This window comes from Rhinopithecus roxellana, chromosome 15 (genome assembly GCF_007565055.1).
Source record: "Rhinopithecus roxellana isolate Shanxi Qingling chromosome 15, ASM756505v1, whole genome shotgun sequence".
Classification (NCBI taxonomy): domain Eukaryota; kingdom Metazoa; phylum Chordata; class Mammalia; order Primates; family Cercopithecidae; genus Rhinopithecus; species Rhinopithecus roxellana.
In genome coordinates this window covers 8593313-8701899 of record NC_044563.1, presented here as the reverse complement: position 1 = coordinate 8701899, position 108587 = coordinate 8593313, and the positions used below count along the sequence as shown (strand labels likewise).

General features: G+C 50.0%; 2 protein-coding genes and 1 pseudogene across 6 annotated transcripts; 2 read left to right on the top strand and 1 right to left on the bottom strand.

Annotated features, from left to right (window-relative positions):
- Positions 1 to 44724: 44724 nt before the first annotated feature.
- VPS37C (VPS37C subunit of ESCRT-I) lies at positions 44725 to 76386 on the top strand. 4 transcript variants are annotated; one of them, XM_010384949.2, is made up of 5 exons: positions 44725 to 45022; positions 67757 to 67855; positions 72367 to 72538; positions 73316 to 73398; positions 74110 to 76386. In XM_010384949.2, exons 2-5 carry the CDS (start codon positions 67763 to 67765, stop codon positions 74827 to 74829), a joined length of 1068 nt encoding a protein of 355 aa, XP_010383251.1. In that variant the 5' UTR covers positions 44725 to 45022; positions 67757 to 67762; the 3' UTR covers positions 74830 to 76386. The 4 variants fall into 4 exon arrangements, with proteins under 4 accessions (XP_010383251.1, XP_030774524.1, XP_030774526.1 ...); XM_030918664.1 differs by lacking the exon at positions 44725 to 45022 and adding an exon at positions 45239 to 45332; XM_030918666.1 differs by lacking the exon at positions 44725 to 45022 and adding an exon at positions 66814 to 66923.
- Positions 75431 to 76386, top strand: LOC115893556 (annotated as a pseudogene). The gene has a single exon (XR_004053577.1). The product of XR_004053577.1 is annotated as an uncharacterized LOC115893556 (transcript).
- A 2376-nt stretch (positions 76387 to 78762) lies between these two features.
- On the bottom strand, positions 78763 to 107769 carry CD5 (CD5 molecule). The gene is made up of 11 exons (XM_010384952.2): positions 107549 to 107769; positions 94611 to 94649; positions 88472 to 88777; positions 87980 to 88042; positions 87372 to 87725; positions 85044 to 85337; positions 83569 to 83694; positions 82670 to 82723; positions 81474 to 81593; positions 80783 to 80873; positions 78763 to 80336 (listed from the first exon to the last, which is right to left on the bottom strand). The coding sequence occupies exons 1-10, from the start codon at positions 107601 to 107603 to the stop codon at positions 80785 to 80787; spliced, it is 1500 nt and encodes a 499-aa protein (XP_010383254.1). The 5' UTR covers positions 107604 to 107769; the 3' UTR covers positions 78763 to 80336; positions 80783 to 80784.
- Positions 107770 to 108587: the final 818 nt, after the last annotated feature.

Genomic DNA, 108587 nt, shown 5'->3' with positions numbered 1-108587 from the left:
TAGCAGTGTCTGTAATGCAGGGCAGCCCCTGCCAAGGGCACAGGTGTTCAGAAATGTTCCATGAACAAATCAAATCAAGCAATGGAATGAAATCTAAGGAACTCAATCATGGCAAGCCTGGGACGGAGCACTTAAGCAGGATAAGTGTTATCGAGCTGTTCTGATAGGCATTGGGGCAACTGGTCCCCTAGCAGCTTTCAATCAACGTCTCACCCCAGGGACACAATCTTCCAACAAGAAAGAGAACATTGTGTTCTCCACTCCCCAGTCCTAGACCTGGGCTGCTTCTCCAGAGATGCATACAGCTTTTAAAAGTTAAATTTATGATACCTTTTTTGGCTCAAGTATAGAAGTAATACATGATCACTGTAGATTATTTATAGGTAAATAAAAATTTTAAAATGACTTATAATCCCACTACCCAGAACTAACCACCATTAGCGTAGTAAATGAATATATTGATTTACTTACAAAGATAGGACCACAAGATATGGCACACATTGTTTTGCAACCAACCCGCTTTGATGGGACCAGCTTGCTTCTGCTGCGCTGCTTTAGCTGCAACCTGAACCTGCTTTTAAAGGAAAATTCACAGTCCTGTATTTTCCAAGTCATTTTTTAATAAATCTACATTTTCATTTTTAAACCTTTCTTGAAATGTAATATGCACACAGAAAGGTGCATATCATAAGAAACAGCTTGATGAATTTTCACAAACCAAGCACACGCATGTAACCACAACCCAGACCCAGCAAAGAGCATTTCAGGTACCCCCGGACCCCACCCCAGTCTGTTACCAGTCACTATCCCAGTGCCAAAGCAAGCGTATCACTACTCTAATATCCAAACAGCAAAGATTCATTTCACCTGTTTTTGTATTTTTGATACATATCAAAAGTACCACATAACAAGCACTTTTTCTGCGTTGAGCTTCTTTGCTCAAAATCATGTTTAGGAGAGGCATCCACGAATGGCGTCGTGTGGAGTTGTTACTCAGTCCTGTTAATTGCTGTGTATCATTCCACTGCATCAATATACCCTCTACTTATCTCTTTTTCAGTTCATAGGCATTTGGGTAGCTTCCAGTGTGAGGTTCTTAGGAACAGTGCTCTATGAATGTTCTCTTATAACACACATCTTCTTTCTTTTCCTTTTATTTATTTATTAAAAACAATAGAAGTGAAGTCTTGCTATGTTGCTCAGGCTGGTCTTGAACTCTTGGCCCCAAGCAGTCCTCCCGCCTTGGCCTTCCCAAGTGCTGGGGTTACACCATGAGCTACTGTGCCTGGCTCTTTTTTTTTTAATTGAAATGCAGTAATTGTCCATATTTATGGGTACATATGGATGTTTCCGTACATATAATGTTTAGTGATCAGATCAGAGTAATTAGCATATTTATCATCATGAACATTGATCATTCCTTTGTTTTTTTTGAGACAGAATCTCGCTCTGTCACCCAGGCTGGAGTGCAATGGCGCCATCTCGGCTCACTGCGACCTCTACCTCCCAGGTTCAGAAGATTCTCCTGACTCAGCCGCCCTAGTGGCTGGGATTACAGGTGCCTGCCACCACGCCCGACTAATTTTTGTATTTTTAGTAGGGATGGGGTTTCACCATGTTGGCCAGACTGGTCTCGAACTCCTGAACCCAGGTGATCCGCCAGCCTCGACCTCCCAAAGTGCTGGGATTACAGGTGTGAGCCACTGCGCCTGGCCTTATCATTCCTTTGTTTTGGGAGCGTGCAATATCCTCCCTCTAGATATTTGAAACTATATTACATACTATAGCTAATTATAGTCTACATTCTAATGTGTACATTCTGATACACATTATTTTATTTTATTTTATTTTTATTTTTTTTTTGATACAGTGTCTTGCTCCTGCTCCATCACCCAGGCTAAAGTGCAGAAGCACAATTATGGCTCACCACAGCCTTGACCTCCCGGACTCAAGCAATCCTTCCACCTCAGCCTCTCAAGTAGCTGGGGCCACAGGCTTGTGCCACCGTGCCTGGCTAATTTTTTTTATTTTTGTATATACGGGGTCTCCCTATGTTGCCCGGGCTGGTCTCAAACTCCTGGGCTCAAGTGATTCACATGTCTTGGCCTCCCAAGGTCCTGCGATTACAGGCGTGAGCCACTGCCCGTGTGCCCGGCTTCTAATACACATGTTTTAGAGAACATAAGTATGTATTTCTGTTGGGTGTATACCCAGAGTGGAGTGTGTCCTTGAGCAGGAAGGGTGCTAGGGTCTGTGGTCCAAGCTCTCAAGGGAGAGTCAGGAGGCAGAGAGAAGGCACTGGAGGCAATGTGCCCAAGCCCTGGGAAGGGAGTAGGAGAGCCGGGAGTCTCAACCACAGCCTCCTAACACCAAGCTGCTTGGCCCTCAGAAAGGGTTCTGACACCTGCTTTGGGCAAAATACAAGAGAAGGTCTTGGAGGAGGCAGTGACAGCAATTTGGTACTGGGCAGAGCAAGGGTTAACCGGAAGCAGAAAAGAAAATGTTTGGAAATTGAGAGTGGGCTGGGGGCAGATGGAGAGAGGATGGAGCTATTAAGCAGGAGCTGGAAAATTCCTGGGAACTGGGGCATGACCAGGAAGTTGGCCTGCAGTCTCCAGGCGGGCACAGGGAGATTCTGGGCCAGCCTCCTCAGCCCCTCACAGCCCTACTCTCCCTCAGGGCACCTGCCCTGAGCTGCACCTGCCCAGAGCCCCACTGTAAACCCACTGAAGCTGGTGGCCTGGGGTGTGAACCCCTCTTGGGGGCAGAGATTAAGGTCCCCTGATAGTGCGTCCTGCCCCCCACGGCTGCAGTTCTTTTGTCCTCAGTATCTCAGACACCACGTTACTCCCAAGTGTGCACAGCTCTGCACCTGGCCTCCTCAGCCTTTTCTGATTCAATGTGATCCCATCTACACCCTGTTCCTTCTAAGGGGTGACCTGAATCCTGGTTTCTGACCTGTGACTCTGTCACCATTGGTTCCGGGGGCAGTAGACTGGGGGTGTGGCTGGAGGGTATTTAAAGCGCCTGTCCTGGGCCTCCTGCTCCAGATGGGAGAGCCAGGGAGCCCAGCTGCCTTCCCCTCCAAAGGACCTGTAGCAGCAGCTTTGAGGGTCTTCGTGCCTTAGCCTGCGGTGGGCGGCAAGGCAGCAGATTCAAGCAGAAGGCTCTGCCGTCTTCTTACAGCCTAACTGGCCAGGCTCATGAGCCCTTTGCCTTGTTCATCTTCTCACTCACTCATTCATTCATTCCACATGCCAGGAAGTAGGCTTGACAGAGATAAATCAGCCATGAGTTTTGCCCTCAGTGGGTTTACATCTGAGTGGGAGTAGTAAGACCCACACCTCAGTCACTGTAATAAAAAGCAGAAACCAGTAGAAATTATTAACTAGGGCAGACACTAAGAAGGGTATAAAAGGGGCAGAGTGCTATGGGTCATTCAGGAAAATGAGCTCACTTCCAGGGGACATATGGGAAGCCATCGTGGAGGAGGAGGCATTTAAACTGTCTTGGTGTCTGGAGGCTGAAATCAACCCAGGAGTGTGTTCCTCCTTCCTAGGGGAACATCTCATTTTTACAAGGATCTGGACCTGGGGCAGTGTAGATGTTGAGGGAATGGTTGAGCATTAAGCATCCAGGTTGACTGTCAGGTATGAAGTTTTCATTGCTAGCAAAGGTAGAGGAGGGCTGGGCATGGTGACTCACACCTGTGATCCCAGCACTTTGGGAGGCCAAGGTGGCCAGATCATGAGGTCAGGAGTTCAAGACCAGCCTGACCAACATGGTGAAATCCCATCTCTACTAAAACTATAAAAGTTATCCGGGCGTGGTGGCGCGTGCCCATAATCCCAGCTACTCAGGAGGCAGAGGCAAGAGAACCGCTTGAACTCGGGAGGCAGAGGTTGCGGTGAGCCAAGATTGCACCACTGCACTCCAGCCTGGGCGACAGAATGAGACTTTGTCTCACACACACACACACACAAAAAAAAAAAAAAAAAAAAGAAAAGAAAACGTAGAGGAAGCTTCTGGGCCTGGCTGAAGGCTCCAAAATCACACCACTGTGGAGGAGTAGCACAAGCCTCCTGTTTTCGACCTCAGCAAGGGGTGTGCCTGGGCCATCCATGGTGGAGCCCTGGGCCTGTTCCTCTGTCCCAGTCCATGCTCCAGGACGGGCTCAGGTAAGGCTGTAGGCAGGCCCTGGCCAATGCGTCCTCTGGGGGTGGTGGATGTGGGGCTCAGGTGGGAGGTGTCAGAGTTCTCAGTTTCGATGCTGAGAGCTGTGACCTGGGCTGGAACAGCTTGCCTTCCTGCCCTTCTGCCCTGGGCATCTGAATTCTCCCGCTGGGCCACGTCCTTCCCTGGCTCTGAGGCTTGGCACAGGCTGTTCCCTTTGAATGCGTTTCTCTGTCATTACCTAGAGTGCCAGAGTCCTTGCGGAAGCAGGTGGCCCACCTAGAGGTTTGAAGAGATTTAGTGAAGGGGTGGGCAAGGGTAAAGGACCCCCAAAGCGATATTGAGGCAGCGGGAGTCAACAGCAGTGGAAAATCAAAAGGAGCACAGGGAGGGACCAGCACTGCCAGGACCCAAGCTGGGGCTGAAGGTGGAGGGCCCTGGAGCCTGTGGGCCAGTCTCTCAGCCTCAGAGCAAGGGGAGATCCTGGTGGAAGGCAGGAGAGAGGAGGAGGAGGAGGGCCCCTGCTAATGCTCCCCTTCAGACCCTGCTCCCCTGTACCTTCCTCCCATGTCCTGCGGTCGCCTTGTCCCCCAGCACCCAGCAGATGGTGTGTGACTACCTGCAGTCCACCCTGTGCTTGAGGGCAGGGGCAGGGTCTTATCCTCTCCCTCCGGCACCCACCCCAGTCTGGCACAGAGCACAGAGGTATGTGAAAATGGCAAGCAGAGCCGGGCACGGTGGCTCACTCCTGTAATCACAGCACTTTGGGAGGCCAAGGTGGGTGGATTGCTTGAGTCCAGGAGTTTGAGACCAGCCTGGGCAACATGGTGAAACTCTGTTTCTACTAAAAGTAGAAAAAATTAGCCGGGCATGGTGGCGCATGCCTGTAGTCCAACTGCTCAGAAGGCTGAGGTGTAGAATCACCTGAGCCCAGGAGGTGGAGGCTGCAGTGAGCCATAACTGTGTCACTGCACTCCAGCCTGGGCGGCCCGAGTGAAACCCTGTCTCAACAACAACAAAAGAAAATCTTTTAAATCTACAGAAAATGTGCCAGAATAGTGCAACAAATTCCCATGTATTTCGGAGGCTGAGGAGGGCAGATCACCTGAGGTCAGGAGTTGGAGACCAGCCTGGCCAACGTGGCAAAACCCTATCTCTACTAAAAATACAAAAAATTAGCCGGGCGTGGTGGTTCATGCTTGTGATCCCAGCTACTAGGGAGGCTGAGGTGGGAGAATGGCTTGAACCTGGGAGGCAGAGGTGGCAGTGAGCCAGGATGGCACCACTGCACTGGACTGAGCGAAACTCCCTCTTCAAAACAAACAACCCCCACCTCCAACAAATTCCCAAATATATTTCACTCAGATTCATCATTATTATTATAATTATTTTTAGATTCACTTATTGACATTTGACAGAATTTACTCTCTTTCTCCATACACATGCATACATGTATATTATTATCATTTTGGCTGAATGATTTGAGTCAATTGCAGACATCATGATCCTTTGCTTCTAAATCTTTAGTGTGTGTTTCTAAAGAAATTTGCTTACGTGGACGATGTGAAAATGACCACGTGCAGTAAATCTAACGTTGATACGATACTATTATCTAATACACAGCACATACTCAGATTTCACCAGTTGTCCTAAAATGGTTCTTTTTCATGATTTTTAATATTCTGATCCACAGCTCAATCCAGGATCGCACATTCTTTTGGGCTCCAGGTCTCCTGGGTGTCCTTTGGTCTTGAACAGTCCCTCCCTCTGCCTTCCTCATTCATCACGTTGATACTTTTGAAGAGCAGAGGCCAGTTGCTTTGCAGAATGTCCCTCAACTAGGTTTGTTTGACGTATTCTTTATTTATTATTATTATTTTTTGAGAGTGAGTCTCGCTCTGTTGCTCAGGCTGGAGTGCAGTGGCGCAATCTTGGCTCACTGCAACCTCCGCCTCCCCAGTTCAAGCAATTCTCCTGCCTCAGCGACCCCAGTCGCTGGGATTACAGGTGCATGCCACCATGCCCGGCTAATTTTTTTTATTTTTATTTATTTGTTTATTTATTGAGATGGAGTTTCACTCTTGTCGCCCAGGCTGGAGTGCAATGGCGTGCTCTCGACTCACTGCAACCTCCGCCTCCCGGGTTCAAGCAGCTAATTTTTGTATTTTTAGTAGCAAATTTTTATATTTTTAGTAGAGACGGGGGTTTCACCATGTTGGTCAGGCTGGTCTTGAACTCCTGACCTCAGGTGATCCACCCCCCTCGGCCTCCCAAAGTGCTGGCATTATAGGTGTGAGCCACCACACCTGGCATAATTTTTGTATTTTTAGCAGAGCCAGAGTTTCTCCATGTTGGTCAGACTGGTCTAAAACTCCTGACATCAGTGATCTGCCCGCCTCGGCCTCCCAAGGTGTTGGGATTATGGGCGTGAGCCACCACGCCAGGCCTAGGGGTGACTTTCTGATTCTATCATTTCTTTTACATTTTTAATTGGCATTCGATGGCAAGGAAGAGCTTTTCTTCATCCTATCTATTTATTTATCTGTCTATCTGTTTGTATTTCTTGATCAGTGTGGTGTCAAAGATTTCTGCTTTGGTCAGTGAGTTGTAACCCACTATTGCCATTTATTTTCATGCTTAAATTGTCCAGTATTCTTTAAACACATTCCAGCACTTTTTGTGTTTCTTGTTATGGGCTGAACTGTGTCCCCCCTAAAATTCATACATTGAAGTCCTTGTAGAAAGTAAAAAGTGCCTCTTCAAAGTTTCCCTTCTTGTTAAAGAATAAATCATAAGTGTTAAAAATAACAGTTTCTTTCAAACACTAACTTCCTTCAAGCCTCTGTACTTTATGCTGATAACTCTTCGCTGGGCCCTGTCCTATGTAGCTGTTAGACATGCTCACAGGCAAGTGGTACATTCTACGTCCTTGTACCTTAACCAGTCTATTTGTGCTAGACATGCTCACAGGCACGTTCCAGCTCACAGCCTATGCCCCTTCCCTATTTGGCATAAGCAACTTCCTCTTTTCCTTTATTTTTCCATTACTTTTATCTATTTAGAAAAGTTTTAAGCTGTTAGCCAATCAGATTTTAGTTTAGATCGTGTGGTCTGGCTCCAGCCAATGAAGACAGGACACAGTAGCAGGGACAAACTGCGTAAGGGATAAAAATTGCTTCCCTCCTTTGTCCAGGTGTGCTCTCGCCATTGTTCCATCTGCGATGAGCACCCTTTCTGCAGAAAGTAAAAATGGCCTTGCTGAGAGAATTAAATTTATGTTCAAGTACCACTTCTTTGCAGCACTGGGGAACAAGCATTCTGTTTCTAAATAACCGTTTTTACATATAACAGCCCTGAGCCCCAGTACCTCAGAATGTGACTGTATTTGGAGACAGGGTCTTTAAAGCAGTGATTAAGGTTAAATGAGGGTCGGGCGAGGTGGCTCACACCTGTAATCCCAGAACTTTGGGAGGCCGAGGAGGGTGGATCACCTGAGGTCAGGAATTCGAGACCAGCCTGGCCAACATGGTGAAACCCTGTCTCTACTAAAAATACAAAAATTAGCCAGCCGTGGTGGCGGACATGGTGGTGGGCACCTGCAATCCCAGCTACTGGGGAGGCTGAGGCAGAAGAATCACTTGAAGCTGGGAGTTGGAGGTTGCAGTGAGCCGAGATCACAGCACTGCACTCCAGCCTGGGCAACAGAACAAGACTTCATCTCAAAACAAACAAACAAACAAACAAAAACACCAGGTTACATGAACTCATCAGGGTGGGCCCTAATCCAATATAAGTGGTGTCCTTATAAGAGGAGGAGATTAAGACACAAACACACACAAAGACCTTGTGAAGACACTGGAAGAAGACAGGCATTTACTAGCAAGGAAGGAGGCCTCAGAAGGAACAACCCTACCAACACCTTGAGCTTGGGTTTCTAGACCCCAGCATTGGGAGAACATAGATTTCTGGGGTTTTCTTTGGTGTTTTGTTTTGTTTTATTTGAGACAGAGTCTTACTATGTCGCCCAGGCTGAGTGCAGTGGTGCAATCATGGCTCACTGTAGCCTCAACCTCCCAGGCTCAAACGACCCTCCCACCTCAGCCTCCTTAGTAGCTAGACTACAGGCATTCACCACAATGCTTGGCAAATTTTTGATTTTCTGTAGAGATGGAGTCTCACTATGTTGCCCAGGCTGGTCTTGAACTCCTGGATGCAAGCAGTCCTTCTGCTTCAACCTCCCAATGCTGGGATTACAGGCATGAGCCACCATGCCCAGCGATTTCTGTTGTTTAAGCCGCCGTGTCTGCAGTATTTGTTGTGGCAGCCTGAGCAAACTCATGCAGGCGGCAATGTCCACGCTTCCTGCTTTTGCAGAGTTGCACTCAGCGTCCACCTACGACATTGGGTTTTCTTAACATTGAGTTCACCTGATGTTCATTCCAAAAGTATTTATTGAGCAGCTATTATTTCAGGCACAGAGTATCATCAAGGAACAGGACAGACCCAAATCTTTGCCCTCATGAGTTTACACACCAGGGAAGGAGACAGATAACCAACAAGATAAATAAGCAAATTATAGTGTGTGACTCTGTGAAGCCAGAAAGAAACTACAGTAAGGAAGAAGACGGGGAGTGTCAGGAGGGTTGACATTTTAGATAGAGGGACAACAGAGGGCCCCCACTCTGGAGGGGCCGTGTGAGTGGAGACTGGAAGGAGGTGAGGGAGGGAGAGTGCTTGTTACTCATGATTTGAACTGTGCTTTTCTTTTCTTTTTTTCTTTTTGTAGGCAAGTCAACTTTATTTTTAGTTTGCATTTTATCTTTCCCATTGTTTGTCCATTATGTATCGCCATACTTATTTTTTATTTTTTGAGACTTTATTTTTTTAGTTTGCATTGTATCTTTTCCATTGTGTATCCATTATATCTCTACTTTTTAAAATTTTTTTGATACTGAGTTTCGCTCTTGTCCTCCAGGCTGGAGTGCAATGGTGCAATCTCAGCTTACTGCAACCACTACCTCCTGGGTTCAAGCAATTCTCCTGCCTCAGCCTCTGGAGTAGCTGGGATTACAGGCTTCCACCACCATACCCAGCTAATTTTTGTATTATTAGTAGAGATAGGGTTTTGCCATGTTGGCCAGGCTGGTCTCAAACTCCTGACCTCAGGCAATCCACCCACCTCGGCCTCCCAAAGTGCTGGGATTACAGGCGTGAGCCACTGTGCCCGGCTACATTCTTATTATTAGATCTTGCTGGGTGCAGTGGCTTACTCCTATAATCCCAGCACTTTGGGAGGCCAAGGTGGGATGATTGCTTAAGTCCAGGAGTTCTAGACCACCTTGGGAAACATAGCAAGACCCCCCCAGCTCTACAAAAAAATTTAAAAATTAGTGGGGCATGGTGGTGTGTGCCTGTAGTTCCAGGTTCTCGGGAGGCTGAGGTGGAAGGATGGCTTGAGCCCAGGAGGTTGTGTCTGCAGTGAGCCATGATTGTGCAGCTGCACTGCAGCCTGGGCAACAAGTGAGACCCTGTCTCAACAAGAAACAAATTTAAAAACTTTAAAAAGTAAATGAATAGCCCTTAAAGTAAAACATTGTCTACCTAGGAAATATTTTTAAATAGCCAAATATATAAGTGTCTAACCATTGGAAACATTTAAAAGTCATAATATTTATTTAGAAGATAATATTAATTGTAGACTTTCTTTAGGAAATATGATATTTATTGTAAAACTGTATTCTATAGTTCATATAACCTTTGTAATAAAAACTCAGGCAGCTAATTTTTCATTGTATTCTGTTCTACACAACACATTTTTGCAATATATCAAAACTGTGTATCCATAAAAATGGTCTGTGCTTTTCTTTAGATGGATGGGCAGATGTAGTTCATGCTCATCACTTTAAGAGCAAGGAGCAGGTGGGGCATGGTGGCTCATGCCTGTAATCCCCGCACTTTGGGAGGCCGAGGTGAGCAGATCACGAAGTCAGGAGTTTGAGACCAATCTGGCCAACATAGTGAAACCCCATCTCTACTAAAAATACAAAAAATTACCTGGGCATGGTGGTGGGCACCTGTAATCCCAGCTACTTGGGAGGCTGAGGCAGGAGAATCGCTTAAACCCGGGAGTGGAGGTTGCAGTGAGCTGAGATGGAGATCACGCCATTGCACTCCAGCCCGGGTGACAGTGCAAGACTCCATCTCAAACAAAACAAAACAAAACAAAACAAAACAAAACAAAACAAAACCCACAAAAATTAGCCGGGCATGGTGATGTGTGCCTGTAGTCCCAGCTACTCGGGAGGCTGAGGCAGGAGAATCTCTTGAACCCAGGAGCCAGAGGTTGCAGTGAGCCGAGATCATGGACTGCACTCCAGCCTGGGCGACAGAGCAAGACCCTGTCTCAAAAAAATAAATAAATAAAAGAAAAAGAGCCAGGAGCAGATTCCTTCCTACTGATAATTTCCCTGCTGTTCGAATCTGGGGCGGCTTCCATCTTTCACTGGTAATAGATTCCCTGGGAAAATCTTTGTAGCCAATACATGTTTTATAACTAATAATAATAAACATATATTTACTAATGTGAGATGTATTTCTCAAAGTGGAATTTGCAGGTCTTAAAGGTAGGAGAGTTTATGTTACAGTGGTTTCGTGTCGCCAAGTAACTGTTCAAGTAGATGGAACCAATGGGCGGGTCTAGGACCACCACGCGGAGTGTGTGCCGGTGCATGCATGCATGTAATATCCGCCTTGGCCAGTAGGCGTCAGTCCTCCACTGACAGTCTGCTTCCTGATGGCCTTTTTTCTCTGGGGAACATTTCACTCCAGCAGGAACCCAGGCAACCCCAGCAAAGATATAGCCTCCTCTCTCTTGCGGGTCTTTCTCTCTCTTTTATAGAATAATGCTTAGCTTTGCCATGATCTTAAAAGTAATCACAGAAAAAACTCAGAAAAGTATGAGAGAAAAAAATTGTCCCTACAGTTGCCTTTTGGATAGAATGAGTGTTATATCCTTTGGCTAACTGTTAATCTTTTGGTCTTTGTCTGGTGTTGTTTAAAATAGGAATAGCTCATGCTACGAGTTGACAGGCGTGTTCTAAATGTTTTATATGATACATTCATCGAGTCCTCACTGTAGCCCTAGAAGGCAGAAACTGTTCTTTGCTGTGATTTTTTGTTGTTATTTATAAAATTTAACAGCTTTATTGAGGTGTGTTTCACATATCATAGATTCATAGTTCAGTGGTCTTTGGCATGTTTATGGAGTTGTAAAAGCATCACCGTGATTTAATCTCGAAACATTTCCAATACCCCAGGAAGAAATCCACAAGCATTAGCATACCTACTCTTGCCCTTACCCCCGACTAGAAGTGACTATTCTTATCCCAGATTTATAGATTAGGACACTGAGGCCCAGAAACAAACAAACTTTTCCAAGGTCATGTGACTCGTACATCTCAGGGCTGGGATTTGAACTCGGGCAGAAAGGCTCTGGGCCCTGAATGCCTGGCTGCTTGCAGACATCATCATCCTTTGCTCCTAGATCTTTAGTGTGTGTCTCCAAAGACATTTGCTTACATGGGCAATGTCACACTGTTCACATGTGGGAAGTCTAACATTGATGTGCGCTCAGCAAGACTGGGGTCACGTGACTTAAGATGGCTGCAGAAAAAACCAAATTAAAAATATTTTTTAAAAAAGGCCAGGTGTGGCGACTCATACTTGTAATCCCAGCACTTTGGGAGGCTGAGGCAGAAGGATGGCTTGAGCCTATGAGTTCAAGACCAGCCTGGGCAACATGATGAGACATTGTCTCCACAAAAAAATACAAAAAAATTAGCCAGACTTGGTGGCGCATGCCTGTAGGCCCAGGTACTCGGGAGGGTGAGATAGGAGAATTGCTTGAACCCGGGAGGTTGATGCTGCAGTGAGCTGTGATCGTGCCACTGCGTTTCAGCCTGGGCAACAGAGTGAGACCTTGTCTCAAAAAAAAAAAAAATAAATACATAAATAAAAGAAAAAAAAAAGGCCAGGTGTGGTGGCTCACGCCTGTAATCCCAGCACTTTCAGAGGCCAAGTCAGGAGGATAACTTGAGTTGAGGAGTTTGAGACCAGCCTTGGCAACATATTGAGATCCTCTCACTCTAAAAAATAAAAAATAAAAGGAAAAGAAGAAACAAAAACGATAAAGAACCAAAAAGATGACTGCGTGATTTGTCTACCTATGCTGTGGGCACTCTGCTTAAGAGATGTTGGGAGGCTCCAGATTTTCCCTGTGTAAGAGCCTCTGCAAATTATATCCCTGCTCATCTATGTTTCTGGGGATTTCTGAGCCTTGTGTTAGCCTAAATCCTGAAAGCAAAATTGCTGGGACAAAGGCCGTACACATTTTTTTTTTCTGAGACAGAGTTTCGTTCTTGTTGCCCAGGCTGGCCTCCTGGGTTCAAGCGATTCTCCTGCCTCAGCCTCCCATGTAGCTGGGATTACAGGCGTGTGCCACCACACCCGGCTAATTTTGTATTTTTAGTAGAGATGGGGTGTCTCCATTTTGGTCAGTCTGGTCTCGAACTCCCGATCTCAGGTGATCCGCTGACTTTGGCCTCTCAAAGTGCTGGGATTACAGGTGTGAGCCACCATGCCCGGCCTGGCCATACACATTTTAAGGACAAATCATCTCCAAAAAGACTATATCAGTTTACACTCACAAGAAGTGTCCAAGAGCTGTCTTTTTTTTTTTTTAAAGTGCTTTATTTCTTTTCTTTTTTTTTAAGATGGAGTCTCGCTCTGTTACCCAGGCTGGAATGCAGTGTTGTGATCTCTGCTCACTGCAAGCTCCATCGCTCCATCTCCCAGGTTCACACCATTCTCCTGCCTCAGCCTCCCGAGGACTACAGGCGCCTGCCACCACGCCCGGCTAATTTTTTGTATTTTTAGTAGAGATGGGGTTTCACATCGTTAGCCAGGATGGTCTCAAACTCCTGACCTCATGATCCACCCGCCTCAGCCTCCTAAAGTGCTTTATTTCTTAGTATGCTTTAATGCTTTTTTCACTTTCTCCAAATTATAAACTGTAGGCTAATAACACCACCTAGAACTAAGGACATTTACTCAACACAATCTACTGATAGACCTTATAGTCACTCGCTCTAATTTCTTCTCACTTCTTAGGAAACAGCATAAAAATAATGAGAAGAATAGGCTGGGATTCTTTTCAGAAGATTAGAAATGAATCCCAGGCAACGTGCATGAATAATAAAAAGCCTCCCAAGCTTAAGGACTCTGATAATTGGGAATGATATACTCTGTTATCTTTTTGAAGTCCCATACAACACAGAGATCCTACAATTCGAAAACGTTTTAAAGACAGAAATTTTAATTTTGATAAGAGCCATCTTTTTCTGCACATTCTCTCTCAACAAAGGTTATAAATCTCTTTGGTCTGCAGTTGGTTAAGGATAAAAGTGGAGGGGGCAGAATTTTGCTTTGTTACTACTTACATTTATTTTATTTTTCATTTTCTTACAGACAGGGTCTTGCTGTGTTGCCCAGGCTGGAGTGCAGTGGCATGATCATAGCTCACTGCAGCCTCAATATGCTGGGCTCAGGCGATCCCTCCCACCTCCACCTCCCCACATGCTAGGATTACAGGCATGCACCACCATACCTGGGCAGGGTTTTGCCTTGAAGATCAGAATTCATCCTCATGCTATTGGCACAGGCTACAAATATAGAACCTCAAAAAAGAGGGTTTTGTTGTTGTTGTTGTTGTTTGTTTGTTTTTTTGAGACAGGGTCTCACTCTGTTACCCAGTCTGGAGGGCAGTGGTGGGATCTCGGCTTACTGCAACCTCTGCCTTCCCGATTCAAGCAACTCTCATGCCTCAGCCTCCCAAGTAGCTGGATTACAGGTGTGCGCCACCATGCCCAGCTGATTTTTTGTATTTTTAGTAGAGACGGGGCTTCACTGTGTTGGCCAGGCTGGTCTCGAACTACTGGCCTCAAGTGATCTGCCTGCCTTGGCCTCCCACAGTGCTGGGATTACAGGCATGAGCCCTGCCTCAAAAAGAGTTTAACTCCCCTCTTCTCACCCCTGCACTTGATGAGTCTTAACAAAAAAAAGAGTTTGAATCATTAATAGACACCAGCCCCAGCCTGTGCTATGGGAACCTTCCCTTGGCTCCCTGAGGACGGAGGCAGACATTTAAGGGGGCAAACCCTGACCTCTATGGTTGATATAATGGAAGTAAGCCATGCTGACACCATAGGTGTCTCCTGCCCGAGAAGCACAAGGTGCTATAGTGGGGGCATTTACTACTCATCCATCCATTTATACAAGACGTGTTTACAGAGTGCTTACTATGTGCCTGGTATTCAGTGCTGGAGCCAGACAGATCTGAGGAAACTTCCCTTATCTGTACAATGGGGACAACATTACCTGCCTTGCAATGAGAAAACATATGTAAAGCCCTCAAAAAATTAACTGGAGCTATTCTTCTTACTTTTTGTTTTTAGATGGAGTCTCTCTGCCGCCCAGGCTGGAGTGCAGTGGCGCAATCTCAGCTCACTGCAAGCTCCGCCTCCTGGGTTCAAGCGATGCTTCTGCCTCAGCCTCCCAAGTACTGGTACTACAGGTGCCCACCACCATGCCCAGCTAATTTTTGTATTTTAGTAGAGATAGGGTTTCACGGTGTTAGCCAGGATGGTCTCCATCTCCTGACCTTGTGATCTGCCTGCCTTGGCCTCCCAAAGTGCTGAGATTAGAGGCATGAGCCACCGTGCCCAGCCTTCAAATTCTTAACATTTTTTGAACAAGGGGCCCTGCATTTTCATTTTGCACTGGGCCCTGCAAATTTTGCAGCTGGTTCTGGGCTCATGGTAAAATCATAGCGAGGGAGGAACAGCTCTGCAGACCCCTCTCCTTCCACATCCAATCCATCAGCACATCCTGTTGGCTCTTCCTCCACACACATCCTCACTCCCTGCACTGTTCTTCCTCTTCCCTGGACCAAGCTACCACCTCTTTCTTCTAAAGAGGCTGTGTAGCCTCTTCCCTGGCCTCTCTGCCTCCACTCTGGTCAGTGGGCATCCTCCAGTGGGCACCCAAGGTGAGCTTTCAAAACTGCAAATTGGATCATGTCTCTTCCCTGCTTACCCCGCTGCCAGAGGCCTCCACTCCACTCAGTACAAAACCCCAGGGTAGCCTTGCCCCTGCCTCCGCCTCCAGTGTTCCAGCCACACAGGCTCCCTTGCTAGTCCTCGGACACTGCATGCTCTCATTTCTCCTCTGCATTCGCTCTTTCTTGCTCCAGGCACTTAGTCACTCCAGCCTGACTCTCTCCTATTGTAAGGTCTCAGCTCAGGGAGGACTTCCCCATTGCCCATCTCACATCCTCATCCCTGTCTGTTCTATTGCACTGATTTGTTGCTTTTACAGAACCAATTGCTATCAGAGTTATCTTTTTCCTTTACTTATTTACTTATTTCTCGTCTGCCTTCTGTACTTCTTATCTGTCTCCTTCATGTGTACAGAGCAGTACCCAGCACATAGTAGGTGCTCAGTGAATCATCTCCTTTGATTGAGTACAAGTGTTCCTGAGGTTCACAGAAGTTAAACACCTTAAGGTCATGCTATGGAGCCAGGGTTTGAACTCATGTCTCCCAGAGTCCACAGCCTCAACCATCATACTGTCCTGCTTCCTACATGGATCTATGGGGTCAACCACTGCCTTTGTGGGGAGGGCACAGTCTGTCAACAGGGCTGTCCTGTTGTCTGTGCTTCTTCCTTCTCCCCTACCTTCCACCAGACCCTACATCAGTCAGGAGACCAACTTTCCTTTACCAAGCCCAGCGACTGGAGGCTTGCTGATGGATGGACCACTTGCCATGGGGGAGAGTCCTGAGGCTGAGTTCAAGTCCTGTCACTACCAGTACCTGACTGGGCAGTCTTGTGCAGAGCCCGTTTCTGAGTCTGTTTCCTCATCTGTTGAATGAAAGGACTGGACTACAGGGGTCAGCACACTTTCTGTAAAGGCCCAGTTTGTCCCTATTTTAGGTTTCATGGGCTGCACAATCTCTATCGTACTGGTCAGTGCTGCCATTGGTGCTCAAAAGCAGCCACAGACAATCATAAATGAATGAACATTCTTCTGTTCCAATAAAACTTTATTTACAAAAACAAGTGACGGGCCAGGTTTGGCCCCCAGGATATAGTTTGCTGACTCCTTGGACCAGACTATCTCTAAGGAAACTTCTGGATCAGAGAGTCTGCAATTTTTCATGCAAGTGAAAGCTTCTTACAGCCGAGTTGGAGAAAGGACTTGTCTAGCCTACACTTAGCTGCCCAAGTAGAAGGCAAAGAGGTTCTGAGAAAGGAGGCCTTGGTTCCACAGGCTGTCAAAGACAGGGGTGGCTCCTTCAACGCCAAGGCTGGGGTAGCCCAGTCCCAGGATGCCATCGAAGACCGCGTATTTCGTGAACTTGCCGGGCTCCTTGACACTCAGGTCGAACCCCTGGCCTATGTCCACAAGGTCCCCGATCTGTGGGAGAGGAGGGTGTTTCCGTGGAAAGATTTGGGAAGTGGGGCTGGGGCTGTGCTGGGGTGCAGGTGGCTGAGGAGACAGCACTCACTCTATGGGGAAGCCTAGGGCCACTGTGCCGTGGGCGGCACCTATGCGAGTGTGGGTTCCTGTGGGCTGTGATTCTAACTAACTCCAACGCCTCCTCCATATCGTCCGAACTTAGCCACAGAGGCCACATTCCCTTTTTACAGGTGAGACTCCGAGTGCGACCACACGGTTCCCACTTGAGGACAAATGGGTAGAGAGCAGGATTGTCCCCTTTTTGGTGTCACTATGATCTGATGACAGAAACAGAGAATTCATTTCGGACTCCAAAGGTGGTCTTTTCTCACCCCCTGGGGGAAACAGTAGCCCGTTACACCATGTAGCCGCTAGGGTTCTTGGGAAAATTCTGCCTGGGAAATGCTCCTTTAGATGTGTGTGTGTGTATGTGTGTGCATGTATGTGTATGTGTGTGCATGTATATGTGTGTGCATGTGTGTATGTGTGTGCATGTATGTGTATGTGTGTGCATGTGTGTATGTGTGCATGTGTGCGCATGTGTATGTGCGTGTATGTGTGTACATGTGTGTATGTGTGCGTGTATGTGTATATATGTGTGTGCGTGTATGTGTGTATGTATGTGCATGTATGTGTGTATGTGTATGCACATGTGTGTATGTGTGTGCATGTGTGCGCATGTGTGTGTATGTGCGTGTGTGTACATGTGTGTATGTGTGCGTGTATGTGTGTATATGTATGTGTGTGCGTGTGTGTATGTATGTGCATGTATGTGTGTATGTGTATGCACGTGTGTGTATGTATGTGCATGTGTGTGTATGTGTGTATGTGTATGTGTGTGTGTATGTGTGTGCATGTGTGTGTATGTGTATGTGTGTGTATGTGTGTGCATGTGTGTATGTGTGTAGGTGTGGGTGTATGTGTGTGTGTGTAGGTGTGTGTGTGTGCATGTGTGTATGTGTGTAGGTGTGGGTGTGTGTGTGTGTGTGTAGGTGTGTGTGTGTGCATGTGTGTGCATGTGTGTGTATGTGTGTGTATATGTGGGTGCATGTGTATGTGTGTATGTGTGTGCATGTGTGTGCATGTGTGTGTACGTGTGTGTGTGTGTGTGCAGGCACTTCTAGGGAGGAGTTCCTAGTTTTTTTAGACTCTGAGTGTGACCACATGGTTCCCACTTGAGGACAAACGGATAGAGAGCAGGACTGCCTTCTTTTAGAAGACAAATGGGAAGAACCCATTTATGAGGCAGGGCTCCCCTGAAGCTGTGACCCCTGTTTTCCCTGCCTGGTGCCTGCAGCCCTCGGTCCCAGACAAGTTCTACCCTCTTCCGAGAATACTCCACACCCATGTGAGTCCTGCTCTGCTGCTTGCCAGCTGTGTGACCTTGGGCAAGGCACTCACTCTCTCTGTTGCCTCATATGTAAAACGGAGATAATAGTAGAGTCTGCCATGCCAGGTGGTTGTGAGGATGAAGCAAGTTATTCCAATGGAAGCATCCAGCATGGCACCTGCCACAGTGTGAGAGCACAAATTGGGTGGTTTTTAACCACCCACCTCTGTCCCTGTGCCCAGCAAAATCAGCCTCGTACTCATTGTGGGAAAAGGGGCTGCAGATTTGTGCCTCCCTCACCCAAGCACCTCCAGCAGGATGGTCCCGCTCTCTGGGGAAGCTGTTCTGGAGGAGAGTGCATGCCAGCGGGGGCATCATCTCCCCAGGTCACAGCCCCACAGGGCAGGCGTCCAGCTGCTGATGGACTTTAGGAAAGATGGACACTCCCAGCTGCTTCTGCATCTGGTCCTATAAGTGACGGTCATGCCTAAGGCCAGCCCTGCCTCTGCCTCTGGTTTCCATGTTACCTTAACATTGTCATAGCCAAGAAATCCCAACATTTGCCCGGTGCCATAGGCAATGCTGATGGGCCGGCCTGAGACCCGGAATGTGGAGGACAGCAGAGGGTTGAAGATGTTGTGGTTAGCTGCAGACACAGGGGTGGGCATCTGTCAGGCCTGCTGGGGACGGAAGAGGAGGTGCTGGGAGGATATGAGATGGGGGAGGGAGCACTCACTGCGGGCTTGGCTGGCACAGTAGATGGAGGGCACCCACAAGTCATGGAGCCTGTGTCCAGGATGATCTTGAATTCCTGAGGCGGTGTTCCAATGGTGATGATGCCAATGTAGGCCAGCTGCCAGAAGCTGGGAGGGATAGTGAGGGAAGGCCTGGCATCCTGGCCATGCCCCTGGTTCCCAGGGTGCCTGCCCTCATCAGGCATTCCGTGTTTCCTGAAATCACTTTCCAACAGCCCCACCACACAGCCTCTGCTCAAGCCACCACCTTCATTTGAGAAGCTCTCCAGTGTTCCCCACAGCTCTTCAAATCCTTTCTACCCTTGAAGACCTGGTCTGAGTGCCTCTTTCCTTCCTTTAAACTCAAATCACATAATATTAATACCACACAGTTGGTCCTTTTATCTGACATTTACTTACTTTTGCCTATTTCTCTGGGTGGGCTATGAGTTCTTGAAGAAGAGATGAGACTTTTGGTTATATAAGTAACAATAACCATATTGTTAGTTTATCATATCATCCCACACCACAGGGACTCAATAACTTCAAATTTTTTTTTAGAGTCAGAGTCTCTCTCTTTTGCTCAGGCTGGAGTGCAGTGGCATGATCATGGCTCACTGCAGCCTTGACCTCCTGGGCTCAAGCAATTCCCCCACCTCACCCTCCCAAGTAGCTGGAACTACAGGTGCACACCACCACACCCAGCTAATATTTAAAACTTCTTGTAGCGACATGGTCTCGCTATGCTGCCCAGGCTGGTCTCAAATTCCTAGCCTCAAGGGATCCTCTTGCCTTGGCCTCCCAAAGTGTCGGGATTACAGACATTAGCCACTGCATCTGGCCTCAACAACTTTTTTATTGGTTTGATTCTTGGGGCTGAAAAGGCTAAACTTTTTCGTTGTTGTTGAGATGGAGTCTCACTCTGTTGCCCAGGCTGGAGTGCAGTGGTGTGATCTTGGTTCACTGCAACTTCCATCTCCCGGGTTCAAGTGATTCTTGTGTCTCAGCCTCCTGAGTAGCTGGGATGACAGGCACGCACCACCACGCCTGGCTAATTTTTGTATTTTTAGTAGAGATGGGGTTTTGCCATGTTGGCCAAGCTGGTCTTGAACTTCTGACCTCACGTGATCCGCCTGCCTCGGCCTCCCAAAATGCTGGGGTTACAGGCGTGAGCCACCGTGCCTGGCCTAAACTTCTACCTAGGGTGTCCAACTTGATTTGCAGTTTTCTTTGTGGTCATTTGTTCAGACATGGATTGCCCTTCAGTGTGGCTCCTTTAGCTCAGCGATTAACCTTAGTTCAGAAAGGGCAAAGCTCCCATAACAAGCACTGTCTTGGTTCAAGGGTGCCCAGTGACACTATCACTGGCACAGAAATGGATGCTATCTGGCACCTGGTCATTGCTGGGCCCAGTCACTACGGACCAACAACAGAGGGTAGGAGTGCCTTCTCCTCTGGAAACAGGTCCCCATTCCCCACTGTCTGCTGAAGCCCCAGCCCTAACCCGCTGGCTCACAGCCCCAGATGAGCCCCAGTGCTTGCTAGGGGCCCTAGGGGGCACTCTGGAGCTCCATCCTCCCAGCATACTCACATCCAGGTAGTTCCTCATGGGTTCCAAAGATATTCCATTGTCCTGATATTGATCAAGAAACTTATAGGCCAGTCTGGAAGGATATTTCTCAAGATAATCTTTCAGCATGTCATTTTCCCGGAGGTTTTCTCGAATGGATTTGATCTTCATCAGAGGGATTCTTCAACCGAGCATTGGGAAGGGAAACAAGTAAGAGACAGTCATCAGCTGCTGCTTGCTATCATGTGACTGTCACACTTTGCATTGTAATTGCACCGTGCATTTTCCAAGCTTTTTAATGATTGTTATCTTATTATCAGGAAAAGACACCCAATGCAAAGGAAAGACCACAGCAGTGGATCTAGGTTTAATTCCAGGTTCTATTGTGTAATCTTGGGCAGGCCACATGATCTTTCTGAGCCTCAGTTTCCCTATCTATCTATAAAAAAGATGGAATGATGATACCCTCCCTAGCATAGAATGTTTGGAGGTGTTAAGTGAGACAGTGGATATAATGTGCCTACCATATAGCAGGTCCTGACAGTGACAGCCCTTCCTATTGCTATTGCCATCTCAGTGTCTCTTTCTTGGGCAGCCCTGGGAGGGCGGTAGAGGGGGAATCATTATCTTCTTTTTATAGGGAAGGAATCTGAAATGCAGGGACTTTGTGACTTGGCTCTGGTTACATTGCTTGTTAGTGGCAAACCTGGGCCTAGAAGTAGCCCTCCTGATCTCTCTAGGGTTCAATCAGAAGAAAGGGGTGAGAGAGGAAGCCAGGAAGTGAGAAAATGAATGCTGAGATGGGGAATAAAGTGGGGAAACGAAGAGAGTAGAGAAACAAGAATGAGTCAAAACAGAAAGAAACACAGTGTTGCATACACAGAGACACCCAAAGAGACAGAGAGCTAAAAGAGAGATGCAGAGACAGAGGTGTAGCCACAGAGACACATATATAAGGAAACAGAGAGGGAGTAGAGAGAAAACCTAGAAAATTGCACAGAAGAAATTGTGTTTCTAGGTGGGACCACATGTACAGCTGCACACGTTGTGCACTGAAAAATTCTAGGGAGTCCCATTCACATAGCCCATGATGTGACTGGTGCCCCTGGAATTCTGCAACTCTGCAGACCTGCCCCAAGACCTTTCAGCCTCACAGCACACATGGCTATTCATCAATAAATGGAGACTTGAATTTTATATGAGCATCAGAGAATGATTACATTTCCTTCCCCATCCCTGCACTGGAAGGAGAATAAGAGGCAAGAGAAGAAGAGGGCAAGAAGGAGCCCACAGAGACAGCTGACGTCACGTGTCTCATACTTACTTGACCAAGCATTCTGAGAGAGCCATCAACCCGAGGATCATAAACCACTTCATACTTCCTTCCTGGGTTTAAAGCACTCAGGAAAGAGTGAATTCTGACCATGCAGTGGCTGTCAAGAGGAGCTCATTTAAATGCACTCTGATCTGCCCTAATCATCCCCTTGAGGGCCAGTATCCACTCGATAAGAAATACAAACCTTCCTGATAAAGTCTTCGCCTGCTTCGTGTTTGTGAGGAGGGGACCTAGAAAATTCTCAGAATACAGAGATTTCTATTCTAATCTCTTCCTTGGGGCTTGGCTGAAAAAACAAAAATAAACCATATAGGGAAACAAAGAGTGGGGAGACTCTTGCTATCTTGGAGATAAAGGCACTGAGCATAATGTGATAAAAATAAGTGTTGGATGCTATGCTTGACATTTATAATCTCATGCAGTCTTCCCAGTGACCCTGGGAGGTGTGCATTGCTGTCCTCATCTGGGAGGAGATTGCTAGGAGGAAGAGAGGTCAAATCACAGAGTGAAAATGTTGGGAGCGACGCACTGACTTATGAGTGGATTTAGGTGGTGGGATGGCACACAGCAGGGCCACTTGTGCTGCCAATCTGCTTCAAAGAGCCAGGCTAGAGCAGTATGACCATCACACAATTTTAATATTGGAAGAAATGTGATGCATGCAACCTGAAAATATTGTTTGTATCCAGTAAACATTTATTGAGGACCTGCTGTGTGCTGGAGAGTGGGATAGATGCTGGGAAATCAAAGTCAAATCAGACATGAACAAGCCTTGCCTTCAGGGAGTTTGCAGTCTGGGGCAGGAATCACAAGCTGGAGACCCAGGCGGCAAAGGAAATAAATGGAAGGCCTGGGTGGGCATCTCGGGCACGGGCATGACTGTCTCCCCACAAGGGGGCAGCCTCTTCTCTGTTCCACCAGCAGTTGCCACACTGGCAGGTGGGTTGTGATGCCAGGTTGGCCAAGTTTTCAAGACGTGTAAGAGAGAAAAACTAAAATTGCATTTCTCTTACTACACTCTTTTTTTCTTTCTTTCTTTCAAGATGGAGTCTCACTCTGTCGCCCAGGCTGGAGTGCAGTGGTATGATCTTGGCTCACTGCGACCTCTGCCTCCAGGGTTCAAGTACTTCTCCTACCTCAGCCTCCAAAGTAGCTGGGATTACAGGCGTGCACCACCACGCCCAGCTAATTTTTTTTTTTTTGTTTGTTTGTTTTTTGTTTTTTTTTTGAGACAGAGTCTCGCTCTGCTGCCCAGGCTGGAGTGCAGTGGCCGGCTCTCAGCTCACTGCAAGCTCCGCCTCCCGGGTTTACGCCATTCTCCTGCCTCAGCCTCCCGAGTAGCTGGGACTACAGGCGCCCGCCTCGTCGCCCGGCTAGTTTTTGTATTTTTAGTAGAGACGGGGTTTCACCGTATTAGCCAGGATGGTCTCGATCTCCTGACCTCATGATCCGCCCGTCTCGGCCTCCCAAAGTGCTGGGATTACAGGCTTGAGCCACCGCGCCCGGCCTAATTTTTGTATTTTTAGTAGAGCTGGAGTTTCACCGTGTTGGCCAGGCTGGTCTCGAACTCCTGACCTCAGGTGATCTGCCTGCCTCGACCTCCCAAAGTGCTGGGATTACAGGTGTGAGCCACCACGCCTGGCCTCTCTTACTACACTCTTGTGACATGTTTCTTACACCAGATGCGTGGGGCTTTTCTCCCCACCAACAAGCTCACAGTCAACTCTGCAGCAGACACCAGCCGGCTGTCCTCCAATTCAATTCTGACACCATCCACCTGGGGCTAGCATCAGATCCCACAGGTTGAGGGCTCAGTCTCATGAGACTGGGCCCCACTTCCAATGCCAAATGCAAGCCCCAGGTTGTTTGACCTGTGCTTCTGACCAACTGGCCGTAAGTCGGGGTTCCCAAGACCCCCTCTTTGGGTTCAGTTAATTTGCTAGAGCAGCTCTTGGAACTCAGGGAAACATTTACTTACATTTACCTGTTTACTATAAAGGGTATTGCAAAGGATACAGATGAAGAGCTGCATGGTGGGAGGTATGGGAGGGGGGCGTGAAGCTTCCATGCCTTCCCCGGGCGCCCCACCCTTCAGGAACCTCACATGCTCTGCTCTATGGAAGCTCTCCGAACTCCGTCCTCTTGGGCCTTTCATGGAGACTTCATTGGATAGGCATGATGGAGGCACAGACAGCCGTGTAGAAGTGTGATTGAATAGCTGGGTGCGGTGGCTCACGCCTGTAATCCCAGCACTTTGGGAGGCTGAGGCTGAGTGCTGTAATCCCAGCACTTTGGATCACCTGAGGTCAGGAGTTCAATACCAGCCTGGCCAACAGGTGAAACCCCGTCTCTACTAATAATACAAAAATTAGTCGGGCGTGGTAGTGCACCCCTGTAATCCCAGCTACTCGGGAGGCTGAGGCAGGAGAACCACATGAATCTGGGAGGCAGAGGTTGCCTGTGATAATCCATGGTGACAAATTGGGGCAGTAGGGGTAAAACTGACACAGAACCCCAGCCAGGCACTGTGGCTTATCCCTGTAATCCCAGCACTTTGGGAGGCCAAGGCAGGAGGATAACTTGAGCCTAGTTCAAGACCAGCTTGAACAACATGGCAAAAGCCTGTCTCTACAAAAAAAAAAAAAAAAATGCAAAAATTAGCTGGGCGTGGTGAGCCAAAATCGCGCCATTGCACTCCAGCCTGGGCAAGACTTTGTCTCAAAAAAAAAAAAAAAAAAAAAAAAAGAAAAAAAAAAGAAGTGTGATTGAACAAAAAGGGAATGATCTAGTGTTGATAGACTGAGTGGGAAACCCAGCAATGCCTGTCTGTTCAGATTCTTGGTCTCTCTGTGCAGCATTCCTTCTTGCAGGGTGTGCAGCAGGACCCCTCTGAAGTGGAGTTTTATGACCTGCAGTCATGCAAGGCCAGTCAGAGCATTTCTTTATGGACAGAGGCAGGGGAAGATTAGAATATATTTTTAGGTGCTAAGGCCTGCCTTAGAGAGAAAAAGGAGCAGGTGAAAAGAAGGCCGGAGGAGGTCTGGGAGAAAGATTCTGTTTTCTGAGTCCTGGTTAGAGGCCTAACACACTCCAACCTTATAACAAAACACTGTAACAAGGGCTATGAGGGTTATGAGCCAGGAACTGTGGATGAAAACTGATGTGTGTGTGTGTATGAGTGTATATATATAAAATAAGAAGTCAAAAGTCTGGATATTTATGTGAAATCCCTGCTGTTTAGAGGTTAGCAGCTAATTACTTTGTTTTTCAAGAAACATAGTGTGCGCCAAACCTTAAGCAACCGTGGGATGTGCAAGTTTTTATTTCTGGCCTAGAGGAGGGAGTAGAAGGGGGCCTAGAAAGGGAGGGTGTAGAGGGCTAGAAAGGGAGAGTAGAAAGGGGGTAGAAAGGGAGGGTGTTCAATTCATGTTTGCTGAATGACAACAGATGGAATGCATTGATTTTCCTCCCGCTTGTAAGGAAAGACTACCAGAGTCCGCTAAACCAGCTGACTTACTGAGAGCTCCCACCTGATGGGCAACTGCTGTAATTCCCCTGATAGGATCCAGGCTGGAAACATTTTGTCTGCCAATTAAAAAGAAATAATTAAAGGGCCTCGCCAATCAAAAAAGGTAATAAATGACCACCAGGAGCTTCTGCTTGCCTGAGATGAGAAGAGCTACCTTCTTAAACTGGTATTATTCCAGGCAAAGTAAAGAAAATGGAATGGTATGGCTCCTTCTGGGACTTCCAGGGTCCTCATGTTCCCATACAAGATCCAGATCCAGTCCATGCCCATCTTGGGAAGAGCAATGCAAGGCTGATCTGATCTCCAGGGTTGGGTTGCAAATGACGTGGGGCCAAGATTGTTCCACTGTCACAGGGATAAGTCTTTTCTATATGAACTATATTTGGGGTAATCACAAATAGTAGACTAAAATTTTTTTTTTAAAAAAAACATTAGTTTAAGGAATAAGGAAAAAAAGTTGTTTTATTAAAAAATTCTTGGCTGCGTGTGGTGGCTCACACCTGTAATCCCAGCACTTTGGAAGGCTGAAGTGGGAGAATCACTATGAAGTATTGTAATTAAAATTTTGAATTCAAGTCTAGCTCTCATGACCAATTTTCAGGAAATAATGCAGGTAAAGGAGCAAAAAAAGCAATCATTCAAATCCTATACATGGGACATCCTATAGGACAAATGACCTCTCCATGCTCCCCCTACTTAAAAAAATAGACTACTTTTTAGAGCAGTTTTAGCTTCACTGCAAAATTGAGCAGAAGGTACAGAGATTTCCCATATATCCGTGCCACCCCACCTCATATGCACAGCCTCTCCGTTATTAATATCCTGCCCCAGAATGGTACATTTGTTACAATTGATTAACCCATGATGATGCTTCATTATCACCCCAAGTCCATGGTTTGCATTAAGATTCACTCTTGGCATTGTATGTATATTCTATGGGTTTGGACAAATGTGTGATAGGTACCCACCATTATGATATTATACAGAAAGCTGGGCGTGGTGGCTCACGCCTGTAATCCCAGCACTTTGGGAGGCTGAGGCAGGTGGATAATCTGAGGTCAGGAGTTTGAGATCAGCCTGACCAACATGGTGAAACCCTATCTCTTCTAAAAATACAAAAATTAGCCGTGCCGTGGTGGTGCATGCCTGTAATCCCAGCTACTCAGGAGGCTGAGGCATGAGAATTGCTTGAACTGGGGAGGCAGAGGTTGCAGTGAGCCAAGACTGTGCCATTGCACTCCAGCCTGGGCAACAAGAGTAAAACTCCATCTTACCAAAGAAAAAAAAAAAAAATCATACATAACAGCTTCGCTACTCTGTGCTCTGCCTATTCAACAGCTTCACTACTCTGTGCTCTGCCTATTCATCCTTCTCCCCTGCCAGCCACTGGTTACCACTGATTATTTTACTGTCTCCATAGTTTTGTCTTTTCCAGAATGTCATATAGTTGAAATCATACAGTATATGGCCTTTTAAGATGGACTTCTTAGCCAATTCATTTTCAACAAAGGCACCAAGAACATACAATGGGGAAAGGACAGTCTCTTCAGTAAATGCTACTGGGGGTGCCGGGCACAGTGGCTCACGCCTGCAGTCCCAGCACTTCGGGAGGCCAAGGCAAGTGGATCACATGAGGCCAGGAGTTCAAGACCAACTTGGCCAACATAGCGAAACCCCATCTCTACTACTCGGGAGGCTGAGGCACAAGAACTGCTTGAACTCGGGAGGTGGAGGTTGCAGTAAGCTGAGATCAGTCATGCCATTGCACTCCAGCCTGGGTGACAGAGCAAGACTCTGTCTTAAAAAAAAAAAAATGACCTGGCATGGTAGCTTATGCCTGCAATCCCAGCACTTTGAGAGGCCGAGTGCTGGGATTACCTGAGGTCAAGAGTTCGAGACAAGCATGGCCAACATGGTGAAACCCTGTGTCTACTAGAAATACAAAAGATAGCCAGGCATGGTGGCAGGCACCTGTAATCCCAGCTACTCGGGAGGCTGAGGCAGGAGGCTCGCTTGAACCCAGGAGGTGGAGGTTGCAGTGAGCCGCGCTTGCACCATTGCACTTCAGGTACTGGAAAAACTGGGTATGCTATGCAGAACAATGATGAAACTAGATCATGCAAAAAATTCAAATCAAAATGGATTAAATACTTATATGTAAGACCTGAAACTATGAAACCAGTAGAAGAAAACATTGGGGAAATGCTTCAGGACATTGGTCTGGGCAAAGATTTCTTGGATAAGACCTTAAAAGCACAGGCAAACAAAGCAAAAATTAACAAATGGGATGTAAATCAAGCCAAAAGGTTGTGCACAGCAAAGAAAACAATCAACAAGGTGAAGAGACAACCCACAGAATGGGAGAACATATTTGCAAACTATTCATCCAACAAGGGATTAACAACCAGGAATATATAAAGAACTCAAACAACTCAATAGCAAAGAAACAAGTAATCTGATTAAAAATAGGCAAAAGATCTGAATAAACATTTCTCGAAAGAAGCATACAAATGGCCAACAGGTGTAGGAAAAAAGACTCAGCATTCCTAATCATCAGGGAAATGCCGGTTAAAACCACAGTGAGTTATCATCTCACCCCAGTTAAATAGCTGTGATCAAAAAGACAGAAGATAACAAGCACTGGTGAGGAGACCAAGAAAGGGGAATGCTCATTCACTGCGGGTGGACATTTAAATGAGTACAGCCTCTATGGAAAACAGAATGCAGATTCTTCAAAGACCTAAAGATAGAACTATCACATGATCCACCAGCGCCTCTGCTGGGTATATATCTGAAAGAAAGGAAATTAGTCGGCCAGTCTGTGGCTCACGCCTGTAATCCCAGCACTTTGGGAGGCCGAAGTGGGTGGATCACCTGAGGTCAGGAGTTCAAGATCAGCCTGACCAACATGGAGAAACCCCATCTCTACTAAAAATACAAAAACATTTAGCCGGGCGTAGTGGCGCATGCCTGTAGTCCCAGCTGCTCCAGAGGCTGAAGCAGGAGAATCACTTGAACCCGGGAGGCGGAGGTTGCCGTGAGCCAAGATCATGCCATTGCACTCCAGCCTAGGCAAGAAGAGCAAAACTTCGTCTAAAAAAAAAAAAAAAAGAAAAAAAAAAAAAAGAAAGAAAGGAAATTAGTCTATTGACGAGATATTTGCACTCCCGTTTTTATTGCAGCACTATTCACAGTAGCCAAGCTAGATATACTAATTACCCAGATTTGACCATTACACACTGTATACTTGAAATCAAAATATCCCATGCACCCCATAAATGTGTACAACTATTACGTATCCACGTATACATTTTTAAGACTGGTTTTTTTCACTTACTGATATGCACTTAAGGTTCCTCCTTTTCATGGCTTGATACCTCATTTCTTTCTTTTTTAAATTTTTATTTTCATTTTTATTTTTTGAGACAGGGTCTCATTCTGTTGCCCAGGCTGGAGTGCAATGGTACCATCTTGGCTCACTGCAACCTCTGCCTCCCAGGCTCAAGCCATCCTCCCACCTCAGCCTCCCAAGTAGCTGGGACTACAGGTGCACGCCAGCATGCCTGGCTAATTTTTCTATGTATATATTTTTTGTAGAGATGGAGTTTCACCACGTTGTCCCTGCTGGTCTCGAACTCCTGAGCTTAATGGATCCATCTGACTCAGCCTCCCAAAGTGCTGGGATTACAGGTGTGAGCCACCGTGCCCAGTCGATAGCTCATTTCTTTTTAGTGCTTAATAATAATTCATCGTCTGGATGGACTACAGTTTATCTACTTATTCACTTACTGAACGGCATCTTAGTTTCTTCCAAGCTTTGACAATTATAAAGCTGCTATAAATAGTCATATGCAGGTTTTCATGTGGATATAAATTTTCAACTCCTTTGGGTAAATCCAAACAGTGTGACTGATGGGTAATATGGCAAGAGTATGTTTAATTTTGTAACAAACTGCCAAGCTGTCTTTTAAAGTGGCTGTGCCATTTTGCATTCCCACCAGCAACAAATGAGAGTTTCTGTTGCTCCATATCCTCACCAGCATTTGGTCTTGTCAGTGTTCTGGATTTTGGCCATTCTAACAGGCTCCATACACTTACTTGATAAATAAATTAATGGCATATAAAGGGGGACTGCTATCTATTAAAAGTATTTATTATTATTACTTTCTGAGATGGAGTTTCGCTCTTGTTGCTCAGGCTGGAGTGCAATGGTGCAATCTTGGGTCACTGCAACCTCCGCCTCTTGGGTTGAAGCGATTCTCCTGCCTCAGCCTCCCGAGTAGCTGGGATTACAGGCACCTGTCACCAGGCCTAGCTAATTTTTGTATTTTCAGTAGAGATGGGTTTCACCATGTTGGCCAGGCTGGTCTCGAACTCCTGACCTCAGGTGTTCCGCCTGCCTCAGTCTCCCAAAGTGCTTGGATTGCAGGTGTGAGCCATTGCGCCTGGCCTATTAAAAGTCTTAAGAAACAGCCACCAAATGCAACACATGCAGATAATTTCGAGATCTTGATCCTGGATCTGAATATATCAACTGTTAAAAGGCATTTTTGAGAGAACCAAAGAAATTTGAGCATGGACTGGATATTAGGTGATATTAAAGTTGGTAATTAAAAAAATAAAGTTGGTAATTTTGTTTGGAATAAAAGAGCATTGCCACTATAAATATATATATATATATTTGAATATATATATTAATTACAGCTGTGTACATATATATATCTATGACCCTTGTCTCCTAGAAATGTACAACAAAATATTTACAGTGAAATGGTAAGCTGTATGCCTTAAAATATTACAGCAAATATAAATATATAAAGAATAAAATTTTTTAAAAAAAGAGTGTCGCCAGGTGCCGTAGCTCATGCCTATAATCCCAGCACTTTGGGAGGCTAAGGCAGGTGGATTGCTTGAGGCCAGGAGTTTGAGACCAGCCTGGCCAACATGGCGAAACTCTGTCTCTACTAAAAATACAAAAATGATTGGGGTGTGTTGGTGCATGCCTGTAATCCCAGCTACTCAGGAGGCTGAGGCATGAGAATTGCTTGAACCTGGGAGGTAGAGGCTGCAGTGAGCCGGGATCGTACCAGTCCACTCCAGCCTGGGCGATGAAGTGAGATAAAAGAAAAAAAAAAGGGTGGGTGTATATAAAACAAAGATTTGCAGAACGGTGTGTAATTCTTGATGCTGAATGATGGAATATGAGGTCCATGACACTATTCACTTTTACTTTTATGTTTGACCCTTTTTTGTAATAAGTTGAAAACATTTCCATTTTGAAGTTTCTGTCTTTAGTGGTACCCCGAGGGTCCCAAGCAAGGCCGACTTGGGTGGGCCCCACACTGGCTGAGTCGCTCCTGAGTGTCCCCTGCCCACAGCTCCGGCCCTCGTCCTCTCTCCCACCACTACCTCTTGAGGTTGTCTGACCATCAGCTTGAGACTTTGAGGAGCCGTATCAGGGCCTGGAAGTGGAAAGGATGAGAACAGCTTTAGAAACAACAAAATGGGGGTCTCCCTCCTGGCTTTGTCTGCTTTAGTATCATCTGCAGGGAAGGGGCAGGGGCCTGGGTAGGGAGGGAGCCAAAGACTGAAGCAGTGGGGGTGTTTTGAAGGGAAGGGAGGAGGGATTCATAACTAAATAACAGAGAGGAGGGCAGCTTGCACAAGATGCAAGACAGACTGGGATGGGAGAGAAGCCCGGGGCATGAACAGAGGGTCTGCAGAGCAGATCAAGATGTTGGAAAAGGGTCTCCTCTGGCAGTGGGACGTATGCAGTGAGTTAAGTTTAAACAGAGAACAGCCGGCTGTGGGGAGGAGAGAGCTAGGATTTCTGTAGTACCTACCAGCAGTCCAGTCCCATTTGGATCTTCTGGTCAAATGGTGCTGGAGGCTGTGTCCTTCCTGCTGGAATTCCTGCTCCAGACATGGAGGTGGTAGAGATGCTTGCTGCTGGTGGGCCATGGAAAAGATTCAGTGGCCCTTTTATTACTCTGTGGCCATTGGCATCATCTCAAGCTGGACAGTAAAATAGCAGGTCACCCAAAACATCTCTCCTTTTATTTATTTATTTATTTATTTTTTGAGACGGAGTCTCGCTCTGTCTCCCAGGCTGGAGTGCAGTGGCCGGATCTCAGCTCACTGCAAGCTCCGCCTCCCGGGTTCCCGCCATTCTCCTGTCTCAGCCTCCCGAGTAGCTGGGACTACAGGCGCCCGCCACCTCGCCCGGCTAGTTTTTTGTATTTTTAGTAGAGACGGGGTTTCACCGGGTTAGCCAGGATGGTCTCGATCTCCTGACCTCGTGATCCACCCATCTCGACCTCCCAAAGTGCTGGGATTACAGGCTTGAGCCACCGCGCCCGCCAACATCTCTCCTTTTAAAATATTGTCTAATATATCTAACCTTTCTTGGCATGTCTTGGACCCAGAATTTTTTTTGGTGGTTGTTACTCATTCCTTTAGTAAAGGTAATTCATCAGCCTGACTCAAGTTTCCGTTGAAGAATCCCCGAGCTTCCCAGTTGGTAACTTCTGCCTGTGGCTGTCAGATCTCATTCCACAGAATCCAAGTGTTAGAATGTTCCACTGGGCAGGGGTGCAAAGCTCCTTTAGCTCCTGCGTGTCAGTGACATGGCACCTGGTCTACTATGCTCCATTCTGAGTCCAAGACAGATGTTGCCAGCGAACCACAGCACCCCCGACCACTGGATGTGGCCCCAGAATCCTGAGCAACATGCAATCCCTTCAGCCACGTGTTCTAGCAACCAGCGTCAGCACTGGATCAGGAATGATTGCTATTCTTGGACAAGTCCAGTCTGTTATCCTGGAGACCGGGAAACTGAGAGCTGGGGTGTATAATTTACCGAACGGATGCAAGGTAGGTTAGTGAAGTGCTGGGACCCAGGGCTTCTGGCTCTTAGGTAATCCTCTTCCCACTGGGCATAGGCTTGGGGAGCTCCAAGAAGGGAAAAGTGAGAGAGTGCCCAATTGCAGTCCCTGCTCCCAGCTTCTGTAGGTCACTTTCAGGGGTCTGCAGGTGCCAGAGCTGAAGTTCTTTCCTCTTTCTCCTTAAGTCTGGCTCCACTTCTGCTGCCAGACCTGCCGTCTCATGGCAGCAGGAAAGCAATATTGGAAGCTGCCAGACACAGTGTGGGCAGCCCCGGCTGGAGTGGCACCAGGAAGCAGGAGGCGGTGGTGCCGGTTAGTGCTTGACTTGTGCCCAGCTTGGCAGCCCTGCAGCTTCCCCTCCTTGTTCATACCACACTGACCCTCGTAAGTTGGTGTGGCACTGGCCTGTATTTAGAGCAAGGAACATCTTCTGGTCAGACTTTGACAGCTGAAACCCAACGTTCTATTTCATCTTTAGGGGATTCCTGGCTGAGTTGGGTCAGACAAGGGTGCATTCGAGGACCTGTTGTCTCTCTGATGCTCAGGAAAGACCTTGAAACTTTGAAGGCCCTGATGAGGGATGAACAACTCATGCTTTCTGGGGGCTTTGCTGTGTGGAGACAAAGAATGGATCAAGGAAAACCCACCGAGAAAGCCCGGGCATTACTTGGGTCTCAAATTATTTCAAGTTGAATTCTAGCCACCAGTCCTCATGGTCAGGTGCTGGTGCCCCATGGCCATCTTCCAAGAAGGAATGGAAGAACCAGACCCTGCCAAAGGAGCAGCCACCTTCGGGGGGCCCCTGTGATCCCACTGGGGGAGATTAGACAGGAGCGTTTACTTTCCTCCTGGCCCTATGGGTGTGCGGGGGGTTCCACCCAGGAGAACAAGCAAACCCCAGAGTTCCTGGTGGTGGCAGTGGCACTCACTGTGCCTCTTGGAGCTGGAGCTGCTGCTGATAACCAGCTTATCTACATGGCCCTGGGCCCAGAGCAAACTCAGTTCTATTGACACCTCTTATTTTCCCGCCTCAGTTTGCACGTAGCCCCAGGGCTTGCTGTTCTGGGAAAGGGGTTGATAACTCATTGCTGGTAACTTGCTCCGAGTCAACAAATCAAGTGTGTGATGAGGTCATGGTGTGTAACTTGTGGCCTCGATGGCCTGGTTGACGATGGTGTGTTTGGGCGTGGACGGAAGACTAGAGATGGAAAAGTGGGCCTTTGCAATTGCTGTTCCCCCTGTCTAGAAGGTTCTTCTCCCAGCTCTCTGGCTGGCTCCTCCTCAATATTCAGCCACCATCTCAATGTTCCCTCCTCAGTGAAGCCTTCCGTGGTCACTCTGGTCTCCCAGCAGTGAAGCCTGACTCGGAGGAGCCCTGGAAACACCTGTTGAATGCCTTTTCCCACGTGCTCTTCGTGGGTGCCCTGTGAGGCTGATAGTGTCTCCAATTTATAGATGAGGAAACTGAGGCTTAGTGGAGCTAAGTAACTTCCTCAAGGATTTATGGCAAGTAAGTGGTAGAGTCAAGATTTGAACTAGGTCTATCTGGCTACAAATTCCAGGCTCTACAAATTCTGGCTACAAATTCTACTCTGCGGCTCATTAGTACTGGGCTTGGGAGATCAGGAAATGAGGCAGAACAAAAGGAGGAGAGGATGGGTGGGAGGAGGAGGAGATAACTGAGGACAGATCTCATCTATTAGGAAATATTGATTCTTTCAGTGAACACTTGAGGGTGCTCGAAGCCAAGTTCATAAATTGCTCGCTGTTTGTGAATAGCCTTGCAGACAGGGCCATGGAGGACAGTGTACAAATTGTGCTCAGAACACAGGTGTCAGGCCATGGGGGAACGAGGCCTGAAGTCAGGTTATGATTCACTGCTGAGCCATGCACTTGGGCAGCTGCAGCCACCTGGAGGGGGCCAGCTTTTTCTGAATCTAACAAAGGCTCTAAGTGGGCTAGCAGTGGCCCTGAAGTGCAGGAAACAAAACGTTTAGAAAGGCAATGTGGCAGCACTGCAATAGAGGCATGCCCCGGGCATCCTGCAAAGAGGATGCCCAATGCTGCCTTAGGTGGAAAGTTAGGAAGGCTCCCTAGTGGAGGTGGCACCTGAGCCGAGTCTCAGTGGATGAGAGAACTTAGCCAAGTAGGCATGGGGAGGAGGGAACACCAAAGAGGGCAGCACTGGCATGATAATAGATCTAAGGGATTGTAAGTCACCTGGTAAGGTTAGATGGCAAGGGTCATGGGCCCAACTGATGCATGGTATTAGTCAGCATGGGCAGTATGTGCTGCAGTAACAAGCAACACCCAATTTCACAATAAGAAGGTTTCTCTTTTGCTTTCCCTATTTGTCCATTACAGGTCATCTAGGGCTCTGGTTTGAGACGTCTTCACTCAGGCATGCAGACTGATGGAGACTTCACCATCTATGGTGTCACTGGTGGCTACAGCAGGGGGAGAGGCACATGCCAACTCATGCACCCACCACGCCAGGAGTGCCTGCAGGAGTGAAATGGGTCACTACTATTTGCATTTCATCGCCCCAAGCAACGCTGAATTTCAAGGGACTATGGAAGTATAATTCAACACGGTTTTAGAATGAGGACTAGGAAAATCTGAAGAACAGTGCTAATGATATACGGCTTAACATGGGGAAGGAGAGCAAGGACCACATCACGGTAGGCTTTGAGTGCCATGGTCAGGCACTTGGAATGTTTCCTGTAGGCAATGAGGAGCTTTGGGTGGGTGGATGAGGTGTGAGCCTGCAAAGAAGGGAGCAGAAGAGAGGAAAGTGAGGTTTAAACATGAGAAGGGCGCCAGAACCAAGGGAAGAAGAAGGAAATACGAAACATCAAACAGAGGGGAAAGCCGGAGAAACGGGCTGGGGAAGCAGTGGACAGTGAGTGGAAGTCAGGCCCTCCTGCCTCCAACCCTCCCTTTCACTGGAAAGAGAGAGACTGGAGAGAAAGGGATGGAGGGAGGAGGTGGGGAAGACAGAGACCAGACAGACATTTTGAGGGGTTGCTTAGACTGGAAAATCAAGACTTCGGTGGAGCTTGGGGGCCAACCACAAATATCTAAAAGCTTTTCGCCAAAACAAGGGACTAGACTTATTCGATGGCAAATGTTCAGAGTAGCATAGGGACAAAATCTGGGAATTATAGGGAGGCAGATTTAACTTTTATTTGATAACAATTTCTGTTATCAACTTAAGCTTGTTATTTGAACTATGTACAAGCACCTTGCTGGGGTGAAGAGGTGTGTAATGTTTTGAAATGTTAATTTCCTTCCTGTTCTCATGGCTGAAGGAAAGAATGAATGAATATTTAATACTGCAGGCTAGGACTGTTCTTTGAGGGTGCGAGGTGACAGTTAATGGCTTTGTGGTATTCTAGGACTGTACTGAAGAAAACTCCCACCCAAGCCAGTGTTTAGAAGATGAAGTTAAATGAGAATGGGGAGGTAAATAGAGGGGTAAGTGCCATGTTAGAAAGGAAGAGGAAAAAGCTGGGTGTGGTGGCACACACCTGTAGTCCCGGCTACTTGGGAGGCTGAGGTGGGAGGATTACTTGGGTCCAGGAATTGGAGGCTGCAGTGAGCTGTGATCGCACCATTGCACTCCAGCCTGGAAGATGGAGTGTGACTCCATATCTAAGAAAAGAAAACCAAAAATTCCCCCAAAAATGAAAGAAGGAGGAGGCCTTCTCTGGGGGAAAGAGGGGTGATGGCTTCCTTACACAGCTGGGGCTGGTTATGCTACCAATTCTGGGCCACAAAAAGGGGCAGAACTTATGATCCTAGGTAGGTAGATGCCAGAGTCTCATTTCTGAGCATGTGTCTTTGGGAGGAGCTGGCAGGATACCCTAGGAATGGTCCTTGCCCTGGCTTGGGCCCTTGGAGTGGCACTCTGTGACCGCCCAGCGACGGAAGGCATTGCCATATCACCCTGTGGCAGAGGAAGCTGTGGCTAAGAGGGTGATCACCATGGTGTCTAAACTCAGTCCCCATTCCTCCTAGTTTTCCTTTTCTTTCTTTTCTTTTTTTCTTTTTTTGAGATGGAGTCTCGCTTTGTTGCCTAGGCTGGAAAGCAGTGGCACAATCTTGGCTCACTGCAACCTCCGCCTCTCGGGTTCAAGCAATTCCCCTGCCTTAGCCCCCTGAGTAGCTGGGACTCCAAGTGCTCGCTGGCACGCCTGGCTAACTTTGGTATTTTTAGTAGAGACAGGGTTTCGCCATGTTGGCCAGGCTGGTCTTGAACTCCTGACCTCAAGTGATCCACCCACCTCGGCCTCCCAAAGTGCTGGGATTATGGCATAAGCCACTGAGCCCTGCCTCCCCCTAGTTTTTCTGACACCGTGGTAGTCTGGAAATCTCACAGGATTCTATGGAGTGGGAGGAAGGAATGAATGCGCTGCTTTGGGAGCCTCCAGGCCTGCATGAGGATCAAGCAGAGGTCCTTTGACCTCCGGCTGGTCCGAGGGCTGTTCTGGGATGCTGCCCAGAAGAGAGGCTGCCCTTTCATTCTGATGTCCAGCTGACCTTAGGGGTTGGGGGGATTTCTTTGACTCCCTGTGGCCTTATCTGCTGATACCATGTCATTTCCAAAGACTTGAGAACCTTCGCAACGTTCCTGGGCAGGTCCTTGTCCAGAGACCAATACGGATCCAAGTGTAGGGAGCTGCAGTGGCCGCCAAAGTTCAGAGTTCCTGGGGGTTCAACCTAATGGGATGGAGCCTGCTGGTCTTGGCCGAAAGCTTTATAATAATCACACCACTCCCTGAATCTTGCTCTTAAAAAAATTTGTGTTGGGGGGCAGGGATTTAAATGCCATGGGTGCCACTGGGGTGAATGCATTCTTCCTCCAGTTGCTGGCTTCTCCACAGCTCACCAGAAATATCTTTTCCTACTGGGTGCAGTGGGGCACGGCTGTAATCCTAGCTACTGGGGAGGCTGAGGCAGGAGGCTCACCTGATGCCAGGAGTTTGAGACCAGCATGGGCAACATAGCAAAATTTCATCTCTAAAAACAAAAAACAGGCTGGGCGCGGTGGCTCAAGCCTGTAATCCCAGCACTTTGAGAGGCCGAGACGGGCGAATCACGAGGTCAGGAGATCGAGACCATCCTAGCTAACACGGTGAAACCCCGTCTCTACTAAAAAAAAAAAAAACACACACACACACACCCAAAAACTAGCCAGGCGAGGTGGCAGGCGCCTGTAGTCCCAGCTACTCAGGAGGCTGAGGCAGGAGAATGGCGTAAACCCAGGAGGCAGAGCTTGCAGTGAGCTGAGATCCGGCCACTGCACTCCAGCCTGGGCGACAGAGCGAGACTCCATCTCAAAAAAAAAAAAAAAGAAAAAAACCAAACCAAACCAAACCAAAACAAACAAACAAAAAAAAACCCAAAAAACAAAAACTTAAAAAAAGGGAATGTCTTTATGTCTTTTCTGTTCCATTGAGGGTGTTTTGGCCACTGGGAACCAGAAAGGCTCTCTCCCTCGAAGCCTTTGCAGGATTCCTGATGTGATGTTGATGGGAGCAGAAGAGGTGTGGAACATCCCAACGCCACCTGAGGTTGCACTTTCACCGGGTTTGGGGTGCTTTTGCTTCTAATGGCACCTATGACTTGTTTTTGGAGAATCGAATATGTTGGCCCACAGGTGCAGGGTGACCCTTAGTCAATGACTGAGGGCTGCAGGTGGGAGTGTGAAAGCCCAGCTTGCTTGCCTTGGGTTGGGGCAATTTTGGGGCATGACTTACATTCCAGGGCTCCCCTGTGGGATCAGGCTGGAGCTTCCCTCTGCAGGACTTGCATAAAATCACACTTTGCCTTGGCTTCATGCCCTTCCCAGTCCTGCTTCCCTGCTCCCTCCCTCACTGGTTTCCTGAACCACCTTTGAAATAAATCACTTGTACATGAAACCTCATCTCCCTGGTTACTTCTGGGGAGCTTGATCCGAGACATTTTCCTTCAGGCAGCCACTGAGACCCCAGCTATGAGTTCATAGAGCACCTGGAAGCCTTCCCTGCCATGTGGCTTTGCCCTGGCCTGATTTTCTGAACCCCCAGCTGTACCACATGTTCCTGAGGGCAGGGATCTCACTTGACTTGTTCAGAAGCCCATGGTCTCTACCTGCCATAACTCTGTCAAAACCAGGCTAACACCCAGGAATTAGGCTGCAGGTTCAACTGCTGTAACCAAAGCCCAAATAACAGAGGTTTAAGTAAAATACGATTTCATGGCTAGGTGCAGTGGTTCACACCTGTAACCCCAGCACTTTGGGGGGCCAAGGTGGGCAGATCACATGGTCAAGAGATCAAGACTATCCTGGCCAACATGGTGAAACCCCGTCTCTACTAAAAAAAAAGTACAAAAAAATTAGCTGGGCGTGGTGGTGCGCGCCTGTAGTTCCAGCTACTCAGGAGGCTGAGGCAGGAGAATCGCTTGAACCTGGGAGGTGGAGGCTGCAGTGAGCCGAGATTGAGCCACTGCACTCCAACCTGGTGACTGAGCAAGACTGTGTCTCAAAACAAAACAAAACAAAATTTTATTTATCTTTCATATAATAGTTCAGGTGGCTCTCCAGTGATCGAAACCCAAATTCCTTCTTTTTGCCTTTCCATCTTCAACACGTGGTATTCGTCTCTTGGTCTATTATGGCTGCTTCAGCTCATGTCATTACATCTGTGTTCCAGCCAGTGGGAAATAGAGAAAGGGAAGTGGGATATGCCCCTTTCCTTAAAAGGCATAGTCCAGAAGTTGCAAAGATTACTTCTGTTCCTATGTCACTGGCCATAATGAAGTTAACAGGGGCACTTCTAGGTGAAAGAGAGACTGGGAAATGTAGTCTTTAGCTGGGTGGCCACAGACTAGGGCGATAGTTGGAGTTGGATTACTGGAGGAAGTAGATGATGAGCAGTTCCTGTTATACCCTCCTGCTTCAGTGAAGATAAGCCGGTTTCCATCCTCCAGATCTCAGAGGATCAACACAACTAAGACTGATTTCTCACTCACAGCCGACCTGGGTTGGCAGAGAGCTCTGCTCCTTGCAGCCACGCAGGGACTCAGGCTGAAGGACGCTCTGTCCTGATGCAGGGGAAGGGGATGGGTGAGAAATGGGACTCTGGTTTCTAAAGACTTCCACCTGGAAGTGACACACATCACCACTTCTGCTTACATTCCATTGGTCAAAGTATATTCCATAGCCATGACAAATGGGGTTGAGTGGCGGGAGGGATGAGGGCGGAGGGGGATGGTGGTTTGGAAAAGGGAGAGGAACTGTGGTTCTGCTGCTGTGGTTATGAAGAGCAACAATGGCCACACCCTTCACCAATGTGCTCATGCCTCACTCACCTTTGGTTCTCACCACTCCTGCCCTAAGCCTCTTTTGGCCAACATATGCAGACTTGGATAAGATTATACAGGAGGTCGTGTACTAGGCTGTCAATCAGCAGGAGAACCAACCAAACAACCAAAGAAGAAAAAGCAGATACAACATCCCCAAACTATGCTTAACCGTGTTTATAATCACAATTTGCATTTATGCAAGATTATGTATATGTGCATTTTAAAAAATTTTTTTAGACGGAGTCTTGCTCTGTTGCTGAGGCTGGAGTGCAGTGGCTCGATCTCAGCTCACTGCAACCTCCGCCTCCCGAGTTCAAGCAATTCTCGTGCCTCAGCCTCTGGAGTAGCTGGGATTACAGGTGCCCGCCACCATGCCCAGGTACTTTTTTGTATTTTTAGTTGAGATGCGGGTTTCACTATGTCAGCCAGGCTGGCCTCAAACTCCTGACCTCAGGTAATCCACTTGCCTTGGCCTCCCAAAGTGTTGGGATTACAGGCGTGAGCCTGTAATAGTCTGTGTTTTGTTTATTTATTTATTTATTTATTTATTTATTTTTTATGGCAGCCTGAGCAGACTAAGACACACCGTAACTGTGTAGTAGTATCAGGTTTAAGTTTAGGTGCATATTATAGAAAACCTGAAATAACCACAACTTTGAAAAGATAAAACTTATTTTTTCTCCCTTAAATAAATCTGGAGATAGGCTGTTCAGAGTTTGAATAGTTTCCATTTCCAAAGTCACCTAATAGTCCAACATGGCTGCAGGAGTTCCAGCCAGCACATGTGACATCTAGTGAGCAGTTAGAAGAAGTCGGGGGAAGGCAAAAAGACTCACATCCCATCTGAATCAGCTCCTTTAAAGCAGCCTTCCAGGAAATCCCCCTCAACACTCCTGCTTATATCAGAGTCATCTAGTCACAACTAACAGCAAAGGCGGTTGGGAAATGCAGTCTTTTAGCTGACTGGGCACATTGCAATCCTAAATGAAATGTACTGTTTTTAAGGAAAAACAGAGAACGGATAATTTTGTAGGCAGCTGCCAGCCCCTACCTCAGAGGCATAATCCATTGTCTGGGTTGTGCAGGCTGAATGGCTCAGCACAGCACGGGAGCCACAAGGAGGAAGTAGAAGTGAGAAACCAGCCAGACAGATCTGACTCCCAACTCTAGAAATAAAAAGATAAAGTAACTCTTCACTGGTGATCTTCTGAAGACCAAATTAGAGATTCTACATGCCACAAACCAAAACTCCCTTTAAAAACTGCTCTTCTGGCCGGGCACAGTGGCTCACACCTGTAATCCTAGCACTTGGGAGGCTAAGGCGGGCAGATCACGAGGTCAGGAGATCGAGACCATCCTGGCTAACATGGTGAAACCCCGTCTCTACTAAAAACACAAAAAATTAGCCAGGTGTGGTGGCAGGCGCCTGCAGTCCCAGCACTTGGGAGGCTGAGGCAGGAGAATCGCTTCAACCCAGCAGGCGGAGGTTGCAGTGAGCTGAGATCGTGCCACTGTACTCCAGCCTGGGTGACAGAGCAAGACTCTGTCTCAAAAAACAAACAAACAAACCCCAAAACAACAACAAAACTGCTCTTCCAACCCAGTTCTCAGTTTTCGCAATACCTCAGCTTCTCAAATGTCTCATTACCTCGAACTCTTAACTTCCTTGTCTTGTCTTCCTTACTTATGTCACTTGTCCATCCGTTCAACCAGTATGACAAGGTCCAGGGCTGAGCAGCCGAGCAAACAGGCAAGCAAACAAGCAAAACCAAACTCCACTTTTTAGAAGGGGGTAGAGAGGCAATGAAATATATACTTCAACGTACCATCATATTTTTTTGTTCCTGATCAGGGTCATTTGAAGGACTGAGGCATCTGGCGCTAGCGATACCTTTTTTCCTCTCCAATCTCAACCAGAAACGTGACTTCCTTGAGGCTGGAGAGGGTATCTGTTCATCTGTGTATCCGCAGGTCTTAGCAGTGTGGGTATTCAGTGAATGCGTGTGGAATGAACAAAGGAATTAAGTGAATGTAAGAAACAGAGTGAGGTACCGCCTTCTCTAACTGGGGTTGTTTGTGTTTATAACTTTTTTTTTTTTCCATTTATCAGGGCCACTCCAGTTATGAACGAAATTGGGTGTAATCGAGGTACAGAATGTGGGAACATAGGTGTATGCGATAGGAGACCAGGACTGGAGGGGATGGGGCTAGAGCCAAGGGAAGCTGCAAAAGGTCCAAAGTGGAAAATAGCGGGAACCAGATAAAAAGAGCACCCTTTTCCCAATGCCACGTCCCTCCCATGACCTGAATTTCCTGCAGTTTTCTCTTCCTCCCTCCTTTGTCCTAATTCTCTATCTTTGGTTATTCAGGAGGGCCAGCACCCTCTGCCCCCATAAGATAATGTGGCAATGACTCAGGACACGCAGAGAGAGCACAGGCGGCAGTGTGTCGTTTCCCTCAACATCCTTGGTAGAATTATCGCGTCTGTCTCATTCACAAATTCTCCTCCTCCTCCTCCTTCTCCTCCTCCTCCTCCTCTTCCTCCTCCTTCTTCTTCCTCTTCCTCTTCTTCTTCTTTTTTTTTAGCGTTAGCGGTTTCCAGCATCTGCATAAAATGATGTGTAAAATAGAGTCTCTGCCTGTCCTTAGAGAAGTTACTATCTAGGGGGAGTGGAAGGTCAACTACAGAAAAGTATAGAAAATGCTAAGAAAGGGTTGAAGGGTGGGGTGTTTGAATCACGTACAAGGGGGGCACTTACCCAGTCTTAGGGTATAGGGGCTTTCCAGAAGTAGAGTCTGAGACTCAAAGGGCACAAGTGACAGAAAACCCAAAACAACAGTGACAAGAGGTGGTTTATTTCTCTCTCACACAGAGCCTGGAGGCAGCCATCCTGCAGTGTCATGGTCCTTTATGGAATCAGGGCTCAGGTTTCTTCTATTCTGTTGTGCCACTAGTGTGACCTCTATTCCTATGGTCGCCTCACGGTTCAGGATGACTACACTTGTTCCAGCCATCATGTCCATGTTCTGCCTTCCAACATGGTACCAATCAGTGAAGAGATTGCTGGATATAAACTCAAGCTAATCCATCAATAGTGTTTCCTAATTATTTTCCTTCAGAAATGAAACACATGCAGAATTAAAAATCACATAGCAGCTGGGCGTGGTGGCTTACGCCTGTAATCCCGGCACTTTGGGAGGCCGAGGCAGGTGGATCACCTGAGGTCAGGAGTTCGAGATCAGCCTGGCCAACATGGTGAAACCCTGTCTCTACTAAAAATACAAAGACTAGCTGGGTGTGGTGGCAGGCACCTGTAATCCCAGCTACTCGGGAGGCTGAGGCAGGAGAATCACTTGAACCTGGGAGGCAGAGGTTGCAGTGAGCAGAGATTGCACCATTGCACTCCAGGGGGAAGCAAAACTCTGTCTAAAAAAAAAAAAAATCACAGAGTACAAAAAGGCTTATGACAAAAAATTAAGGTCACCTGGCCTGGCCCTCCCTACCCCTCAGAAACAATTTCAACCTAGCTTTCAGGCAGGTGCTGTCAATGGGAGTCACTCTGACATTATGTACCAAGTGACACGTTTGCAAAACCAACATGCCCCCCCTCAAAGGAGTCACCAGTGTCTCAGAAGGGTCAGCACCAGCTGAGACTGCCTTCTTCATGGACCCCTTCTGTTATAAGAAGGAGTTTTGACAAATTTAGTTTGACAGAGTTTAATTGAGCAAATAATGATTTGTGAATCAGTCAGCCTCCAGAACCAGAATAGGTTCAGAGTAACTCTGAGGCTGCCACGTGGTCAGATAACATTTATGGATAGAAAACAGAAAGTAGGTTGGGCGTGGCAGCTCATGCCTGTAATCCCAATACTTTGGGAGGCCGAGGCTGGAGGATTGCTTGAGCCCAAGAGTTTCAGACCAGCCTGGGCAACATAGCGAATCTCCATTTCTATTAAAAAAATAACAATCATTAAAATTTAAAAATAAGAAAAGAAAAAGGAAACGGATGTCCAGAAAACAGAAGCGAGGTACAGAAAGAGTTGGACCCGTTATGTAAGCACAGAACCAGCCCCATCTGGTTCAACTTTGTGTAATAAAGTGGTGAGTTGTTTTTTTCAGTTGCCAGGATCCCAGGTTGCAAGTTATGTAACCTGAGCGTGCCCAGAAGAACCAAGCATGCAACCACAGGCGCAACCTAAATGCTCAGATCAAAGAACGGGAACAGAATTAAGAAGTAGATACATGGTATAATCCATGATCTAATCAGATTGAGGCATGGCATCATCCTATGGCAAGATCTAGTCAGATCATTGCTCACTGCAAGATTCAATCAGATCACGGCTCATTACCCTCTGCCTATAACACCTGCCACAGCCCCTGGCTTGGGGAGACAGATTTGAGCATGTCTCCTTGCCAGTTGACTTGCAACAAATCTTTCCCTCTACAAAAACCTGATACTTCGGTGTCTGGCTTTCTGAGGGCAAAGGGATCCAGTTTGGTTCCCTAATAATGACAGATTGACATTTGCCTTATTGGAACAAGGTTTGAACAGTTGGCTGCCTGTGATTGGCTGAAACTCTGTGATTGGTAAGAGTAGGTTCCAGTTCACTATGTACGGAGAAACCTTTAGGACAAACTTTAAAATATGCCAGGAGAGGGCTTTAGGTTAAGCTTAACACTTCTCCCTTTTTGGTCAACCTCTTGATTTTGAGAGGTTGGAAACTTTAGACATTGACATCAGTTACCATTGTAAATAGACTTATTTGGTCTCAAATCCCGCTGGGAAATAGCAGAGCAGTGGGTTTTGCAGATGGGAAAGGAAACAGAATAGAGAAAGAAAAAAAAAACCTGATTAGTTAACATCAAGTCACTTCAGGTTCCTTTTTTAAAGGGCTAGAGCAGAGGGGGCTTCCTTATTATGCTGAAATCTCCTGTTTCCGGGGGGGCGGGGAAGGGAGATGGGGAATATCGGTAATTCTGTAGAATAAATGGGTGGGGGAAGAGATTAACTAGTAAATGGAAATGAGTGTGTGGTGGCCTTGGGGCTCCTCAGTCTGAGCTCAGCCCATCTGGGGCTCCCCCTAGGTTCTGGGTTTCCATCTGCTTCCCGCTCCTTTTGGGCCCCTCCGAGAAGGCTCCCAAGGTCGAGCTGTGCACTGAGCGAGTCCTCGGGGCCACTCGGAAGGCAGCGGACTTCCGCGCCGGCGCACTCGCCCAGAGCGGCCTGGTCTCCGCCCAGTGGGCGGGGCCTCTTCCGGGGGGCGTGCGGCGTGCGCGGGAGGGGTCTCGTGGGCGCTCCCGTGGTTGTGGCACGGGAGACTGCGAGCGTGTGTGTGAGGCACGATGTCGTGGTAACCCAGAGACGCGCGAGGCGGGGCGCCCAACGGGGTCGCGGGGCGAGCACGCGCGCCACTGGGGCGCCGGACGTTGCAAGGGGGGGTCACATCCGGCAGGGGGCGGGCCTGGCGGACCCCGGAAGTGTGGGCGCGGCTGCGGTTTAGCCCGCGGTGGCGGCGGCGGCGGCGGCGGCCCTGGCAGGTGAGCCGGGACTGGGGAGGGTCCCAGCTCTGCCGCAGGCGGGCGGGGCAGAGGACGACGGTGGGGGCGGCGCCGGCGGTGGCTCCCGGAGCGCCCCCGCCTGCCCGCCTCATCCTGGCAGAGGCCGGTGATTGGGCACGAGGGGCGCGTGACTCGCGCCGGGGGCCGGCGCCCCTGCCCCTGGCGGTGTGAGGGAACGGGGGAGAGCGCGAGGCGCCGCCCCGGCTCCCCTGCGGGTCGCACCTTCAGTTCCGCTTCACCCCTCACCGCCACCCTCCTTTCTCCATCTCCGCAGACCCTCGCCCCGTATGTGAGCATCTTGCGGTCACAATTCTGATGACATTAGAGCCAATTAGCCCATTGTATAGATGGGGAAGCTGAGGCCTAAGAGTAGGGTCTGACTTGCCAGAGGGCACGCGGGAGACCAGTGGCAGGGTGAGAGTTGGAGGGACTTTGGCTTTGACTTACTGGCTTGTGCCCTTTCTCCAGGGCTTTCAGAGATGGGACTTTCAGCTTTGGCTTTGTTCAGGACTCAGACTTGGACCTCCCAGTATCATTGACCATTTCTTACCCCGGGACCCTCTGGGCGCAAAGGGCAGTGATGTATACATACCCATTATATGCCTGGTTCCTCTCCATTTCCTCCTCAGCTGATGAGATTTCCCACTTTACTGATGGGAGAAGGAGTTACCTGGAGCTGTTTTGAGAGTTACTGGCAGAGTTGACTCGACAACCTGGGGTTTTAGTCGCCGAGCTGAGGCAGTGCTCTCCTAGCTACCCCTTGTCTGGGCTCACTTACCCTGGGAATGTCAGTCTTCAGCTCCAGAAACTTCCCAGACTCATTTCCCTTCGCTCAGTTCTCCTGTTGCTGCCTAAGGCCTTTTCCACCCTTTTTATTGGCTCCAGGAATCCCATTTCCTACTAATGCATCAAGATGCTGCCACCAGACTCTCATTTCTGTGACTCTTGGCCTTAGAGCTGGAGGTGATGGTGACCGAGGAACTGGGGAAGGAAAGACTCTTACGTTGTTGTCCAAAGCTGCAACCCTGCAGAGACCTGAACTCTAGTTCCGGGTGGGATTGGGGACTGTTGGCGGTGAACATACTGGACGCTAAAGTGAGTCTTTGTTCTTTGCAGTGGTAGTGCCCAGAAAAGCCTGTTTCCTAGATTATCTTGGAAATGTGGTTTCATGCCTTTGTAATTTCCATTAAGTAGCACATTTTCATTGTAGACTTTCTGAGCAGTTTCTGCCACTGTTTTGCAGGTAGCAATAGCTGTGACTTGTTGCTTGGCTTCATATGCTGAGCATGTTCTAGGGCTTTCTGAACATACCGGATTTTGTGAACATGTCCAAATAGGCGATGATCCCATTTTACAGATGAAGTGAGTTGCAGAGATGTTAGATAACCTGGCTAGCGTCACACAGCCAATAAGTGACCAAGTTTGGATTTTTTTTTTTTTTTTTGAGACGGAGTCTTGAACTGTTGCCCAGGCTGGAGTGAAGTGGTGTGATCTCCGCTCACTGCAGCCTCTGCCCCCTGGGTTCAAGCGATTCTCCTGCCTCAGCCTCCCCATTAGCTGATATTATAGGTGCTCGCCACAACGCCTGGCTAATTTTTGTATTTTTTAGTTGAGACGGGGTTTCACCATGTTGGCCAGGCTGATCTCGAACTCCTGACCTCAGGTGATCCATCCGCTTCTGCCTCCCAAAGTGCTGGCATTACAGTTGTGAACCACTGTGTCCGGCCGCAAGTGGGGTTTCTAACCCGTCAGTCTCATTTCGAAGTCAATGTGCTTTTAACTGTGTGATACTGCCTCTCAAACCCTTTAGTTTCCCAAAGGTGCTGGACCTTAAGAATAATTTCTGACGCTTGTTAAAAATACAGAGCTCCGGCCGGGCGCGGTGGCTCAAGTCTGTAATCCCAGCACTTTGGGAGGCCGAGACGGGCGGATCACAAGGTCAGGAGATCGAGACCACCCTGGCTAATATGGTGAAACCCCGTCTCTACTAAAGAATACAAAAAACTAGCCGGGCGACGAGGCGGGCGCCTGTAGTCCCAGCTACTTGGGAGGCTGAGGCAGGAGAATGGCATAAACCCGGGAGGCGGAGCTTGCAGTGAGCTGAGATCCGGCCACCGCACTCCAGCCTGGGCGACAGAGCCAGACTCTGTCTCAAAAAAAAAAAAAAAAAAAAAATACAGAGCTCCACCTCTAGAGATTCCTGTACTATTGTCTGGAGGAGGGCCCAGAAATCTATTTTTAACGAACGCACTGGGTGATTCTTACTGTAAGGCAAGTTTGGGAAACACCGCCTGTAAGAACTTTGTAGATTTGCTAGGCCACTGGTAGCTTGGAAGTGAGATTATTCCCGAGGATTCTTGTTTTCTTTTTATTTATTGCTTTGAAATTTGTTAATTTGCCCTTAAGAGGCCTTTGGGTTAGCTAGCCGTATGAATCATTTCTGGACACTGTTGGCCAAGTAATAGTAGGGGTTTTCCAGGCTGACACAATCAGATCACTGAAGACCTGGTTTAATGGATTTAGCTCTTTTGATCCAGTTGGATCTCTGTTGTGTGGAAATTCTGTTAGAAGTGTCCTTGAAAGATGTGGCGTTTCCACAAGGTTTTGGTCTGTTCCCAGGTGCTTACCGAATGAGAGAGAGGTGTCTAATGGCAGCCCTGTCTGAGGTTTTGCTAGATTTAAAGGCATGTTTACTTAGTAGATGCTCCTTCCAATTCATGTCTCACCTCTTTATCTTCTTTTACTGGTTTATGTGAAAGACTAAGCAAATATCAAACAGGTTTGTCTTGATTTAGCTGAGGCTGACAAGTAGGACCCCTGGGGCTTAGGATGGGCTAGAGAGGAGAGTTTCCCCAGTGAACGTCAAACAGATAGCTCAGGCAGGTAGGCCTACCTTTGAAGACCTGTAAGTATTTTCAGTCCCGCTACTGATTTATCTGGTCCCACCTCAAGCAGGATTACAAAGTCAGCATTATAGGATTACTTTATTCTCCTGTCTGGTAAACACTGATTTCTAATTTATTTTCTTTTAAATAGAGAACATATTTCCCTGTTAAATTTGCTGAGACTTGTTTTATGGCCCAGAATATGGTCTATCTTGGTAAATGTTCTGTGAGCCCTTAAGGAGGTTGCATATTCTGCTATTGCCGGGTCAAGTGTTCTATAACTTTCAATTCAGGCAGGTTGGTTTGTAATGTTGTTCAAGTCTTCTGTGTCTTTACTGATTTTTGGTCTTCTGTTCTTTCAGTTATTGAGAGAGGGACATTGACACTTCTGATTATAATTGTGGATTTGTCCATTTCCCCTTGTAGTTTTATCAGTTTGTGTTTCACATGTTTTGAAGCTCCGTTGTTAATTGCACAGACCTTTGTGAGTATTACATTCCATGTATGAATGGACCTTCTTTATTGTATTGTATTAGGCTGTTTTGCATTGCTATAAAGGAATACCTGAAGCAGACGATTTATAAAGAAAAAAGATGCATTTGGCTCATGGTTCTACATGCTGTGCAAAAAACATTGCATCAGCATCTGCTTCTGGTGAGGACTCAGGAAGGTTTTACTCGTGGCAGAAGGTGAAAGGGGAACAGGTGTGTCACACAGCCACAGAGGGAGCAAGAGAGATGCCAGGCCCTTTTAAGCAACCAGCTCTCATGTGAACTAAGAGAGCAAGAGCTCGTTACTGCGGGGAGGGCACCAAGCCATTCATGAGGGATCTGTCCTGTGACCTAAACATGTCTCACCGCTAGGCCCTACCTCCAACATTGGGAATCAAATTTTAACGGATTTGGAGGGGGCAGATATCCAAACTATATCATTTATCATGAAATGACCCTTTTAGCCCCAGGAAATATTCTTTGCTCTGAAATCTACTTTGTCTAATATTAGTATAGCTAATCCAGCTTTAAAAAATTAGTGTTAGGAATTGATTTCCAGAATATGTAAAGAACTTCTACTACCCAACAGCAAAAAACACAACCCGATTCAAAAATGGGTGAAGGACTTGAATAGATATTTCTTCAAAGAAGATACACAAATGGCCAATAAGTACATGAAAAGATGCTCAACTTCACTAGTCATTATGGAATGCAAATCAGTACCACAGTGAGCTACCACTTCACCCATTACGATGGCTATTATTCAAAACAAAAAACAAAAAACAGTAAATAATAAATGTTGACAAGGATGTAGAGAAATTGAAACCCTTGTGCTTTTTTGATGGGAATGGAAAATGGTATAGCCAGTGGAAAACAGTATGGCAGTTCCTCAAAAAATTAAACATGGAATTGCCATATCATCTAGCAGTTCCACTTCTGGGTGTATACCCAAATAAGTGAAAGCGGACACTTGAACAAGTATTTGTATACCCATGTTCATAGCAGCATTATTTACAATAGCCTAAAAGTTGGGAACCATGCAAGTGTCCATGGACAGGTGAATGGCTAAGCAAAATGTGGTATATATATTAGATAGAATATTATTCAGTCTTAAAAACGAAAGAAGATTTGATATATCCTGTGATACGGGTGAACCTTGAAGACATTATCCTAAGTGAAACCAGCTGGTCACGAAAGAACAAATATTGTTGGATTCCTCTTACATGAGGTTCCTAGAGTGGTCCAGTTGTAGAGACAGAAAGTGGAATCGTGGTTGCCAGAAGATGGGAGAAAGGGAGAATGGGAAGTTAGTGCTTAATGTGTACAGAATTTCGGTTTAGGGTGATGAAAATGTTCTGGAGAGGAATAGTGGTGATGGTTATACAACAAAGCAAATGTATTTAATGTGAAAGAACTGTATACTTAAAAATGATTAAAATGGTAAATTTTGTTGCATATAAAAGGGTTTTTAAAAATAGAAGATTTAAAAATTATGGTATATCTCTTAAAAATTTTACTTCTAAACAATTTGTGTCTTTATATTGAAAGTGGGCTTCTTGTAGGCAGCGTATAGATGGTTTTTTTTTTTTTTTGTTTTTTTTGTTTTTGTTTTTTTTTTTTTTTTGAGACAGAGTCTCCTCCTGTTGCCCAGGCTGGAGTGTAGTGGTGTGATCTTGACTCACTGCAGTCTCCTTCTCCTGGGTTCAAATGATTCTCATGCCTCAGCTTCCTGAGAGCTGGGATTATAGGCGTGTGCCTACCATGCCCAGCTAATTTTTTGGTATTTTTAGTAGAGACGAGATTTCGCTGTGTTGGCCAGGTTAGTCTTGAACTCCTGACCTTAAGTTATCTGCCCACCCCTCCCAAAGTGCTGGGTTTACAGGTATGAACAACTGCACCTGGCTGGGGGTTGCTTTTTAATCCAGTCTTACAAGCTGCATTTTAATTGAGGTGTTAAGACTATTTAGATTTAATACAATTATTGATAGGGTGAAGTTTAAATCCGCCTTCTTGCTGTTTGTTTTCAATCTGTCCCGTGGGCTTTGTTCCCTTTTTTCTTTTTTATGACTTGTTTGGGATCGAGTAATTTTTATGATTCCATTTTGTTTCCTTTGTTGGTTTATTCTAACGCTTTTTTTAGTGGTTGCTTTAAAGTATATAGTGTGCATCTTTAATTTGCCACAGCCTGTCTTCAAGTGATGTCATACCACTTTAGTGTAAGAATCTTCCAATAGTTTACTTTCATTTCCTTCCTCCTGGACTTCGTACTGTTGTCACCTGTTTTACCTCTACACATGCCATAAATCCCATAACACGTTGTTATTTTTGCTTTAAATAGTCAATTATTTTTTAAGGAGATTACAATGTAAAGTTCTTTTTTATTTTTTTCTGAGACGGAGTCTCGCTCTGTCGCCCAGGCTGGAGTGCAGTGGCCGGGTCTCAGCTCACTGCAAGCTCCGCCTCCCGGGTTTACGCCATTCTCCTGCCTCAGCCTCCCGAGTAGCTGGGACTACAGGCGCCCGCCACGTCGCCCAGTGTAAAGTTCTTTTATATTTACTCATCTGTTGAACATTTTTGGTGCTCTTTATTCCTCCATGTAGATCCACATTTCTGTCTTGTTTCATGTTCCTTCTGACTTGAGGATGTCCATTTAACATTCCTTGTGGTGCTGGTCTGTTGGTGATGGATTCTTTCAGCTTTTGGGTTTCTAGAGAAGTCTTTATTTTGGCTTTGTTTTTGGAAGGCATATTTCCCTGTATAGAATTCTGGATTAACAATTTTTTTTTTTTCAGTGCTTTAAAGATGTTCCAGTGTCTTTTGCTTGCATTGTTTCATAGGAGTAATCTGCCATTTTTCTTTCCTTTTTTCTTCTTGTTTTTTTAAGAGGCAGAGTCTCACTCTGTCATACAGGCCAGAGTGCAGTGGCATGATCATAGCTCACTGAGGCCTCAAACTTCTGGGCTCAAGTGATCCTCCCACCTCAGGGTCCCTAGTAGCTAAGACTACAGGTGTGTATACCATGCCTGGGTAATTGTTTTTAAATGATTATTCTTTATTTTTGTAGAGATAGGGTCTTGCCGTGTTGCTCAGGCTGGTCTTGACTTCCTGGCCTCAAGTGACCCTACGGCGTCGGCTTCCCCAAGTGGTAAGATTACAGGCATGAGCCACCACACCTGGCCTGTTTATTTTTATTTTTTGCTCTTCTGTTTTTAATGTATCTTTTTCTCCTTCTAACTGCTTTTCTTTTCTTTCTCCCGTGTTTTTTTTTTTTTTTTTTTTTTTTTTTTGAGACAGAGTCTCACTCTTTGATCCAGGCCAGAGTGCAGTGGCATGATCATAGCTCACTGCACCCTCAGATTTCTGGGCTCAAGGGATCCTCCCGCTTCAGCCTCCCAAGTAGTTGGGACCACAGATGTGTGCCACCATGCCGGGCTAATTTTTAATTTTTTGTAGAGACAGGGTCTCACTATGTTGCCCAGGGTGGTCAAAAACTCCTCAGCTCAAGCAGTCCTCCCTCCTTGGCCTCCCAAAGTGCTGAGATTGTAGGCATGAGCCACTATGCCTGGGTCTAACTGCTTTTCTAACTGAGTTTAAACAATGTAATGATAATGTGCTTTTGTGTAGTATAGTTTTCTTCATGTTTTTTGTGCTTGGGTTCATTGAGTTTTTTGGATTTGTGGGTTTATCACGTTCATCAGATTTGGAAATTTTTCAGTCAGTAATTCTGCAAATATTTTTTTCATTCCCTTTTCTCTTTCCTCTCTTTTGGGGAATCCAGTTACATGTATATAAGGGTGCTAGAAGTTGTTCCATAGCTCTCTGATCATTTATTTTTCCTGCTAGTCTTTTTTTTCTCTCTGTGGTTTGTGCTGGATGGTTTCTGTTGCTATGTCTTCAAATTGCTGGTCTCTTCTGCATTGTCTGATCTGCTGATACTCCCTTTCAGTATACTTTTTATCATAGACATTGTAGTTTTCATCTCTAGAAGTTTGATTTGGGTCTTTTAAATATCTTCCCTGTCTCTAACATGCTCAATCTTTCGTTTTGCTTCTTGAACATATGGAATATAGTTTTAGTAACTGTTTTAACGTCCTTGCCTGCAAATTCCATTATCTGTGTATTTTTTGGGTCTGTTTCTATTGTCTCCCTCATTATGGGTCTTATTTTCTTGTTTCTTTGTATGTCTGGTAATTTTTTATTGTATATCACATGTTGTGAATTTTACTTTGTGGGGTGCTGGATATTTTTGTATTTCTATAAATGTTCCTGGCATTGTTTTGGAACACTGTTAAGTTACTTGGGAACAGTTCGATTCTTTAAAGGCTGCTCTCAAGGCTTGTTAGTTGGGGTCAGAACAGCCTTAGGCCCAGGCCTGATTTTTGCTCACTACTGAGGCAATACTGTCCTTAGTACTTTATCAACGTCCTGTGAATGATGAGGGTTTCCACTGTGGCTGGTGGGCACACAAGACTATTTCTGTTTCAATTTGAGCTCCAAGGATTGTTGCCTTGGACTGGTACAGATCAGTACCGGCTGAGAACCGGAGGGGGACCCTCTGTAGGTTTCTGGGGTTCTCTGTATGGCCCTTTCCTCTCTGGTACTCTGCCCTGTGAACTCTGGCTACCCTGGCCTCCCTGGAGTTGGAATTCCTCTCCTCCACTCCCTGTGCCTTGGGCCTGGAGTCCCTCTAGGAGTAACTTGGAGCAGCTGTAGTACTCAGCTTTTTGTTTCCCACTGTCAGGGGTCACTCTTCTGTGCTGTCTGATGTCCAGCGTTTACAAACTATCGTTCTATGTGTTTTGTTTGGCTTTGTCTGGCTTTTTAGTTTTTTGAGGCAGGAGAGTAAATCTAGTGCCTGTCCCTCCATGTTAGCCAAAAGCGGAAGTCCCTGTCCAGTCAGCATTCCTTGGATGCCTGGTGTATTAGTCTGTTTTTTCACACTGCTGTAATAAAAAGAACTGCCCAAGACTGGGTGACTAATAAGGGAAAGAGGTTTAATTGACTCATACTTCCACATGTTTGGGAGGCCTCAGGAAAGTTACAGTCATGTTGGAAGGTGAAGTGGGCTCGTCTCACATGGCGGCAGGTGAGAGAGTGTCTGTGGGAGAAACTGTCAAACACTGATAAAACCATCATAGCTCATGAGACCTCATTCACCATCACGAGAACAGCATGGGAGAAACTGCTGTTTCCATCACCTCCCACTAGGTCCCTCCCTCCACGTGTGGGGATTATGGGGATTACAATTCAGGATGAGATTTGGGCGGGGACACTGAGCCAAACCGTATCACCTTGTATGTGCCCAGTGTTGACCTAGGTGCTGGGATGCAGAAACAAACACAACATGGGCTGTGCCCTTGGGGAGCTCACACTCCTGCTGGAGGAACATGCTGATTTCTAAATAAGAAATGCTATGTGCTGTGTACAGACTACCATGAAAGGAAGGATGAACTCTTTGGGAGGAAGGAGCAAGGAAAGCTTTAGAGAGTTGCTGGCTTTTGAGGGATGGAGCAGGCATTTTCTAGGTGGGGAAAATGTAGGAAAGAGTATTCTAGGCAGAGTAGAGAGGAAGAGCAAAGGCAGGGCAGCTTGTGCTGTGAACTCCTTCCCGGGCAGGATCCCTGTCTTACTGATCTTTAGAGATGAATATATGTCAAGTGACTGGAAGTATGGTTTTTGTTCTGGGACTAGTAGGTAGAACAGAAAGAGTTGAGATGGAGTAGCAACCCATGGAGAAATAGAGGCTCGGGGTCAGCTGATACGGGGCGTTGTATACCAACCCAAGGAGCACAAGATTTGGAACATAATACCAAATGCTGGGGAGCCATGGGAGGGCCATGGGAGCTCTGACTGTGTTCTCCCAAGGTTGCTGGGGGGTGTCAAAGAGGGCTGGAGAGGGCTGAGGTGGGCTTAGGGCAGACTTTCTGTACAAGGATGAAAATGAGTCCAGAGCTCAGTGTGGTCACGGATACAGCGTTGCCACCCTTTGTTTGATAATGGCCTTCATGGATTCCTGCCTGAGTCAAGAATTGATTTGAGAAGGCCTGGCTTGGTTTCTCTTTTTCTGTGGCTATACCCGTCTGCCTGTGGATGATTCCACTGGACCCGGAAGTTCTGGGTCTGGCTTATCACTGGCAGGGGTAGGGTCTGCAGCTGCACCACCTTATATCCGCCTAGGATGGTCACACCTCAGCGATCTCATCATCTTGGGCTTTGAACAGACACACCTTGCATGACTGGTGCACACTCCTGGATGTTCATCCTGAGTGTGTCTTTGCCTTGACCTTCCTCTTGATCCCTCCTTAAGGGACAGTTGAATCCTCTTGCTCAGCTTGCTCTGTGCAGATTAGAAGTGGGGGCGGATGGACAGCTGCAGATTGAAATCCTTTCTGAGTCATCTGAACAGTAGGGACAAAGGAGATATAAGTGGAAGTTGGGGTGAAGTCAGTATGTTTTTCTTTTCAAGTCAGTCGTGGGCCAAAGATGGAAGAGGCCTTGCCAAGTGGCTGGGCTTTACTGTCAGGAAGTTTCAAACAGCAGCTGCCTATTAAATCACCTGTTTCTTGGCCATCATTTTGATTGATGCTGAATGCTGTTGATCTGATCACATCCAGCCATTGGAGTTATGTTCCTCTGTTGACTGATGCCATCTCTGGAGGAGTCTTAAATTCTCTGTCCTCAGAGTCCACACGGGAAGTGCTTGAGTTGCAGAGGTAAGAATGGGCTGAGTTTCTGTGCCCTGCCGTGGTGATAGAAATCACGAGCGGCTGTTTATTGATCCTTGCCTGAGAGCCAGACTTTAGACTTTCTAGCCGTGAAACTCAATTCGTTCTAACAAAAGCTCCATCTTATAGAAGACACTTGAGGCACAGAGATTTTACATTACCCACCCAGCTCTCCCCAGCCAGTAAGTGAGAGTGCAGGGCTGCCTGACTTACAGATTCAGTCTTTAATCCCTGGGTCTCCCCTGCAGAGCTGAGGTTCAAAGGAGGCACTGCTCCTGTGCTGCCGGGGCTCCTGGGCCTGTACACCTGTTCAGACTTAAGTCTGAGGGCTGATGAAGGAGAGTAGTTACCACTTTAGTATTTGTTAGGACAGCATCATGCTGGTTTCTGAACAAAATAGAACAGGTTCTACTCTTGAGGGGTCTAGTTGAAGATACCCTTACCAACGACCATTGATGAAGTTGGTCCCCAGAGCCAGGCCTGGTGGTTCTGTGGATGTGGACTTGATCGAGGCAGCCAAGCACAGTGAGGTGCATGGGCTGTGACGCTGGACGGTCTCCGTTGCAGTTCAGGCTCTGCGTTTCCTCCTTGGGAAACTGTGGGCAGGCACAGAACTTCAGTTTTCTCCTATTTAAAATGAGGAAAGCCTGAGGATGGACAGCGGTGTAGGCGCAGTGAGGGTTACCTGAGTTGCTGCATATGGAACACCTGGGGCAGCCACCGGCCTGTGAGCAGCCTCTAAACCTCAGACAAAGGGCCTGTCACAGTTCCTGACACTGATGGGACAGTGAGGCTCCGGAGGGCAACTGGGCAGGAGGCGGTAAGGCCTGGTTTGATGACTCCCCACACTGCACTGCTGGCAATACATCGCAGCTGAAAGGGAGTGGAGGAGGGTACCAGGGGAGGGGCTGGTGAGGGTTGGGAGCAGCAGGGATAAGGGGTTAGGACGGTGGTCTCAGGGGCCAACTCTAGGTCAAGGGGGAAACTGAACTGTGAGAACAGGGCTCTCCCCGACCCGTTTGCCCAGAACATATGTGTTGTGAAGTGTTCTTTGCAGTATGGCTTACATTAAATGTTCTGTTTCGGGGGGGTAAAATCTCCTTTGAAAAAGGTTGAAAGTGACAGGATTAGACCAAACTGGGCAAATGGGCAGAGGAGGGAGGCGTCCTGTCCAGACTGGTTAGGCTGCTCGACCCGTCTCCCTCCGCTGCCACCCTTTGACAGGTGGTAGGTGAGGGTAGGAGGGGGGCAAGATGGCCAGGCGTAGGGAAGCAGTGTGATGGGACACACATCCGGGGAGCCTGCTGGGATGCTTGTGAGAAAGAGACCCTGGAGACGGGAGGACTAGTTTGCAGCCTGCACAGGGCAGGGATAGGTGTGTGTGAGAGCCTTTGGAACACTGACTAGCTAACACTTGGTGAGTGGACCTCACGGGTGGAGGGACCCACATGTCTGAGCTGACCTGGAAGTCAGGGCCAGGAGCTGAAGCCACTGATAGGAAAGAAGACTGGGAGGAGAGTCTGGTTAGGGGAGAAAAAACGTTGATGAGTGAGGGGAGTGGAGATCCAGTAATGCTGGAATGCAGGTGTGTGCGGAGGTTCAGCAGGTTTGGGAGGAGTCCCTTTAGGGGACGGACTGGGTCAGCAAAGCCAAGCCAGTGGCGTTCGGGGCAGGGTGTGAGTGCTGGGCTCTTCAGCCTGCCGGGTGCTGTTAGAGCCTCCCAGCCAGCCGAGGGGCATAGTCTCCTGAAGTCTTCTGCCACTGGGTGCCTCCCAGCATTTGGCACAGTGAGTGGGCTCATTATTCTCGAGTCTTCTCACTTGACGGCCCTGCCTCTGGGCAAACGGCGGTCAGATGGAGTTTTTCAGTGGATTGAGGAACATTCAGTTGTTATGTAAATATGTATGTAAAGATGACAGTTTCCTTTATAAGGCAATTTCCTTTTGAGAGATTGTGCATTTCCCCATGTATGCTTATATTTGAGGCCTCTTGTCTAGATTGGTTTGGAGCTTCTTTCAGAAAGCCACACCCTTTACTTCCGTCTGTGATCAGCTCTTTCAGAGTCCTCTGGTTCCAGACCTAGCTGGGCGCCTCGCACAGCTGACAGGCAGCATTTCCTAACAGTAAGCTGTGAGGGTGTGGGAGTGAGTACTGCTTGGCACCAGAGCTGCTGCTTGGTGGTCTTGTTTAATTCTCATTTAATCCTTACAATCCCACGGTGTTGGTAGTATTAGCCCCATTTTACAAATGAGAAACAGAATGAGAAAGGCTGAATTATGTGCCCATGGTGATATAGCTAGTGAAAGGTCAGGATGGGATTGAAATCCAGGAGTTTTTGTCTCTAAAGCCTCTTCACGCAGTCTTTTTTTTTTTTTTTTTTTTTTTTTAAGAGTCTCACTCTGTTGCCCAGGCTGGAGTGCAGTGGTGAGATCTCAGCTCACTGCAGGCTCCGCCTCCCGGGTTCACGCCATTCTCCTGCCTCAGCCTCCTGAAGTAGCTGGGACTCCAGGCACCCGCCACCTCGCCCAGCTAAGTTTTTTGTATTTTCAGTAGAGACGGGGTTTCACCGTGTTAGCCAGGATGGTCTTGATCTCCTGACCTCGTGGTCCACCTGCCTTGGCCTCCCAAAGTGCTGGGATTACAGGCTTGAGCCACCGCGTCCAGCCCCTCTTCACATCGTCTTAACTATTCATCCCTGGTAGGTGGGAGGAATCTCCAACCCCACCCCAGCCCCAACCCCAGCAGTTCCTTAGAAAGGATGAAAAACAGGTGGGGGCAGTGGCACAGGCCTGGACTCCCAGCTACTTGGGAGGTGAGATGGATTGCTTGAGCCTGAGAGTTTGAGGCTGTGAAGGGAGCTAATGTTGCACCCCTGCACTCCAGCCTGGGCAACTGAGTGACAGAGTGAGGCCTTCATCTCTTAAAAAAATAAAACTAAAAATGCAAAAAAAATGAAAACTAAAAACGCCTCCCTCTCCATGGTTTACACTGTAACTTTTCCAGTTATGGGAAGGTCAGTTCACTGCTGCTTTGGGACCAGTAAGAAGAACTTGATGGTTTTTTTTTTTTTTTTAACTTCCTTTGGGAAGTCAGGAAACAAAACAGTCTGGCACTTGGATACACAGCTGGAATCATTCTGGGAAAAGAAAACCAGATCAGGCCCACAAATATTTCCTCATTCAGTAGCACAATTAGGAAGGTTGCTAAGACAACAGCAGGTGTTTCTGACACACGGGGTAAGATGGGGCCAGTTCCTTTTTAACACGTGCAGATTGGACTTTGCAGGTTGCCCTGGTAATAGCTTTTTCTGGTATCATAGGTGGATGCGGGGAATTGTAAGAAACCAGGGGATATCACAGCTGTCTTTGCAGTGTGATTTCGGGCTTGAGGTCACTGACAAGTAAGTGTTGTCTGGTAAGGCGAGGGGAGTGGTGGGAGCTGTGCTTCAGCTCCTGGGTGCTGGAGCCAGTGGAGGCTGGAACCCACCTGCCCAATCTCAGCAGCCATTTCACTTGACACAAGATTGCAGCCCAGGGGTTGCAGGAGTAACCCCAGGAGGTGGAATAATTTGTATTTGTTCAGTACTCAGGAGTTTCCAAAGCTCTTTTTGGGCTGTTTGCTTCTCTGAGCCACACAGCAACTCCAAAGGTGGGATTATCACCATGGTGCCCCATTAAGGAAACCCAGGTTAAAAGACTTGATTAAGGCCACACAGTTAGAGAGCTGTGGAGCCAAAGCACAAACTCAAGGCGTCTGTTTTCAAATTCCTTGTTGCACAGGACAGAATTCTGTGCAGACACAGAATTTGGGGGGAGGCTTGGCATGAACCACTTAGGGGCAAGGGGTGAGGGCAGTGCAAGTTGTCTCTGGGACTGGCATCCTACACTCTGATCTCAGTGCCCTCACTGTCTAGAAAATGCTGCATTTTGCAGTTCAGCTTTTTTTTTTTTTTTTTTTTGAAGGTTATGCTTGGAAAGGATCTCGGATCAGTGGAAACGATTTGTTTTTGAGCTGATTAGCTCATGGAGCAAAACCATCAGTGCATGACTTTTTTTTTCCGATAAGAACAGATCTGGAAGGCTGCCCCAAGTTTGAACCGCCCCCCCCAGAGTCCCCCTTCCACCCCTGTCTGCTAGGAAGTTCTGTGGCCTCCCCTGCTGGGGATATGGCCCTGCCTTTGGCGTAGATCCACCGGCCCTGCGCTATCTTTTACCAGATCGTGTACCCTGTATTCAAGACCTGTGGGATCAATTTAGTCAAGATAAAAAGTAATGGAAAGAAGTTGAGACCAGAGATCAAAGCAACAGGTGCCAGATGGCCAGCCTGGCTGCACCCAGAAATGCTGCTTCCTTGGTTCTGATAGCAAAGCTCCAGCGCGTTCAGCCTGTGTCCCCACCCCAATCTCCTTTCAGTGCATTGTGGCAAACGGTGGGGCTCCAGGACTCCTGTGGGATGTCTTTGTCACCTCTCCCCTCTGCCCCACTCCCTTTTCTGTGATCTGTACCCTTGCACTTGTCTCCCATAGAGGATATGGCGTCAATTCAGGTCACACACAGCAGCCAGTGGGTTTTGATGGCCCACTCAGAGTTTCTCACAGCTTTGAGCTGAAATTTAAAAATGGGAAGATGCACCTAGATGTAGATTTCTGGCTTCCCTTTAGAGAGCTGAAGGGTCTGGGAAAGCTGGCAAGGTTGCAGGAGGGGCCTGGAATCAGCAGGGCAGCTTTCTAGCCAGACACACTCCCTGCCTGGCGCTTGGCCTCCTATTGCCGTCCTGGCCCTTGCAGGCCACTGGGTTTGGGACCTTTGGTGGGGGTGAAAACTGCAGAGAGACAACTTTAAAAAGCAAAAGGAAAAAACAAAAGCAAGTGTTCTTCCTTCTCAGGCGCTGTTAGGGAAGAACCAGGGGCACTATTCCTCTTCTCTGTGCAAGGAACACAGACTGGCTCACGCATAGCTTTCTCACCTTGTTCTCTCCCAGCCAGATCACTTTCGAGTTGATGATATCGCTCCAGAAAAGGTGTTTTCTGCTGTACTTGTGAACCTGTGCAGCCGCCTGCCCCGCAGCCCTCCCTCCTTCTCCCCTCCCAGCCACTTGGATCTGTAGTGGCTCCACCTGGGCTGGCATGCGCAGACCCCTGTGGCCAAGCTTTCCAGGCCCACAGAGCGGCCTGTCTCTCCTCCTCAGTCCATTGGTCTCTGCCTCTGTTATGCCACTCTCACCTATATTCATGATAAATTATTGTGAGTATTTTTGGCTTTTTAAAATGAAACTGAGTTACTTGAGAGTTAGGATCAGCTCTTACCTGTGAATGCCGTGTCTGGGCTCAGAGTAAGAACCCCACAAATATTTGCTCACATCCTGCTTCCCCTGTTTATCCTTCCTCCCTTGATGCGGGTCTCCCGGTGTTCTTGGCAATGCAATTGCTTCATAAGTATTGATTCACTAAGGGAGTGGAGAAATGGGAGCAGGCAGGGGTGAGGGGAAGAAGGCCCCGTTCTATGTCCCCATGTCTTTACTGACTCGTTCTCTCCTTCCTGTCTCCATCACTATTTGAGCAAACGTTATTGTGAGCTATCTGAGAGCCAGTCTGCTGGGCTTGGGTTGATGAAGATGAGTGAAACATTCTTGTCTTCAAGGGATCGATTTATTCTCACCCTCAACAACTCCCCACTCCTGTGTAGCAAATTCCGGAGGTCACCAGAGCAGTGCCACATCCTCCCGGGCATCTTGGCAGTGGGAGTGGCTCTGGGCCAGGGCCCTGGTACTGAGGGGCCCAGGTAGTTGGACTCGTCACACCCTCCAGAAGCCAAAGCCCAAGGACTCTGGGTCCCCGAAGGATATCTCAGGAACCCCCAAGTTCTCTACTTTGAGACATCCGTGGTGGCCGGGGTCACTCCGAGAAGTGTTACTTTGGACTTGTCCCTCGCGTTGGGTGATGGAGTCAGATGCCGCCAGCAGTGGATGGCCAGGCTTCAGGGGCACCTTCTTAGTTGATAGCTCTGTGGGCAAAAGAGTTTCCTGTTCTTTCTTCTCCGTATTAGGGACCCAGAGAAGTGCCTTGCTGCCTCCAGCCTCGCTGGTGGCTCTGAGGAGCGGGTGATGGCTGTGGCACTGGTGAGAGAAAGGGACCCGTAATTTCCAGGGGTGGGTGATGCTGCAGTAAACCCCACAAGGTGGCACTTGCCTGCCCAGCCTGAGATGCTGTGTGAGGGCGGTGAGGTGGGCCTCCCCAACCTGGAGGCAGAACGGGGAGGGGCAGGGTAATCAGCGTGCTTGCGTGGGCTCCTAATCTCTGGATCTCGGGCCTTATGGCTAAACACCTTATCCTCATCACAGCCCTCTGATAGGCTGAGCAGGTGGGGCAAAGATGTTGGTGAAATGGAAATACCCACACAGGGGTAGTATCCTTCCTGCTGCTTTCTGGAATTCATTTTATCTGTGAAATAGGAGCACTTAAGCTCATGCTGGCTTTACATACTGGAGAGGACACGGAGTTTACAGAGGGCTTTGATCTCTTTATTTTTTCAATTAAAGACCAGTGTGATAGTACAGAGGGCTTTGATTTCAGAAGAACAGAGCCATGTAAGGGTTTGTTTGCCCATTTTACAGATAAGGAAAATGGAGTCCCAAAAAGAACATCTGGCCTCCAACTATTTGGCAAAGTTGGTAGGAGGGTTCTGAGCACTCCTCATTTGGGACATGTTTGTCTGGCACATGCCAGCAGTGCCTTCTGAAATGGGAGCCCCATGAGCAGAGGAGGTACCAGCTTGGTGGAGGCCCCCGGTCCCCTTGCCAGACTAAGCCTCCGTGTAGGGGGGACTCCTGGCCTGTTAGAAGCCTGACATTGTGGCAGGCACTGTTTTCACGTGAATCTCCCCTGCAGAGCTGACCAGAGCTTGGGCACTCTTCTCATGAGCTGTGGCCGTGACGTTCAGCCTCTTGGTCTTGACAGTGTGTGACGCTGCCTCCCTCTGTAACGTGCATTGTCACGTCACTGCAAATCTGAAGCCTAAATCCCAGCATGAAGACTGCTGTCTTGTGCACCTGGGTGTCACCTGTCCTGCTGTGTCCACACAGAGCCAAGTCTTAGGAAGTGCCCTTGGGGTCCTGGGTAGGGACTCACTCTGTAGAAACAGCACTGTCTGTGTTCTCCTCCTGCCTCTGCTGTGACTGGGTGACAAGGCCCTTCCTCCCCCGGGGTCTTTGCTTTTCCTCTGTCAGATGGGGTTGCATCCACCTGAGTTCCCCCAGAGTGGTGGGGAAACGGGAAAATAAGATAATAGATGCCAAACTCGTCAGACCCGGGTAGCCTAGTTAAAATGAAAACTTCATTAAAAATTGAGAATCGGCCAGTCGCGGTGGTTCACGCCTGTAATCCCAGCACTTTGGGAGGCTGAGGCAGGTGGATCACTTGAGGTCGGGAGTTCAAGACCAGCCTGATCAACATGGAGAAACCCTGTCTCTACTAAAAATACAAAATTACCTGGGCGTGGTGGCACATGCCTGTAATCCCAGCTACTGGGGAAGCTGAAGTTGGAGAATCACTTGAACCCGGGAAGCGGAGGTTGTTGCGGTGAGCCAAGATTGCACCATTGCACTCCAGCCTGGGCAACAAGAGTGAAATTCCATCTCAAAAAAAAAAAAAAAAAAAAAATTAAGAATTGACTGGGCGCAGTGGCTCACACCTATAATCCCAGCACTTTGGGAGACTGAGGCAGGTGGATCACTTGAGGTCAAGAGTTCAAGACCAGCCTGGCCAACATGGTGAAACCCCATCTCTACTAAAAATACAAAAATTAGCCAGGCTGGTGTCAGGCACCTGTAATCCCAGCTCCTCAAGAGGCTAAGGCAGGAGAATTGCTTGAACCTGGGAGGTAGAGGTTGCAGTGAGCTGAGATTGCACCACTGCACTCCAGCCTGGGCGACAGAACAAGACTCCGTTTAAAAAAAAAGAGAGAATACTGGAGATTCTGCAGTTCTAAGTCTGGAGGAGGACTTAGGACTCAAGGACTCCAAAAAGGCACATGTTGAGAATTCCTGGACCAGTAAAGACATTACCATTCCAAACTGCATGACCTTGGGCAAGTAACGTCACCTCTCTCAGCCTCCCCTGTGAGGTTGGGGTGATATTGACGCCCACTGTGTAAGACGGTTGCCAGTGTCCTCATAGCAGCAAATGCTTAGTGGTGCTTATTATGTTCCTCTCACTGCTCTGTTTTACAGATTGGGAAACTGAGGCACAAAGGGGTTAGATGGCACAGCTAGTAAGTGGCAGACTTGGGTTCATACTGAGGCAGTTCGGCTCCAGAGTCTCCTCTCTTAACCTCTAGACCAGTGGCTCTCAGATTGTGTTTCAGGGGGACTCCTGGAGGTTTCCAAAGACCCTTTCAGGCCATCCATGAGGTTAGAGTGGTTTTCATCATCATTCTGAGACATGACTTTCTTTCTTCACCCTCTTTTCTTGCATGAGTATACAGTGCAGTTTTCAGAGGCTGCATGGCCCATGATCATGTCATCATTCAGGAAGCGAATGGAAGGTGTTGTTTGTGTATTCTTGTATTTTAAAAATTTCTCGGCTGGGTGTGGTGGCTCACACCTGTTATCCCAGCACTTTGGGAGGCCAAGGCAGGAGGATTACTTCAGTACAGGAGTTTGAGACCAGCCTGGATCAAATAGTTAGACCCCATCTTTACAAAAAATTAAAAAAATAAATTAGCTGGGTGTGTGGTGGCACATGCCTGCAGTCCCGGTTACTCAGGAGGCTGAGGTGGGAGGATTGCTTGAATCTGGGAGATGTGAGGCTGAAGTGAGCTGAGATCATGCCATTGCACTCTAGCCTGAGCGATAGAGCGAGACCCGGTTTCAAAAATCTTTTCTTCCACTTTTAATTTCTAACGTGGTAAATACCGATAGCTATAATCCACATAAACAAAACTCTTTGGCGTCCTCTGTAACATTGGGAGCGAAAAGGGTTCCTGAGACCAAAAAGTTTGTGTTGTGTTGTTGGAGGCTGTGTTACCTTATTCAATGCGATACTTGTCGAACATCTGGTGGCACCTCCCATGGTAAGCAGCGGGGCGGGGGGGAGTTGGTGCCTGTCCCAGGGAATCTCGGCTCTTCTCGTGGCCTCCCCACACGTGAGACCTCCAAGTATGAGACTGAGTCCTGAACCTGCTGGACAGATGGTGGTGCTGACTGTGCTGTGTGTGTGTGGTCGGCCAGCTGCCCGCGACAGAGCTTCCGTCTTCCACTTGGCTGCACCTGTGGTGCTCAGCCCTGACTGCGGAGTGAGCAGATGCTTGGTGGCGGGCCTCCCCTGGGGTGGAGCCGGTGTGGGTGCAGCTGCTGTGGCCCGGCAAGTCCTATTCCAGGCCAGGCCTGGCACCGAGCCAGCACTTTGCCTGTGCTGTTCCACTGAACCTCGCACCCGCCCTGTGAGGGAGGTGCTGTTATGAGTCTCATTTTACTGGTGAAGAACTCAAGGCTCAGGGAGGTTCCACCTATGCGAGGGGCAGGGCCTGGACTCGAGCTGTCTCTGGCTGGCTGGAGCCTGCGCCCCTGATGTGTTTCGGTATCTCCTGTTTGTGGCCAATTCATTTGGGTTTGGATTTGGAGTGTGCTGCCAGTGTTCCTCCCAGAGTTCTGCTCCAGCCCAGGCCAGCTGCAGGCTGCTCTTCCACTGCTCCAGCGCCAGCTTTTACTTCTTTTCTTTTTTTTTCTTCTTTTTTTTTTTTTTGAGAACGAGTCTCTCTCAGTTGCCCAGGCTGGAGTGCAGTGACATGATCTCCGCTCACTGTAACCTCCGCCTCCCGGGTTCAAGTGATTCTCCTGCCTCAGCCTCCTGAGTAACTGGGATTTAGGCATGCGCCACCACGCCGGGCTAATTTTGTATTTTTATTTTTATTTTTATTTTATTTATTTATTTATTTATTTATTTATTTATTTATTTGAGACGGAGTCTCGCTGTGTCGCCCAGGCTGGAGTGCAGTGGCCGGATCTCAGCTCACTGCAAGCTCCACCTCCCGGGTTTACACCATTCTCCTGCCTCAGCCTCCCGAGTAGCTGGGACTACAGGCGCCCACCACCTCGCCCGGCTGGTTGTTTTGTATTTTTTAGTAGAGACGGGGTTTCACAGTGTTAGCCAGGATGGTCTTGATCTCCTGACCTCGTGATCCGCCCGTCTCGGCCTCCCAAAGTGCTGGGATTACAGGCTTGAGCCACCGCGCCCGGCCTAATTTTGCATTTTTAGTAGAGACAGGGTTTCACCGTGTTGGCCAGGCTGGTCGCGAACTCCTGACCTTAGGCGATCTGCCTACCTCAGCCTCCCAAAGTGCTGGGATTACAGGCATAAGCCACTGTGCCTGGCCCAGCTTTTATTTATTTTCATTATTTTATTTCATTTTACAATTTTTACAATCAGATGCTATATTGCCTAGGCTGGTCTTGAACTCCTGGCCACAAATGAGCCTTCCACCTTCATCTCCCAAAGTGTTGAGATTACAAGTGTGAGCCACCGTGTCCAACCTGGCTCTGGGGCTTTTAGACCAAGGGTTTTGGAGCAGTAAGGTGATGTGTGGACAGAATGCAGGTTTGAATTTTGGCTCTGCCGTTTGCTGGCTGTGACTCTAACCTTTCTGATGCCCTGTCTGCGTATGACATGGCTGCTGCTACCTCTCCTTGTTAGGGGAGAACAGCACAGGGAAAACTGACGTTGTCCTTGTTCAGAAACCAGGGGTCTCCACTGTGATACTACTGGCATGGAGCTGTTATCTTCCCAAAATCTGGCCCTGGACCAACTGTGTCAGTGTCTCCAGGAGGAATTCTGGATTTCTGGACCCTTCCCTGACCTACTGATGCGGAGCTCTGTGGGAGGGGCCGGCCACCTGTATCCTCAGTGAGCTTTCCTGGCATTCAGGTGCACACTGAAGTCTGGCAATCCCTGCTTAGAGGTTGGGGGCCACTTTTAACCCCCAGGACATAAACACTGGTCACGTCCCCGTATGGGTAGCTCTTTATCAGTGGCCATATGATTTGTTGTTTAAACCAGGGCACCCTTGAGCGGGTGGGGGGGTCCCCTGAGGAGTGCACTGGGACTTCTTGGTACATGGGAACGTGTCGTTTCTCAGTCCTCTTTTTATCTTTCTGATGGCCCTAGGAGATGACGTTCCCTTCCTGCTGCAAATGGGGAAACTGAGACCTGGAGAAGGTTGCATCTGACCACACAGCTGTAACCTTGGTCCTTGATTCTAGAACGCCTTCTTAGCTGGGTTGTCAGCCTTGGCTCACCCTAGCTGAGTCCTGGTGCAGGTGGGCTGTGGAGGACCCTAGATTTCTGTGGTGCTGGAATCTTTTGAAAACTAACATAACCTTTGTAATGAGAAAAAACCAACGTGAAAACTATGGAGCTGGACATGGTGGCGCACACCTGTAATCCCAGTGCTTTGGGAGGCCAAGGCAGGAGAATCGTTTGAGCCCAGTGGTTCGAGACCAGCCTGGGCAAACTAGTGAGACCCTGTCTCTACAAAAAATGTAAAACTTAGCTGGAGGTGGTAACACACGCCTATAGTGCCAGCTATCAGGAGGTTGAGGTGGGAGGATCATCTGAGCCCAGGAGATCAAGGCTACAGTGAGCCCTGTTTGTGCCATTGCTCTCCAGCCTAGGCAACAGCGAGACCATGTCTAAAAAAAAAAGCAGAAAAAAAAAAAAGCTATGGAATGCACCTCTGGAAAAGATACCAGATGAAAGTGGAGGACCCCGTCAGCGGAAAGGAAGCAGGTGCTGGGCGTATTTGTGCTTCCTGTCTTCAGTCCCTGGGGTTCCCTCCTGGGCCTGGCTGTGACCCATCCACCACACAGACAATCGATGGCCCTCCAGGCAGAGTGATGGAGAGGGCCGCTGACACCAGCTGTCCGTCAAAGCAGATGTCCTCTTTGGGTCAGTCAATTTCTTTCCTTCCTGATTGCCTGTGAGGCCAACTGGCTGATTTTTTTTTTTTTTTTCCTGCTCCTATGAGGATGCGCATATGACAGTCCATTTTGTTGACACATGGAGAGGGCTGCAGTTGAGGGGAATTCTGGAGGGAAAGCTGAGGTTTCTGGAGCACTAAATGTAACAAGCAGTGACATAGTTAACCGGTGATGTCGAAGCCAGCAAAGCCCTCATGTGAGGAGCTTGGTGTGCTTCTGGTTCAGACAGAAATAGACACCTACCAGAGGGCATGGTGGCAGCAGTGCTTGCAGGCAGCCTTGGGCCAGACTTAATCTCCGTCCCTGCTGCCTGGCCCTCTCCTCCTGCCTTTTCCTCTCTGCTCCTTGGGGAGCTCCATGTAGCACCCGAGGATTGTGGTTTTGCTTCTGGCTGCAAGTACTTTCACATATCCTGTTGCTCAGGAGAGGGTGGAGGGGGCAGCTCCTTGGTCTCCCTGGGGAGGGGTGGGCTGAGCCGCAGGAATGTGCTCTCAGAGATCTCTGCCCCTCCTCGAGCCTCCCAGTGGAGTGGTATTATCGCAGGAAAACTCTGGTTTGTTTTTGATAAATCATATGTACAGGCTCAGGGGTCCCTTCCTCTTGGGCTGCCCGTTCGTTACTTTGGTGTCGCTGTGTTCACAGGGAAGGATGGAGACGCTGAAGGATAAGACCCTGCAGGAGCTGGAGGAGTTGCAGAATGACTCGGAGGCGATTGACCAGCTGGCCCTGGAGTCCCCTGAGGTAGAGGGAGGCTGGTATGGGGCCCAACAGAGGCCAGCAGATGAGGCTTGTTAAGAGGCGCTTGTTCAGGATGCTGGCTTATTGGAAGTTTTGGCCAAATTCATCCCCCTTTTCTGTGAACTTCATCCTGGTTTGGACTCAGAGGAGTCCCTGAGGCTTCAGACCAGTTCCTGGGAGTTCTTGGCAGTGCTGGGAAGTCCACACCTCCTGGTGCCTTCCCATGACCCCGATGCCCCAGGAGTCCCCACACTGTCGTTCCAACCCAGATCTGGAGGTGGCTCCTCAAAGCACTGGCGTGGTTTTGTACCCACTTTTCCCCAAGAGCCTTGTGCGATCCCATATGTCCAGGTGACTCTAAGGCTTCTAAGGAGCCATTCTCGGGCTGAGATCTAGCTCATCTCCCATTGGATCCTGTTTCTCCTCATAACTGCTCCCTAATCCTCTCGCTCTTAATCACAGAGTCCCTGTGGAAACAAACAGAATCCTGCCTGTGCAGAGATTTACACTTAATAAAAGATGTTCCCTGCCCCTAGTTAATCTCCTGTGACCCTGGGATGTCCCCTGTGAGATGGGAGAGGTCAGGCCACACAGCCAGAAATACCCACGGTCACCCACTGAGTGACTGCAGCTCATCCGTTGTTCTGGAAGCTCCCACTTCCTGTCCCTAATGTGAGGGAGAGGCACGAATGCAAGTCATGCCAGCTCATTTGATTTATATTTGGAGTACATGTTTGCTTGCATGGATGAGCAGGTATGGTGCATCTCTTCTGTGAACTTGTAGTATTTTGAAAGAAATAATGACGCTCCCCCATCCAGTGTCTCTGTGCTTCCATGCCATGGGGGGGGGGGGGGCGCCAGGCCGGTGAGTCCCCTGCTCCTGTTCTGGCTTGCACTCTTGCCGCCTCCTGCCTGCCCTACTTCCTAAGTGAGGAATCTTCACTGGGGTTGGAGGTGACTGAGCATTGGGGGTTGAAAAGACCTCTGGGTGGGCAGATTGTGAGGAGAGGTGGACACCATGGGGCACATCCTGCCACCCTAGGGCTTTTTCAGTCCTCAGCAAGGACGTGGAGCAAAGCTTGCTTGTTGAAGCCCCAGGGCTGACTCAAATGGCCTGTGAGGCTGTGAACTCTGCCAAGGCATTGCTCCTGCCTGGCCTGGTGCTGGGCACAGTGCGGCTCTGCCTGCATTTCTTTGTCACATATGAAGCACTGTGAGCGTGGTGCCGTGGGAAGCCCAAGGCCTGCTTCTAGAGTGTGCAGAACTGAGCAGGCGGACAGAATCGTGACAAAGCAGAGAATCATGGAAAACGTGAGCAGAAGCGACCTCTTGGGCAGAAGGCATTTGAATTTTGTGGTGTGCAGCCACACCTGTCCCATCGATCTGAACTCTCTGAGGGAAAAAAACACTCATGGATCAGGTGGAAATGAAGCAGGACAAGCCACTTAGACTTCAGACCACTGGCAAACTTTTTTATTGTGGGCTGTAAGACAGTAATTGAGTCACTGTGGGTTTGTGAGAAGAGACAGGAGCTCTCTCTTAGTTTGGGGCATGGACGCGGCTTGGAGAGAAGGGAGGTGGCAGGGGCTCTCCATGTGGAAGAGTGTGCATGGAGGGGTGTATGGAGGGGAGCTGCTTTGGGGTAGGGGCCAGATGTAGAAAGGAAACACTGTAACTTAGTCAGGATAGTTAGTCAAAATGGTTTTATCTCCCACTTTGCAATTTTTTAAAATTTTTATTTTTTTAGGCAGGGTCTTACTTTGTTGTCCAGGCTGGAGTGCAGTGGCACTATTATGGCTCATGGCAGCCTCGACCTCCTGAACTCAAACAGCCCTCCCACCTCAGCCTCCCAAGTTGCTGGGACTACAGGTGCACACCACCACACCTGGCTGATTTTTAAATTTTACATAGCAACTTTTAAGAACTTAGATACTTCTTGTCGAGTTTTGCTGTAGATTCAAAGAAAATTGATAATTATCTGTAAAGGTTAGTAGCGACTCCTTCCTTTTCTGGCTATATATCTGTATGAGTATAGATTCTTCCTGCTTATTTCCACCAAAGTAATATACTAGGACAGATTGAATTCAGAAGCAGCAAAACATGTGAAAACAGCTTTTATTTACCTATTTTTAGTCTTACCTCTTTTCAGTGACTGGGAGGACTTCACACTGAACCTCTAATATGCATCGATATGCAATTTTTAAGATTGATGCATATTTTGCATATTTATGGGGTAGATCCGAGTCTTTGTTGCATGCATAGAATGTGTGATGATCAGGCTGGGCGCGATGGCTCACGCCTGTAATCCCAGCACTTTGGGAGGCCGAGGTGGGTGGATCATCTGAGGTCAGGAGTTCGAGAGCAGTTTGAACAGTATGGTGAAACCCCGTCTCTACTAAAAATACAAAAATTAGCTAGGCATGGTGGCACATGCCTGTAGTCCCAGCTACAAGGAAGGCTGAGGCAGGAGAATCGCTTGAACCCAGGAGGCAGAGGTTGCAGTGAGCCGAGATTGCGCCATTGTACTCCAGCCTGGGCAATAGAGCGAAACTCTGTCCAAAAAAGAAAAAAAAAGAATGTGTAATCATAAGGTCAGGGCATTTGGGGTCTCCATCACCTTGAGTATTTGTGGTTTCTTTGTGTTGGGAACATTTTATGCTTCTTGCTACTTTGAAATATACTATACATTGTTGCTGACCATAGTTACCCTATTCTGCTGCTGAACATTAGAACTTATTTCTTCTAACTGTATGTTTCTACCCATTGACCCACTTCATGGAGAAAGATGTCAGAAGGCTGTGGGGATCGGGAGCAGAAATAAGTAGGGCAAGATTTAGGGGAAAATGATAAAACGTAGATTTGTTGGTTTAGACGCAACCAAAAGGCAGTGGACGTATAGGAAGCCAGAGGATCCATGGGGCCCTGCAAGGGGTGGGTGAGCAGGAGGACTTTAGGCCTTTCACTCTGGGTCAGCCATGTAAATAAAGTTTCCGTGGCTAATAAAAATTAGATTGAGAGTCACGTATGGTGGTTAGTGCCTGTAATCCCACCTATTGGAATGATGAGATGGGAGGATTGCTTGAGGCCAGCCTGGGCAACACAGGGAAACCCCATCTCTGCAGAAAATAAAAGAACTTAGGCACGGTGGTGTGTGCCTGTAGTCCCAGCTACTGGAAGGGCTGAGGCTGAAAGATTGCTTGAGCTTAGGAGTTTGAGGCTGCAGTGACCTGTGGTCCTGCCACTGCACTCCAGATGACAGAATGAGACCGTGTCTCTAGAAGGCAGCAGTGTGGGCTCTAGGCTGGATAGACCCCTGGGCCCTACAATCCCTGAACCGTGGCAGCCTCGTCTGGAGGGCTCAGGAAGGGCAGGGAGCTGTGGCATTCCTCTTTCCAATCTGGAGCACATAGAAGAGGCTATGGGCTGCCTCAGAGTGCAGGGCCCAGGCCCCTGTAGCTGGGACAGCAGGAGGGCCAGGCTTTCCCTGAAGCCTCCTCTTTCAGAATGCGCATGGGCTTCCTGTGTCTGGTGGGGCATGAGCCAGTCCGGCTTGGTCTGTCACACGCTGACCATGGTGGAGAAACTGCACAGAGAAGCTGCACAGTGAGGGCCTGACTCAGAGTCAGTCTTGCTGAGCTGTTCCCTGCACCCTTTGGCGGGTGCCGAGGCCTGTCTTTTGGTGCCCCATGCTGCTGTCAGTGTACCGTCACCGCTGGCTCAGCGTGTGGGTCTGACTCCTCAGCCCTCCTCTCAGGAAGAGGACTCCTTGGTGGATTCATGGGGCATGAGATCACAGCAGCTGGGAAGGGTGCCTTGGCGTCTGCCTCACTGGCTGGCAGTGACGAAGAGCTGGCAGAGGAGTAGTGTGCCATTTGGCTTGGGGAAAGTGTTTGCAGCAGGGAATGTCCAGGGTGGCCCCTCTGGCTCATCTGTGCAGCTTCTCTGCAGGACACACGTGCCGCGTAGGAGGCAGGTCCAGGTCTCTCCTAAGTCAGTGGCATGGTCTGGTCCAGGGTCCTGGCTCTCTCACCCCTCACAATAACTTTATTTGGGGTCTCATTGCATGTCTTGCCTGTGCATCTGGCCAGGGCCACCTGAGTCCATCATGGTAGGTCTCTTCACTCTGAAGCTTGGGGATAAGTAATTGGGACTTTTGGTCCCTTCCCGGAAAGCCTCTGATTTTCTCATGTAAATTAGTCCAGCCCCTCCTTGGGGCTCTGCACACTCCATCGTGGATATCAGTCACGTGGCCTTGGGCGAGCTCTTCACCTTCAGCTCCAGGTTCCCATGCATCTCCACCTCGTGGGCTGTGGGTTAAAAGATTAAGTGAGGTGCAGAGTACTTCGTTCAGGGTTAGAACCTGGCTTTGTCTGACTAGTTGAGGGCTGAGTATCGCCCACGGATGAGCCTCTCCACCCCAAGGTGAGGATGTGCCCCAAAGCCCCTGACCCAGGCTGCCAGGAGGTTCAGGGTGATGGACGTTTTCCTTAGGTTCTGTTGTCCTGCCCTTTTAGGTCCAGGACCTGCAGCTGGAACGGGAGATGGCACTGGCCACCAACCGGAGCCTGGCGGAGCAGAACTTGGAGTTCCAGGGCCCCCTGGAGATCAGCCGCTCAAACCTCTCGGATAAATACCAGGAGCTCCGGAAGCTCGTGGAGCGGTGCCAGGAGCAGAAGGCAAAGCTGGGTAGGGTGGCTCCTCTGTGAACTCAGGGTCCCCATTCAGGGTTGGATGGGGCTGAGCAGCTGGAACAGCATGAAGGATGGATTCCCTGTCCCCTCCCCAGGATGGGCAAGGCCCATAGCTACTGAGGCCCACCGTGTTCCCAGCCCTCTGCTAAGTGCTTTATGTACATTTTTTGACAACAGCCATAGAAGGGTGGGGACTGTTGTTACTCTGTTTTATAGGTAAGAAAAATGAGGCTCAGAGATGGAACTTGGCTATGGTCACCCAGCTTAGAAATAGGTGGAGTTGGGATTTGAATCCAGACAGCCTGCATCCTTTGCTGCCACTGTTAACCCTGGCAGCTCAGCTTCTGTGCTTTGCTGAGCTGCTCCTGAGCTGCTCTGGGCTCTTTGTGTCCCAGGACCTGTCACGTTTGAAGGTGGGAGGGCAGTTCTGATGGTGAGAGAGCTTGACACTCAGGTTAGGTAACTCCCCTGGCTGGCAGGCAGAACTGGGTCGGTTGGGCTCTGAAGCCCGTCGTTTCCCTTCCCAGGGTGGTGTAGGTGAGACTTGGCCAAGGTCTAGGCTGGGTTCAGTCGGGCCCTTCTCTGCTCAGGAAAGTAGTCTAAGGAACTGGGCCAAAAGTGCCCATCAAGCCCACCCGAAAGGACCCTTTGGTGGACCCTGGGGTGGTGGCTGGGCCTGGATGCACACAGAGGGCATGCTAAGTGTCTTTAACACCGAATCAGGAAGCACTTTTCAAATGCCAGTCGTTCTGCCCTCCCACCTCCCTTCCAGAGAAATTTTCTTCAGCACTGCAGCCAGGGACCTTGTTAGATCTTCTGCAGGTGGAAGGCATGAAGATTGAAGAAGAGTCCGAGGTGAGAGGGCGAGGCGACACCCCTCTTCCCTTGACGGGGTGTCAGTCCCTGCAGCAGGGGCCCTTGGAAGGAGGAGCAGGTGTCTGCAAAGCATGGGACAAAGGAGCTTTCGTAGATGGCAGAGGTGAAGGACATCTTTAGTCCTGGGGAGGCCTTTTGGGTACAAATAACAGGAACTCAGTCCCACTAGCTGAAGCAGAAACAAGTGATAGTGGACAAGGGCACCTTGCAGCCCTGGATGAGAGGGCAGCACCGCAGGAGGCCCCCAGGGGCTGAGGCCAGCCCCCCACTCTGCTCTCCTTGCTTCCTGCTTCCCTCCGGGCCACCTCTTCATCCTCTGTGGGCAAACTGGTGCTGTCCACTTTGGGTGGAAGAAGCTTCCAGGCCCTCCCAGTCCCGGGGCTAGTGCTCCGCCAGGTGTTCAGTACATAAATGCAGTGGCCACTGTGGGCCTGACCTGATGCCAGGGTGCCAGGACAGAGGTGACCATGACAGAGACAGTTCTCGCCCTCAAGGGACTGACATTCTAGTGAGGGAGACAGTGCATGTACCATACGTCAGCTGTGAGAAGGGGCATATGGCCAGGGAGGAGGAGGGGGTGCCCGAGGCAGCGTGAGGTGGGAGGGCTGTAGCTGAATTTGGACCCTGGGGAAAAACAAGAGACCTTGATCCCAGCTGGCCCCTGTTGTCACTGGACCTTATGTCTTCCAGGCCATGGCCGAGAAGTTCCTGGAGGGCGAGGTGCCCCTGGAAACGTTCCTGGAGAATTTTTCCTCCATGAGGATGCTGTCCCACCTGCGCCGGGTTCGTGTGGAAAAGCTCCAGGAAGTGGTGAGGAAGCCCAGGGCTTCCCAGGAGCTGGCCGGCGATGCCCCCCCACCCCGCCCGCCACCCCCAGCGCGCCCAGTGCCCCAGGCAACGCCCCCTGTGGTTGAAGAGCAGCCGCAGCCCCCATCAGCCATGCCTCCCTACCCTTTGCCCTACAGCCCGTCCCCCAGCCTGCCTGTGGGCCCCACTGCCCATGGAGCCCTGCCACCGGCCCCTTTCCCGGTGGTGTCCCAGCCCTCCTTCTACAGCGGGCCTCTGGGCCCCACTTACCCGGCAGCCCAGCCTGGACCCAGGGGTGCTGCGGGTTACTCCTGGTCCCCACAGAGGAGCACGCCGCCCCGGCCGGGCTATCCTGGGACCCCGACTGGCGCCTCTGGGCCTGGGTACTCCTTGGTGGGAGGCAGGGCCCCCAGTCCTGGTTATCCTCAACAGTCTCCGTACCCTGCAACAGGAGGAAAACCTCCCTACCCAATACAGCCCCAGCTCCCCAGCTTCCCAGGCCAGCCCCAGCCCTCAGTGCCCCCGCAGCCCCCTTATCCCCCCGGGCCCGCCCCTCCCTATGGGTTTCCACCGCCTCCGGGGCCTGTCTGGCCTGGGTATTAGACATACTCCTGGCCTTTGGCCCCTCCCTAGTCCCACCCACGCTCAACCTTTGGCCCAGCCATCGCCGAGATTCGAGGGTCAACTGGAAGTGGCGTTGGTGCTCCCTGTGGACTTGCGTTGGCACCCAGAGGCCTTGGAGGGACAAGGCACTGGGCAGTGTGACTGGTCACGGCACTTGCTGGCCTTCTGGCTGCAGGTCCTCCTAGAAGCCCCTACTTTCAGTGCCTGGCTGCAGCGGTGCTAGCCAGGCTGGAGTCCGGCACCTCTCGCCGGTGTCTGTGTGAGTGAGCGTGTGCGCACATTTATGAGCATCTACTTGCGGCTGCGCTCAGGGCCGTCTGAACCCAGTGCAGAATTATCTCAATGAGGAGGCCCCGGGTCTCCAGCCCCTCCGTCTCCCCTGGGGTTTGGCGTATTTGACGTGGAGCCCCATGCCAAGGGATGCAGCTGTTGGTGTCTGTGCAGTCCATTCAAGGCTAGCCTGCCCACGCACTGTGGCAGGGGTTAGATTGGAGGGAGAGAACAGAGTTGGGAAAAACAACAGGTTTGAGTCCTATAAAGCCATAATTTAACTCCAGTACCTGATGTCAGACAAGCTTGACCTGTGTCCTGTTTGAGTGGTGGCAGCGCCAGCGCAGCAAGAAGGCTGGGGGTCGTGAAGATTGTCCCCAGACCTTGCTTCCACTATTTGGAGAACCCAGGGGGCTGCCTTGGGTCCTCTGGCCAGAGGGAAGGGAGCAGCTCTAGCCCTGGAGATTGTGGTCACATTGGGGCTCGTTTAGGAGTGGAGGGCCAGGTCACCTCCCCAGCCACCCTTCTCTCCTCTGGGACCCCCCACTTTAGGGTGACTTTGCCCGAGGCCCACGCATCCATCCACTCCTTTAGTGCCTTGAATCTCATTCACAAGCAGCCACCTCCCTTTCCCTCCCCTTCCCCTCACTCCTTTGATGTAATCCTCTCACCCCCAGTGTCCATCCTAAGGCATCAAAAGAGGCCCTAACGTAACTTCCCAAATGGTGCTTTTTAAAAAACACCATCACTACATTAGGGGCAGTTTTTTCGCACCTCGCTGTCTTCAGAATGTAAAGGGTGGGGATTATGGCTCTGTTTAATATGCAGCCCCCTGCACTGTGGGGTTTGGGGCATGTTCAGTAATAAGAATGAAGACAATAGACAAAGGGGTGTGATGAGTGTTAACTTGGTTGTTCCAGAGGTAAACCAGGTCTCAGGAAAGAGCCTGGAGCTGCTATTGCTTAGGAAGTTGTACGTGCCTTGACATGTCCACTACCTGAGGACCCAGCGTCTGGTGGGCCCGGGGCTGCTGGGGCCAAGGAGGGACCTTGACCTTCTGGTGCCTGCCCCTCCCCGGCCTATGTGCCATCTGCGTGACGTTCGGTCAGCGGTGCCGGTTCTTTACCAAATGTGCTTGCTTCTCCTAAGTTATTTATAAAGAGAAATCACTAATGGACTCTACTGGTTTGAGTGCTTCTGAGCTGGAAGACCGACCACCCGTATGTTTATGTAATTAATTGCCATAATAAACTTTGATGAGTCACATGTAGTGTGGTGTTGGTGGGTTTGAGTGAAGACGTGGCTGCACGTGGGTGCTTTGATTTCTTCTGCGGCCTTCAGATCGTGCTCTCTGGAGGGGCCTCTGTGATTCACGTCCCAAAGCCCCATCCTTCTGGATGTCAGCCCTCCCCTGCCTGCTCACCCCAGGGCTGGCCCTGGGAGCATTTACCTTCCCTCTCCCGCTCTTCCACTTTCCTTCTTAGAGGTTTTCCTGTTGGAGCCTGCGTTTTGCCTTGTCCTGGACCGAGAGCAATGGCGTGCAAGGCCACAGGATGCCACGAGGGGGCGTCTGGTCCTCAGCCCGCTCGGGAGGTGCCGTGATCCTGCCACCTGCCGGAGTGGCAGGACGTCGGTATGTCAGCCTGTCCGAGACTCATCTAATTCTACCCTGGGCTTGCAGGATGTGCTCAGAGGGACAGCGGGCCGCTAAACTGGCTGCGGCACCAACGGTCTAGGCCTTGGCCCAGCCTGCCTCCCTCCCCAGCGTCGCCCTGAGCTCTGCTGCTGAGCTGCCTATCCCGCGGCTGGGGAGGGCGTCCAGCTCAGCAGGAAGGGCAGCTTCGAGGGATTCCTTAGACCGGACTTCTAACAGTCCCTCAAGTCAGCCCTCCGCCTCTCCTTCCCTGCAAGGTGACAGAGGTGGCCGCCTGCGGAGGATGCCTAGAGATGCCCTGAATCGCTAGTGTTAAATACTCAGCAGGGCTGCAGGCTGTGCTGTGCTTTGAGGCGCATTATCTCCTGGAGTCTTCGCAACAGCCCTTTCATCCCCAGTTTAAATGGGAGGAAACCACAGGGCGGGTGGTTCGGTGAACGTGTTGCACAGCCTTGGGAGGAGATGGGACTTGGACTGGGTCGGTTGGGTTTCAGAGGCTGCAGGGGCTCCTCCCCACTGCCTTGGTGGTGCCAGAAGTGCCTCCCGAGGACAGAGTTGAGAGTCGCTGGGCTCCGGTCAAATGTTTACCGCCTTTCACCCCCAGTTGAACTCTGGCCTTGCCTTGCAGGTGTCCAAGGCTGAGGACACAGGACATCAGGGACAGCTGGAAGCAATTTGGCTTTGTAGGAAGAGGCTGCAAATCTCCCTCTAGGCACATAGGTCACTTGCCTTGGGTTGGTGCCAGAGTGGTGGCAGGGGACATGGAGGGGCCGACTTTCTAAGAAAGGACCGTCATGAGCTGCCTCAGCTGGTCAGCCCGCGTGTCCCACCCTGTGCTCTTTGCCTCCTGCTCTCCCTGGCCACCTCCCTCAGAGGGCAGCACACACGGGCGCTCCTCGCGCCTCCCTCCCTGCATCCCTGGGAGATCACTGGCTGCCTTTCACCAGACTACAGTGGGCCTCCCGCTGCAGGGGGACAGACCCTAAGCATCAAATTTAGAGTCTCTAGATTCCTAGCTTAGGACACTGCTCTGCTGGATGTGGTGAGGCCATATGAATGTCACGTCCTTACAGCTCTCTCTTCTTCTCCGTACTCCCAGATCCCTGGGTGCAAGATAACTTTTTTTTTCTTTTTTTTTGAGAGAATCTCATCTGGCTCCCAGGCTGGAGTGTATTGGCGCCATCTTGGCTCACTGCAACCTCCATCTCCCAGGTTCAAGCGATTCTCCTGCCTCAGCCTCTTGAGTAGCTGGGATTACAGGTGTGTGCCACCATGCCTGGCTAATTATTTGTATATTTAAAAAAAAAAAGCCTGTTGCCCAGGCTGGAGTGCAATGGCAAGATCATGGCTCACTGCAGCCTCACTCCTGGCCTCAAGTGATCCTCCTGCACCAGACTCCTGAATAACGGATTACAGGCATGTGCCTCCATGCTCAGTGAATTGACAACTTTCTTTTTGGTAGAGATGGGGTTTCACTTTATTGCCTAGGCTGGTCTGGAACTCCTGGCTTCAAGCAATCCTTCTACATTGACCTCCCAAAGTGCTGGGATTACAGGCATGAGCCACCATGCCCGGCCACGTGATGATGTGAACCTAATGTGCTAGAATCAGGGGTTGCACGCCCAAACACTCATTGGCCAGGTCACATGATTTACCCAGGAACATAATTTACTTTAGGGAATGGGCAGGGTTTGAGAGAGACACAGGTGAGTGGAAGGGGTGGCCCTGCTCTAGCAGGTTGCTGGGATGCAGGAATGAGGAGGTTGTCCGGGTCACGGAAGTGTGTCCTCCACAGCCGGGGGAAATGGACAGCAGCCCCCTGAGCACTGGCTGGGGGAGCAGTGGGCTGCCTTCACTAGCCAAGGCAGGAACTCAACAATGACACCTTGAGGACTAAAATGCTTCTATTCCATCGCATCACCAAACATCTTTTTGAAATGCATCATCCAAGTCAGCCACCCCTTGAAAAACAGTTTTCTAAAGACTCATTTCTCCTTGACTAAACTCTTTATTTTTGGTTTGGTTTTTAAGTAGGCCATGGTTGCTTTGAGGCCACTATATGGTGGCCAAACTATAGATGAAAGAGCTTTTATTTAAAAAGGCACTGATGGGAGACACTGCCCCAGATCCTTTGCCCTCCCTAAGGGCAGCCTCTCAGTTCCCTTTTGAGGAGCCCCCTCACCTCCACCAGATGTGGGAAGAAAAATGGGGCCCCTGTTTCTGGATTCCCAGCATGGTCAGGGGAAGATCTATGACCTGGGCTTGGCCATGGCGGCTCTCAGAAGGCAAGGCCTGGTTGGAAGGTGGTGGTGGTGGGTAGAAAGCCGAGCAGATTCTGGGATTACCCCACCTCATGTCCTAGTAACTTGCCTTTGCTCTTCCAGACTTAGATTCTGTGGCTTGGACCATTGATGCCTATGCTCCCACAAGATACAGCATCAAATGGTGTGGAGAAAGGCCCCGTCCTCAAAATGTGTTCCCACATTGCTTCACCTTCTTAGGGAGCCACCGCAGTGACCTCCGCATGGCATCTCCCTTGATCAGACCCGAGGCTCCTGGGTAGACCTCCCCTTCTCACTTGTAGTTAAGGAAGCCGAGGTCCCACTGGATTAGGTGTATGTCCAAGATCTCTAAGTACTAGAGGAGTCTGTTTTAGTCAAGGGAGTTATTTAAACCAAAGGAACATGTCCAACCCCATCTCTGACTCTTGGGTTAGAAGATGAACTGTGATGGGCTGATACTACCTCAGCCTGGGACGTTTAATTGCTGGGTGAAGCAAAAAACCAAGTTGGTTAAGGTTTACTAGGCATCCCTTTGTGCAGGGCCCTGGCTGGCACTGGTGCCCTGTGGGCTTGACAGCTGGTGGTCCCTGCTCTCTGGAGAGGAAGGTGTCTTTAGATGAGGGGGTTGGGGAGGGGAGTCGCAAGACGGAGAGAGTGGGGTGAGGCTGTGGGTGACCCTGGCTGGCAGCTGCGGTGAACGTGCTGAGCTGTCTTTGTGCTCAGGTGAGCAGCCTCTGACCACCACGGCTGCAGAGGTCCCCGGGAGTCCTCTTCTTGTGCCTCCCCTGAGGGATCCGCAGGGGTGGAGGCTGCACAGAAGAGGCCGGAGCGCTTGAGTTGTCAGGAAGGAGGAAAAGCACTACTTACAAAGAACTATTCAATATGCACTCGCCCAGCTATGAGCTTCCTTGTCACTGCTTACCAGGGACAGAGTCTGAGAAGAAAGCTGATTTCACTCAGGCGCCACTCCCCAGCGGGTAGGGAAAGGGGGCCCCCTTCAGACACGCCCGAGTCTCTAGCTGGAAGGCTGTTAGAGGCAGCCTTTTGGGGCTCTGCCCACCACAGCTTCCACGCGTGGAGGGGTGGCCAAGCTGTTGCGCAGCAGTGTGAGCTGGCCTGCCACTCGGAGCAGCACCTGCCACTTCCTGTCTGGAAGACTCTTGGCCTCTGTCCATGTTCTGGCCAGGGTAGATATAGGGACATCATTTCAAGTGAAGAGCAGACAATTTTCTCAGGACAAGCAGGTCTGGCTCTTGGCTTTTTGCTCCTGGATCCCAGTTCTGTGGGGTGAGAAGGAAACGTGTTAGAGGAAGACACTGCAGAGGTGATGCAGGGAGGTGGGGGACAGGACCCATGCTTTGGGCTCCATCTTGGGAATGGCTGCTGTCCTGAGCCGGGGGCTCCTCCTCCCCGCTGGCAGGTTGGCAGCTCTAGAGGGGTGTGATTACATCACGGAGCTCTTAGGGACTCTGCCTGTGTGGCCTTCCGCATGGAGTTTAAAAGTTGATTGTTAAGGTCCATGATTCCTCTGCTCTAGTTGTCAAACCAGCTCGTATAACCTAAACAACTGACATTTGTCTTTCCCTTTACAAGAATCAAGATGCTGGGGGTCCCCTATTCATGTATGGGCAGGGTAGGACCGAGGGGAGGCACTGAGTGGCTGCTGCTCACCCCCAGGATGGTGGGGGACCCCGGGGTGCTGGGGTCAGGCTGGAGACAGGCTCACCGTTACAGCCTCTGGGCCCCATGCAGGTCGTAGTCACTGTCGGAGGAGTTGTCAGGCTGTGTGGAGGAGCGATGCAGAGCTCCTTCCAGAGCTGGGGAAAGAAAGGATGCTGTTTGCAGAGGGTTTGTGACTCCACAGAGCCCCTTGGGTCCTAAAGCCGCTGCCCACAGCGGGTTGGAAGATCACAGGGGCTTTATGAGCCGGTGACAGCCCGGTATCTGTTTTGATCAAATCAGCCAAATGTTCACTAATGATGCTGAACTCCAGGCTCCCTGGGGCTTAATTGGTAACGGCCAGTCAGGGAGGCTTTAGTGCAGCGCTCCTGCAGTCCACTTAATGGCTCTCTTCTGGCCCGGAGGAATCCAAGGGGCCTCATTTACCATCCAGGCCCCTCAAGGCCCTGCAGCGAAACAGGCCCATTAGGTCACAGCAAGGCTGGGGTTGATGGCTTTCTGAGTGCATTTTTCTCTTCAAATGAGTAGTTCGTGGTCTCAAACAGGACAGCTGGGGCCTGTAAAGGCTACATCCCTTCCGCACCCCTGCTGCATCCAGCAACGTTTGATCCCCCTGCACCCCAGGGTCTCCCTTCTCTCTTTGGGCCATCACCCCACCTTCAAGGGCATCACGTGACCTGCCTTGGCAGCCTGCTCCAGCCCTGTCTGCGTGCCTAGGAACACCCACTGGTGCTTACCTGGATACGCTGACAGGCGGGAGTTCCTGGGAGGTTGGCTGTATTCGTTATCCACATGGGAGGCTGTGGGGTTCTCCACATGGGACCGGATGGTCGCTGTGTGGTTGCGATGGAAAGACACTGGGTAGATGGTAGGAGACAGTGTCATTAGACTTGTGGCTGTGTCCTCCGCCTCCTTCCCCAGCAGGTGCCCAGAACGTTAATCTCCTATTCCCGTGATGTGGTGGGGAGAGGGCAAAGGCACTCACAGCCCCTTCAGTGCCTCCCCCTCTCCTCTCTTCCTGGGAGGTTCATGCTAGCAGGGTCAGCAGCAGACTTTGAGAGCTGGTTTGGGAACCAGCAATCTGACTGGCGGGGTGGGGCCTTCCGTGAGTCAGTCATCAAGCATTTGCCAAGCAGGAGACTGGAGCACAGGTCATAGGACAGATATGCTCCCTGCCATCCAGGAACTGAGGGTCTGTATGTTATTAAGCAAGGCTGGGCAACACAGAGTCTTCTTGAAGGATTTGGCCCTGGACTTGGGAAGGAGGAAGAAGGTGGAAGGGGAGGCAGGAAGAGCACCATGTCTCCATCCATTAGGGTGTCTCTGGCTGTGGCTGGAAGGAGGGAGGATGAAGACCAGGGATGGTGTTGGGCTGGCTGCACCAAAATGTCCTAATACTGGCCCTGTAAGTTGTTCCATGATAAAAATAGCTTGGACAGCCCTTCTTAATGGATCCTTGCTTTGGAGATGGGCAATACAAAAATGCCCATTAAGGTTCTGATAAGTCCTGAAATAGCCATGCTTAGCTGTGCCTAACTCATGGTTTTCCAGATCTGTTGATCAGGGAGGTCTCCTTTGTGAGTGCTGCCTGTTAACATCCACTGGCCACTGTGTTGGGGAATACTGCTGGAGGAGGCGAATGCTGTTGGGGACCCTAGAGATGAGGCGAGGCACAGAAAGGATACCATGAGATGTTTCTACACTCTGAGGCTTCAGTGGTAGAAACCGCTCAGCCATCTGCCCATCAAGAAGCCTCCGCCCTCCCTGGTGTGGGGACTTCTGTTGGCCACAGTCACACGTCAGACAAGCACCGTGGAGATCAGAGGCTTCAAGCAGCCACAGGCTCCGTCTGTGGTCAGCAGAGAGCCTCGACTCTGCCTCCATGGTCTCTGTCCAGCACCTGAGGGAGGCTCCTGCCTCCGGGGACACTTACTGTTCTGATTCATTCCCGTTGGGCCAATCCACTGGCGCTGCTTCTTCTGGCGGACTGGGCAAGAGACGGGAAAGGCGCATCAGAGTGGTGGGGGAAGGTGGGCGTGGGGGTAGGCAGGGGTGGGGACGGGGCAGGGCCTGGGAGGGAGATGGTGGCAGCAGGTGCAGCTGAGGGCAGGGCTGCTGGGCTCTGCCCCCTGGAGTCTCTCATCAACCTCGGTTTCCTAACTTGCTCGGGAAGGGAATTGGAGCCATCATGTGCCAAAAGAGAGGCCAAGGATGGTGTAGAGGTGGCTGGCTCCCCAGGAGAAAAGACCACAGGCGTTTAGAACTAGACCTGGGCAGGCACTAGGACCCAACACTGCCCTGCTGAGCCTTCTGTTCCCAATCTCTCCCCTCTCACTTCTCTGTCTGAATAATTTCCTCTTAAGTTCTGCAAGGCAAGGAGAACAACCCGCCACGTTCACAAGGTGTGTGATCGCCCATTTGGTAGATGAAGAAACTGAGGGTTGGAGAGAGGAAGTGTCCCAATCAGCATCCCGGGCAGTGGTAAGTGGTGGGGCTAGGCCTGGGATGTGTGTCTCCTGCCATCAAAGGCTGTGCTGAACACCCTCTGGGCCTGCCACAGCCTTGGGAATGGCCACACCCCTGGCCTGGAGTGGGTCTCAGCTGGGTGCCAGAGATGGACACATTGGCAATTGCAATTTTGTTTACTTTCTGTTTCTGTTACTTGGGGCAGAAAATGGCTAATGGGCAGGAGAAGGGAAGGCTGGGGGGCGAAGCAGAGGTGCCCTGCACGCCCAGCTCTCTGGAGGCACAACCCCTCCTCTGGGAGACTCCAGTGCAGCCCCTCCAGTCTCTGCACATGGGAATGGAGCCACTCAGGACTACGACACCTACATTTCTTCACCAGCTTCTTGTAGGCAAGGGGGCCGCACACGACCAGCAGCACCCCCAGGAGCACCAGGGCCAGGATGATGCTTGCCACGGTGCCTGCGGCTGGGCCTGCCGGATTTGGATCCTGGCCTGGGGAGGCAGGAAGAGTTAGGTCAGTCCCAGCCCTGGGGAGAAAAACTGTGGGAGGGAAGCTGCTGGCTGCCTGGCTTCCACCAGTCACCCTTGCTCATCCGAGAAATCACTAGCATGCACGGAAGGCAGTGATCTATTTGACTGTCCCTCCATCCATCTCTAGAACTCCCTGCTACCCACTCACCCACCCACCATTTATCATCTAACAGTTGATCATCTAGCTATCATTTGCCACACTTGTTATAAGTTATTTAATTTTCTACCATTTTCCAGTTGTTAGTGATCACCTTGCCATCATATACTATCATAAAGCAACATATGATCTTATACCAATAGCCAGCTGGGCCTCTATTCTTTTTTTTTTTTTTTTTTTTGAGACGGAGTCTCGCTCTGTCGCCCAGGCTTGAGTGCAGTGGCGCAATCTCGGCTCACTGCAAGCTCCGCCTCCCGGGTTTACGCCATTCTCCTGCCTCAGCCTCCCGAGTAGCTGGGACTACAGGCGCCCGCCACCATGCCCAGCTAATTTTTTGTATTTTTAGTAGAGACGGGGTTTCACCGTGTTAGCCAGGATGGTCTCGATCTCCTGACCTCGTGATCCACCCGCCTCAGCCTCCCAAAGTGCTGGGATTACAGGTGTGAGCCATTGTGCCCAGCCGGGCCTCTATTCTTGATCCATCCATCCATCTGTCCATTCATCCTTCTGTTCATCCATCCATCTATCCATCCACCCACCCACTCATCCATCCATCCATCTGTCCATTAATCCTTCTATTCATCCATCCATCCATCCATCTGTCCATCCATCCACTCACCCACTCATCCATCCATCCATCTGTCCATTCATCCTTCTGTTCATCCATCCATCCATCCATCCACCCACCCACCCACCGATCCATCCATCCATCCACCCACCCACTGATCCGTCCATCCACCCACCCACCCACCCACCCACTGATCCATCCATCCATCCATCCATCCATCCATTTCTCTTTTTACTTGCCATTTAGTTACCATTCATGTAGCAAATATGTGCTATCTACCATTTGATTTTCTGGCTTCCACCTTGCAAAAGTAGAAGGTAGAAGGAGAAGTTCTATGACTCATCAACTGCCTGACAGTGATCTCTGCCTGTTGCTTGCCCTGTCTCCTGTTATTGTTCATGCCCATTGCTGTCTGAGTACTCTTGCTCCCTGGCCCTCCAGTTTCCCTCTCTCCATCCTTTCTGGGTCTCTGGGACTCTCTGTCTAGCTCCCCAGGGCTGCCCTTTAGAGACATGCACCCTGACCAGGTCCTAGAGGTAAAGTTGTGTAACTGCTTCCACCCACTGTGGGCTGTGGCCAACTCACATGTGACAAACACCTTCTTGCAGTAGGACTTTCTCTCCGTAAGTTCGTAGCACTGCGACAGCTTCTCATGGGGACAAGAGAGCCCCCAGGATGTTGGGTCATCAGCATCCAGCACTCGATGGGAGTTGAAGCCGCCACACTGCTGCTCCCGGCATACCTCCTCCCACCGCAGCGAGCTCCTGGCTGAAGAGCTCTCGCACAGGGCTGCCCACTGAGCCCCCTGGCGCACCTCCACGGTGCCTTCACAGATGCTGCTGCCCCCTACCAGACGGCTCTGCACCTTGGGCTGGAAACCTGAGAGGGGAAGCAATGGGAAAGGAGGGTGCAAATGTGGCCCTGAGCCTTTGTGCTGCTTCCTGGGGCCCCATGCCACTGACAAATCGCTGCTTCATGGGGCCCCCCTGGTTAGGGGAAGGCACTGTATGGGACCACCAGAAGAGGCAGCCTTCCTTTCTGCCCTTCCCTTCTTCTGGTACCCTCTGTGGCTCTTCCCCTGACCCAGCACTGTCTCTGGTGCCTCTGGGCAGCTGCCAGCACCATCCGGAGACACAGCAGCATAGGCGCTTTCTGCAAGGAACCTGTTGGCAGCCACCAGCAGGGAGTCGGCCCCATGCCAGGTGGAGGTAAGAGAAGAGCGTGGGAAATAGGCTCCACCTGGGTCCACTTCCCACTTGGAAACATCCTGTCATTCTCCCACTGCACTTTGGGAAGAAGAAGGACTTTTCAGAAGAGGTAAACTGAGGCCCAGGGGTTGGAAAGACCTACTACCCTGAGTCCTGGCAGTTCACAGTTGGGACAGATCCTGCTGTCCAGGCACTGAACGCTGAGGGCCAGGCTTTCAGCAAGTGGGGCCTGGCTCAACAGAGGCACGCATTTATTTCTGCCTGCCAAGGTGGGGCCTGTGAGTCCGTAGCTGAGGCCCACGCACGCTCAGTTTAGAGAGAGTTGTGATCTCACCAGCTTTGGCCAGTTTCCGTAGCAACATCCACCTTCAAAGCCCTAGTAAATCTATTTAGAAGAAGCTTCAAAGGTAAGAACGCTGGGTATGGTTTTACAGGTTGTAGCCTGCAGGAAGGATAGTAGCTGAGGGACGGGTGGGATTGCGAGCCAGCCCTGCTCCCCTCATCAGACCAAGAGACCCTTGGGAGCTGCTTCTGCTGGGGGAGGGGCAGCATTTTACTAATTTACACCAGGTACTCGGCATGCTTGCAGGACAGCCAGGTGGCCCCGAGCAGTGATTCCTAGATTTGTGCACATAAATCGCTGAGGACCTTGCTGAAAAGTGGATTCTGATTCGGAAGGTCTGGGCTGGAGCCTGAGCACCTGCATTTCTAACCTGCTGCTGCGGGTCCAGGACCACACTGAGTCACCAAGGCTGAGACAACAGGCTCTAGAGTGACCCTGCTTGAACAGAAATCCCAGCAAGTGCTCCATAGTACTGGGCAAGAGGTTTAGCCTCTCTAAACCTCAGCCTCCTCACTGTAAAAAGGGATGATAATAATAACACCCACCTCCTAAGGCCATGTGGAAAATTTAGAACGCCCAGGAACGGTCCCTGCACGAAGTAAGCTCTCGGTAAGTACAATCTGGACTTTACTGAGAACCCTTCTGACCATAGGAACCCGCTACTTCCGGAGGGAGGTGTGCTGCGAGGATTCTCCCTTCATTTCAGCTGTGGTTTCTTGCCTTTAGTTTTCTTCATTGATCCTAGTTTGGCCCACTGGGGTCTCGCAGACTCAGTCTCACCTGCCTCCTCCCCTCAACCACACAGCGGCATCATTCTCTTTACTTTGTCAGCGCACGGCTCAGGACCCTCTGCAGAGCCCTCCTGGGGGCTGTCTCTGTTTCTCTCTTTGCCTGCTGTGCTCTTACCCCCGGGCCTCAGGGCCCTCCCACCTCTCACCATTGCTGCAATGTCAACCCTTGGGATTTATAAACGCCCCTCCTGCAAGGCCCACCCCTCCAAGTGTCCCATCTTTGGCACGTGCCACAATTCCTACCTAGACATTTTTTTCTCCCCTGAATCCACGAAAAGACTTCGCCTCCTCCTGGAAGTCCTGCCGACTCCCCTTCCCCATGTGGCAGCTGAGCCAGTGGTTTCTTTGGGCTTGGGGTGTGTAGCTTTGCCGAGATTACCAAGGCATTCAGTGTGGATGCATCCTCCCCACCCCAACCCTTCTTACCTCTTAGAGGCTAAGACCAGGCCTCCACTTCCCTTGTATTCTCCATAGTGCCCCGTGCTGCACGTATGTTCCCTGACCTTCTGGCATGCTCTGTGACCCCACCTAGGGCAGCAGGTGTCATGGGGCTTGGCCAGGTCTCACTTACCTGAGCAGAGGAGGGCAAGAACTTGGCCACTGTTCTGGGGCTTGATTTTCCTGAAGCAATGCTCCAGGGAGGTACAGCTCGAGTTCTGGATCTTCCATTGGACGGGCAAGGGCTGGTGTTCCCGCAGCTCCCCTGGGTCTTGGGCTCTGCCTGCCTCGGTCTCTGGCAGATGCTTCAAGAAGGAGCCACACTGGAGGCTGCTGCAGAGGAAGTTCTCCAGGACGTGGGTCTTGTCCTGGGCCTTGTCCTGGGCCTCAAAGCTGATGGTACCCCCCAGGCTGCCGCTGTAGAACTCCACCACGCCGGCACAGTGCCGGCCACCAGCCTGTGCCACCAGCTGCAGCCTGGGAGGAGCTGGGAGAGGAGAGAGCGGGAGGAGGAGCCAGCCTGAGCGCCGAGGGCTCCTGGGCACTCCTTGCTGTTTGGCCCCAACTTGTGGACAACTGCTGACCAACACTTGGCCTTGGGAGGTGGTGGGGTCCCAAATATTACGTAGAACACATCAATACTAAACATTTCCACTTTATCGGAAATTCAAATGTAACTGGGCATCCTGGGTTTTTATTTGCTAGCTCTGACTCCCTACGGGGGGTTCAGAATCCTCTTACCTGTGGGCTCTGGAGTTGTGGTGGGCGGGGGCCTTGTGGGTGGAGGTGTTGTCGTCTGGGGCTCTGCAATGAGACACTCTGGTGAGGGAGGAATGGGTGGTATGGGGAGGGCCGGGGGCAGCTGGCAACCTTGAGAGGACCAGGAGCTCCTGGCATGAACGCCGCTTGGCACACCAGGTCCGCTTGACCCACACATTGTAAGCCTCCTGAGAGGCGGGAAGTACCACCCCACTTCACAGATGGAAGAATGGAGGTTCAGAGGCGCTGATGAAGTCAGTGATTGGCAGAACTAGGTCCTCCATTGCCATCCTACAGATGGGTGCTGGCCCCTTCCAGTCTCCCTCCTGGGTATGTGTCTTGGGAGTAGTTATAAACTGGGGTCCCCCCACCCCTTCCACCAGCCGGCTCAGACCCTAGATCACAGGCCTTGGGCAGTCTCCTCGGGGCTGGCGCCCAGGCCCAGGGTGCCCATGTGGCTGGCTAGTTACCCACCTAAGCAGGTCAGGCCCAGAGGGCGACACACGTCTCTTCCGCTGTGGCTGCAGTTGGAGAAGGAGCCCAGGCGTCCGTAGCAGGTGATTTGGCTCTGATGTCTGTCGGTGATAAGGAAGGGACCAAGGCTTAAGGGCACCCCACAGTTCAGTCGCTGGCAGACTTTTGACGCTTGATTGGGGTCCTCCCAGTGGTTGGCGCTCCGGCCCCAGCTCTGGCTGCAAACCATGTGCCATCCGTACTTGATGTAGACCTCCAGCTGGCCCTGGCACCTCGAGTTGGAACGGGTGAGCCTTGTCTGGAAATCTGGGGGTCAGAAAGGTGTGGTGGGGGTCAGGCTGGGAGGGGTTCCCCACTGGAACCCCTCACTACCCTCTCTCTACGAGGCCCCATGCCCAGTCAAGCTCCCTCCTGCCCCGTGGGCTGCCTGCCTCACCCCTTGTGAGCTTCATCCCTTCTGGGGCACTGCAGGGGCTTCCCAGAGGAGGGCCCTGACCCAGGCAGTCCCGAAGCTGGACCCAGGAGGGTGGGGCTCCAGATTTCAGAGTCAGAAGGGAGCTCAGATAAATGGGCAAGGTGTTCTTGGCACCCACTGTCCAGCAGGATGGCCCCTGTCCTAGAAATTCTGTCTCAAGGGGTCTGAGATTGGGGCTGGTGTCTGCTTTTTAAACGATCTTTAGAAATTAATTTTAGGCCAGGTGTGGTGGCTCATGCCTGTAATCCCAGCACTTTGGGAGGCTGAGGCAGGCAGACCACCTGAGGTCAGGAGTTCGAGACCAGCCTGGCCAACATGGTGAAACAGTGTCTCTACTAAAAAAAAGAAAAAATACCAAAAATTAGCTGGGTGTGGTGGCGGGCGCCTGTAATCCCAGCTACTCGGGAGGCTGAGGCAGGAGAATCGCTTGAACCAGGGAGGCAGAGGTTGCAGTGAGCCAAGATCGTGCCACTGCACTCCAACCTGGGTGACAGAGCAAGATTCCATCTAAAAAAAAATTAATTTTAATGAGGTAAATTTACATACAGTGAAATGCACTCATTTTAAGGGTACTGTTCAATGGAATTTGACAAATGTATATATGCATATAACCACCACCATAATCTAGATATGGAACATTTCCATCATCTAGAAAGTTCCCTAAGGCCCCTTTATAGTTAATTTCCCTGAATCTAGCCTCAGGCAAACACTGATCTGCTTTCTGTCACAAAAGATGAGTTTTGCCTGCGCTACAGTGTCATAGACATGGACTCATACAGCAGGTGTTTTATTTTGTTTGGTTTGGCTTTTTTTGCTTAGCATGTATTTGAGATTTAACTATGTCATTGGACGCATGAGTAGTTCATTCCTTTTTATTGCCGAGTAACAGTTCACTACATGCACATGCCACATTTGTTTTCCATTCACCATTTGATTTGTTTCCGGGTTTTGCCTACTACAAATAAAGCTGCTGTGAACATTCACATATGGGTCTTTGTGTGGGCGTTTCCATTTCTCTTGGGTAAATACCTAGGAGTGGAATTGCTGGGTCATGGGCAGACATGTGGCTTGTGTGATTTTATCAAACTCCATGAGGGGAAAAATATACGTGTGTGTACGGTGTGTGTGTCTGTGTGGTGTGGTGTGTGTGGAGTGTGTGTGGTAGGTATGTGTGTGTGGTGTGTGTGGTGTGTGTAGTGTGTGTGGTGTGTGTGTGTGGTGTGTGTGGTGTGTGGTGTGTGTAGTGCATGTTGTGTGTGTGTGGTGTGTGTGGTGTGCGTGTGGGATGTGTGGTGTATGTGGTGTGCGGTGTGTGTGGTGTGGTGTAGTGTATGTGATGTATGTGTGTGTGTGGTGTGTAGTGTGGTTATATGTATGTGGGGTGTGTGTGGTGTGTGTGGTGTGGTTGTGTGTATGTTGGGTGCGTGTGTGGTGTGTGTGGTGTGTGTAGTGTGTGTGGTGTGTGTGTGGTTGTGTGTATGTGGGGTGTGTAGTGTGTGTGTGTGGTTGTATGTGGGGTTTGTGTGGTATGTATAATGTGTGTGGTGTGGTGCGTATGTGTGGTGTGTGTAGTGTGTGTGGTGTGTGTGTGGTGTGTGTGTGGTTGTGTGTATGTGGGGTGTGTGGTGTGTGTGTGGTGTGGTTGTGTGTATGTGTGGTGTGTGTGGTGTATGTGGGGTGTGTGTGGTGTGTGTGGTTATGTGTATGTGGGGTGTGTGGTGTGTGTGTGGTGTGGTGTGGTTGTGTGTATGTGTGGTGTGTGTGGTGTATGTGGGGTGTGTGGTGTGTGTGTGGTGTGGTTGTATGTATGTGGGGTGTGTGTGGTGTGGTGTGGTTGTGTGTATGTGGGTATGTGTGGTGTGTGTGTGTGTGGCATATGTATGTGGGGTGTGTGGGGTGTGTGTGTGGTGTGGTGTGGTTGCGTGTATGTGTGGTATGTGTGGTGTGTGTGTGTGTGTGTTGTATGTGGGGTGTGTGGGGTGTGTGTGTGTGGTATGGTGTGGTTGCGTGTATGTGTGGTGTATGGGGTGGGTGTGTGTGGTGTGTGTTTGGTGTGGTTGTATGTATGTGGGGTGTGTGTGTGGTGTGTGTGGAGTGTGTGTGGGGTGTGTGTGTGTGGCATATGTGTGGGGTGTGTGTGTGGTTGTGTGTATGCGTGGTGTGTGTGGGGTGTGTGTGTGAGGTGTGTGTGGGGTGTGTGGTGTGGTTGTGTGTATGTGTGGTGTGTGTGGGGGGTGTGGGGTGTGTGTGGTGTGTGTGTGGCGTGTGTGGGGCGTGTGTGTGGGTGTGTGTGGTGTGTGGTGTGGGTGGGGGTGTGTGGGGGTGGGGTGTGTGTGGCGCATGTGTGGGGTGTGTGTGGGGTGTGTGTGGGGTGTGTGTGTGGGGTGTGTGGGGTGTGTGTGGGGTGTGTGGGGTGTGTGTGTGGGGTGTGTGTGTGGGGTGTGTGGGGTGTGTGTGGGGTGTGTGTGTGGGGTGTGGGGTGGGGTGTGTGTGGGGTGTGTGGGTGTGTGTGTGGGGTGTGTGTGTGGGGTGTGTGTGTGGGGTGTGTGGGGGTGTTGTGTGGGGTGTGTGTGGGGTGTGTGTGTGGGGTGTGTGGGGTGGTGTGTGGGGTGTGTGTGTGGGGTGTGTGGGGTGGTGTGTGTGGGGTGTGTGGGGTGTCTGTGTGGGGTGTGTGTGTGGGGTGTATGTGTGGGTGGGTGTGTGGGGTGGTGGGTGGGGGTGTGTGGGGGTGTCTGTGTGGGGTGTGTGGGGTGTGTGTGGGGGGTGTATGTGTGGGGTGTGTGTGGGGTGTGTGTGGGGGGTGTGGGGTGTGTGTGTGGGGTGTGTGTGGGGTGTGTGTGTGGGGTGTGTGGCGTGTGTGTGGGGTGTATGTGTGGCGTGTGTGTGGGGTGTATGTGTGGGGTGTGTGGGGTGTGTGTGGGGTGTGTGGGGTGTGTGTGTGGGTGTGTGTGTGGGGTGGTGTGTGGGGTGTGTGTGGGGTGCTTGTGGGGTGTGTGTGGGGTGGTGTGTGGGGTGTGTGGGGTGTGTGTGTGGGGTGTGTGTGTGGGGTGTGTGTGTGGGGTGTGTGGGGTGTGTGTGTGGGGTGTGTGTGGGGGTGTGTGTGTGGGTGTGTGGGTGTGTGTGTGGGGTGTGTGTGGGGTGTGTGTGGGGTGTGTGTGGGGTGTGTGGGGTGTATGTGTGGGGTGTGTGTGGGGTGTGTGTGGGTGTGTGTGTGGGGTGTATGTGTGGGGTGGGTGTGTGGGGTGTGTGGGGTGTGTGTGGGGGGTGTGGTGTGGGGTGTGTGTGGGGTGTGTGTGGGGGGGGTGTGGGGTGTGTGGGGTGTGTGTGTGGGGTGTCTGGCGTGTGTTGGGTGTATGTGTGGCGTGTGTGTGGGGTGTATGTGTGGGGTGTGTGTGGGGTGTGTGTGGGGTGTGTGTGGCGTGTGTGTGGGGTGTATGTGTGGCGTGTGTGTGGGGTGTATGTGTGGGGTGTGTGTGGTGTGTGTGGGGTGTATGTGTGGCGTGTGTGTGGTGTGTGTGGGGTGTATGTGTGGGGTGTGTGTGGGGTGTGTGTGTGGGGTGTCGGCGTGTGTGTGGGGTGTTGTGTGGCGTGTGTGTGGGTGTATGTGTGGGGTGTGTGTGGGTGTGTGTGGGGTGTGTGTGGTGGGGTGTGTGTGGTGTGTGTGGCGTGTGTGTGGGGTGTATGTGTGGCGTGTGTGTGGTGTGTGTGGGGTGTGTGTGGGGTGTGTGTGGGGTGTGTGTGTGGGGTGTGTGCGATGTGTGTGTGGCCTGTGTGTGGGGTGTCTGGGTGTGTGTGTGTGGGGTGTCTGTGTGGGGTGTGTGTGGGGTGTGTGTGTGGCGTGTGTGTGGGGTGTGTGTGGGGTGTGTGGCGTGTGTGTGGGGTGTGTGTGATGTGTGTGTGGCGTGTGTGTGGGGGGTGTATGTGTGGCGTGTTTGTGGGTGTGTTGTGGGGTGTGTGTGGGGTGTGTGGGGTGTGTGTGATGTGTGTGTGGCGTGTGTGTGGGGTGTATGTGTGGCGTGTGTGGTGTGTGGGGTGTGTGTGTGCGGTGTGTGTGGGGTGTGTGTGGGGTGTGTGTGTGGGGTGTGTGTGATGTGTGTGTGGCGTGTGTGTGGGGTGTATGTGTGGGGTGTGTGTGTGGCGTGTGTGGGGTGTGTGTGGGGTGTGTGGTGTGTGTGTGGGGTGTGTGTGTGGGGTGTGTGGGGTGTGTGTGCAGTGTGTGGCGTGTGTGTGGGGTGTATGTGTGGTGTGTGTGTTGTTGGCGTATGTGTGGGGTGTGTGTGATGTGTGTGTGGCGTGTGTGTGGGGTGTATGTGTGGGTTGTGTGTGTGATGTGTGTGTGGCGTGTGTGTGGGGTGTATGTGTGGGGTGTGTGTGGGGTGTGTGTCTGGGGTGTGTGTGTGTTTGTGCATAAAGAGCTTCTTGAAGAATATGCAAGAAACAAACGTGATCATTACCTGGGGTGTTGGGGCCGACACGGGGGTGACTGGGATAGACGGGAATAGAGATGGAAGTGAGACTCTTCACTATAGATCTTTATATATTTTAAAAAATTTTTGAGATGGATAAATGTGTCACCGATTCAAGAAATTTTTAGAAATGTGAAAGGCTCTTCCAAGTGATTCTGAGGGGAGGTTTTCCCTGGTCGGGAACCATGGGTCAGGCTGCCCTTTTCTTCCGACGAGGACAGTCTGGGGCCAAAGCTGAGGGCCAGGGCTTGCCAAAGACACTTGGCTAGTTAGAGGCAGAACGAGCGCGTCTCAACACCTAACATTGGTGGGGTGCTTTGCAGGCTGTCTGCCCAGCGAGCTGGCTCATTGCAGCTTCACCAGGCAAGAGATTTTCTGCCCATTTCACAGCTGGGGAAACTGGGGCTCAAGGAGGTCAAGCAGTGTGCCAAAGCTTGGAGCCAGGATGTCAGTGCAGGGTTCAGGTCGTGCTTAGGGCCTGCTAAGGCCCCTGTCACTCCCTCTGGCTGCACAGTGGCATCTCAAGACCCTTCAGCCACAATTCTCCCCAGATACAGTCAGCCCGGTGTTATCCCAGTCAATGTGAAGGAGAGGTCTGTGGTGAAATGAGGGTGCAAACTGCTGGGTTAAAAAGTGTAATAATTTCTTAGCTGCAGGATTTCTCAGAGCCTTCACCAGGCCGGTGTACACTGTCAGTCTCCAGTGGGAGATGCGGTGTTGCCTGCTCTTTGTCCAACATGCTTCATGGAACCCTATTTGGGAAACAGTCTCTCTGACTAAAGTCCAACCTCTAAGGCTGGACATTCCACACGCAGCCTCTCTCTGCAGACTCCCCTCTAAACATCTTTGACCATGGAGTGTCTGTCAGGATTGGGTAGGAAATAGGACTTTGCAAGGTGTATTTATGAGCTGGAATGTTTCCTGTGCATGGTGAGCGGGTCATAGTAATAATTATCATGAGATCTGGCATTTGTGGGTGATTTATGGCTGTTGAGGGCACCCACCTGCATGTGAGCATCTTAAATGTGCAGTGTCTGCATCTATGTGCCTGTGTATATGCTGGGGTTCACTCTCTCTGTAGGGTGGGGTTCACTCTGGCAGAAGCGATGGCTTCATCGAGAGGTCCCCTATGGCCTGACGAAACCACAGCCCCACTCTCCCCCTGCCCCAGGCCTTTCTCCCTGTGGCTCTTCCTTACCTGGGTCATCCCAGCTGAGCCATCCGAGGCAGGAAGCAACTGCAGAAAGGAGAGAGGAGGGTCAGGAAGTGAAGCCTCCCACCGTCTCCCTTCTCCCCAGCTCACCCGCCCACAGCCTGAGCAATGGCCCTTTCTGCCTCCCCCTATCCACACTCATGGGTTTTAGGGACAGGAATTTTCGTACTCCAGGTTGGAACCCCTGAGTGATATGAATTCTATTTAGTGGGTTGCAACCATCGATTTTTTTTCTTCTTAAAAACCTATTGCTTTTAAAATGAACATACATGAAGTTGATTTTTCTTTACTGCATGATTCCGTGAATGTCACATATATAGATGTATGTGACCACCATCACAATCAAGGTATACACCAGTTCCATTACTCCCTACCTCAAATTCCCTCATGCTAACCTTTGTAATAATGTAACCATCAATTATTATTATTACTTTTTGAGGCAGAATCTCACTCTCCTCACCCAGGCTAGAGTGCAGTGGCATGATCACGGCTCACTGCAGCCTCAACCTCACTGGCTCAAAAGGATCCTCCCACCTCAGCCTCTTGAGTAGATAGGATTACAGGCATGAGCCACCATACCTGGCTAATTTTTTTACAATTATTTTTTAGAGACGGGGTCTTACTATGTTGTCCAGGCTGGTTTTGAACTCCCGGGCTCAAGTGATCCTCATGCCTCAGTTTCCTGAAGTGCTGGGATTACAGGTGTGAGCCATGGCACTTGAGCCATCAATTTTTTTTAAAAAATGAAATGGAATAGAATAGAGAGGCCATGCACGGTGGCTTATGACTGTAATCCCAGCACTTAGGGGGGCCAAGGTGGGAGGACTGTTTGAGCCCAGGAGTTGGACCCTGCAGTGGGCTATGATCATGCCACAGCACTCTAGCCTGGGTAACAGAGTAAGACACTGTCTCAAAACCATAAAAATAAAATATAAAAGAATGTCAGAACGCACTATACATTGTGAGGGTAAGGACCACTTTTTGTGTGTTGGGGGTTGCAATGTAAAAATGGCCTGTGTGTTACTTCCTCTCGAAAAAGTTTGAGCTCCTTAGCTCTAGAGAATGGAGAAATGAGCCAGAAAAGGGCCGGGCGTCGTGGCTCATGGCTGTAATCCAAGCACTTCTGGAGGCCGAGGGGGGCGGATCACTTGAGGTCAGGAGTTTGAGACTGGCCCAGTCAATATGGTGAAACCCTGTCTCTACCACAAATGACAAAAATTAGCTCGACGTGATGGTGCATGCCTGTAATCCCAGCTCCTCGGGAGGCTGAGGCAGGAGAATTGCTTGAACCTGGAAGGTGGAGGCTGCAGTGAGCTGAGATTGCACCACTACATGGGAGAGTGAGATTCTGTCTTTAAAAGAAAAAAAAAAAAAAAAAAGGAAAGAAAGAAATGAGCAAGAAAGGGAACCCAAGAGAACATTTGCTACTTTCCAGCATTCCCAAGGCAGAGTAAGAATGACAGCCACTTATCTTTAACAGCTGCCCATTTCTGGAGAAGACAAAGCTCAAAGAGATGGCGGGACCTGCCCACAGTAGTGTAGCCAGCTAGTTGGCAAGGGAGCCGAGGCGACAGGCTCAGGGAACAGGGGTCTGCAGGGAACCAGCCTGCCTCCATATGGACCACGTGGAAGCTCTACCTCCTTGTAGCCCTGTCTCACTGTGGAGCGGGGGCAAAGTGGCCCACTGCAGGGCTCTCAGCAGAGCAGCAGCCGGCCAGCTCATCTGTGGCTGGGGAAGAGGTTTAATTTGGGTGGTGACAAGGTGGAGTAGCAAGCTCACGTGACTTCAAAGCTTAACCTCTGTATTCACCACCTAGCATGATCAGTTAGGGTGCAGGTAGAGTATTTTGATTTCCATCTGTCTGACTTGGGTTTACTCTTGGATTTACGGCACTGGGTCAAGGAGACTGCTTTATATATTAATAGTGAAAGGCTGTGTTCAAATTGTTTGTGAGAAATTGTTGCTGGGTGTTAAAAAATAGGTGTGTTGAGCTGGGCCAGGGGCTCAAGGCTGTAGTCCCAGCTACTCAGCTGGCTGAGGCAGGGGGATCACTTGAGCTGAGGAGTTTGAGTCCAGCCTGGACAACATAGCAAGACCCCATCTCTTAAAAAATAGGTGTGCTTTGAAAAAGCTGTTCTTGCTTGAGTGTTCTTAAGCTGGTGGTTGAATTTTAAGGGGATGATGTGCCCCACAGTTCATCCTTGCCCCAGAATCAAGACTCTTCATAATGAAGTCATCATGGCCCTGTGGTAAGTTTCCCTTGAATCTGCAAGATCCTTTCATAGCTGTTGCTCTAGGAGTCACAGGCCTTGGAAGGGGAAGGTTATTCTCATCAACAGGGAAGTGTGCAGGGGTCTGTCTGGCCTGGGTGGAAAGAGATGGCCCAGTTGTCAATCATCTGATCAATTTTTTATTTTTATTTTTTGAGACAGAGTCTTGCTCTTTTGCCCAGGTTGGAATGCAGTGCCATGAATTTGACTCACTATAACCTCTGCCTCCCTGGTTCAAGCAATTCTCCTGCCTCAACCTCCCAAGTAGCTGGGACTACAGACATGCACCACCACACCCAGCTAATTTTTGTACTTTCAGTAGAGACGAGGTTTCACTATGTTGGCCAGGCTGATCTTGAACTCCTGACCTCAGGTGATCCACCTGCCTCAGCCTCCCAAAGTGCTGGGATTACAGGCATGAGCCACCACGCCCAACCAAGCATCTGATTTATTGCAGTGGGCAGGGCAGCCTCAGGAGGCCATTGGGGAGATGTCCAGCTAGCGAGAGAGATCAGGAGGGAGGCCCTTTTGCTCTGCCCTCACCTCTCACTCCTGACCTCTCATTCCCACCTCCCTCTCATCCCAGCTGCCCGTTAGAAGCAGGGCAGTCTGCCTTGAAAGAGTCATCCCTCTGGCTAAGTCTCCAGGGCTAAGGCAGCTTGAAGTGCCGCCTGGGGGGAGTGGGAGTCCGCATATCTGCCCTTCAGTGCTACACAGTTCAGGATGGGTTTTCAGTCACCGATAACTTTCTACTGCTCCAGTTCTGAGTATCAGCTCTGCCACTTCCTGCCTATAGAGTCTGGGGAGCACGTCTGTCCTGTCTTTGTGCCTCCGAGCCTTGATTTCCTCACTCATAGCATGAGGATGAGCATGGGACTAGCCTTCTAGAGCTGTTGTGAAGACGAGATGAGTTAATCGGCATAAAGGGCTTAGCTCCGTGCCTTCCTGGCCTGTGTTCGGTGCTCAGAGCTGGTGCTACTGGTCTGCAGAGTAGGCTGGGCTGGGGGACGCTGTGCCCAGGGCGGCAGACCCTCGGGGAGCTTTCCCAGTGGGAAGATTCCCTGTCCAGGAGCACAGAGAGCCAGACCATGGGGCTCACCACTTCTTTCTTCTAACTTGGAAACTTTGGGCAGACGGTCCAGACTTAGGGTGTTTTATGACTTTTCAAATTTGCAATGGGTTTATTGGGGTATTAAATGATTTTTGACTTAGGATGTTTTCAGCTTACAATGGGTTTATTGAGAGGTAACCCCACTGTAGGTCAAGGAGCATCTCTGTTTCCTGAGTTGTCATACTCAATGTTCATTATTAACAGCAGCTGCCAACTGTTGAGCACCTGCCGCATCCTTAGCCCTCAGGATGTTCATCATAGATATTGTTGTTAGTCTTCCACACAGCCCCATCACGAGAGTTGAGTATGTTCCTGGTATAAATGTCAGGAGAGGGCAAATGCCCTGTCCCAGGTGATACGGCTGGCAGGTGGAGTCGAACCATGTGTCTGACTCCAAAACCCATGCTCTCTGCTCCCAGCCACCCAATTGCTCCTCCGGAGTGCCAGGTTTGGAGATGCAGAGATGGACACCCCTGGATCTGACCTGGAAGCGCTCGTGCAGTCAGACCCTGAAGGCCTGGGGACAGGGACTGGGCCTGACAATCTTGGTAAATTCCACACAGAATAGCCTGGGCCTTTCTCAGAGAACGTTCTTGGGAAAGACTGAACAAACTGGAAAACCAGTTGAAATTCTTAAAAAAAATGCTCTAACAAATGTTTTAATAAAAAAGATATTTATGCATTCTAGAGCGTCATCCTGGAACCTTCCTCTGGGTGCCTGTCTGGTCCCCAGATGACCAGCACTTCCTCTCTTCTCCTTCCGTCTCTATCACTGTCACCATCACCATCACCATCATCATCACCATCACCATCACCATCACCGTTACCATCATCATCACCATCACCATCACTGTTAATATCATCACCATCACCATCACCGTCACCATCATCATCACCATCACCATCACTGTTACTATCATCACCATCACTGTCACCATCATCATCATCATTACTGTTACCATCATCATCACCATCACTGTCACCATCATCATCACCATCACTGTCACCATCACCATCAACATCATTCATCACCATCACCATCACCATCACCATCAACACCATCATCACCATCACCATCGACGTCATCATCACCATCACCATCACCGTCACCATCATCACCATCACCGTCACCATCATCATCACCATCACTGTCACCATCATCATCGCTGTCGCCATCATCACCATCACTGTCACCATCACCAACATTTTAAAAGTTTTCACTCTTCTGGGTTTTTTACACGTTAACTCTCCCAGTCCTCACCCCAATGCTATGAAGTAGGTACTATTATTTTGGTCCTGATTTTACAGACCAGGAAACTGAGAGGGGTTAAATGACTTGTCCAAGCAGCTAATGAGTGCTGGGGCCCAAACTCTACCCTAGCCATCTGGCACCGAGTCTGAGCTTTTGCCAGTGAGGCCCAAACTGCCTCCCTTCACTCCAGCAGGAAGCCCATGATGGCCTGCCCCAGGTTTCATGGATTCATGCACGGCCCTGGTGTGCAATCCTGATCAAAGGGAATGAACTTGTGATACCATTCAGTCAGTAAAACATGCAGTGGGAAGACTTAGCTATGAATGTGCTGTGTGACCTTGGCAAGCCACTCAACCTCTGTGGGCTCAGTTTCTTAATCTGTAAAGTAAGGAAGTTAGATTCCACAATCCCTCACCTTCCCCCTGGTTCAAACACCTACGATCTCTAATCTTTAGTTCCTGATGGATTTCAGTGGCTGTTGGAGAAGGGCAGTGAGATGGGCAGCTGACTTGGAAGCTTCCTGAGTGTGTAGTGTATATTCTTTCTGCCTGTCCATGAATGTTTCAGGGTTTTTTTGTTTGTTTGCTAGTTTGTTTTTCACTTATAATTTAGGGAGCAGAATGAACATTGAGGTTTTGAGGGTCCACAACCTATTTTCATTTTTTAGTTGCTTCTCACAGGGGTCAGACCAGCACCCTCCTTCCCCTGAGCCCTGCAGTCTGTGTTCAGGGTCTCCCTGACCCCTCTGGGGAGTCTACAGCTTACTCCTGCACCATCCTTTCTAGCCTCAAGAAGCCTGAGGCTCCTGCTGTTGCCAAAGCTGTGGACAGAATCCCTGACACTCGAGACCAGGAGGCTTCCCGAGGCCTGAAAGCACTATGCCGTTTCCTTATCCACCAGCCACACCTCACCCCGAGCAACTGGGGCTACGGATGAGAATTCTCTGAAGACCCCTTCCTTCTCCTGCCCACCTCCCCTTGGAGCTCTCACAATTTAGGGCCTGGACTGGGCAAACCCAGGCAAAACTCAGGGCCAAAGAAGTTAGAAGGTTTATCACACCCCTGGAGCCCCTGTCTCTTGTCTTTGCATTGGCAGAGACAATATTTTTGTCCCTGCCTGCCCTGAGGTCTTGGTGAGGATTTGATGCATTCCCGAAAGCAGCTCCAAGACATTTATATCTGCCTCCCCATCCCTCTCGTTCCTCTTGCCCCCACAGTATCCAGGGTGATTCTCACTTTGGCTCTCATTATGGCATCCCATGAGTTTTATTTGTGCTGCACAATGTCTAAAATTTTTTGAGCCAATTTTTAAAAAAAGGTTTCTTTTAATTTTGTTTTGCTTTTTAAACAAATTTCAAGATCCAGGCGTTTTTGAAAAATAGGACATCCTGGTTCCACTGGCTGCGCCTCTGGCGGCCCCAGGCAGTGGCGGTGGCCCTTGCCTTCTGTTTTGTCAACGCCTTGCTGGCACCCTACGGTCGCCATGTGTCTGGAGAGCCCGGGCTTCAAACACATGGCAGTGTCTGCTGCGAAACATATACAATTTCACACTAAGTGGGATGCGTCAAGATTATAAATAGCCTCCCATTCGTTCAGGTCAGGATTTGCACCAAATGCATTTGCCAGAAACTTACAAATGTTTTTTGGGCTTTGGAATTACAGATGAATATTGTTGACTTCCATGATGGGTCCCAGTTTACAGAGGAGGAGGCCGTCGTGGTGCACGGGAGTGAGGGCTTGGCACGGCCAGAATTCAGCCCAGGGAGGCTGGCTTCGTGACCTGCCCTCCTGGCCCCTGCCTCTGGCTCACTCCTAGGTCCTGCATGGACCCTTCGGGATTTGCCTCTGACGCCCCTGAACCCTGGGAAATGGAGGCAAGAGTGTGGCCTGCTTAGGGTTCCGCAGGCACCCGGATTCACAGGGAGGGGCCTGTGATAATGACCGATGGTAATAAAATGACAGCATCCTTACCCTGTGCAGACCCCAGGATGAGGATTTTTCACAGAAGACCCCATTTCCTCCTGGAGCCTCAGAGGACAGGGAGCTATCACCTGTTAGTTTCACAGATAAGAAACCTACGACTGATTTAGTGTAGTTTGCAAGTCAGGTGTTCCCTTTTTCCCGTAAACATGATTGCTTCTAACAGTCCACAGACCTCTCCATAGCTACAGCCACCGATGTCCATCAAATGCAGTAGCTCTGCCTGTGCTCTGGGGAGGATTCTGGATCTTCCTTGAATCCTCTATGCTGGCTGAGTTGAAAGACCAGAAGCCCCTCTTTTTCTGAAAAGACAGTCATCTGTGGAGTTGGGGCCGTGTCAGGGCTTTAGGGAAACGAAGACCGTGAAGGACCAAAATTCCCTTTCTTGGGTTGCGCACAGATGAAATGATTAGTTTATGATTAGGCGGCTTTTATGTGCAAAACACATACAGAATCACACTGGGCTGAAACCAGGAGAGGCCTGGGAATGGAGCCCGCAGGAAGGAACAGCAGATTCAGGTCTCTAATCTGGCTCACCCAGGGCCTGTCCCAGTGAGCGGACAGTGGGTCGTGGGCAGAATGACCTTTGCTGTTGGAATTGTTATTTCTCTCGCGCGCTAGTGGTCTGCTGTTGCATGAGTTTCGCACCATATACGGTGTCTCTGCTGTCACAGTGACAAGCCTTTGGTTTTGTTTAGAGCTTTACCTACCCCAGGCTCTCTCATGCACTAGGCTCGTTCTTTCTACCCACAGCCCTGTGAAGAAGGGACCATGCTCACCCCCATTTTCAGATCAGGAAACCGAGGTTCAGAGAGGCTGAGTGACTTGGCCAAGGTCACACAGCTAGCTGGTGGTAGAGTCAGGAGAGAAACCCTGTCTCCATCACCTGACAGGGCCTGTGGGAGTCTACCCCAGGGAGGCCCCAGAGCCTGCTTTTCTGGAGTGCAGATGGGGGAACTGGGGCCAGAAGGAGGGAGGGGTTCATTCCAGATGCCTCTGTGGGAGTCTGTGGCAGTGCATGGGACCCCTGTCGTCTCTGCAGACTGCCACCACCCATTTCCTACGCTATTCCTACCCTACCTGTCCCCGGGAGAGGAGTATTAGGGTCCCTCTGGACACCATGAAAGCCAGGCCTTGAAAGGTACATGTTGATGATGATGATGCTGATCACAGTGATAGTGGCAGTTATAGAGGAAGTGATCCAGGCCCACAATCTCTTATCTGCAATTCAAAATCCAAAATCTACAAGTCTTGTTCTAACGCATTTGGTGGGAGGGTGTTTGCTGTCTTTACATTCCTCTAAGTGTGCAAATTCATGTTTCACTGCAGAAATGGGAATGTGTTGAACGCAGGGTGCTGCCCCAGGCCTTACTGCGTGTGTTAAGAGCGCACAGTATGTATACAGTATTTCCTTCTACAATCTGAACCTTCTGAATGTCCAAATGCATCTGGCCCGGGGTTCAAGATGCACTTGAGGACCTGGAGAGGTGAGAGTTATGCTCACCTCTCTGCTCCTGTGTGGCTTGCCAGTGCATGGGAGAAACAGCCCAGGTCCTCAGGGGGGCCTCTGTGGCCCTCGTGGCTGCCTCATGGACCCCCTCACTAACCTGTGACTGGACACCCCTCTGCCTGCAACGCTCCTCCTCAGGTCCCACACGGTGGGCTCACTCCCTTCTTTCAAACATTGACTCAAATATCATCTTCTCATGAGAACCGCTGAATCCTCCCTAGGTACAACCCCACCAAGGCTTCCGGTCCCAGCCCTCCTCTAGCTGTCTGTCTCCACACCTCTCATGACCATGTAGTATTCGCATAATCACTAGCTTAGCTTGTCTCTTGTCTGTCTCCCCATCACACCCTGACTATTATGCCAGATGCACCAGGGCAGGGATTTCCACTGTTTTGTTCACTGCTGTGTCCTCAGCACTTAGAACAGTGTCTGGCACATAGTAGGTGTTCAGTCCATATGTAGTCTCTGAATAAACCCAATGTAATGATTGCAGTGATCTTTTGAGTTGGGCACAGCAAGGAACCCCTATTTTTATAGATGAGACCCTGAGAGATGTTCACTTGTGGGTGGCCAAGCAGAAATCAAACTAGGTCTGCATTGCTCCAAAGCTCCCCTCCACAGGGCTGTGCACATCTGTGTTCACAGGCACACACAGCACATGTGCACATGGACACACAGTAGATGTTCAATCAATTTCACACACACACACACACACACAGAGTAGATGTTCAATCAATTTCACATACACACACAGACACAGTAGTTGTTCAATTTCACACACACAGACACACACACACAGAGCAGATGTTCAATTTCACACCCACACAGAGTAGTTCAATCAGTTTCTCACACGCACACACACACAGTAGATGTTCAATTTCTCTCTCTCTCTCTCTCTCTCTCTCTCTCACACACACACACACACACACACACACACACACATACACACACAGAGCAGATGTTCAATCAGTTTTGTCAGGTTGAGCTGAATTTGCTTCCTGGTCACTGCAGGGAAAACCCCTCTGAACTGGTGGCGACAGAGTGACCAGGAAGGCCAGTGCCAGCCCCTGGGCCCCCAGGTCCCTTCATTCCCTGCTGGAGGTGGGGAGCTCTGGGTCTTCAAGGAGCTGATCCACCCAGGGCCTCACCCAGCCTGGGACCCTGCTCCAGTAGGAGCCCCATGCTCTCAGGCCTGTCCTTTCCTCTTGCCTTTGCCCTACCATCCGCTCTGCCTGGGACCCTCTTCCCTTTTTTCTCTGCCTGGCTGGCTCCATCCCTCATTCAGGTCTCAGATTCTCAGATGAGACCTCGCATCCTTAGAGAGGCCCTCTCTGCCTGCCCAGCCAAAGGGACGTCCTCCTAGTGTAGACTGTATTGTGCCCGAGGCACTTGCTGATCCCCGCCTTGCACTCAGTATTTCAAAATGTGTAAATATTTCAGGTGCCTTTTTTTTTTTTTTGAGATGGAGTCTTGCTCTGTTGCCCAGGCTGGAGTGCAATGGTGCGATCTCAGCTCACTGCAACCTCTGCCTCCCAGGTTCAAGCAATTCTCCTGCCTCAGCCTCCTGAGTAGCTGGGATTATAGGTGCGTGCCACCCCGCCCAGCTAATTTTTATATTTTTAGTAGAGATGAGGTTTCACCATGTTGGCCAGCCTGGTCTTGAACTTCTGACCTCAGGTGATCCACCTACCTTGGCCTCCCAAAGTGCTGGGATTACAGGCATGAGCCACCATGTGTTACTTGTGTTCTCTAACAGGTCTCCTGTTAGCTGGTCAGATCCTTGAGGGCAGGGACTCCTGCCTTGGTCTCTGTATCCCCAGTGTTTTGCACAGAGCCGGATGCACAGGAGATGCTCAATAATATTTGTAGATGAATAAATGAATGAATTAGTGAATAAATAGCCTGTGCAAGAGGATTGAGGGGTAGAGAGATTGATGGCCGTGCAGGCCTCTGGCAAGACCCTTCTCTCCATTGGCTCCTACCTCGCATTGTTTCTTGCTGACCCTGGTAATAATAATAATAATAATAGTTGTTGCTGTTATTATTGTTTATTGAGTACTTACTATACTATATGCCAGGATTGTACTCAAGCTCTGTGTGCACTGATGCATTGCATCCTTATAAGCCTCTATGAGGTACTGTTGTACCCAGTTTACAGATGAGGAAACTGAGGCTTACAGAACTAGTCCAAGATCGCCCAGTTGGTAAGTGGCAGACTGGAATTCGAACTACAGAGTCCATGACTTTCCCATGTCCCAATGCTGGCTTTTAGAGTCGCATCGGCTGTGCCAGTCAGGGACGTGCAGTTGTCAGAGCCGCCTCCCCACCTCACTGCCTGCAGCTGTCCAGGCAGGCTAGGGCTGAGAGGGGAGTAGCTGTGGGAAGCCCTGGCCTGTCACGAGCACCCAGACATGCTGAGGGCATCTTCATGCCTCAGGGTCCAAAGGTCCCCAAGCCCCGATGCCAGCCAGGAGGCTGCGGTGTCCCCAGGGCTCTGGCATTGCGGCATCTCTCCTTGGAATGGCTCAAAGGGTGCTTGCGCTGTTTGACTCCAGCCCCAGCCCTGGTCCTTGGTGTCCCCAGCTCTAGTGGCTGTATCTCTGCTGGTGGAGGTTGTGTCCCGGGGCCATTTTCCCACAGGGGAGTGGCCTTCCCTTTGGTGGCCTTCCCTTTTAGCTAAGGGTACAGGGAGGGGCCTCTGTGAAGGCAGGAATGCTGGGCTGGGGGCGGCTCAGCTCTGCACCAGCTGCTGCACTCTGGGTTTGCACTTGGCCTTCCTGGGCCTCGCTTTTCCCCACTGTAAAATGGGGCCAACGGGCCCACCTACTTCATTGGCTGCTGTGAAGCTTGCAGCAGAAAATGGCTTTAAAAGTGCTTTGTAAGCAGTGACGCACTGAAAAATGGGAATGCTTGGTACCCACCGGCTCACTCAGACGCTGGGAACTGCCTATTCCTGGGTTCCAGCTGGCCCCCATACTGGGGGTGAAGGGGCTACCTCCAAGTCTTCCTGACTCTGGCCTGTGTTGGGCCAGGGAACTTGCCTGGTCCCATCAGGAGCCTCACCCATGATGGGATTCAGGTGGGAGGGCCCTAGAGCAGGACATGGGCTCCCAAACTTGGCTGGGAGCCTCCCTATCTCAATGGAGTCTGAGGCCAGAGGTGAGGAGCAGGTGCGGGGGGTTAAGGGCCTGGTCCCTCCTCAGCAGGGTCCCCGAAGCCAGCCAGGGGTCTGTCTCTAGGCCTCTTACTTTGGGACAGAAGGCATTTTGTACCTGTTGTTGTTACATGTGAGAAGAGCCATGTGAACATGTGTGCACAGGTGCCATTGTCACACGTTGGGGAGATAATCCTGCATTTGGAGGCCACGTTGTACTCATGAAAGCACATGCACACAGTTCTCACACACATGCGCACAGACACACACACACAGACTCACACATTCCCACACACACAGTTCTCACACACATGAACACAGACTCACACACACAGACTCACACACACAGACTCACACAGACTCACACATTCCCCCACACACAGTTCTCACACACATGCGCACAGACTCACACACACAGACTCACACACAGACATACACAGACTCACACACACAGGCTCACACATTCCCCCACACACATTTCTCACACACATGAACACAGACTCACACACACAGATTCACACATTCCCCCATGCACAGTTCTCACACACACGAACACAGACACACACACAGACTCACACACACACAGACTCACACACAGACTCACACACAGACTCATACACACAGACTCACACATTCCCCCATGCACATTTCTCACACACATGAACACAGACTCTCACACACACATTCCCCCCCCCACAGTTCTCACACACATGCACACAGACTCATACACACACACATTCCCCCACACTCACACCTGCACACCCAGCTTCCCTAGAAGGCTGCCGAGGCTCCGTGCTCAGGCAGGCAAGGCCTCCAGACCCTCTCCCTGCCAGTCTGGAAGCTGCTCGCATCCTCCGGTTTCCAGCCTGGAGTCCCTTACCTCTGTCACCCTGCTAGACCTTCCAAATCCTCAGGAAGTGGTCAGGTCTCATCCAGTTCACACCCCAACCCCCCACATTTCATAAATGGGGAGATCAAGGCCTGGAGAGGCTTGGGGACCTATCTGAGGTCAGAGCGTCGGGCTTACAACCCAGGGCTCGAGTGAAAGCAGGCCCAGAGTGTACTCATCCCAGCCGGCCTGGCTGGGCCCCTCTGGGACTGAGTGTGAGAGGGCCTAGGACTTCTGCTTTGAGTCCTTGACATTTGCTCAGACATTGTCCTCAGAGGCGGCTGCACCCTCCCTTGGCCCACTCTCTGTCCAGAGCATCATCAGAGCTGCTTCAGAGACGGCGTTTCCATGTCTCTGGAGGCCACCAAGTAAAGGCTGGGCTGTCAGTGGGGACCCTGCAGAGGGAGGCCTGTACGCGCTGCTAAAATCCAACTCAGCCTAGGAATCAAGTTGTCTGGGCCCCATTGGATGCGGGTCCCCCCTGCAGTCTCTCTTGCACTGGAAGGGTAAAGCAGGGCTCTCAACAGCACAGGAGAGAGGCAAGGTTGTGCTCCTGGTGGGTGGGACATGCAGGGCAGAGGGCCAAGTTGCAGCTGGGCAGTGGGGGCAGGCCAGGATCCCAGTGGCCCCAAATCTCCACAACGCTCCAGAGGGGTGACATGTGGACCCCAGAGTCAGCCTTGGGTAAAACTGGGATCTCCTTCCTTGCCCTGGAGCGAGCCCGTGTGTTCGCAGGACACCCGGAAGGGGTACTCACCCAGCATTCCCAGCAGGTACAAGGTAGCCAGCGGTTGCGGAGACCCCATGGGCATGGTCTCTGGCCTTCTCTTGCCTCAGCTTGGGTAGCTCAGCACTGCAGGTGAGGATGTCTGGCCCGGTGTCTCGCTCTCAGGGAGGGAGAGGGCGGGGCGGCATGCTCAGGGAGGGGTGGGACGGGGAGCAGGCAGTGTGGGGCCTGCGTCACCCATGTTTGAAGTTGAACTGTCAACTTCCTCCTGGCAAAACCACCTGCCCCTGTTTGAATGGCAGCCCTGGCCTCTGCCAGCTTCCTGCCTAAGGTACCCGGGGCTGGGGCAGTGCTCTCGGCCACCCCCACACAGGACAAGGCCACGCATCCTGGAGGGACAGGGCTGCAGGGAGTGGGGACCCTGAGGGGGTTATGGAGGGTGAAGGCCTGGCTGCAGCTGAGGGCTGGGCTGAGGACAGGCGTCCCTGAGGCACGGGTCTGGGTGGGGAGAGGCGGGAAGTGGGCAGCATGATGCCAGTTCTTGCTGCAGACTCCAGTGAAAGCTGAAACCAAAACCTCCATATCTCCTTTGTGAGGGATGAGGTTGGAAGTTTGAGGTGACTTTCCACAGGTGTTGTTTTCCTAGCAGATACAAGAGATGGCTCTGTCATGAATGATGGGCTTGTGCCAGTGTGTGTGTGTGTGTGTGTGCGTGTGTGTGTATGTGTGTAGAGAGAGCGATCTCCATGTTGACTTGTGTGATCTCTGTGTTGTGTGTGATCTCTGTGCTGTGTGTGTGATCTCCATGTTGAGGTGTATATGTGAGCTCCATGTTGATGTGTGTGTAATCTCCATGTTGATGTGTGTGTGATTTCCATGTTGCATGTGTGTGATCTTCATGTTGATGTGTGTGAATGTGATCTCCATGTTGATGTGTGTGTGTGTAATCTCCATGTTGATGTGTATGTGATTTCCAGGTTGTGTGTGTGTGATCTCCACGTTGACTTGTGTGATCTCTGTGTTGTGTGTGTGATCTCCATGTTGGGGTGTATGTATGAGCTCCATGTTG

Excerpts from the sequence above, each read along its gene's own strand:
- CD5 (XM_010384952.2), bottom strand. The coding sequence starts at position 107,603 with ATGCCCATGGGGTCTCCGCAACCGCTGGCTACCTTGTACCTGCTGGGA. Across the intron at positions 88,778-94,610 it reads GCTCAGCTGGGATGACCCAG|ATTTCCAGACAAGGCTCACC; the intron begins GTAAGGAAGAGC and ends TCTGACCCCCAG. Across the intron at positions 88,043-88,471 it reads TCTGGGCCTGACCTGCTTAG|AGCCCCAGACGACAACACCT; the intron begins GTGGGTAACTAG and ends GTCTCATTGCAG.
- VPS37C (XM_010384949.2), top strand. The coding sequence starts at position 67,763 with ATGGAGACGCTGAAGGATAAGACCCTGCAGGAGCTGGAGGAGTTGCAG. Across the intron at positions 67,856-72,366 it reads TGGCCCTGGAGTCCCCTGAG|GTCCAGGACCTGCAGCTGGA; the intron begins GTAGAGGGAGGC and ends CTGCCCTTTTAG. Across the intron at positions 72,539-73,315 it reads GGAGCAGAAGGCAAAGCTGG|AGAAATTTTCTTCAGCACTG; the intron begins GTAGGGTGGCTC and ends CCTCCCTTCCAG.